This window comes from Typha angustifolia, chromosome 9 (assembly GCF_048772165.1).
Source record: "Typha angustifolia cultivar Huaian chromosome 9, ASM4877216v1, whole genome shotgun sequence".
NCBI lineage: Eukaryota > Viridiplantae > Streptophyta > Magnoliopsida > Poales > Typhaceae > Typha > Typha angustifolia.
The window spans coordinates 5,494,524-5,636,979 of NC_133247.1; the positions used below are offsets into that span (position 1 = coordinate 5,494,524).

The following is a 142,456-nucleotide window of genomic DNA, read 5'->3' on the forward strand; positions in this document are numbered from 1 at the left end:
AATTTTTTTTACTGTTTCCATGACGTCCCAAGGTGCATAAAAGAAGCATTCTACTGTCACTGAATGATTTCTCTTTCAGTTTTACTCAAATTAAAAAAAAAACCAGTAAATAGGCTAAAAGTAAATTGATAAATACCATGGACATGAGAAAGATCTGATTTCTTGAATGATTGAGGTCAATTCCCAAAGTTGAAAATATACACAGAGAGAGAGAGAGATAGATAGAGAGAGAGAGGAATCAACACAATATGCAGAGAAGGGAAGACATGGTAAGAGTAGTGGTGGTGCAAGTGTTATGCCACTCTTTACAAGAAGGAATATCTTATCTGTAGTCAAGTTTGGCTTGCATTGAATACAACCATTGCTGTCAAATCTAGATCTAATGCAGCTGCTTCACATGTCAAGCCATTTCTTTTCTTTTCTTTGTCTTTTGTATCCTTTTTGTTCTTTGTTAAACTACTTCATTCCACTGTTTCATAATGAGTTTGGGCCAGGTCTAAAAGCCTTCAGACTTAATCAACCTCATAAAAATTATACACACAAAACTGGGATTTGCCCTTCTGATTCTTTCTGAAATCTTTCTTTCCATTTCTATTCCTAATATTTTAGCATTTAGTTTTTAACTTGATGGGATCAAGCCTGTCTAAAGTGAAAAATATTAATTGGGGTCCAAAATCTAACATTAGACTAATTACTGGAATGAGTCACATTAAGATAGTATATCATATTAGCTCACCATCATCCAAGCCTTTTCTTATTAATATTAGATTAGCTGGAGTATAGCTCACATTTGAGAAACCTTGACAGAATTTTTTTTTTCTCCAAATTCATAGCTAAAGAAAATTTTAGTAACTTAATGAGTTATGAGCTATGACAGAGATCCACCAAACTCTGTAATACTAAAAAGAAAAGAGAACTTTCTTCCCTCGCTTTGTTAAAAAAAAAAAAACTATCAAGTTATTTTCTATGTTAAGTTTATTTTAATAATCGGAAACTTCAAACCAATGTAGAGAATTCATTTCGCTATTCAAATTTTGACATTTTTTTTAGTATGCTTAGTTAACTTGGATAGAAAAACTAACGGTCTCACTTTAGTCATAAGTATTACAATTGGTTTAGAACTTTTTAATATATAGAGAGGTAAAATAAATTTTTAGCATAAGTATATGAAGTAAAATGTATGTATACTTAATAATAACATAAGAATGCAATAAAAATAAAATATTTTATTGATTTCTGATAATATTTTTATATTTCTAAATAACCTTAATTTCACTCCTTCCTTGAGATTAAACAGAAATAATTTTCGATTAGTTGATCTTGTGGATTCACTGTTTGCATATGTGCTTGATTTAGTTCTATTTTGTTGCAAATCCGTGTTTGGATTAGTCTCCAAGCTAGTTTGGAGGGTAGATATGATCCTATTATTAAGTTAACTTGATAATGTGGTTAGATTATATTTATCCATCAAATGATAGGATGTGGCTCGATTATTTTTAGCAAACAGGGGGCCTTTTTTTAACAAACAATAAGAAGAGGGCTTTATTTATTCATCATGTATTCAACGTTATTTATAATTATATCAGAAGGTTAAAAAATAGGATAGAAGAGTGGTTCTAAGCAGAAGTTAGCATGCAAACCAAGAGAATAATGTATTCAACGACTAAAGGGTTTGAATAAAGATTTAAAGTCAAGTTTAAACTCAAACGTATCGTGCATCTAACAAAGAGAATATAATAATCACTTTTCTACACCATGATGGTATCTTGACTTCTCTTTGAGTATCTATATCACCAGATGAATCTAATTGACTTTTTTTTGCAAGTGGCGATATGATAATACTGGAACAAGCTGTCTAATTTGCGAGTTGCTTTTGGTGTTTTATTGTCCTAATGTTGTCCTAAATTAGTAGTAACTATTGATCGAGAGAACGATCTTCTAAACCACCTTCTCTGGGAGTAAATCTTTGCGAGGATAAATGTTTGCTAATCTTCACTTAGTACACAGAACTAAGACTAATTACTGAAACTTTTTAGTTCATTATCATCCTAGGAAATCATCTTGAAGTGGCACATTTAGTGTGATACAGAGCTTTACATGGTCAGCTCATTTACTAGTATAGAATCATTGTGATAGCTAGAGAGATTAAGATGTGCATCATGTCCAAACTATGAATCTGCAACTTATTTGCTCTGTGCCAATTGCAACTACTAGAAATCCATGACAAGCTTTTGTTTGATATATGATTTGATAATCTGTACATAAAGTAGATATAAAATAAGAGAAAAGAAGGAAGCCATGTTTGGTTTCTTTTTGTTTTTGAGAAGCTAAAAAGAGGCAAAGAAGATGAAGAAAAGATCTAACAAGGACTCTTTTTGAGAAAATGCCTTTCAGAGAACTACTTCTTCCACATACATCACAGGTGATAGAATTGAATCTTATTCTAAAATGCTATCAAATAGGTTGAGTCAATTTTGATGGCTCTGCTGCAATAATGTAGCTTATAATCTTTTGTTCCTATGTCATTTTCTCATGGATAGAAGGATCAATGCATTCAATGCTGTTTGATGTTTCTAAGTTCTAACAAATAAGGAATAAGTCTACAACATTTTGAAGCTGTAAGTTTGTTGCTCTTCATTGCATTAGATTAAGGAACAAAATCTGTATACATAACCACAAAAAAGAAAACATTATATAGGGTTGATAACTAACCAAACCCATGTTGATATATGCCGTAATTTTACATTGTATTGTGAGTAGTCCTTGGTCTTTGCTCATCGGGATGCAACCTTATGACAACTCCTCAAAAGGGCATCGACCTCATCATTGTTAAGAAATTCAGGTTTGAGAACCTGGAAACTAATTCTGTTATTCATCCATCTTCAGAGAATTGAGCCGTCTCAGTCTTTGATCGAGCTCGGCCATGACGGCTGGCTCCTGCCTTTTCCTTTCCTTTGTTATAGTGTTGGTAGTCATGGAGCCAATCTTATCAAAAGCAACCTGACAAAATATAGATGATATAACAACTATGTCCCGGTAAATAGTGAGTTAATGGAGGAAAGATCAAGAGAGCATATTTAGTAAGAAAATGGTATAAGAGGACCTATCTCAGTTCTATCAAGAGCTTAATAATGCTGCATTATATGTTTATAGTAGTCCTTCTGTAGATGGGCATCAGCTCATTTCATCAAGAAATTTATGAAGTCCATTGCCTGACAATTTAGTTTTATCTTTTAAGCATGCAAATGGATAAAGACAGCAATTAGCTGATATACCCTACATATAGTGGTTTTCCCTGAAACAAGTACAATGAGGAGTTGAGGAGCATACTGAGATAAAATAGTAGTTGAGAAAGTTTCTTGGAATTAGTTTCTGCAAGGGAGTGTTTGTTTGGAAAGTGGGACTTTGTACTACTAGTATAGAATCTACATCTAAATGAGGGAGATTGGATACAGACAATTAGACTAACCCACTTTTTGGTACTACTATATATGAGGATGATTAAAAGTCAAAAGTTGAAGTTTCAATTCATTAAGTAATATGAAAAATGAATTCAAGGAATCATAAGAAATTTTCCTTACTTTGAGCAGTTCATCAGGATCATATACATGATGAGCGGTTGTCTGCAAGATATCAATTACATCACCAATCTGATGGGCACGCAGTAACTCCTCTTCTTTCATCTGCAATCATCTCTAAAAGCTTAAAGCAAAAAAATTTGAACCCTACTAGCAAGATTACAGTTCATATTTAGTTCAACATCCATCAGATAGACTACATATAAAGTATGACAAAATGATTTTTGCAATATAGTAGATGAGCATACCTTAAAGATTGCTAGAGCTACATGAAAAAGAACTTTTGCCCCTTCATTGAACAGAACATCCCATACCCTCAGAGTTGTCTGAAGAATTTGCAGAGAGATAGGTAAGAAAAGATGATCTTATGTCTCAGAATAGAATGAAAGCGTAAGGATGATATAGATTGTAGGATGATATAAATTGTATTGCTATAAACAAAGAAAATAGGACATTAATATTCCCATTAATATGGGGAACATGCAAGAGAACATTTGAAAGATCAATCTCAATAGACAGGTTGTCCATGGGAACTTTTTCCCTCACCTCTGAAGGCAAGCTCTTCGAAAAGAGGCACAAGAACCACTCTGTGGCTACAAGAGAGACGTCAAAACCCAAAGCTTCCAAATGAGCAGCTATCCTGCATTATTTAAGCAAAAGGGAATTGATAAGCCCAAACAATTCTCATGACAATTAGGATAACATGATAAGACTAATGCAAACCTGGGGCATTTTTTAGCTAGCAGGTCTTTGAAAACCCTCTGCTCAACATGGCATCCAGAAAGGTTATCAGTGTAGCAATCATTCACCAAGACATTTTCTAAGAGGACAGCAAGCATCCAAAAGGCATCTTCCTCTGTCTTCATTACTAGCAATAACAGCGCAGCAACATAATTTAAACCCTGTGACATACAATTACAATTAACACTGCTATAGAGTGCTTGCTAGCACTAAAGCAAGGAATATGTGTTTCTTCCTTTTCTTGAGTAAAAATGAACTTCTTGATTACCTGGCAATATCCAACTTCTGAATCTCTAAAGGAATATCCAACAAGAACACGTCTAAGAGATGCTTGACCTTCTTCGCTATCCAACCAAGGATGACAAGGGAAAGTGCGTGGAAGATCCTGGATATATTTATAACGAATTGGTGGAATTTTTAGGTTAGTTCCAGTTGAGACAGAAAATGGTGTAAAATGGTACAGATGCTTTATTTTCTGTCATAAGAAAAAATGATAATTTTCTCAAGACGAAGATATTCATGCATATATCATAGCTGAAGTACAAGTAAAATGGCTAGATAATATGAAAAACTCAGAAAGTGTTAATTTCATGGTGATCATTTCATATGATTAGGAAAGTACCAATATCTCCATGCTCCAAATTTATACAAAACTTGCAATTTGGCATGGAGGAAACTAAATAGTAATATTTGTGAGTTACATAGGTATATTTCTTACTACAAACACTCTGAAGCCAAGTTTTCTTCTTTCTAAAGCGTAATAACCATGAAAATAGAAACTTCAACTTGTCAATTGGCTAAGTACATTTTATTGGAAATGCATTTCTTTTCTGATAATTCACTGAATAATGGCACCATGTCCTAAGAAGTCTGACATCTGTTTGAGAGCCCGTGGCAAGAGAATGTTGATTCTTCCAGAAATCTTCTAAAGATCAATTCTTTTTGTAACCGACAACAAATTGTTGGAAGAAGTCATAGATGTTGATGATGATGGCACCGCATAGTGAAACTATGATTACTGTCCAAAATCTAGAGATTCGTTTCAATGTCACTTAATTCTAAGATGTCTGTAGGTATTTCTTCTATAACCTGACACTATGTTCATGAGTTGAGGATTGTCGTAATCTCTAGCATCTGTATCCAGTTTCATAAGATGCTGTCAATACAAATCAAGTTAATAAAACAATGGATTGTCTTTTGTAACAAGAAAACAAATTATGTCCATCAATGGAATTTCAGTTTCATGTCAAAGAGAAAAGAAAAAGAATAGATTTGCCGGTATTCCTGCATTCAAGGGCAGAGCAGGCCTTCATAGGATCTGATTTAATATATATTCTCAGAAAAAAAAAACCATACGTAACCTATCAAATTTCTCTACATATGCATAAGAATGGATTGACAATAGGTTCACAAACTCACATGATCTATTTGCCGTGTAGCTGGTGTTTCCTTTTCTTCAGTCGCTCTGATCAATTCATCATAATAAGTCTCAGGCACTGTAGACCGCTTCTTTGCAGCACCTGAGACCGAAAGCCAAACCTTGGGACGCAGCATTGGCGGTATGCCTTTCCTTATGAGCTTCTTCAATGTGATCATTGTAATGGTGTTGGCAAACACCGAAAGCTTCAGCGAGGTGACGCTGATGCCTTCATTCGACGAGATTTGCGGCTGCAAATACCAATTTGCTCCCTTATTCGCTTCGAGAGCCCACCACACCCTTCCCTGCTCTCTCATCCTCTCCCTCACCTCATTCAGCACATTGACATCATCAAGATTGCCCTCAACGGTGAATCCATAGAGGTCCTCAAATTTGACAGATAAGGCCCTGGAATATGTCTTCTTGGAGATGGAGGAGGTTGTGGTGGTTCTACCTGTCGATGTAGTTGGGTTATTCCACAAGGTCCATCTTCTAGGTAAGACCTCATGAGAGAGTTCTCTATGCGTTTGGGTTCCAAACATCATACTTCTATTTGCCTCCGAAAAGATGATTCTGTTGTTGGTTTCAGGAAATCAATCAATTATATAACTCAATAGATGAGAGCTCATATATTTGAACAGACAAAGGATCTCTTCTTACCTAAAAAAAAATCAAAGGATCGACTTCTGATGAGGGGCTACAAAAAGGTGTAATCTTTACAAATGGGTATATGGATGAGAAATAAAATCCACAAATGGGTAATCTTCTTCAAGCACCAAAAGCTACAAAAAAAGTAACATACAATGTTTAAACAACAATGTAAGCAAACCCAGAAACAAAAAGTGCTCAAAAGCTTACCTTCCAATAATATTGGAACGACGAACAATGCAAACAAGAGAGATCCTTTCCTTCTTGCAGGCAAAGGATCACCTCATGGAAGAGGGGAGCAAATACCCACTAGAGAAAGCCATGGGGGAATGGAAAAGACCAAATTTTTTCCAATTGTGAAGAGAAAGGTGGAGCCTTTCTGATATGAATCTTCTCATGGAGGGGGAGGAGGAGAGAAATTTTGGGGGGGTCTTCTTTGGGGAAGGGTGGGGATTTGTGACTCCGCAATGCTGAGGAAGGAGTTGATGGTGATCCTGTGGGCAATGATGGTTGGGTGATGGAGATCATGAGATGTAATGATGGTTGCGGTGGTTGGATGTGAGATGGACATTGTTGATTTGTTCAGACAAACATTTTTTTGCACTGTTCTTTGAACATTAGAGTGCGAAAGGACAACAATACCCACCTTCCTTCTCTGAAACAAACTTTACTTTTTTCGCCTTGACCAAAATAAGGTGTTATCCATTTTCTATTCTTAGAGGCAACCAGTAGCTTAATTAGATCGATGTGTTTGACTTTGAGTTTGACTGTTCAAATATTATTGCACTGTAAATTACATTTCTTTTATTATACTATACTGTAAGAGAGTTTTTAATGTTTAAATTAAATTACTTGGTAAATATTCTGCATGTTTAAATTTATTTTATCTATCTATATTTTTATTTATGTCAATTTATCCTTATCTTTTTAATTAGATTTGACTAATTCATAAATAAAATTTGAAGATACTCGTTACAAAATAAAATTATATATAATTGAATTATTTTTTTAATACATCTAAAATAATAATGATAGAATTTCAGACGATAAAAAATAATAAAATTATACATATATTTATTATATCTTTGTCATTCTATTTTACATGGATTAAAAAGTTTATCTAATTATTTATAATTTTATTTTTAATAATTATTCTCAAATTTAACTTATAGATCAAATAAATATGATAAAAAAAATAACTATTTCAGTTTTAATATAATCATAAAGGGGTGGAGTGAATTTAAGCAAAATTATAGAGATAATATATAGTTTCCTTAAAAATGAGATAATTGTTCTTTTGGGTCAATTTACCTATATAGCAAGGATATAATAATAATAATAATAATAATAATAATAATAATAATAATAATAATAATAATAATAATAATGATAGTGGTTATTTAATTTAGATTATTAGTCAATTTACGAGGGTATTTTTGTCATTTCATTAATAATATCTTTTTTATTTTAGAGAAAGGGGCATGCATGAATGTGACATGGAGAGAAAAATACAAGCAGTCATGAGCACCATGAAACCCATAATAGAACATAGAAAATGTGACCTAAATGAACGAATAAAATAAAAAATATTTGACCCCTTCCCTTAATTAGAAGCCAAGCGAGAAAGGGAGCGAAGAGGGAGTCGCACGTGAGACTTCGCCGGCCTCCCACGTGCTCTCTCCTTCACCTGCCATTATGGATAACTACTGCCATTAAAAAGTTGCAGATAACACCTTATAAGACTTCTCAATCACAAATTAATCCCTAATATAGTTCTTCGATATCTCCGCCATTTTGCGTTCATATTCGCCGAGGCCAACGGTGACGGTGTGGATTATTTTCACATATAAGACCTCGTAAGACTTGCCAATCACAAATGAGTTCCTTCTTTTGTGATTGACAAGTGTTTTAATAGTGAAGCCTCATTCTAAGCCACCTAATTAACAGTGACATCTAAATTAATAGTTTTAAGCAACCAATCAAGATTAAGGAGGGCTATAACTTTTATCCTTTGGGATTTGTCTGGTTTCTGCTTTAATATTTATTGCTCATTTATTGGAGCAACTCGTGAAGATTCTTTTAATATATATACTATTTAAAATCTCTTATTTATTTATACACTCCTCTAAAATTTATATTTATATATATATACCGTTCAAAATATGCGGTGTTTACATGTTAAATTAGCCTCGGAGTTAACTAACTATTAAAATTTTAATAATTTAAATATAAAATAGTTTATAAATAACATGTGTTTTGAGAGACATACAAGTACATATCAATTTATAGAAGGGCATATAGGCAAATAAGAGTTTATTTAAGGGTATACACGCAAAAACTCCTAAAAAGAAGGATGAAATCCAGATCTGATGGGGGCCTTTCTGCAAAAACAAAGTTGAAGTAGAAGGTAATCAAAACGAGGAGGTGGCGGATTATTATAGATGAGAACTGGACGCGGTAAACGCACCAAAAAACTTGACTCGGTAAAGCCCGCCAATGGCTAGGGGCGCACCGGGCGGCACCAAAGCCCGGGCCCAGCTTCGCACGCGCGAGGCCTTCCTGTCATCCTGACCGTCCGATGGAGATTCGGATTTCCATGACCATTTTACGTGGTAGATTAGATATCCGATTATTTTGATCCGATAATTAAATTCTAATAACTTTCAAGGTTAGAAAACCCAGAGTTAATACATATAAATATCAACTTTAGAGGGGCTAAAATGAAAAAAAAAACACTATAACCATTTCTTATTCTTAACTTAGATAGCGAAGTTCTTATCCAAACATGTACTTGACCATGTCTAAAATCCATATTTTATTTAATGTTCGATAGGATTTTAGTCAAGTTGACATATGATTTAGACTCTCTGTTTGTCTGATTTGAGCAAGATTGCTAGGGATTAAATCATTGAATCCATGAGGATTTAGACGTGGGATATTTTATTTTTAACCCCCCAATCTTTATTCATATTTTACCCTAAGCTCATTGATACATTAAAACCTAGAGATGATAATTATCTTAATCAATAGTTACCATATAGTTAATTAAAATTATAAAATAAGTTTAATATCCTGAGTGAGTTTTTTTTTTAAGATCAAGGTAAAATAGAGAGGGATTTTTTTTTAATTTTTAATTTTTGAAAATTATATATATAGTTTTTTTTTTTTATGATGCCAATATAATTCAAGAGGTTTTTAAGACACTAAAAATAACAAATACTCATATAATAGATTTTTAATAATAATAATAAGATGCAGTGATTTTAATAAATATTTCTAGAACTAATATATTTTATGGAAAGTGATGCATAGATAGATTGTTAGGGATTACAATCTACATACAGATCATGATGGAGACTTCTTTGAATTTGTTTGCATCTAAGAAGAATCTTCTAATTTTCTTTTCAAAATAAGCTTTCAAAGAATTGACATGATATATATCTGCTATTATAGAACACACACAAATAAAAAAGGAAAGAAAAAAGAAAACCCTGCCACTTAATCAAACTTACAACATCATGCCCTACAAAATGGGGGAAAAAATTATTAATAAAATTTCGAGATGTGAGGGAGTATTGGGCCAAAGACGGAGGACTAGTAGGTTAGAAAATTTGCATATAACACTGTCTTTTTTTCACTATTTATAAATCGAGTCCTATAATTTAGTGAATATATACGGAAAATACTATGTCGTTAGATGAGTTAGTTAAACTTAACAAAATATATCTCAGTTAAGTTAACTATACTAGAAAATTATAAAAATATCATAAACTAAGTTATACTAAGGATATTTTAGTTATTTTAGAAATAAAATATTTCTATATAATAGAATATTCTTACGGTGTTAGTTCAAATCTAATTCGGAGTGCTTTCTACACGCTAAATCATAGATCTCGTTATAAAAATAGGGTGTTACATATAAATTTTTCTTTTAATATAATATGACATTTTTAATAAATTATACTTTTTATAACTCATTTGTGCTGGGAAGATATAGACAGTAATAAATATTTACTCTTTCTCTCACATATGTCTAAAGTAATTATAAATTAATAAAATAACTGTCAATTATATTCTGCAAATTAGTCTAACTTTCTTTAAAAACTATACTATTATGTCACTTTTGACTTGGGAAGATATATGTAATAATAAATAGTACTAGATAATATAAGTAAAACTATAAATTATGTAAATTAACTAAGACCTACATCACTATAAACTAGGAATTAAATAAACTAATATGAGATTTATAAAAGCAAGTGTTCATCAAATATTAATTACATAATAAATTTGTAAAACAAAAAAAAATACACATGTTCAATAATTATAAATTAATATAATATAATAAATTATAAAAATATAAGTGTTCAATAACAGTAAATTACATAAATAAATTATGAAATAGAAAATATAAGTGTTCAATAATTATAAATTGCGTAATAAAATTGCGAAACTCATGAAAATATGTCTTTAATAACTATGAATAAGTAACGTACATTAACTAATAATTGTTTATGTTTAATAATCTTGAACTATTAACTTAATAACTATAAAATTGTCACCTAATTGGGAACTAAAAATGTGCAAATTATGCCATCCATAAACTAATTTCCAATTAAAAATATGAAAATAAAACCCCTAAACATATTACACACTTAGAAGTACTTAGAGTAATACCTTGGAATTACAAAAGTAATTACTATGAAGAATAATAACTATGAACCATAATAATAATAACTGTAGTTACTATATTTTTACCTTTGACTGCAAAAAGGAAAGAGAACTTTTAATTATATAGAATACTTTAATATCCAATTGGTTGTTTCCTTTGGTTAAGGAATGGAAAGAAAAGAATCTTAATATAATTATAGAATACAAACATGTCTAATCAAGTGTAAGATACATTTAATACAATTAATAAATAACTTATACAATTCTCTCTTCTTTTGAGAATAAGATTAGAAGAAAATAATAACAAAAATATATCATGCAAGGAAAACATAAAATGAGTCTAACTTGTAGAAATAAAAATGCAGTGTAAATATCACCTATTATTTATTGTGATCCATTAATAATCAAAGTATCTTGTGTTTCTGAGCAATTGAGAGATATTTGCTTCTCTATTAATAAGTTAAAAGCTCCAAGTTTCTTTCACCCACTTGTAGATCTAGAATATCTATATAGAACTAGAGAGAGATCTATTTTATAAAATGGTATGTTTAATAAGATCTAATAAGAGATATATCTTATAACTACACAAAGTGATATCCTTTTGGAGAAATTGGAGGGAAGGCTACTAGGCCTAGGGTTGACCATGGACTGGGCTAGAATCGAGCTAAAACTATTGGGCCGATTTCGAGCCCAAGCACAGCTCGAAACGAACTTAATAGCCTTTTGGATCGGTTAGGTTTGAATCGGATTTAATTTTGGAAGCTCAAACTTGACTATCGGGCTAAAAGAGTGTGCAAATTGACTTTATATAAAAGGAAATAGATATAATTACTATAAGATTGATGAATGCATCGAATAGTTCTTAGTGGTAATTACATGTATTATAATAATAAAAAATGTCATCGTGGTACTTTGAGTGTAGGTTTCTGCTGCTATCATTGTGGCTTTTATGGTTAAAGATTAATGGAGGGTTGCCTTTTAGTAAAATTACGGTTTATGTACTATATTTTTACTATTTATAAATTGAGTCTTATAGTTTAACTAATATGTGCAGAAAACATTCTACTATTAGCTATGCTAACTAAACTTAACCAAATCCCTAGGTTAAGTTAACTATATTAGAATATGATGAAAATACCCTTAACTAAGTTATATTTACCCAACTTATATTCAACTTAATTAAATCCAATCTAACTTAAACTCTACCTAATGTGTGGAGAAGAAGAGAGGAGCAAGAGGAGAAGGACTTCCCACTTTTTTGATCTGATTTAATTTTCATAATGAGTAACAAGAAATCATATTACTTTCTAAAAGAGAGAAGGAATAAAGAAGAAACTAATATAATCATACGATGCAAATCTCTATTATGGAAATGCAAAACAAAAGTAGGAATGCAAAAAATAATAAAAATAAAAAATTGGCGGTTTGCATCATAAACTAATATAATTTATAATATTGTATTCTAACCCATTTTAGTTTTTTTTTTTTTTGCATGCTTAATTGCTTACTCATTTCAGTTTTTTTTTTTTAGTATTAACAAAGAATTTTTCAACAAATTAAACTCTCTCTTTATAAAGCACCATTCTAGAAAAACCCTAGCTAGAAAGCTTAATCTCGATAACACTATGTTTTAATCATCTTTAATATAGAGAGTACTATAATAGTAAAATGTCTTATGTTTCCACAGAGAAGATTTAGTGCTTCTGGCATCGTCACTATTACTATTAGAACCAATTGGTTAGTTTTTAGAAAAAAGAGTTTAACAAAAATAAATATTCTTAAAAAAAATGCAAACTGAATTTTACAAGGCAAGATCTTTTTTAAGGCTAGTTTTGTTGATCTAATAAAATTTGAAAATAAATTATAAGTGGAATTGGCTCAAAAGATATAGAGCTTTTCCTAAAGAATATATAGCAAAATGACAAGTAGTTGTATATCCAAAGCTTTTTAATTTTTTTTTAGTTTTCCAGCATTTTCTAACTCTATATTATTAGAATGTTTTAGTTATCGAGCAAAGCGAAGAAATATGTGAATCTAGTAGTGTATTGTATTGAATATTTACATTTAACATGTTATATGTAGAACTTCACTTATGTTATACATCGAAAGAAAGTTTTTTTATATTTTAGTCTATATTTTATATAAATAATTTTCTTTTTTATCCGTTAAACTATCACCTTTTTTTTTTATAATGACACATTTAAACTCTTTTTATACATAATGATCCTTGAACTATCAAAATTACCTCATTTACCTCTTCTATTAGAGGGTTACTATGTACCAAAAATAAAAATTTAATATAAAAAAGGGTTCAGAGAGTCATCGATAGAAAATAATAATTATTTAGGAGGTGAAAACCTATTTTGTATATACTTGTCTTATATTAAATAGTTACATTTAACATATTGTAAGTTAGAACTCCAACTATGTTGTACATATAGAAATTTTTTTTCTTCATATTTTAGACTAAATTGTGTACATATTTATCTTATGTTGAATAGCTCTATCTAACATATTTAAGGCAAAATTCCACTTAGAAAAGTTTTTTAATTTTAGCCCCACATTTTATGTATACTTGTTCAAAAGTTTATATTCTATTTTCTCAAGCAACTATATGTCCAATAATTTTTCTTTCTTTAGTCACTTTCTTAATATTTTCGAGAAAATAGTTCTTTGCACTATAATATTTCAAATATGATACATATATCTATTATGAAAAATTACTATTGCATAATAATGTAAGAAAATATTTTAATTCTTGGATAGCAACATCGTTATTTATGGCGTAATCTACCGTTTAACATCTAACAAAGTTTATGCAAGTTTATTTTCTACATAGTAACAAAAGTGTTAGATTATAATATGTAGTAGAATTTATAATTCTGCAAACTGAAAAGAAAATTGATTGGATGCATGAAAAAAAATCTGAATATACTATACAAGATATTTTAGAATGCTAGTAGACCAGTGAATATTAAAGGATGATCTCATCAATAGAACTTTCTATATTATTTGTAAAGTTACCTTTTGCACTATTTTATTAACTGATGTTATTGCTCGAATATCAAATGTCTCAACTCTCTATTTAGTTTGTAATTTTATATTTTTTATATTTCAAATTTACTAGGATAAAAGTTTACTCGGTGAATTATTATTACAATCAGATACAACGAAAATATGGATATCAAATGGAAGAGCTTTATTTTTTAGTATTCCTCTTCATGCAAATACTTAATTTGCATACTAACTTTTGGTTTCTACTTCCCATTTTAGTTGTGGCGAACACTAATACATAAATACAAGAAAAGAAACATACACAAATTATTCTAAGCGAGCATATATGCTTGTATAAAATTATTTTGATTCGGAAAAACAGATGAGAGTTCCATAATACTTTTCTGTGTTCTTATCTTTAGAAATTTTTTTTCATAATATAGCTTTTTCTCGTGACTAGATATTTGCTCTAACCTCCGTGAGTATATTTTATTTGTTACAATATATTGCGTAGTTAAATTATATATTTTATACTTATATTACCTAATATGTTTCAATTAGACATATGTATATTAGTTCAATTATAATATATTTTATACCTAAATTATGTATTTCGTACTTTGATTACAGATTTGATACACCAATTAGACATATGAATATCAGCAATAAAAAGGAGAACAAAGAAATTTTAGATAGTGAAGTTTAATGAAATATCTAATATAGCATACATTTTTTTTTCCTTAAATTTGAATTCTTACTTAATGTTGTCATATATACATAAATTAGAGTTTTTGACCAAACTAGATCTATTTTTTTTAACCGAAATAGATTACTCATCAAATTTATTACCAAATGTGATCCAATTCACTGTAGTTTTAGTTTAAACGCTAAACTGATTAGCGTTTTTTTCCTAAGCAAAGATTTTGATTAGTTCGGCGTTTTTAGATAAAGTTAAATTTTCTATCAATTCGTTAAAAATGCTAAATTAAATGAATATACATATATAAAATACTGATCAATTAAGCGTTTTAGGATCTAAAAAAATGGTTAACAGATCATCGTTTTTGCTTAGGGAAAAGTACCGATCAGTTTAACATTTTTGTTAGGGCTACGGTGATTTAGACCCTATTTAGTAATAAGTTAAAAAGGAGGTAATTTATTTCCGAAAAGAACTTTTAAAAATAGGGCTAATTTGGTCAAAAACTTCATAAATTATTCCCAACCAAATAAGAATGAGTATGATAATATTTCTCTTTATTTTTATAATATTCCTTACATGACTTAGATTTAGGGAACAATCAAAATGGGCATGAGTGAGAAAAATTGAAAACTAAATATATTTTTTTACGCTAATAAAATAAAATAAAATAAAATACAAAACCCTCCACAAAACCCTAAAAATAAAAGAGAAAGCTCTTAATAATAAAGTCTCAACTGCTTCACTCACCTCCCGATGGCTTCGCAATCTTCTCCTTCTTCTGCTTCTCTCCACCTCTCGAGTTCAACTCATGTTAACTCTCCTCGTCCCTCCAGAATTCTCCTTTCCACATGTCTATTCTCTCCGGAGACGGCGAGCCGTCGGGGAGCCTTCCGGCGGCGATGCGGCCACGTTTCAATCCAATGCTGCTACTCCTCATTAGCCCCGATGGATTCGGCGAAGATTAAGGTGGTGGGAGTCGGAGGTGGCGGCAACAATGCCGTCAATCGCATGATTGGGAGCGGTCTACAGGTTGGACTTTTTAAGAAAAGATCTTTTGGATTTTTCATTCTGTTTATATTTTGTGTCGTTCTGCACTCAAAATTCAATCTTTTTGGTTTTTTTCCTGCGTGTGTGTTGTTATAGTCTCCCTGATGTAATTTTACTTCAACTGTGCACTGAAGCTTTCATGAAGTAATGAAGACAAATGCTGACAGGAGAATTTATTAAAGAGTCAAGCGATTCGTCAGCAATATTTTGGGTGGTTTACTTTGTAAAATTTGTGAAGCATTGCTAAGTGAAGCAAACAGAGTGCTGCTGGGCATAAACAGGAGCTATGCAACGCTCATTACCTGTGAAATCATAACCCACCATGTTTTTCAGTTTAAGATTTGTATGTTACAGTCAAATCTAGGTAATTAAACCCAGGTCTTATGTCTTATTTCTTAAGTTGAAATTCTTTCCTGTTATTCAGAGGAGGATAGTTACATGAGTTTAACCAGGGGCTTGGTATGGCTGATCGTGGATGTTAGGTGGGTTTCTGAATTTAGCTTTGCTTAGGATTAGAATTGGCATCTAATTCTTGCTCCGTCAGACGCATATTGTAATTTCGGGTCTACTGGTCGAGAGGAAATAATAGTAGATTGAAGAGTTAGGACAATGATGGGTCATTGGAGTTAGTTAGACGGTAGACATAAATGGGCTGTAAGAGAATAAAGAAGATGAAGTCAGATTACTCTAAGATAATATGGAAAGCCAAAGGTTGTGATTAGATTCTCTGGGAAGAGAGGCTAGTTGATTAGGGAGAATTAATGCAGCTATCCCTAGTTTCTTGAAACAATGGAAGTGATGCTAGGAGATCATGGTGCAACTGTGGAGGAGGAAATACTCAGTACTTGTATTCTTCTACCTTCCCAGTAAAAGTATAAAATAGATCAGATGAACCTATTATATGACCTACAGAAAGATGTAATAGGATGGTAAGGAGGAGCTTGCTGTGCTCGTCAAGGGACAAAAGGGACAAAGTTTAGGAGGCCCAAATTTAGAATAGTTTGATTTCCTGGAGAGGGATTACAGCATATTTGATGGCTGCAAAGTGGTATAATCAATAATGAGTTCTGAAATCACAAAGGATAAGATATAAGAGAAAAAGGGAGAGCTTTGTGAATGCTACAACCATAGAGGATAGAAGTTGAAGAAAGACAAGAAGAATTAGGGATGGTATTTATTATTTAAGTTACAATTTGGTACTTCTATTTTTGTCTTGACATTCGATTTTCACCATTTGTGATGTTATCATGTAGGTATACCCAAATATGTTTGCCTTTGGAGGGAATACATGAGGCATATAAAAATCATTCAACGAATCATGTCGATGTTGTCTGATGGTAATTTGAAATTAATCTTGGATGGAATTTTGGATTCAAAATATATTATGTCAGCTTTTTCATCCTTTAATATTTATTGATAAACAACAATTTAGGGGCTTAATTAATTTGAGATATCTTGTATCTTTTTTGTTTCCACCAGCTCTTTTAACTTCTCAATTTCAGTATAAGTTTTGTGTATTATATCTACTCTTTGCTTGACTTGTTCTCAAACAATTAGTCATTTCTGGAAAGTTTAAGCTGATTAAATTTAATTGGATTTAATCAAAAGTGCATCTTTGAAAAAGTTTTGGTTTTTGATTCTTGTCGGAAAACAAAGAGTTTTGGAGTTCTGGTTGGTCACAATGCTTTTGGTTGGTTTCAATTATTTTTTTGGTTTTGATTTACATTTTACGAGGAAAAAGAATTCTAATGGTACCAAAAAAATAGAAATTAGGACTAATATGAAAAAAAAGTAAACTTACAAAACTTGATGAAATAGTTAAAATGATGTGGATCATCATATGATTGTTGTCAACATTTTGTAGGGGTTAAAAGGAGCAACGATGGTCGTGTCACAGACACGGATCGTACTGACCATTGACCGGCATGGCACGACATATGCTGCGGTACTTGTTAGCCATGTCATAAGAGGAGAGAAAAAAATAAAGGATACTTATCGTTTGCATGTCTCGTGCTAGTCGGCACGGTCATCCATGAAAATGAGAGAATTTTATAAGGGTATAAATTGAATGATTTGAGACTTTTGAGTGGATGTTGGAGATGACACTGTGGATTGTATTCTCACGTACTTAGGTTTTAGAATGGAAAGTTGCTTGTTGAAGGAATTATGCATATTGAGGAACCATGTAATTCTCTGTACTTCTTCCTTTTTATAAACTTTTACACGTTGCAAGTGGATTAGTTACTCAGAAGTAATTGGTCACTATCAGGTAAGGTATAGGTAGAACTTGGGTAAGATATGTTCCAAGTTCTAACCAGAAGTTGAGAAATGTGAGTTTTGGTGGTTTTAGGCTGTCACAGTGGGACGCTAAAACCTACTGTTCAACCTATAAATCAGCTCAATTACTAGTTTATGGTGGGTTCTGGACCACCCTCAACCAAACTTTCAACCATGAATATGAAGGAGAGAAAGGAAATAGCTTAAAGGGGAAATAGATGGAAAAGAGGAAAAAAAGATCCTAGGTTATTTTCTCTCAAACTGACTACACATCAAGCTCTCTTTTTAGATGCACCATGGGGGTTTCATATCTTACCTGACTTCCTCAAAATTTTCATTCTTGTCCCACTAACTTCACATGTAGGATTTCTACTAGTTCCATAGGAATTCCTTATTTCCACTGTCCAATATGCTTGTCTCAGTTTTTAGTACATGATCTAAGGTCCGAAACTTGAGATCTAATTGGGATTGACTATTTGAAAAAACGATACAAATCAGTTGCATCATATCGAACTATTTTTAAATTAGGTAAAAAAATCTAAATATTATTAAAGAATGCAGGATATATTTTCAAACATTTAGAAAAAGTGATAGAAAAATAAGAAAATAAAAAATACTCTCGTATGAAGCTAAAAACTAAAAAAACACATATCCAAAACTATGATGAATTTCAAGCTAGATTTGATAAATTTCTTTGCTCGTAGATTATTGCTGTAGTAGTGAGATGAAGAGTCTCTTTCTTCACTGTTATTTTGCAACAGTAAGAAAATAGGAGTTAAAGAATAGGAGAAAAAGAGAGAGAAGATAAATAGAAAAAAAAAGAAAAAATATTTACCCAAATTTACCAAAGTGCGGAATAGCCGAAGGAGGTCATCGGATGAGCTCGGTGGTGTGAGAGGTAGGAGGAGAATGTGTATAAGAGATAGATAGTAAAATTTGAAAATTTAACGGAAATGCATCGGGGGACATCAATATTGATGTCCCCTAAAACTTAAAAAGACTTCTTCGGACTGGTTTCAGTCTATATGGCTGAAATTGGTTGTGGCTATTTTGGGTCAAGATCTGGATCGGTTTGGCCAATCTATCTTGGAACTAGCTGAAATCGGAATCTATGATTAGAACTTGAAACAACTTGTAATTTCATTTGGTGATGATTTTGAGCTTTTGATTGGACAGGGTAGCTTAATAGATAATCAGAGGTGATTGTAGCATTCATTATCGTGTTATAAGTGGAGTGTTGGTGCCTTCCAATAGTGGAACTATTGTAGCTGGCATAACTACTTGTTTGCATTATGATACTGAAAACTGATACGATTTTTATTTCAAATTTCTTTTTTTCCTTTGCGCTTTTTAGCTCATTAGACTAAAAGAGACTTTTTTAGTGTCTTTCTTGATTCCATTTTGCATATTCTCTCTAGTAGTTTCTCAGTTGTTCTAGATTCTGGCTTTTCTCTATGTTCTTTTTTATAGTTTGAAATATCTTGAATTACATAGAGCCTTCAAGTTTTTTTCTACTTTGTATGTGCACATAATACAGAGAATTCTACATATATCCTGCTGAAAATGATTTTGTGTTTTTGATGATACTCATTTTTATTGACAATATATTCTGTTAGCAAACCACAGTTGTTAAATGTCTATTATCCAACAATTTGATTACCCAGAATATTTTCTGGTTCTTGTTTAAATCCCTAAGCAATTTCCATAAATTTAGTTTCTCACAAATGTTTTATTCGTATGTTTGATGTGCATTGCCAGGGAGTTGAATTTTATGCGATAAACACAGATTCCCAGGCACTACTACACTCACAAGCAAAACATCCACTTCAAATTGGAGAACTTGTAACTCGTGGACTTGGTCAGGCACTTTACTTCAATTTTCAGTAGAAGCATTTCTCTGCTAAATGTTTATTCCCAACTAGTTTTCACTCAACATGTGAAGTTATATGACCAAAATTTCTGCCGTATTTTTGTGATGACATATTGATCTATCTTTTATTTGGGATGGTTCAATCCTCATTCAAAAGACTCTTGTTAGCATCTTGTTACTTTCTTATAGTGGCCAAAATATGTTTTATTAGCTGGTCAAAAGAAACTATAATATAAGATTGCAGGAATATTTATGTCGAAAAATAATGCCACATTTTTGCCTGTAAAATTTCTACATCTTGAGTGGATTGACTGGATTCTTCGCTCAGAGATGCAGGTACTGGTGGAAATCCTCTTCTTGGTGAACAAGCAGCTGAGGAATCAAAAGAAGCTATAGAGAATGCATTAAAGGATACAGATCTTGTCTTTATAACAGCTGGAATGGGAGGTGGTACAGGTTCTGGTGCTGCTCCAGTTGTTGCACAGATATCAAAAGAAGCTGGTCATCTGACTGTTGGTGTGGTCACCTATCCCTTCAGCTTTGAAGGTCGTAAACGTTCTTTGCAGGCAGGTGCCAGGTTCCCGTCTTACTTGGTTATCCATTTGTTTACTGATAAGTTTTAATGCCATTACATACTTTGCCTTGTGAAATGCATTGGTGTTTATTGCTTTTCAGGAGTATTTAATGCATGGGATTGATTTTTATATGTATCTTCTATGTTCCTTTTGAGCAATAATTAGCATGCCTTTGTCGATTCTGTCAGTTTCGATACAATAGTGTGTCATCATTTATTGAAGTTTGATGAAACTTGTGTTAGGCCTATATATTTTTCACTTACCTGATTACTTGTGCTAGTCTTTAATCTGCCAGTATTTGTTTATAATTCATGAATATGGTTGAAGCTGGATATACTGCATAATAATAGATTTACAGGTAAAGCTAAGTCTATACTCTTACAGTTGAGTCTGAATTCTAAAACCAGGAGAATTGGCTGCCATTTACTGCCTCAAATTGCTCAGTGAAGCTCAGTTTTGCATTTTCTGATTGTAATTTCCGGATGTGAAGAATTAGATGGTACTGCATAGGACAACATTGAAGGGTTCTGGAGCTATCTTGCAAAGAACTTTTTTGTAGATTTTTGTCTTCTTTTGGTTTTATAAAATCCTGTCCTTTTTTGACTAAGAAATCCAACCTGGTTTTGGAGATCTTACAAGTCACTACGACAAATACATGCTTGCATCCATAAAATTAGTCCTTAAGATTTTGCAAAAAGCTACTTCTTCCCACCAAAATCACTTCTCTTTTCATGTTTCCTTTTTCCATGTTGAGAAATACAAGTTTATTGTGGAACTTGTTCCTTCTCTTAGGTTGAAGCAAATTATATGGTTGACAAAAATTTAGCCTGTATTTATATTACAAAAATTGTTCATCTTCAGAAAGATTTTTATTTGTATAAGAATCCTATATTTTGTATCCATATTTCCTTTTGATGCTTATCATTTGGAAAATTATTAATTCTGAAATGGCAGGTAACTAGTAAAATTGTATTCTACTATTTACTTTCTCGAAAGCTTAGTCTTCATAAAATTTGTCTACCAAAAACTATATTCCACTTGTTAGTGCTTTCAGTATAACTTTGTTCTCTCTTCTTTTTTTCATCTTTATTTCCTTGATATCTTCTTTCTTAATGATCAGGCACTAGGAGCAATTGAGAAGTTGCAAAAGAATGTTGATACTCTTATAGTGATTCCCAATGATCGGTTGTTGGATCTTGTTGCTGAACATACACCTCTCCAGGATGCATTTCTCATCGCTGATGATGTTTTACGCCAGGGAGTGCAAGGAATATCAGACATCATTATGGTGAGTGGTGTTTCATTACAATCCAATGGTTGATTCTGGGATCTGGATGTTTATGACTAGACAATATGATGAGCATAATCTAATGAAGATTTCTCATCGGGTCTTCACAGACACCTGGACTTGTAAATGTCGATTTTGCCGATGTGAAAGCTGTTATGAAGAACTCAGGAACTGCCATGCTCGGCGTCGGTGTTTCTTCTGGCAAGAACCGCGCTCAAGAAGCAGCTGAACAAGCAACTCTGGCACCTTTAATGGGATCATCAATTGAGTCAGCTACTGGAATTGTATACAATATAACTGGAGGAAAGGATATCACCTTGCAAGAAGTAAACAAAGTCTCTCAGGTGCCTATTCTTTCAATCTGCTGTTCTTTCAAACTTGATTGCGAGCCAGATCGTGGGCCACGAAGTTAGAAGCTTATAACTGTCCATTAAACTTGCAGGTTGTCACAAGCCTAGCAGATCCTTCTGCAAACATAATATTTGGAGCTGTCGTGGACGAACGCTACAATGGCGAGCTTCACGTCACAATCATCGCAACAGGGTTCTCGCAGTCATTTCAGAAGACCCTCTTGACAGATCCAAAGGCAGCCAAGATAGCAGAAGCTCAAGAAAGCAAAGGTGGGAATTTTCCCCACAAGACAGCCGCCACGCCATCGCCAGTTTCTTCTACGCCTCGAGGACTATTCTTCTGATCAGTTCATATTCGGCAATTTCTCTTTTGTTTGATGCACCTTAGATTTCTCATCCTTTTGCCTTTCTATCAATGTACAGAGATTTGACTCCCGCTACGTATCTTCTGGTTCTATAGAAATGAGACGTAAAAGAGGAAACGAACTATGTTGTTCGTACCAATTTTCTGAAATTCATAATTTCTCCTTTCTCCCAGGAAAAAGTAGAAAAAAGGAAACTAGGAAAAGAGTTTTGGTACAATAATTCTTCATTCGATGGGTCAATATTTTGGCACAAGAATTCTTCAGACGTCAAGCAAATTAAATTCACCAGCAATATTCGAATTTGAAGTCCTGGGATAGGCTCTATTACCATAATCTGGGGAAAGGATTAAAGGGTGATATATGACTGCTACATCTGCTATTGGCTTTAGCTTGATAGAAGAAATGGGTTTCATTGAGTATATGTTCATATATACCATCATTCTTATTGTCACAATATGTATTCTCTAGTTTTCTTTATGTCTTACTTAACAATGGTGAATCCTTTTTCAAACCATATGGGCTCCTTGAATTAGTACGCTTGAGGACTCAAAAAGAAACAAAATCGAGAAGATAATGTCCTGATATTTCACATCTCAAAGAAACTGTAGGCATGTAGTAACACCTAAGAATACACTTGGGAGGGTTTTTAACCCGCCAAAAAACCATAAACTAATTTCTCAAGTAATTTGAAGACACATCCAATATTCCACCGAGTTTGAGAGCAAAACTAAATTCGCGAAAAAAGTCTCTGTAGCAGCTATAATTTCAACACAAGTTTACATCCAAAAGAGAGGTAACAAGCATATGATGTAATGAGATAATAAAAGCTTACAGGGCCTTTTAGTAATAATAAATTAGCTTTTGCTATTCCTATTCCTCTCTATCCTAGATGTGAACAAAGGCTTAGACAATCTCTTGTTATACAGCAGCTGGCTGAGGGTGGCTAAAGGCAGTTCTCATTATACAACTAAGCAACAGGCTCTAATCATACAGATAAATTATTTCCTAAGAGATTACAAACTACTAAATCCCTTGCTTCTCTATAAATGTGCAATAATAGCTATTTTGTGGACTATAGAAAGAACGACATCTCCGCTGGCTGTGTGAAAGAGAATATGCCTTCACCAAATAACTCGAACAGTGATGTCAACAGATGACCTGCATCCAGATCCTCCTTCCAAGCTTGACTTAGGACTGCAGAACTTTTTTGTGGTTGGGCACCACCTTTGTCTCTTCTAATTGCTCCAGAGAGGGTATCTTTTGATATCTGCCCTGAGGAAGAGGACTGAATTATGCCAGAGTTCGAAGATTGGGAAGGAAACACATCTGTAGCTCCTTGCATATTAGCTGTTAAGGAAATCGGAGTAATTGAACCCATTGAGGCATCAGTTGCAAGCTTCTTCAGGGGTGGCTGCTGTGACAAGAGGCTGGTGCTTGACTTGCGTTTATCTGAAAAGATGAATGTTCACTTAATTATACAACAGATGGGAATGTAGTTCTAGTTCTCTACAGTTCAGGAAACTAAGTGCTTAATTTTGATATAACAACTCAAAACTGGAAGTGTAGTTTCTCTAAGGTCTACAGCCTACAGGCCAAACATAGTATACATAGACTTTTATGAATTATATGCCATGTATCTGCCAGGATTTTCGGGACAGAATTGATAACCCCAGAGACTGCAAGACTCATCATGTACTAATCACTTTATTTATTTATTTATTTACTGATCACTTTAATTTGATCAGCATGTCCTCAAGAAATCTTTGTGAATTTTAATGAAGCTCAAAAAAACGTACTGGAGAACATAAAATCAAAGAATAAGAAAGCAATTGTAATATTTGATGAGTCCTTTCTTGTAAGAGAGCATGATTAGCAACACTATAGTAGTGCACTAAAGTAATGTCAACCAAGTTATTAAAAACCTTCCATGAGGAAGTGCCGGGTAGTGACAGATTCTAGCAGTCCAGGCTCTATATTTCAACTTTAATAAATGCAAGTGCTCAAATGAACAAATTAGTATGAAGTTCATTGAATCCTTTTCTTTATCTTAGCCTCTGTACATGATTGTACTGAATAATATAGATCATAACTTCTACTTCACACCATGTGATGGGAGCCCATATAATACTGTTGTTGTTATACATCTAGAAAGAACCTAAAATGTTTTTGGCATCTTATGAAGTTCTAAATCAATCAGGTGTGCAATTCAAGGTGTTGAACTTGTGAGATGAGCGGCTGGATGCCTTCAGCACATATAAGTACCAAGTTTCTAGGAGTAGGTTAATCAGCTGCTTTCTTTATATACTATATGTATAGACTAGAATCTATTTTGGATCTTTTATCCATGTAAAATTTTCTTATAAGTTATGCCCTATTGTAGGTATATAAAGGATCGAAAAAAGCAATGGTCGAGGAAACTTTAATGTGGAGCTGTTCAAGGAAACTTTAAACTTTAAAATGGAGCTCTTAAAGCTAGTTCAGAAGAGGTAATTTCCAATTAGATTTGACGATATGTAATAGATTTAATTGGTTTCATATCTTCTCTTCTCTCATCTTTTCTTTTTTCTTCTTTTCCATTTTCCTTCTCAATTTTGTAGATTGAAAAGCATTATGCTGTTGAAAATAAAATCAGAAATTCTATTCTCTTTGATTCTCAGATCTGATCCATCTTGGTGATAATCTTTCTCCTTTATTGGAATTTCTGATCATATCCAAAATTGAAATGAGGCATATCTAAATAGGACTGTTTCAGACCACCTACTATTTGTTCAGCCTTCCAACAAGCAATTAGGTAACCAAACAATCCAAGCTTGTCTCACAGTGTTGCCCTCTAGTTTCTTTTATCATGTCTTAACCTAGCACTACTGAATTCCTGATCTCTTAAAAAGACCCACACAAAGTTATCCAATTAGAAGAATAATAGGCTAGTATGCCTTGTGGATTGAAAGATTTCATACACAAATAACTCATAATCAACTGAACCTGACATCTTCAGTCTCACCATCTTTCACCAAAGTTCATTATTCTTCATCCAAGTTGTATTAAACAATTACATGTGTGAAGTGGATAACTAGGACATCTTTTAAACGTGATTTAAGAAACAATCTACTGGATTCTTACTTGGCATGTTAGTTGCAACTCTTCCCTTAATTCTCCTAAGAGAACGTGTTGATGGAGAGAGCAAACCAGGGAACAACTTGAGTCGATCATACAGGCACTTACCTGCAGCACACTGAAATATACATCCAGCAAGAATTACTATTTCTGAGTTGATGTTATAAGCTTTGACTCTCAAATATTGTAAAAACACTAAAAATAAAAGAGTATTGAGTGACAAGACATACCAACAAGGCACCGTAGACACGCCATGCTTCTTTCCTCTTCATTTCATTCTTCTGTTTATCAAGCTGCATCTCTGGCTCCAAAAGTTGCATGTACGTTTCTAGGTTCGGCAGAATTAGAAGTCGCACCTAACAAGTAGTGATGCGTAAATCAGTCAAGATAAAAGAAGAAAGAACAAGAGGACAAGGAGAAGAGGAACTACCACACCAGGTCCTAATGCAGAAAGTCCTTGGATTGCACCATAATGTTGTGTCAATGCTTTAGATGGATCCAGAAAAGCATGGATGAGAGTTTTTGTCAGCCGGGACTGGAGGTTGTGATATACATGACCAAACCTGCAGAATTCTATTAGACTACATAAAATTGTGTGGCTACAATAAGAAAGAAAGAGAGACTAGCTACAGAATGAGCATACTTGTTATATAACTAACTATAGTTTTAATGCATTCTCTTCAGATTATAGACCAGCTATGAGGCAAAGGTTTAAGCCATATCACAAATAAAAGCCCAAATCATTCCTTCATAAACCTGGGAAATACATCAGCATCTCTATCTATTTTGAATATCAAAAATGACATTGCAGCTTTCAAATACTAGAATGTATGGATAACTACAATATGTAAGTTGTCAAGTCCAGGATTCGCATTGACTGTAAAAAAACCAACTACATCTCCACTATATCTGGCATATCCCACTGGTCATATAGCATGTGAATGAGAAGTTTCTACTTTCTAGTGCCTTGTAATTTTGGAGACAGTCTGCCACGCTTGGGAACTGCCAGTCAGTAGTCACCAAGCAGGATCACCACACAGGATCAATGCATAACAATTGAGTTGCCTGACAAAAGTCTCCTTATGTTCATGAGATATATCATTTTCTAGACTTTATTAAGGCAATATATCAACACATGTTAAAAAAAAAAGATGGAACCACCTTATCCAATTTTAGATATGCTGCCCAAGTTGCTTTAACCCAAGAATTGCTGTGCCAACATACGGTGCGGCCGGCACTGCAAAGAACTGAGAGAGAGAGAGAGAGAGAGAGAGAGAGAGAGAGAGTTGTTTTGGAATCCTTCACCACCATCCATGGCCGCCGACTTACAACTAGAGTTCAGAAAAATGGAGGTGGATCAATGAGAAAGGAGAAAGATGATGGATGGTATTGATAAGTTAGCTTATTAGTTATTAGATCCAACCTTTAGTAATTGCAGAGCCCTATATAAGCAATAAAGTATTTTGAGTCATTTCCAACTTATCATAAAGGATCCTATTTTAAGTGATGCAGATTTCTTTTAGTGATAATAGATTCTAACATATCTATCTAAAATGGAATTGACCTATGACATATTGATATCCTCAATTGTCTTTTTTAAAGTTTTTAGCCTTTACTCTCTATCTTTCACACACACCCTCCTCCCACCTCACTTCATCGAGCTCATTCGATGAGCCCATCCGCACTCTGGTGAACTTGGGTGAATGTTTTTCTCTTTTATTTGTTTTCCTCATTTATCTTTTATCTCTCTCTCTCTCTCTCTCTCTCTCTCTCTCTCTCTCTCTCTCTCTCTCTCTCTCTCTCTCTCTCTCTCTCCCACTCTTTAACCCCCATTTTCTTATTGTTGTAGAACACCAATGAAGAGAGTGATTTATCTCTTCATCTTTATTTCTACAACAATAATTTATGAATATAGAAATTTAACAATTTTAGCTCAAAATTTATTACAATTTTAAGTGAGTTTTTTTTTTAAGTTTTTAAGCTTCATATGCGAGTAATTTTTATTTTCTTATTCTTCTATTATTTCTCAACTTTTAGAATCTTTTTTGCATTTTTGAGAAATATTTAAGATTTTACGTAATTAAGCTATAGTTCGATCCGATACGGGCGATCGATATGACCGATACAACTGATACAACCGATATGTATCGTTTTTTCTAGGGACCAATTTTGATCTCAGAACCAAGTTTTGAAACCTTAATTTCTATACCATCTTTATGGATTCAATTTCCATAAAAATGTTAAAAGCTGTTAATTTGGGTATCACTCTATACTAAATGAAGAAAACATATTTGAGCCACAACTCAGAAAAAAATAGATAGTATATGCCATACAAAAGAAGCATATATGATCTTAAAATGATAGGCCATTGAACAACATAAACTAGGAAACAATGAAAAAAAAAGTCTTGGAATTATGAATTATCAATGAGTCTTTTGAAAAATTAGAAATGAGCTGGCTAATAAATTATGTTAATTTTTGGGGGAAATGATGAACGCTTTTTTAGTCATTGGATGCGCCTCAGATCCCAAAGGAAGACCTCACAGAAATGAAAAATGTAATCTTACTTTGTCTCTCCACGTAGCGTAAATTTTAGAGTTCATTACACCTAGAACACCTTGATAATTTTCACATAAACTACTTTATTTATTTTTTACAACACTTTGACCCCTTCAATTATCTAATATGTAATAAATCTCAGACTCTCATCTTCCTGACGATGTTAACAAAGAACGTCAAATGACTATCTTACTTTTTAACTTTTCTATTTTCTTTCTTCTAAATTAAAGGTACTAAATGGTTCCTAGAGGACCTAAAATTGATCATGTAACAATCATGATATCTTTTAATGACTAAAATCTAACAAATAACTAATGTAAGAGGCACTTTGGAGGTCTTACATAGTTAAGAGAGTCAATGTGCCGTAAAGAAAAAGGAAATCTATATGAAAATGGATAATAGTTCCAAGGTCTACGTGTAATTATCCTATATTTTATGATCCAATGGCAAAATCAATTGCTACAAAAGTGTTAATCTTTTCATAGAGATTTAATCTAAAGTTTATAAGTCCAATCATTAGAAATTCATTCAAATCCCTTTAGCTGAAGAATTCATTGAATCATCAATCATTTGTTCATATCACTTTAGCTGAAGGACTCAATGAGTTGGAAGGTATGGAGAATCCTCGTAGACAATCAGTAGCTTGACTCAGAAATATCATAAACCATATTTTTCAACTGCTGACAGAAAGATACAAGTTAATCGATTTAATACATAAACAAAAGTACTACATATTAGATTAGTGACCGATTTTAATATATATGCATTAACGTTTCCATTGATAATAAGAAAACTCACCTTCTACACACTGAAGAAACTAAATTTGCTGAGAAATCTCTAAGTTCCCAGTGGTTATCGGCAATCCTGTGCCCCAGCTTTTTGGCAACAAGGCATGTTATCATGGAAGGCATCAACTGATGCAACTGAAAATTGACAAAAGATAAAGATCATACAGAAATACCGACTTTGAAGTAAACAATTCATACCTAAAACTAAATTTAGTCTGACAAAAGTGTCAAAACTTTAACTTTTCCCTTAAGATAGTAATAACAACTAAGTATTTTGCATTGAGCAAGTAGAACAGTATATCTCATAATAAGAGCAAGCTTCATATAAATCCTGATCATATCTTCAGTGCCATAATCCAGAATACTAAACTACTTACATAAGGTTCTATGTGGATGTGTGGATTTCGGAGAAGGCTTCGGATGACGCGCATTAAAGCAAATAAAACAGGAAGTTCATTTAAACTTCGAGCAACCTGTAAACCAGTATAGTATATTAAGATAAATGTACATTTCAGTTATTTAATAACTTCATATTTGATTCATCAAAATAATCAGATTACAACCTCATCTGCAATGAAGTACGAAAAGTAAGGAACCAAAGGATGAAGGCCTGGATCTGTTGCCAAACTAACTAACGCTTCCTTAAAAAGAACGGATTCAGATCTACTAAGAGTGAGCTCAGTAATTTTATCAAAGTACATCTGCAGAGTCAAGTGAGAAAATGCATATAATTTTTGTCACATTCAAACTGTAAGATTAGGATAACAAACTATCAAAATACTCAACACAGTGAACCACAAGGAAAACAAAAAGAAAACTGACCTGTAGTTCTCTAGATAATACATGTTTAACAGGAAGTTTGATATCAACAGGAAGCGCATCTTCCTTTCCATGCTCGGATCTTTTGCTTTCTGATGGGGCTATAATTGCTTCAAAATGATACTAATGTACTTAGCATTTATTGAAGCACAAGAGATGGAAAATAGATAGCTTCAGAAACAATGGAAAAGAGAAGAGAAAGGATTATATATATGTGTGTCTGTGAGTGAATATATATATATATAAAAGAGAGACTTGGAGTACAAACTCTGACAGTAATCTTTGGGAAAAGTTTTAACACCTTTTGAGCCATCGGTAATACTTGTTGGGAATGTAAAAGACAGAAAAAGCTTTCAGCTTTTCCTTCAGGGAATTGAGCTTTTAAGATCCCAAAGGGCACTCAATGCAACAAACTTGCTAAATCCTTTTACAAAGATTTTAAATAAACTTTGTACTTTGGGCCATACATGTTTATATGTATGTGTGTGTGCACGCACGTAGATTCACATATGTAAAGTGGGTGAATTTGATATCATATGTCAAAATTGAGATAAATGTAATCTTTAAAGCAAGGAGAAGGATAAGACTATCATCCATTAGGTAGCTAGTAGAGTTTCAACTTTCACAATAGGACAATATAGAGTCTACCAAATGACTTCACAAGGAACTACTACCACTCAGTTTGTTCTAAGCATCTACGCCAAATTAAGAATTGCAACAAGAGCATATATTGAGCTAGTGTACCAAACAATAATTTAAGCCTGCTTGTAGTTCAGAATGGAAGATAAAAGGCAGCATATGAGCTAGGAATAATAACACTCCGGATAGCACCAAACTATAACCCTTTCTCTTAAACTAGATACTCGTCAACACCATAACTAATCAAGTCAGCCAACACTTGTCTGATATAACTAATCAGGTAAGTCAACACAATATCTTTCGAATAAATTAGATTCAAGTTCAACACATCATGGAAGAGGGAAGAAAACCTATGTATGTTGTAGGTTATGTATGAGAGCAAAGTACCCATGCAAATGCAATATCTATTCAGAATTACTTATGTAACAGTGATTTTGACCCACACAATGGTAAACTTTCATTTGTATTCCATTTTGTCTCCAGATGTACTTATATTTAAGATTCTGAACTCGGTAATAGGATCAAGATTGGCCGTCCGGGAGCCCCCCACTCAAGTGAGATTTCTAGTGCAGCAGGAAGAGAAAGAGAGAAAGAGAGATAGAGAGGGAGAAAGAGGAAAAGAAAGAGAAGAAAAAAATAACTCACCCGAGGTCGTCGGATCTTGGGTCAGAGAACATCATCGGAGGTTGAGGTCGCCGGTGGTAGAACTGTGGAAGAGGTGAGAGAGAGAGAGAGAGAGAGAGAGAGAGAGAGAGAGAGAGAGAGAGAGAGAGAGAGAGAGAGAGAGGGAGAAAAGAGAGAGTTGGGAGAGTGGGAGGGCATAGGTCGGATCCAATCAGAAAGATTGACCAAAATTGGAATCCATGCTAATATTTACCTTGATATTTTTTCAAACAAGTTGAGCAAAATGACAAGATTCCTAATCTTGGTGAGAAGTAAGAATCATTAAGGTTCTCTAAAAGCTAAAATCCTACAAGTGTATGTCTTAACAAGTGATATAGTTGAGGAATAACTGATATTTTCCTTCAGAACCACAAGGTGATGTCTTTATTCCCTAGCATTAAGACTGATTACTGATGTCAAAACTGGCAGACTGGCTAAAGCACAACAAAGATGATAACAACTAACCAAAGTGGATAAAGTATTACAAAGAATTGGAAGGGATCAATTCGACATGATGTATAGCCATAAATCTCCATATAAGATGCCTTCACCTACAATATGGGATATTGATTTGTATGCTAAAGCACAATATTGGACATTATAATATAAAACAAAGAAATTTAAGAATTCAACTAGGACAATGCAAGAGCACAATAGAATGCACAGCTGTTGCAGAACTTCTAATATTGACAATAATTGGTGAGACTATGAGACCTAACAAGAAGAATCAAACCTTCAAGAGGAGCATTTTCTGGAATTGCAGGTTGCACCCCTTCAATAGCTAGCCAGTGAGCTACAACTGCAATATCAAGAGGTGCCTTCGATAGAGGTGCTTCAATCACCTGCAGGGACACTCCATCCAACAGTTACATCACAGATAAGATAGCAATGGAACTAACTTCATAACATGAGCGATTCTCACCTCTTTGAGATCCACATCTCTGTCATCAATGTAGAAGAGATCCTTATGCCCCACAGCCCTCTTGAACCGTAATGGATCCCCAGAAGCAAATCCATATATAGGCTGGTCAAAGAAATGAAGATTACAGGCATTAGACAACAAATTGCAAAGTATATATGACACAAGCAAATTTATTAACTAAATTTTGGTCCCGTTTCCAACTAAAGATGACGAGTTATTAAGAGAAAAGAAGACAGCCAATTCCAAGTAAAAAGCACCCTGACCAATAAGTTAAGCTCTAGAGTTCTTTAATCGATTACACGTGCAAGCTGATGGACAACTCTACCACTTACAAATCAAGCACACTACACCTGGTTGGGTACGAAGTGCTTTAAATCAATCACAGAAGCAACAGAGAATCAACACTCGTATTCTTCAAGAAACAATATAACTAATACGCTAATCAAAGAATAATATTTTTCTAGTGTACAACAGAGGGTTGAAAAAAGGAAACCACAAAATAGAGAAAGCTAATTTAAACAAGTTTACTGAATAGAACTGAGCAAGATTCTAATTTTACTAACAAAACACCGAATAGTTGCACAAATCCAAAACCCCATCAGATAATAGGAACACACAACCCCCAAATAAATGCAAATTTTCATCGGGAAAACAGTTTACAAGGACCTTAATGAGAAAATTACCTCGACATTCCTGAGGCTGAGGGCGCCATCAACGTCGTCCGCCGTCAACACCGTCCGCTTCGAGTGGCGCATGCACTTGATCGCCTCCTAAATTCCCCCCGCCAAAAATCGAACTCAAGGAAACCGAAAGAGTAAACTCTAAGAGGAGCAAGTTATAAGGAGATTTTGTGGGTTATCTACCTGCATGATCTCGCGAAGGCGGTACTCGACGTCGGGGGCGAGCGCGAGGGCAACATCTGGGGAGAGGTTTGCGATTCCAATACTCTGCGCAATCACCTCGATCATCTCCTTGGGGACAGTACTCATCCCTCTCCCCTCTCCTCTCACCTCTCTCTACTGCAGGAAATATGTTTGAGGAAATGCCCAATAAAGACCGCAGCAAAACAGAGGGAAGAAATTTTTCAGTGCCATGACCGTAAATCCTTGCCTCGGCCCTTATGAGCACCAACGCGTCGGATTCGGCGGACTGGATACATAAATACCTAATTGAATCCGAAAAGATAAAAGGGATAATTACATAAAGACCCCTATCCATTGCCTATTTTCACATAGATCCCTCAGTCTTCTTTTTAATAACATAGTGACCCCCTTACCTCCAAATTACTTTTTCTCTTAGTTATATGTTAAATCTAGGGTCTATTTTACTCTTATTTTAAAGAAAAAAGAAAGAAAAAATTTGAAGGTCAAATAATTATTCCAAAATCCCTTTTGCTCCATAATATTCTTCACACAGTTCATCATCTTATTACTTTTCAGCAAAACTCCTTCCCATTTTTTCTTTTCTTTGCATAGTAATTCATTTTATGAGCACTAATCACACTATCTAAAATATATTTATGCTTGACAAAGATTGACTATGATATGCTAATCAATTTTGAAATCATCACTTAAACTAAAAAAATTTCTTCTTTTCTTTAGTAATCCTCCTCTCTAAATCTGCAATGTCTGTTTGTTCTAACCTGCCCCCAAATACTAATCTCTATCCCTATTTTTACTGCTTATAATCAAATAACCTGGAATTATAACATTTAATATGATTTATAATCTCTTCCTCATCTTCAATTATTCTGTCCCCAGTTTTGATAAAGTGGATAGTGTTTTTCTTATCTTCCATTGGCCATTTTATCAAAGAGAAAAATGAAAGAATTTCTCAAATTCAAAACAAGATCGGTTGAATCACGTAGATATAATTTTAGAGATATTAAAATAATATAAAAACTAACCTAAATCGATAGTCATCACCATTGATGCCAGAAGGAAAACGAAGGAGATAGTTGAAAATTTCTAAGGGATGAGTTTCACATCTTTCAGTTTCACACGTAATAAAAATAGTAACTGAATCGATATTTATTAAAATCACCCCCATTAATTGTGACATGGGCTTCTACATATTTAGAACCATATCAATTTAATTATATTTCTAAAACCCAAAATAAATCTAAGCTTGTAAATCATTTAAGTGGGCTTAACATAAATAGTAGGTCACTATACATTTTATTAAACATATAAGCCCACTAATCAAATTATTAACAAAAAAAAAAATCTAGTATTTAAATTCCCCTCTTTGAACCATATCATTTTGGATCATTTCCTCCACCTAATTTGTTCATCTTTACAAAGACCATAAAGATTTCTTTTTTGAACTTTTCTCTTCTCTGCTTCCTCCTAAGCCCAATAAATCTCTCTCCTCTTGAATCTTATCCCATTTGTCAATACATTCTAAGCACCATTTTCTCTTTCTTTTCTCTTCTCTCTTTCTAATTCCAGCTCCAGCCCTACATTTTATGCCATAACTTCTTCCTGTATTATATACTTTTAAAGTGTTTGTAAGCATCAATTGGAAAAATGTTTGTAAATCAAAAAAAATAATAATCTAAGTAGGTTAGGAATTATTAGCATTCTTGATTAGAAAACTAACATTCTTTTTCTTTTTCTTTTATGCTGGTGGCATTAATTACCCTATCTAAATGCCTATCGATCATTTGCACTTAAAAATTAAAATGGTTTTTGGTTCTGTAGCAGCAACCATTTTTTATTTTCCTTTGCAAAACAATCCAATCCCTACTTAACTGGATTTTGTTAGTTGTCCAAAAAAACTCAATTTAAAGAAAAGAACCTTTTTAAGAATAAGCTACTAATAAGCATTTATCGAAGCCTTTATAACTTAAGATATGATATGAAATAGAGTTCATATAGATAGTGCTGAATGTGTTAAATTTATGATATACACATTGTTGATCTATTATCTAATAACTTAAGCTTTTTGAATCAACTAGTTATCTAACCAGAGTTTGACGTGATTTTCTTAAAGTTTACGGTCTAATTCTCCTTTTATCTTATTTTGTCCCTATTTTCTATTTTTTTATCTTTGTGGGGCCGTATACGAGGAGTGTGCTAAATATATAATGTATAGTATCGGTCAATTATCTAATAACTTAAGCTTTTGAGTTAATTAATTATTCAACATGGTGAAAATTTTCTAAATTGGTCTATCTTGGTTAATTTCTTTTATCAATTCTTGAATCGTCACAATGGTATTTGAAAAATATTACTTCCTTAAAACTTTTGTATCTTTTATATTTGGAAATCAAAAGTGCAAAACGAGCTAACTAGGCGACAGCAGTGTGAATTGAGTTAGCAAAGATTTCTTCACTCCAAAATATGGGTTACTCTTTGGTGCCAAAAGACCAGGTGAACTTGATTCTTATATAGCCTTCCAACATTTTGTTGCGAACCAGATTTGGAATGATCTATTGGTAAGAAAATTATAAAAATTTAGGTGGAGGTAGCCTAATCAGTTAGGGTTCTAATGGCTTTGGTTTCACCTAAATCGGAGTTCGAGATGAAAAGTTAAAAATAAAAAAGGTGAAGATAAGTTATAGAGAGTAGAATAGACATGATCATCGAGCGGACCGAGCTTTTCGGGCCAATCGGACTTAAGTATTTATTCACGGCCCGACCCACCAATCACTCGGGCCGGGCCGGGTTCATGCCGAGCTAGAATAGTCTAGCCCGTTACCGCCCGTCGACCCATAAGAGATCAAGCTAGCCGGTCGGGCCGGCCTGGCCCAACCCACATTTTAGCTATTTTTAGAATTTTTTTTACTATTAACTTATTTTTTTAAAAAATATTTATGTTCCTCCATTTAAAAAATAATAATAAATTAAATTTTTTTAAAGGTGTGCTTAAAAAAATTATAAAACGGTACAGTACCAAAATTTTCGTTGGGTTCTACTGTAGCTGGGCAGCGCTACTGTAGCAGAACGGATGGACCTAGTTGTGGCCCCAACGGGCGGGCTTTCGGGCCGGATCAGGCGGGCAAAGGGTTGGCCCATGCCGCCCATGGGTAATTCGGGCTCGGGGTTAGCCTGATCCAAACCGGGCTGGGTCGGGCCGGGCACAAGCGGACTGGCCGTTTGATCAAGTAGTCCAGCACTAATGAAGAAAAAAAGGCTAAAGTTTAACCTACCTATCCACACAGAGAACATCTAGACTATCGAGCTACAGATATCGGCATAGTACAAGGACGTTTTGCTTAGCCTATCTAACACTGCCATCTGTTAACTTTTCCGATTATTTGCACACCCACGCGAGCACCTAACCACGGGATGTCGGAAATTCTTAAAACAGTCCAAGGCGATGGCCCATCTAACTCCGTACCGGAGCGAACGTTCCCAAGTCCAAGTGGACCCGTTCACCCCGGCCGAAGCTATAAATACCCAAACACACCCATCGTTTAACCCCAACAACATGGAATATCCCTCCTACATCTTCTTCTCCTTCCTCTTCTATCCCGCTACCTTCGGAATCGTACTTCCGGCTCGGACCGAGTTAGAGAGTAATGGCGACAGTGGAGGAGCTCAGGAAGGCGCAGAGAGCGAACGGCCCCGCCACGGTGCTCGCCATCGGCACTGCCTCGCCGGACAACGTCGTGTACCAGAGCGACTACGCCGACTACTACTTTCGTATAACCAACAGCGAACATCTCACTGACCTCAAGAATAAATTTAAGAACTTATGTAAGTTTTTGTGTTACATACCAATTTTACAGACAAGGAGGGGCCAAATAGCAAAAATGGCGCTCATTAAAATTAATGCGTACGTGCAACTACGCATGGATGCATGGGATTAATTTTTCTTTTCAGGCGAGAAGTCGATGATTAGGAAGCGTCACATGCATTTAACTGACGACATATTAAAGGCAAACCCGAACATGTGCGAGTTCAGGGGAACATCCCTCAACGCTCGGCAAGACATCGTCGTGGAAGAGGTCCCAAGGCTAGGGGCAGAGGCGGCGGTGAAGGCCATCAACGAGTGGGGGCAGCCCAAGTCCAAAATCACCCACGTCATCTTCTGCACCACCTCAGGCGTCGACATGCCCGGCGCCGACTACCAGATCACCAAGCTGCTCGGCCTGCGCTCCAACGTTAACCGCTTCATGTTGTACCAGCAGGGATGCTTCGCCGGCGGCACCGTGCTCCACCTCGCCAAGGACTTGGCCGAGAACAACCGCGGGGCGCGGATTCTTGCGGTGTGCTCCGAGTCGACCGTCATGACTTTCCGGGGGCCGTCGGAGGACCACCTTGACTCCCTCATCGGTCAGGCATTGTTTGGGGATGGCGCCAGCGCTGTCATCGTCGGATCTGACCCCGACCTAGCCGTGGAGCGCCCGATCTACGAACTCGTCTAGGCCAGCCAGACCATCGCCCCGGACTCCAAGGGCGCCATTGACGGCCACCTTCGAGAGGTCATCTAAAGAAAATTTATAAAGCATTACTTTTTTTGTTTTATTTTATTATCATTAACAATATAGTATACTACTTCCAGTTCATGTGCACACTTGAGGTTTATAATTAATTTCAAATTGCTTGTACTATAGAGGGGTCTCACCTTCCACCTCCTCAAGGACGTACCCAGCGTCATCTCGAACAACATCGAGACGAGCCTCACCGACGCCTTCGCGCAGCTTGGTATCGACGACTGGAACTCGATCTTTTGGCTGGTGCACCCGGGCGGGCCGGCGATCCTGGACCAGGTGGAAGCCAAGCTTGGGCTACACAAGGAGAAGATGGCGGCGACGAGACACGTCCTCAGCGAGTACGGCAACATGTCGAGCGCGTGCGTGATGTTCGTGATGGATGAGATGCGGCGGAGGTCGGCGAAGGAGGGGAAGTCCACCACCGGAGATGGGTTGGAGTGGGGAGTGTTGTTCGGGTTCGGACCCGGGCTCACGGTGGAGACGGTGGTCTTGCATAGCGTCCCTATTTCTGCATAAAATATATACAAATGGTTTGTCAACTTGCCAATAAGAGCACACGTACGTAAAAGTACTATGCCTTTATTTATACTATATTTGGTTTGATATTACTGATGAATAAAGCAAATGTTTTTGCGGGTGGTATATATATATATGGCATATTATGGTATCCAAAATTGCTAATTCAGACAGAAGCATATATATTATCCTATATCGATCTGCATGGGCAATTTCCCCTAAAAAGTCTCTCAGTTTTTTAATTAGTATTTTTGAACACGTTTTATTAATTTAATCTTAACAAATTTAAAAATCCTTTTCTTTAGCTTGATTTTCTAGATATCTACTTCCTTCCATCATTTTCTGCTTCCATCTTCTTTCTCTCATTCTTCTGTCTTATTTTTCTTCTCATTCTTTTTCCATTTTCTTTTATTTTCATCGATCATCTTTAGACATGATCATCGAATGGACCGGGCTTTTCGAGCCAACCGGGCTTAAGTATTTGTTCACTGTTCGACCCACCAATCACTTGGGTCGGGCCGGGCCGGGTTCGGGTTGGGCTAGAACAGTCTAGCCCGTTATCACCCGTCGGCCCGTGAGAGATCGAGCTAGCCGATCGGGCCAAGCTGGCCGGACCCAACAATCATTCAGCCCAACCCATATTTTAGCTATTTTTAGAATTTTTTTACTATTAGCTTTTTTTTAAAAAAATATTTATGTTCCTCCATTTAAAAAATAATAATAATAAATTAAAAAATTAAAAGGTGTGCTTAAAAAAATGTAAAACGATACAATACCAAAATTTTCGTTGGTTTTTATTGTAGCAGAACGGGCGGGCCGTTTGATAAGTCTAGGACAGAATGGTAAATATCCGACGTTGTGGAGGTCGTCGGAGGGTGGTGGACGGCCGTGTAGTAGGGTGGCTACTGGAGGTAGGAGGTGGCTATGGTTTGGATGCTTTAAAAGGATCTACGGTTATGATCTACTCCTATAAAGATAAAGACAATCTAATAGCTAAGGTAAAAAGATAAGGACGAAAATAATAACGGGCTAAAAACTAAAATTTCTCTCAATAATCATCATCAACACATGTCCACCCCTATTTATAGGAGTAAAATTCCAAAAAGATCGGATCCATATGCGGATTATCCGATTTATTTAAAATTCAAAACAAGACATAACTCGACTTAACCCGTATGGTCGGATTGTAACACATTTCTTAATCCCATACTAAACTCTTCTTTTATTTTTTATTACCATGATAATCATTTAAAGCTAATTTTTATTCACTTTTCTTTATATATTTAAATAAATAAATATATAATATTAAAGCATTCTTTGAGCTCTTTGTGTTTCACTATTAATTCATTATAAATAATTTGTGGATCCCAACTAATTTTGGGTTCAAAGTATGTAAAAAATTCATGTTCAAATCATGACTTTTCCCGATAGATTTAACTTGTCAATACTCCAAGTTTATTTAATTTTCATTCTTTTAATCTGCTGTGAGGAGTTTTCAAGGATTTTGAAGTCATGTAGAGCTAATTCACCTCTATATATTATGTGGCGGAAGATCTAGGAAAGGAATAAATATATCAACCAAAAGAGAAGCAGTTATTAGATTGAACATTTTCTTTCTGCAAATCATCCATGAATAACTATAATAATATAATTTGAGAAGTTAATATCCACTTTCTTATTAAAAAATATATATATTTTGTTTTTACGGAAATTTGCATATGACATCCTTCCTTTTACAGAAATTGCATATAAACCCTGCTTTTTTACAATTTACAAATTGAGTCAAATAATTTATCAATTTTGGTGTTAAATTTGTTAGCTAAACTTAACCAAACATCCACGTTAAGTTAACTATACTAAAAAGATTACCAAATTACTCACAGTCAAGTTATACTTACTGAATCTATACTAACCAAATCCAACCAAATTAAACCCAACTCAACTAAACAGTCTAAACCCAACCTAACCTAAAGCTCAACTCCTCTATTGTCTAATCTAAATATATCTCATCATCATAAAAGCACTCCTCTCTCCTCCATTGTCTGATCCAAAACTTTGGCTAGATTCGCCGATCTCCGTTGCCATCTTCGATCGGCAATGAAACCAAGTAAAAGACCTCTTCCTAGAGCGATTAGAGCGATGCCACAGGAGGGGGTTTGGATCTCAGAAGAGAAGAATCGCCATAGAAAGAGAGTGATCGATGGGCCACTAAAGATATCACAGATCCTAGTCAAGCACAGGCATGACTAGGATGAAGACGGTGTTATTGTCGCCCATGATGAACCACCGGACATTTCGGGGAGAGTAGACTTGGATGGCCAATGACGGAAGCCCCGCATGGTGCACCAAGACCTCAAACCGACGTGGAACGAGACGTTAGAGTTCAACGTCATTGGCTCGCTCAAAATGGCCATGGAGCCATTGGAGGTCATAATGTGTTCCACGACGTAAGGGTGGGTTCGAGTAGAAGGAATAAATTCCTTGGCTGTGTGAGGTTGGATTCACGATAGTTTATGAAGCAGTGGGACGAGGCTTTGAGGTACTTCTCATTGGGGAAAAAGGGGGAGGAGTCTTTGCGACCTGATGTCATCGTCACCCATGATGAACCACCAGGCATTTGGGGGGTTGAGGCGGAAGGTCTCGGAGAAACCCATGTCGGGGAGCAGTTTTCTCTAGCAGGGAAGTGAATGGCAGAGCATAGCCTCGACCGGGGGAGTATGGGGGGTGGGGGTTTGAAGTCCGGTGAAGCCCTAGCTGGCCAGCGACGTTCCGGTTATCATTCTAGTTATGCCATAAAAGGGGGAAAAAGAGAAGAAGTAAGGATATTTTAGTTATTTTAGAAATTAAATATCTATAATTAATTGAATATTCTTATTTTATGTCATATGTCCAAACGGTGATCGTTCGGATCTAATTTAGAGTATTTTCTATCTATATTCGCTAAATTATAAAGCTCAATTTATATATAGTGAAATAATAAAATGTAAATCATAATTTCGTTAAAATACAGGATATCATATATGCAAAATACTTGAACTTAGATTAGTGGAGGACATATAAATATTATATGCAAGAGAATAGTCGTACTTGAAAATGGATTGACAGCAAGAAGGATTTATATAAATTCTAGACCCTTACCTAATTACAAAATTAGGTTTAGTGTTTGAGCTGGATTCTAAGATTTGTCGTATAAAGTCCACAAAGTTATAAATACCTTTGCATGCAGAATGAGATAGGCACAATAAAGAAAAAGATAAAATGGACTCTCTTATCTTTTACTTCCTTTTCTTTACCCTCTTTAATGATGACCTTTTCTTACTATAGTTTAAAACTGTAATTGGATTCACAGTGAAGAGTGTTGTAATTGGACCATCTAAGTCATCAGCCTATAACACCAAAAGATTACAAAACCCACAATCTAAGGAAGGTGGCAGATCCCCAGTAGGTGCCATTTATGAACACCAGATGGAATCAACAATATTAATTGAGTGCAGCTACAAGTAAAAGGAAAAAATAGGGATTTTTATAAATCACACCTTACATTTTGTCTATTTTATGATTCGCACCCTGTTTTTGAGGATTTTATAACGTGACCCCTCATTTTCCCTATAATGTTCATTTAACACCCTGAATTAACTTAACTTAACCATAATCAAACTGAATGATACCAGAAAGAGAATATTCTGTAATTTATAACATTCCTAAATTATCCTTGTACTTATCTCTAATTTTATTCATAACTTTAATATCCATACTTGTTGTTTTTTTTCAAACCATAGAGAACATCATCTAAATACTAAGCCAATCTTAGAGCTTCTAAATTCTAAGCCATGGAGATCTTAGAGCTCCCCAAACGCCAAGCCAATTTTGTTGCTTGCGACCTCAAAGATGGAGAGAGAGATGAAGAAAATTTGGAGAAAGATGGAGAAAAAAATGGTTTGAGCTAGAGAGATGGAGAAAAATAAGTAAAGTTGAGGGAAGCTTCTAAGACTTATACGCGGTAGGGATTTTGAAGGATTCTTGTGGGTTATGGGTTTTGATATAATTTTGTGAGGTAGGGTTTAGTTATATATAAGATGATTTAAATTTTGTAGGGTTAGGGCTTAGTTTGGGGAAGAAAATTTTTTAGGGATTTAGGTTAGGTCATAAACCTTTAAGGGTATTTTAGTAATCTTCAAACTAGAGTCACATAAACTATATATCATGGTTACTATCAGTTAGTTAAAGTAACGTTAGAGTGCTAAATAAACATTATAGAAAAAATGAGTGGTCGCGTTATAAAATCTTCAAAAACGGAGTGCAAATCACAAAATAGGTAAAATATAAGATGTGATTTGTAAAAATCCCCCAAAAATAAAAGGTTTAGCCAAATTTTTACCCCCTAACTATGATCCAATATCACAGTATTGTATCTCTCAAGAATAAAAGCATATAATTTAACTTCTTATACTATCTAAAGTGTAACATATTGCACCTTTCTTTGAGGGTAAAGATTATAAATATTTAATTAGTTTAAAGAAAAAGCAGCAGCTGTTAGTTATGAGAAATAGGAAGAATGCTGTGCAAAGGAATATTCCTAGACCCAGTAAGAAGTAAGATCCAAAACCCTACAAGCAGGCCATGTGCAGTGATCAAAAGTGCACATCTAGAAGCCCCATTCTTTCCCTTCTTCCCTTCTTTTTCTTTAACAATGGCCAAGTCCAGCTCTAAAGCCCTGCCACAATGTAAACTAACACATGGGATTCCTTCTTACCCTCCTCAACCCTGCATGATAGCACTGGTGCATTTGTACTGACTCTGCCATCAAACGTTTGTGCCTTTATGTAAAGTGAACAGTAAATTCACTGTTCTTTGTCCACTGTTGTTGCTATTAAGAGAAAGCTTCCTGAGAGCTGAGCTCATCACTGTAGAATTGGATGGGGAGGGTTGGAGTGAGCCAATGTGAGAATTCTGGTATGAGATGGGTCTAGCTGGGGGTCTAGTTAAGAGAGTCTTGTCGAAGAGTCGGTCTTCGGTCAGTTCTCGCGCCGGCGATGTGAGTTCTCTTCATCTGATCCTGTGTCATCATGTTCATGATTCTATTTTGCTTGTATGCAAAATATTCTGACAGAATTATGTTTTGTAAGGCTACAATGGTATGATTATTAGTTGATCATGGTCTTGCATTGCAGGAAAGGAGTTGTCTTGATAAAAAGAGTAGATGGAGTTCAGTTAGACTATACCTCTGTGGAGATGAATTCAATGCAGTTGAGGGGGAGAATGATATGGTCTCAATTAAGAGCTCTGAAGCCACTACAGTGCAGCCTGTGGTGGAAACTCCATATGATGAGGAAAGTAGCTCAGTAACCAAATCAGAAGAGGTTGAACAATTAATCCTCAAGGAAGAGCAGTCATCAAAAAAGTTTCTTAGCCAAGAGGATGCTGCAATCTTCATCCAATCCGCGTTCCGAAGCTTTATGGTTTCTTCTTCAAACTTTTTGAATTTGATTTGATCTTTGATGATTCTAGTGATGATAGACTATTTAAAAGACTAGAAGCAGATTTTTCTTTTCATTAGGAGTTACTTTTGTGGTTATCTTGAGCTGAGTAGATAAAGAAATAATGCTGCAGAAGTCTGCAGTTGCTGTACAAATAATTGAGAGTCCTTTGCTAATGCTCTTGCAAATTGTTATGAACCATCTGGATTCTCCTATTCATAATTTTTGAGGTATATAGCAAATTCCATTCATTTATTTTTGGCCTACTTGTGCATCTCCATCTATTTTTCACTTAAGTATGCCTAAATCTTTAGTGTTCCTTGTCCTGATTTTACTTCTTTACCATCTACTAATAAGATTACTTTAATCTAATGATCCAGTTGTCATAATATTCTGATAGCAAAGAGCCAAATTCATATGGTGTTCCAAGTTAAGGTTGATAGCATGGCCAGAGCAAATTATAGTTATCCAGAGAAATTGTCTTCGAAACCGAAAATAATGTCATAGGCTCTCAGAGACCATATTGATATGTACAAAGCTTCTTCTTTCAAAATTTATAATGTATCACAAATTTTGATTCACAATTTCAGGCACGGCACAGATATTATAAGATCAGAAGATCAAGTGAGAGAGATCACACTGAAGGACTTGTGAGCCCTCCTGCTGCTGCAGCATCTATGGCTTCATCAACTGAAGTACAAATAGGAGAATCTTTTGATACTCTTACATTAAGCGAGGCAAGTGTTGTGATGCAGCATCAGATGCATCAGAAAGCTCGGCCACAGGTTTTCAGGGTGAAGGTAACATCTACACCTCATACTTTCCTTTGTCTGTCTGAGGGTGAATTTTTTCTGCAACAAAAGTTTGAAAGTTGGCCAAAACATTGATCAGTTGTGTCTTATTTAATGGATTATATTTTCTTGTATATAGTTCTATTTAAAAACTGAAGCAACTTGGTTATTTACCTCTTGATAATTTGAAATTGCAAATGATTGCTGTTATATATTTGCAGGAAGATTGGGATGATAGCACTTTGAGCTGCAATGTATCAAAACTACGAATCCAAAATAGACTCGAGGCGACAACGAGACGCGAAAGAGCTCTCGCCTATGCATTTTCGCAGCAGGTAGATACCAGACATAGATTGCATCCACAAGGCAAATGCAAATTCTGACTAATACTGCTTTGAATTGATGATTCTACGCAGCTGAGAACTTGCAATACAAAGAAAAGATCAACTGAGTCTAATGTTGGATGGAGCTGGCTTGAGAGATGGATGGCTACTCGCCTGCCCGAGAATTCAACGATGGATGACTGCTTGAGTAAGCACTTCGATTTGATTCCGACTGCAAGGAGGTCAATAGTTATCAAGAAGAGATCCGATGTTGCAGCTGAGGAGAAAGAAAGTTGTGGATCTAATGATGTCTCCGTGAGCTTTGATAGCTCTAAAACACCTTCTCAGACTCCTCGAAGTGGCCACAGATCAACGAGAAGCAGATTGAAGGCTACAAAAAATGTGTCGCGACAAAGAACAGTATCTGATTATCGTTCCGCAGCAAGACCAAACAAAGTAAGTAATCCATGGTTAAGTTCTTTCTAAAGTATTGAAATCTTTTTCACTGAAATTTTTATAAAATAAGATTTCTCTAGATTTATTTAAAATTTACAAAAAGTGTGTGTAGTTTTAGAGAGCAAACACAAATTTTAGCTAATTACTTGTGAACAAGAAATAGCATAGACTGAAAACTTATCCTCTTTCTTTTCTCATCAACAATGACTTGTTTTCCCAATAGAAAACATATTAAACTGATCCTACATGAAACCTTTTTCAAAAAATTTAGCTGCAAAACTTTACCTTGCATTGTCCCTATGCTTCTAGGTTCCATCTTTGAAGTCAGGTTATTTTTTCAGGTAAGCAAGAAGGAACATAAGAGAGAAGTGGAGAAAGAAAAAGAACATTACAAGCAAGAAGAACAAAAGAACCAAGTAAAGATTGAAGGCTGTGATATTGTTTGCCAACCTCCTTCAGAGTGCTGATTAAACAAATGTAAGTAGTTCAGCCTGGAGATTGAGGACAATACACTGGGGAACTAAATATTTGAGTGAGAAAAGAATTCTGTTGTTGTTAGTTGGAGAGACTGGGGAGTCCAATCCAAGTGAGAGAGGATTTAACATAAACCTTTAATCTCAACTCAACCAAAACAAACTTAAAAACTACAGAAGAAAAAGACCCCAAAAAATAGACCATTCTTGCATTTCAAATAGGATAATGCTTTGAGTCCTGTATTAGTGTCCTTGTTAATACTACCAGTGTGTTTTGAGTATATGCTATGCGATATAAGTTTGTAATGTCAACTGATGTCCATTTCCATGTAATTTTACCATTAACAATGCACCACCTTCCTATGTATTAGGTTTTTATTACTGCCATATAATTAATCCTACTCATCAAATTGCATTAATAAGGCCACTACCAAGGATTACCAGCACTATCAAAGAAGATAACACTCAAAATAACTTCAAATAACACAATAAAAATATTGAAGAAAAAAAAAACTAGAGAGTTCACTGTTTTTTGACACCATCACCAATCATAACTCCGATTTACGGTTGATAGATCATAGAGTTCAGTGTCTTATGACATAAAAATGTGGGCAGCACTAGAAAGTAGAAGCAAATGCATTTCAGTTGCGTTTGCTGAAAAACTTCAGATCTTCTTTCCTTCTATTACCAATAAGCTGATGACACAATGGGTGCTTGACCTTTGGATTCTCTCAGGAGGATGCTGGGAGAACCTTCCCGGTGCATGTCCCAAAGCCTACATTGTAGTCTTTCCCCTGCAAATATTCACACTTATCAACTTAATGATCACTGAAAGCTAAACTATAAAATAGGTAGTTTCATGCCTGCAGAGCATAGATCTGCTGCGATTGAATATAACACACGTCTTCAAAGGCTTGCGAAACAAAGTAATGCCTTTAAAATTGCAACTATACTAACATAAACCATAGCAGGATTGACTCAGGGCTCTGGTTTTTGAGTAAAGTATATGACAGGCATATGAAGACAGGACATGAATGGAAAACTATATGATAAGATGCAGGGAACAATAGCAGTGGATATTGCAACTCACGACATAAAGAAAATGACCAATATAGTACACTTTTCCTTGTAAATGTAAAATCTGATGGGAAAATAGAACAGTAAAGTGGGGGGTTATCTATCCAAAATGAAGTAAATGTTTACATGTTATGCAATGAAGCATATAACATAACAGAAAACCAAGATAGGATTATGTTCTGACATCAATATCATTCGCAAGTATAAATTGAGAAACAGACATCAACAAGGAATCAAAGAGAAGGGGAGAAAGGGGAAGGGGCCAAACTTATGTGACCTAAACATATTAAGCTACAGAGATGTTGTGAGGTCAAGTTTTTTTTGGTAGCATTAGACCACTATCTCCAAATTATAACATGAGCAAAGCATAAGCCACTTGGGTTCTGGAACAAGTTACTCACAATGTTCAAATGATTTGGAACTGTAGAAGCTGGCCTTTCTTTTTCTTTTCTTTTCTTATAGTAACAATTACTCCTTGTTAGTTCATGACTGTGCCATGTACTCTCAAGGCAGTGATATGGTAGACAAATTTTGCAAGGATGTTAAGAGTAAAAGTTAGTTTGGCTCAATATTTCTCAACCAAAGTTTTGAAACTCAGTATTAAGATTGAGATCGGCCATTAGAAAAAATAATATATGTCGGTCGTATTGGTAGTATCGATTGTACCGGCCGTACATATCAAATCAAAGTATGTTTAGTTACGTAAAATTTTAACTATTATTTAAAAATGCAGAATTTTTTTTAAAAAATTAGAAAAAAAATAACAGGGAAAAAAAAATCACGTATAAAGCCTAAAAACTAAAAAGAACTCACTCAAAAGCTATGATGAATTTTGATTTGAATTTGATAATTTTTTATATTCGTACATTACTACTGTAGAATAATAGTGAAGAGAGATCTCTCTCTTCATTATTATTTTACAGTAGTAAAAAAATAGGAGTTAAAGAGTATGTGAGAAAGAGATAAGAGAAATGAGAAAAAGAAATATTTATCCGAGTTCACAAGAGTGCAGAATAGCCAAAAGAGCTCACCAAAACGGTCACTGGATGAGCATGGTAAAGTATGAGAGGTGGGAATAAAATGTGTGAGAGATAAAGGGTATAAACTAAAAACTTGATAAAAAAAGCAGCTGAGGACATCAATTATAAGTTAGATATATTTTAGATTGACCTAACTATTAAAATAATTTAGTTTCAATTGATCTAGCCGACCCCAATTAAATTTTAGGTCCGGATCAGCCGGTCTAAGTTGTGATCGACCAAATTTGGGAACATGCTGTTAACAACAACAACAATGGAAAAATAAAATACAAAAGTTTCTTTTTCTTTTTCATTTTATGCATTCTATTTACCTCAGCGGATGATAAGGATCTAAAAATAACATAATCTCAAATGGAAGAGTTTCATGACTTTAAACCTTGCAACATGCAGTAAAGATGACTTCATCTCCATCTTCTAAATACTTCCGGGTTAAGCCACTCAAGGCTAGTGGCTTTTGTGCATTCCATGTCAGCTCTAGCAAGCAACCAAATGATTCTGGTTCCTGAAAGAATATCATGTCAGAAGGAAATCAACAAAGCCAATAAGAGAACATAAATAATAACCAATAAAAGGGGAGAGAACATCAGAATGAGGAAAATATTGAGAGCAATCAGAAAGAAAAATAGTTACATACAGGTCCACTGATGGTCCCAGTTCCAAGTAGATCACCAGATCTTAAGTTGCAACCATTAATAGTGTGATGTGCTACTTGCTGTGTCAAAGTCCAATATCTGATAGATGTTCATGGAGAAGGCGGATAAGTTATGCAATATAACACAGATAATTCCTTCATTGATCTTGTAGAAAATAAATAGTAGGATTGCATGAATCTTCTTTTTAATATAATAAGCACAATAACTAAACATAAAGAAATAAAAAAAAGTTTCACCACTTATTCAGAATTGATGCAAGTGATTCATTCTTCCAGTGGTAACAACTATGTTAAACTTAATAGGTCCTACTTTCGTCCTTGCAATACAAAAGTTGCTTATTTTCAAGTAAGACACATATACAATCTCCGAGGGGATGATGAGAGGCCGAGGATTTGGGTCAACGATCAGGCACAACGATTGTGCTTGTATGTTCCCAAAACCCTATGAATAAAAACATGATTGTTGTATTTCACTTCATTCCACAACTATCACTAAGGGTGAAAACGGGTCGTTTTAAGTCCGACCTGACCCGCTACTTGATCCGGATTAGATACAGATAGAAAAATCTTATTCGATCCGGATCCAAATACTGATACGGATAGAAGTATAGTAAAATGTCCGAATCCTAGATACGGATATAAGTATAGTAAAATGTCTGAATCCTAGATACGGATATAAGTGTAGTAAAATGTCCAGATCCGGATTCGAATATGGATAGTTTGTTAAGAAAATATCCGGATCCGGATATGGATATGGGTATAATTAATATTATCGGATACGGATTCAGATAATGGATATCGATTTACTCGCTATTTAAATACCCAACTCATCTATTTTGTAGCCCTACCCTCTCCATCTCCCCCAAATCCCAATTGAGCCCGTAGCCACCTCCACCCCCAACTCTAAAGTCTCTTCTTGGCGTCCTCGCCATCACCGATCACCAGATGCCATCACCTCCTCAGTCACGACATCACCAACCTCGCCTTTTCTGGTCCCTCCTCGAGCTCGACGACTTGCCAACTAAGCTCTCCGCCACCATCGCATCTCCGCCGTGACCAAGCTCCACTGCCATCACCATTTCGTCGCTTCACCAAGCTTATCCTCCCTCCTCTAGCTTGTCGTGATCAAGCTCCACCGCTATCACCACTCCATCGCCGTCTTCAAGCTCTGCCTCCTCCCTCTTCGAGCTCACCGTGACCAAGCTCTACCGTCGTCACCAAGCTCCACCGCCGTCACCAAGCTCTGCCTCCTCCCTCCTCGAGCTCACCGTGACCAAGCTCCACGCCATTACCACTCTGTCGCCGTCACCAAGCTCTGCATCCTCCCTCCTCGAGCTCGCCATCACCAAGCTCTACCAATACCACCATTCGGTCGCCATCACCAAGCTCCGTGGCCATCACCGCTCCATCGTTGTCACCAAGATCCATCACTTCACCAATTTATATGTAATTTGATAGGTCTCTTGAGTTAAATTATCTATTTATAGGTACTTTGATTTATAGCTTAGAGTTAAATTATCTAATTTTGCTGGTTAATTAGCAATTGGTTTATTTTAATCTTCCTTTTTACTTCCTTAATTAGCATTTGGTTTATTTCATTGTTTTGGGTTCAATGCAAATATCCGATTCTGAATTTTATTTTGAAAGTAAAATTGTAAAGTGATGTAGCTAATGCATTAGAAATTAAATCCCAGAGAACAGGATTTTAAGTTTTGGTTCGAGGACCAATAGACATACAATGCCACCAATTTTAATCACTGAATCACTAGACTAGCAAGAAATGACCAGGACACAGCATCCAAACTCAAACTTGTACTACATTTCATCCAATTCCAATATGAACTGCCAACTGAATAAACAAAACCTGAAAGTGGTAATCTGAAATTTTATTGAGATCTTGAGAAGATTCATAATGAAGTGCATGAGCATGATCAGTAAGGATGAAGAGATCTTAACTCATCAGATGAAACCTATGGTGCCGGATGCACTCCAGTATATACTTAAAAGCCTGAGGAACCAGTAAAGTTGTTGTCTGGTATAATGTTATTTGAGACATTTCCAGTACTTGTAATATACGAGAGGTATCTAAGGGTCAAGAGGTTCTAGCAACCTAAAATTCAAGGAATTCTAACAACATATAGAGTGAAGATAGAGGGTATATATAAATATCACATATAGAATGGAGGTGCTTATCAATAGTCTTTTCCCACCGAAAAGGATTACTAATGCTTGGTATGTTGTAATCAAAGTTTCTGTATAAAAACTTAAACAGAATGGTCATATTCTAACCAAATATAGGGTAAGCAAAGATTCCTATAGGGTGTAAAAATTGGCAAATGATACTGCATCTCACGTAACGTATATGTTTCATTTGACTTGCTTAGCATTACATGAAGAAAGCTACATATCAATAGAAACAAACGTTTGGATATATCTTATATCTGAGATTCTTTCATGAGATGGTCAGAGTTAGTATCCTCAACAAATTAATCAATCAACAGTTCAGAGTTCATACATTATTAAAAATACTTCTCGACAATACTCTATACACTCAGAACCTCAGCTTAATGTAATTCAATAAGGATTAACCATTCTAGTGAACCAATTAATATGTTTGTCTGCAAAAATTGCAAAACCCATTGTTATGCCTTGATTATCTTCATCTAGAAGAGGAAACGCAAAAATAAAGAAAGCATCAATTGTTTCACTCAACAATGCAGACCACTAGATAAAGTAGGAAAAGAGGCATCATCTAAGATTTGTTGAACAGAAGCTTCTAAAAATGGAATATAGTGTTAAAAGGTAGTTTAAACAATAAAACCTAGGATGGAAACACTTACAGATGACTAAAGTTACTCCTTGTGACTATTGATGGAAGGTCATGACCTTTGGGTTTGATCCAAACCTTGCAGCAAAGAACATAGACTTATCAATACCTGGATGTCATGGAGAAGTTCTACACTTCTACTACATCACCTTGTTATCAATTTCTGTTCTAAGAATGAACATCCTAGCAAACTAACAAAATGATGGTTACAAAGTACATACTTCCAGAGGTATGTCGTAGTTTATATGCTTCTTTTCTGTTAAGTATGGCAAAGGCTCAGGTTCCTGCAAATAAAAGCATATTAGTTATAACTAGAATTTAACTTCTGTTAATGAAAACTACTACAATAACAGCTTCCAATTCATGAAACTATGTATAATCAAATTCGAGTAGCTGAACTCGTCTTCGTAAGCTATCAAATAATGGTGTAGTTATGTACCAAGACTGAAAAGATCTAACCACCTGTTTTGGAGCAGCACAAGCAAAAGGTTCTAGAGCATCTAAAGTCACAATCCATGGTGATATTGTTGTACCTACAACAAATCGAAGTACAAAAGGATGATAAAATTCAACAAACTATGGAAAGTGTCAGATGACGTGTTATAAACATTTACTGTGAATAGATATCAATTTTCCTACCAAAGCTTTTTCCAAGGAAAGGCCCAAGAGGTACATATTCCCATGCTTGCATATCCCTGGCTGGAAAAACACATCAATAATAATTAATAAGTATAAAGTAGTTGAAATTTTGACTAGTCTAAAGCTGACATAAGGAAAAGAAAACTACCACTCCAGTCATTCATTAGTACTAGTCCGAATATATGGTCTGCTGCCTCATTAATATCTATTGGTTTGCCCAACTCATTTCCTGGCCCTACTATAGCTGCCTGGAAGCAATAATATTAAATAACTTTCATGAAGATGATGTACCACGAAAAGTAACCACAATAAAGCTAAAGATTTATGCAGAACCTAGTAACATGCTATTTGATATGTAAACAATTCCATGGCAATCCAGTGACATAGATGAATGTCTTTTTGTCCCAAAAAAAAGAAAGGATATAAGTGGTTATGGTAGAAACTTTTCAGTGACAACAATAAATGGAAGTAGAAATTTAAAGGATATTCATCAAAGCATGGAAAATACATATAAAGGAGAAAATAATATAGAAAAATTGTGATTAGGAACTCAAATAAGGCTAACCATTTCAAGCTCAAAATCCAGCTTTTGGGAGGGCCCAAAATATGGTGGAGAATTTCCCGTTGGATGACCCTGGCCTCTGAAAAGAAAGGGAAAGAAAGAATCTTAGCCAGTTATTGGTCGGTCCATGAACACCTCTATCTCACCAAATCTTCATTTAATAAACACCACATATATGTACACTATATATCATTAAAAGGTCGAAACAAACAGACCAGTTATTTGAAAGTCAACTCCAGGACATTTTGTTTTACTGTGTATATCAAAATGTCAATAAACTGGTCTATACATTAGATCATAGGCTTCATGAGAATTGAGAAAAAAAACTAGAAGAGTTCCTTGTTAGCTTCCATGATTTCAAGAAAGAAACAATCAATTTCCATCTTGAATCTCTTAAAGGTCATATCAACCAGAAAACTTAGGCATACATAAATATTCAAATTTCCACTTGGATTGGTGCTATATAGATGAACTGCAGCATAACTCTACTATATTCAAAATTTCAAATATTAACAATGGAAAACCACATATAGAAGAATGATCTTTACTCTGATCAGGTAAACGCAATTAACTTCTCATTATGGCATCCAAGAAATGAAGAAACACTCGAACAATGACCAGAATATTTTGGTTTCTAATAAGCACACCTCGGGCGGATAATGTCTGTTCCAGAGATCACTACAGACGAAGAACGTCCATGATAAGCTATTGGAAGGTGAAACCTGAAAGTTCAAACAAATGTTGGTAAAGGATATGCTGCAAATATAACAGCAGTCCTTGCTCTATATGTTGAACACCTGACAAGTGCAGTAAAGAGAGATACTAAAACGATTTGAAGGCATGAACAAAGTTTACAGATCAGATGAGAAATTGCAGCAGGACCAATAATGGTCAATGGAAACGAAAGGCAAATGAGATACCAAAAGGAAGGTACACGATAATGTGACATAAAATGTACGTGTCCAAATGCATGTCCTAGTATATATGTATGTATATGTATTGCAAATGTATATGCATCACCTAATGGAGCGAGTTTGTCGGGCAGGTATCACATTATAATAATAGCTACCCAGCATTTTAATGTATGCATCATATGAAAAGATTGTCAATGATGCCTAAATGCTTAAAAAGAAAGATTATGGTAGCTATTTAGTAAACCTAGTCTCCACTCTTAGATGAAGCATTTCTCAAGCCATTTATCTTTTCTATTTCTTTTTTCCTGGTAAAAGTTCTTATTCATATGAGATATATCTTTGTCTCTTTTCCAGCAATAAACTATTATCTACTAAATCCACCTAGTAAATATGTCATCCTGTAATGCTCGAAGTCTGAAACACTACATGAGTTAAAAAGTAATTCTATTAACCAAATATGAAATTAACTCCATCTTTACTCTTAAAGGATAACATTAATCATACCAATGTTTTCTGCATTCATTTCATCAAATAATGAAGATCAGAACAATCTTGATTAACAATAAAGGGCTAGATTTGAATGCAATATGAATTATTCAGATATCCAAAGAAAGCTACCAGTTTTGTGGGATGGCATTCTCTGGTCCTCGAAAAATGGTTCCGCAGTTCTTTGCATGATGCATAGAAGAAAAGAAATCTGTGTAATCACCTATAACAATAGGCAGAAGCATCTCTACCTCAATCTGCTTGTTCAAAAGATAACATCAGCATTTCATTTGGTAATGAGGAGCAAAAAAATGTCATAGAGAATCACCTACCATTGGCAAAAGAGACTTTTCCCTCAAATTTGCATTGTCACGTAAAATCGGCTCATCAGCTGCAAAGGAGAAAAAGATAATATTGCACATACTTAAAATCACCAAAAATCTACAAGGCTTTTGAGCATTTTTTTCAGAAAGAAAAGGTTTCCTGTATAAAGATTGCGCCAAAAGAATATTAAGACCCATATCTTCAAGAACATAAGGGAATCATCCCACTGTTTAGGAAAGAGAGATTTGTGTGTATTTCCTATGTGTTAGGTGAAAGAACCTCATGTATACAAATTAGGACTTTTTCTTCTCATTAGTCACTGAGTCACTGGCTTGGAGGCGTAGAAAAACCATTTGTTGTTGTCACCACAAGCAGTGCCAAAGGAAGCCATTTATACCTTCTAACAATTGAACTTGGCAAAAAACCACGAAATATATATAGTTGAAACTTTTAGGGAACTTTCAGCAAGTCTACGTGTCTAACAAAGGAAAAGGCACCACAACTAAAAAGTGCAATTTTTTTCTTAAGCAAGGAATTTGATATTAATTGTAGAGGGTTGATGTTAGGTTGATAGCCTCTTATAAAATTTGTCAATTTATTTAACGCCTTCTTATCATTGAATTGTATTCTTGCCGACCCAAGGCACAGATGATGAACGATGACAAAGAACTATTATTACTCTAGTAAGCTTATTTCCATTGCTATCAATGAAGAAGATGCGCTTATAGAACTATATTGTACAGTAGGATCCTAGATTTACAAGCATAGTTCCATAGATTTAGGATAGTCTGTAACCACTCCTTCACCCAATTGTCATTCCTCCAATAAATTAGTAAATGAATACAGATGACATGAACCAGGGGACCACTTAGTACAACAGCAATACCTGACAGAATTTTTTGGAGAGTCAATCGTGCCTCCTTCCAAGCTGGCCGTCCCATTTCAAGAAATATGTTAAGAGATGTCTGGAATTAGAACAAGCAAAAGATATACCAGTTACCAAAACAACGCTAACAAATCAACATTAAACATGAAGTTCAAGACATTTCTAACTTTCACAATAACCAACAATTAAGCCAATCAGAACAACTATTATGACGTGAGCATCAACTTAACATATTTCTTGAAATGGGACATCTCAAAATCAAATCCTTTTATAATTCTTACATGATCAAATAATAATATTGAAAAAAAGGACTAAATAGTATAATAAATAGTGGCCTTTTTTTAAATTTAAAATATAATAAACTTGAGACAGATCTTCTAACGGCACGGTTAATCAGATAAAGAGTTATACATCCTAATACTGCTCAAAATCAAATCTTTAATATTGAAAAAAAGGAGGACTTAATAGTATAATAAAATAGTGGCAATTTTTGAAATTTAAAGTATAATAAACTTATGTTCTTCTTTCCTCTTTTTTTCCTTCCGTTTCTCTCCACTTTTGGAAAGAAAAAAGTAACGTTTTATTTTTTTATCTCCTCCCCTCTTCCCTTCTCACCCTTTTTACTCCTAAAAAGTCAATCTAAACAAGAGAAAATTATTTTCTTTCGTTGCTTTCTCTTCTCTTCTCTCATATTCTCTCCATCCAAACAGGGAGTTACCTCTTATAGTTAAACGACAATTACACCGTCACTTTGTGATTCAGATCTCATTCTAACATAATCTTTCTATTCAGATCTCATTCAAAATGTATTTTTTAAGGAAAACATGAAAAAAAAATCTTTCTATCTGCTCGGTGGAATTTATGTCACCGTTTAGAAAATCATGTCCGCTAATAGCATGACACGGTGGCCCAAATCCTCCTCTCCAGGACAAGGAAAAAAGTCAAATCTTTTTTTCACAATAAACGCCAAATCTCACGAAAAGGACCGTCTTTTGCTCCCACAGTTCAATCAGACCCTAGAAATGTCAAAAGTAGCATCAAACAAGAGCGAGATAGGGACCTGGAAGAAGCACTCGGAGCCCCTGAGGACGGGGCCATCGAAGAGTCCCGCGGCGGCGACGGCGGAGAGGTCGACGACGAAATCCCCGATCGCCACCCCCGGCCGCGCCGCCTCCGCCGCCGCACCAGGTGAGGGTTTGGGGCGGAAGATGCCGAAGGGGAGGTTCTCCAAGGGGAAGTGGGACTCCCGAGGCACCTCCACGAAGGATTTGAGACCCATCCCCTTGCGCTACCAACGAAGGAGGACGAGACAAAGATGGAGTCACAGTAGTCTCTCCATCTCGCTGTAATCTGATACTTATACTCCTCCCTTCATCGTTCCGGAAACGGAAGTAGGTAGCGTGATGGTAAGGGAATCGTACTCCTACCGGATAAATCGGAGGCTGGGATTGCTTCTGATCATCTGGACCTTCCGTTGAGAAGCGTGCGTGAGGTTGATACCTACTTCATGGAATTAGATAAAAAGGATTTTATTTATATATAGAGAGAGAGAATAACTAAATAAAATTACATTATTATCCTTGATAATAAAAAATTAATAATGTCAATTATTATTTTAAACTAATATTGGTTATCTCAAACTTAAATAATATCATTAAATATCATTTATTTATGTTACGTTAATTATCAAAATTAATCACGTTCGGTTCAAAAAAAAATCGTGGTGTAACAGAAATAAATAAAAAATGTAATATAGTAATACTTTAAATAAATATAAAATATTAATATGAAATATATAAAATAAAAATAAATTTAAGTTATGAAGATGGTCAGCTTGCTATTTATATATTAAATATTTAAATTTATTATTCATCCACCTATTTGGGTGTTACGTTGTATCTACTCTTTTAGAATATAGTTAAGACTCTGAATCTAATCATATATAAGATTATACGAGGGTTTAAAAATTAACGATTGTTAGAATTAGAATATAAAAGTATTGTTACAATCATCATTGTTATATGTGTTACAATTTTTTGTTAAAACGGGAAAAGATATTATAGATCAACTTCCACGGTTACAAATGGCTTCATTAGAATCGGTGACCAAAAACCGAAAAAGATTAAGAAAAAAACCATATCCAAATACAACCATAACCTATGTTCTACCATAATTAGTAAGCCAATCAGTAGCCCGATTAGCCTCTCTAAAAGTATGAACAATTTTATAATTTTAATAATTGTAAGTGAGTAATTTAATATCAGCCACTAACCAAGTTCACTACCGAGAATATCTACCCAAAACTTGGAATCAGACTCAGATGATGGGATATCCTTAAAAAACGGTAGTCCCTCCCTGACTAGTGCTATCTTTGTTATTAGCACTAATTTACATCTTCCACACCGTCTTACACTTTTATCTATACTAGTATTCACCGACTTCTCATATATTATATTTTTATTCCTATACTACAAAGGAATAGAGCACTACCTTTTATAAAACTGAAGTTTCAAATACAAAGTGAATAGAGTTTATTTTTTAAGAAAATTAAATATATTTTAGGCTCTGCACTTATGCCCAAAGTTAGACTTGTACTTACAAACTAAAATAATACCATTAGATTTTCTATCTAAATTAAGGTGACACACCCTAATAATTTTAAAAACTAAATAACAGGCTCACTTCCTTACTTTTCTAAACAAAAATGCTCTTCCGCTCTTCTCAATCTCAAACCCTGGTTACGGAAGAAGATAAAGTTGCCTAAATTAAAAAAAAAAAAAAAAGCTAGATCAAAACATCGTCGATTTTACCTAACAAACTAACGGGGGTATTTTAGTCATTTAATTATGCGTCGTTAATTTAGACAGAAAATCTAAAGGTATGACTTTTGTCGGACTTTTTAAAGTATCTAACTCTTTTCAAAGAAAGTGTTAATTTTCTTTCATAAAGATGTTACATTTAATAAAATATTAAATGTAAGTCAGAGTGTTTTTATTGATATTATATCAAAAGTAGAGAAATGGGAATCTAGCTACACAGGGGTGCCCATAATAATAAGACAAGTAATGCAAGTTGTTAGGTACAATGGTCCCCAATAAACATAGTCTTTCTTACCACACTAAGTCTCTTCAATATTTATTTTACATGTCTAATATGTTTTAAAATTTAAATACAAAACTAAGTATGTTTGAAAACCTCTAACCTAGTGGAATGACTTAATGGAAATTTTAACTTGGCGAATTCCTTAATGGATTCAAATTTTTATATAAATCATAGAACTAGTAAACTGATTTATATTTTCAAACCTTAAGTTTTAAATAAGCGTTTAATATCTCTATAAACTATTTAAAATTTTATTTTGTTTTAAAAGCTAAAGATATATTTGTCTTAAAAGTTCCATGTTGTTTTAAGCTGTGTGAGAGAGAGAGAGAGAGAGAGGGGGGGGGGATTCAAAAGTGCTAACATGAGATCCACGTGGGATTAATTAATTAATTAATTAATAGATAATTTGCACAGGACACTGTCTTATAGTGAAATTATGATTTACGTCCTATATTTTTATTATTTATAAATTGAGGTCTATGATTTAGTGAATATGTGAAAAAAAAATACTATAATATTAGATTAGTTAGTTAAACTTAATTAAACATCTGTGTTAAGTATAAAAATATATCAACTAAGTTAAATTAAAGACGTTTTAGTTATTTTAGAAGTAAAATATATATACTTAACGGAATATTTTTACGGTGTTAGATCAAATTTAAATTAGGGTATTTTTTGTAAATATTCATTAAATTATAGAGCTCGATTTGGAAATAGTAAAAATGTACGGTGTAAATTATAATTACTTTAAAAAGCAGGTTGTTATATGTAATTTTCTATTGATAATTAAGGCAGGATGGCAGTTGAAGTGTCTATAATATAATAATTAGATTAGTTAAGGGTGGTAGTTAAGGCGTAATTTGATGTGCTTGTGTGTGAGATGGTGCAGGTGAGACGATGGTTTGGGATTTTTACATAATTATCCCCAAATTTTCTCAAAATATCATAATTGCCACCAAGAGCATTATCATCTTTTAATTTTAAAAACAGCATCAGTCTGTTAATTAAATCGACGATTAAAACACCAACGTAGACCCAAAAGACATCTTTGCCCTCATATAAATTATTAAAAGTAGTTTATAAAACCTATCCAATATTAAAACACAGTGATCAGTATTCTTTAAGTAAAACGTTAATCTTATATGAGGGCATTATCTAAAATGCTACATAAGAAAAACGCTTAATAATTAAGGGTTTTAGTTTAGATGTTGCTTATTTTGATAAATAAATTTTAAAATAGAGCAATTTTGGTAAAAGGCTCTAAAAGATTTTAGCGGCAATTATAATATTTTAAAAAAAATGCAGTGGCAACTACGTAATTTTGAGTGTTCTCAGAGGCAATTATGTAAAAATCCTATGGTTAATGGTTTTAATGATTAAAAGTAGGGCAATTTTATCATTTTATGGCTTTTAGTTTATGTCTTAATTTAAGGCCAAGCTAGAGTTTTTAATCAATTAGGCCTTCTTATAAACTCATTTACTCAAAATGGTCCACTCTCCGGAACTTATTATCCTAGTTAAATTACCAACTTAATTGTTGGCATTTCAACTCTTAATTTATGCTAACAGTATAGTTAAAGTGAACTTGATAAGTGTTCATATAGAATTTCGATATGTTCAATGACTTAGCTTAAAATAAAACCGCTAATCCTATTAGTGCTTTCAGGTTCTAGATAAAATGCTAAACAGTTCATCATTTTTCTACGGCGCCTAACCTAACGTGTGCAAAATAGACTCGGTTAGATATTAAGTTTGGGGATTAAATATTCTAAAAAAGTTTCTATGGAGGCTTATTTTGGTCAAACATTTGCCAAGCTAAGGCATGTTATTGTCACTAAAATTTGATGCCCCTTACCTACGAGTCTCCTGAGGGAAGCATTCCATGACAAAAATAGATTTCTAACCACCGGTGGTCGGTGGAGAATTTTAGGTGAACGCATTTTGTAAGCTTGACAGGCAAAATTAAAACTTCTATTGAAAAAATAAAAACAAAATAAAATGACACCTCTGAGAATTCTCAAAACTGACAGAAAATTAGCAATCTGAAGACATAATTTCGGAACTTCGGCGAACTTGTCATACAGTAATAGTACATTTCTCTGATTGGCAAAAAGAAATTTCTGCGAGAGAGGAGAAAATAATGCAAAATGGCAAGTGGTTCATCTGAACAATAACTTTATCAGACGAAATAATAATCCTATCATCTTGATGCCTGGATCTTGTTCTCCGCCATCTCCCTATTTAGGGTCGCAGGACGGTACAAAGACAGGAGTTTCCTGACTTTTGCAACATTTTCCATAAGGTGACAAGATTTTGAAGTGTCCCGATCGCTAGTTGTGCTACGGCGGACAGGAGAACAGCAAGGATGCATTGGTTCCACCAAAGCCGAAAGAATTTGAGAGCGCAGCTCTTATTTGCATCTTCTTCGGGGCATCTAGCGGTGTGTATGCACCTTCAAAAACTGGGTCAGGTCTATTGAGATTAATTGTCGGAGGAGCAATCCCCTGGAACCAGCAGTTGTGATCAACATAAACTATTCCAAACACAGCTCACACATAATATATTCCCCCCCACAGGCAAAGCAGTACATAAATGTTAGAACACTCAATATGATTTGTCATAGTTGAAAGAAAAAGAACAGTAGTAATTGGCAGTGATTAGTTGTTATATTACAAACTTTACAATCACATGATTCATAGCATGTGAAACAACTTGATCACGGAAAGAAAGAGAAAAAAAAAAAATCAGAACTTAGGAGCAAATATAAACGAAGGTTGATTCATAAACAGCAGGATCCAGCTGACATCAAAATTGATATTTTATCTGTGAAAAATGAGGTTCTCCAAACAAACACTGATCAACGTTTACTTTTTTATGGTTGAGAGCTTACCTAATATAAATTTCTAGGCGTGCTACATGAATAAAACAGAAAGAGATGAAACATTCTTAGATCTATTTCCAGTGAATACAAAAAAAGGGAGGGTGGTAGAAAACATCCAGCATCACATGAAGAAAGTGAACTTAACAGAACATTAATATTTTGAAAAAGAATTTAGTACTTCACTATGCTCGTGTCCTGAGATTGTAGGACACTCATCTCAACATGAACTTCACAGAAAGATGCCCTGAAATTTCTTCACCTCTGTGTGAGGTTTTTACAATCCCAAGATGCAAATTATGGCAACATATGTGCCATAATTTTCAAAGTTTCAACATCAAGATTTTAGTCCAGCCATATATACATATATAGTTGGAATACAAACTTCATGTTAAAATTTAGAAGAAAGTTTGTTCTTAACAGTCTTCTATCCATTAAGTGTGCCTCAGCTTTGATAAAAACCATTCCGAGGTGAGAAAAGGTGACAATACACTACTCTCTCCATCTTGGAATAAGCTTTTGTGAATCCCAAGGCATACTATTTGGCAATAAAGTTTACAGTCTAACACATGTGTGTGCATGTGTGTAGAGAGAGAGTATATAATTGTCAAGTAAACATACATGGTGGATAGCTAGAACAGTGAATATTGCTTCCACAGACCCAGCTGCTCCAAGTAGATGACCAGTAGCGCCCTAAAGATAACAGGTGTTAGCAATGATAAAGACCAGAAGAACCAAAAGTATATAACAGCATCATGATGAAAGGCATCCATGTGCACAAGCATCCCACAGATGTGGGGTTATGGGAGACCAAAATATTCACAGCCTACGCCTTTCTTTGAGAGCTCACTTCCATGACTGGAACCCATGGCTTTGGGGTCTGGGTGCATGGTTACAAGCCTTTGCCATTACACCAACTCTAAAGGGGTACAACAGCATGAAACAATACAAGTTGAACATTACCTTTGTGGAGGAGAATGCCAAAGCACCAGATGTTGCATGATCTAAGAAGACAGATTTAATAGCATTGGCCTCTATCGCATCACCTGGTTAACAGCAGCACCCAAACATAATTAGCATTTCGTAGTAACTAGCTTTAGGGAATCAGCAAAATGGACAAAAATTAATATTCTGTAAAGCATTATATTGTAAAATGTGAAGCTATAGTTATGTTACCTAGAGGAGTCGATGTTGCATGTGCATTCACATAATCTACTTGACTTGGATGAACCCCTGACTACATATGGAGGAAAAAGAAGAACCAAAAAATTTGGATATGTGACTTCGTGATATACTGCTAATGCAGACTTTATACATGCTATTATTGAAATTTAAACAAAAATGAACTATAGGGTCATCTTATATAAGGCACCTACAGATGAATAACTGATTTAACAAAAGAAATTGAAAAGAAATCCACAAGAAAATCATTTGATGCATGATACATCTGAAAGATGAAGTTTTACAATACGGAAAGTAATATCTAAGTCTGAAAATCTCTAGATAAAGCCAACATATTTGCCCAACTGTAGAGACAGAGATAAAGTAGCAGAAAGTAATACCTGATCTAATGCACGCTGCATAGCTAAAATAGCACCCTTTCCATCATATTGTGGCTTCGTTATGTGGTAAGCATCACCTAACAGAATTAGCATCATCATACATTCGATACCTAGGAGCTATTTGACTATTGAGCAATCAGCAATCTAAACTTGAAACATAAGATACCTGACATTCCATACCCTCGAACTTCTGCATAAATTTTCGCTCCACGTTCCTTTGCATGGTCAAATGCCTTCCGAAAGATAGAAAGTGGGAAAGGTCATCCAACAAGAATATACAACACATCATTAGAAGAAAATTGTTATACTTAAAATATCACAGTACAACAGCGTATTTAGCAATAGCGGGAACAAACTCGGAAAACCTGAAGAGGAAACACCAGTCATAAAACAAGCCGTAGTCTGAAAGATTATTAATGATTGGCTTCCTTGGGCTAATTTTCTTATGAATGACTATTCCTATATTCAGTTATTCAAGCCTTGCAAATTATTTATCACAGTTTTTATCTGTCACTTGAAATTATAGATGCCTCCTCTAATGTTAATTGCAAAAGTCTAAACCATCTCAATTAATCAACTAATTCATACTATTGCAACCTATGTGATTAATTACGAAAGCCTAAACTCCCTCCATTGCCCTTGATTTTCAAACAGTCTATGTGATTATTAGAACAAGATTGTTTTAACATTCGGGTAAATGCAAGCTCATCTAATGCCCAGGGTCTCACAGTTAAATTTATAAAATTTGAAGCATCATTCTCTCATACATGAGAATCATTGTTAAATTATGTCACCTATCAAGTAATAAAAATAAGAAAATACACTCTTCTCCATTATATTTGACCACTAGGTTTTTATCTAGTATGTTCTTCAAACATACATAGTCTTTAAGAACATATTCTTACATAGTTATATCAAAACTTCATGTCCTCATCATACCCTCCAATAGTTGCTTAACAGTTACCAAGTATGAAAGTGGTGTTGAGTGAGTGATACATACATAAGAGTATATCAAGTGAACTATTTGAGCAACTCTACTCTCATACACATTCTACAATCATCATAATTCATATGTATAAGTTATCGGCCAATTCACAATTCATATGTTACTAAAATGGTTGAATTATACATCTCAGTGATACATTTTATAAATAAATAAAGAAGAAATAATATGATGGGAGAACGAGTTCAGAAGAAAAACTGAAAATTCTTACTCACCTCCAACACCATGACACCAGAGCCTTCACCAATCCTGGATAATTAATATTGCATATGAGCCATAAGATACAAGAAAAATAAAGAAGAAATAGAAAATCAACATAAGGTTATGGGAGCATGGCCTACACGAATCCATCTCTATTGCAATCAAATGGTCGAGAAGATACATCAGGGAGAGAGTTATACTTTGTAGTCAACGCCCGTAACCTGTGAAATGACAGATAGCAAGTAGAATAATTGAGAAGAACTCCTGATAATCCTTTTCTTATGCTATTTTAAAAAATAAGAGGATAGAGTAATCAATGCAAAGGGAAGAAATCATTGATGTACATCAAATGAGAATAATCATTCTTCATTACTAGAATTGAACATGTTTATGGAGCTTAGCCTCATAACGGCATATATGTATATAAATGAGAGTTCATTAAGAAAAAAAAATTTTCAGGTGCTTCCTACAGTTTAGCGGAGGACAACCCAGCAGCATCGGAAAAAAGAAAAAGAGGGAAGGAGGAAGGGGCGAAGCTCAAATAAAGATCCAAAATGAGGACCTATAGTAAACATACAAGGTGTCAAGAATGCCTATAATAATTGTGACAAAGATACACAAAGTGAACCTTTAACACTTGCCTACAAAATCCAGCTATTGATAGTGCATCAATACTGGACTCTGTTCCTCCAGCTACCATAACATCTGCATCTCCAAATTGAATCATTCTTGCAGCATCACCAATGGAGTGAGCCCCTGTGGCACAGGCTGTCACAGCAGCATGGTTTGGACCCTTGAAAAGAAAAAAAAAAACTTTTAATTCATCTTTGCTAACAAAAACCTATCAAATTATAAAGACTGAATTAACAAATAAGTTCAATGATAGCACTTATAAACTCACCTGGAATCCATATTTTATGCTGACATGACCTGATGCCATGTTGATTAAAATCCTAGGTACGAAGAATGGACTAAGGCGACGTAGACGCTGTATTGATGAAGTAAAAGAACACAATATTAGTATATTATCTTAATATGCGATGACTGGGGTGAACTATTATGCATTATCCATAACATGAATTACCAGGAAGTAAGTATATATCATGCAGACGAAGCAAAACAGTGATGCTAATAAGCAAAAAACCAACCTTTTCACAAATCATTTTTGATGCATCTAAAATATCTGATATGCTTCCAATGCCCCCACCAATCGAAACACCCTGGTCATCCTCAAATTAGATACAGAAAAGGATACTTTCTTGCAGGCAAGTTTAAGGGCAGATGAAAGGTAGATGTGTACAGTTCTTTCTTTCTTTTCATCTTCAGTAGGTAGCCAGTTTGCATCTCTAAGAGCTTCATCAGTAGCACATAGTGCATATGCTATAAATCTTGCTATAGATTTATGATCCTGAAAAGAAATTTTCAATCAACTCGTGCAAGAAAGTGTATAATAATAATAATTCTAGTTCTGTGACTATTGAAGGAATATGGTATCTTATCTAGGAAGGGATTTAACTTCTTTAAGGATTCCATAACGAAGTGCACAGTGATAGAAATGGAATGTCAAGTCAATCATATACAAGTTATAAAATGTGCTAAAAGTGAGCTATTAACACGTGATAGATGGTTTTACTAGAGAACTGAAGCAGTCCTCAAACACGGACCAATTATGCAACCAGGATACACCATTCAATAATATAGAAAAGAGATTTCAAAATCCTATCATTATCTTGTTAAGAGCTCATATAAAATGAAGAAAACAGGACTCAGGTTTCAAAGTCCAAATTTCTCCTAAACCTTTGAAAGCAGGAAAGCATCATAAAAAACACAATCCAAGTCCCACTTCCATTTTTCCACCTTAAAGAGAAAAAAATGACGAACCATGGCTGAAACTGATGCAAGAAACAATACTCAGTTCTTAGAATCCAATATTTCAGAAGGAAAGAAGATAAAACCCAAGTCTCGAAATCCAAACATTTGCTCAAACTTTGACGAATCCAATTCTCCTTGTAAGAAATAAAATTGAAGTGCAAGAAGCAATATCCAAGTCTCAAATTCCTATCTTACACCATGTACCGATCCCAGAGGCAGGACAAACAATACACCAGTCTCAAGATCCTTTCTCTCACCAAGCATGGAGCCTTCAACTTAATCCGAACCAACTTATAAAATTTCCCTTTTCCAGCAGGAAACGATAGCAGCAACCTTGTGAAAAAATAAAGGGTCTTACGTGTGCATTAACGGCTTCATCGACTACCAATTAATTCTTTATGTCAGGTGATTAGATTTTAGCTCGTAGGCGACGACCGCATATTGCAACATTGATGATATTCCTCAAAATTCAACTATAATAAACAGGAAACTGACGCAAGAAAAGTCCCAAAATCCCATCTTTCACTAATGAACTGAGCGGCAAGAAATAAGCAAGATCCAAGTAACAAAAAAAAAAAAAAAAAAATCAAACTTCCAACTAACCTTGGACTGAACCCAAACCTCCTCATCGAACTCCCCTTCCTCCTTCCCACATGGCACGACGGCGGCGACCTTTGAAGCCAACTGCTCGTACGTGTGCATCACCACAGCCTCATCGAACCCCTCCATCCGGAGATCCCCAGGGGCGAGCGCGCGCACCCCGCAACGCCCCTCCACGAGATGGAGCCATGTGGACTCCACGCCGCAGCCGAGAGGAGTCACCATGCCCAGCCCTGACCAGAAGAGGAGGTCAGAGAGATCTCATCATCGCCATCGGATCGAAACCGAACGGTAGAGTCCGCAAGGGCGGGGTCAGAACGGGAACTTTACCTGTGACTACGACTCGGCGGGAGGGGGAGGTGGGCGGCGGAGGGAAAGGCCTCGTTGAGAAGAAGCGACGGCGGAGGAGATGACGGCGGAAGGCTTCCATGGCGGCAGTTTCTCTTTCCAATTTTTGTGCTTCGATTTTACTTTTATATATTTTCCAGATCAGGGAGATCCAAACCCGGATCCGACAGTTAACGGATTTGGGTATTGAAGGAATCGGTTTGCATCCTAAATTAACTTTAGGTTAATTTACATTTGCAACCCTGCAATATGACCTAATCTCACATGACACCCAGATGAATAAAAGATTTAATTCCTTGTTTAAACTAAACTGCAACACTCTTCACCCTTTGTAGAGTATTTTACTATTTCAAATAATCTACCCCTAATTTTTTTGTATATTTTTTAATTCACTTTAAAATTAATAAACGAAACTATGTATATTTTGAAATTACTATCTAAATTCTAATAAGAAAAAAAAAAAATATATATATATATATATTATATACACATTATTTGTTTTCTTACCTAATTTATATGGCCAATGGTTAAATTATTTGCATATCTTTGCAACTAATAATTTATAAGATACATCAAGATAGAATAGAGACAGACCTTAGAATGCAAGAGTGATTTTTAAATAAAGTAATTTTAAAATTACTTGAGAAAATAGAGATTTTTTTATATAAATTATTTTTTGGTTCAGCGAGTGAGCGACTTATATTTAAAAATTATTAATTGAGACAGCGATTTTAAAACACACTTAATCTTGTGTATAAGTTTTAAAATGTACTGGACCCATTGAAAAAATAGGTGAAGTTTGGTCAAAAAATAAAAAATTGTACACTTTTTTTGAGAATGTAATGTTTGGATTGAGTCATACTATAGGCCTATATGGTGGAATAAGTAATCAAATGTGAGGCATCACCGGAAGCAAGAAAGGATTGGTGCACAGTTAAAAAATAGATTGAATGAGAAGTAGAAGCTTGTATTCATATGTAACATTCATCTACAACATAAAAATTACAAAATCTAAAGATGAAAAAGTAATATAAAACCCCTGCATATGTTTCTAGTAGCTTGAAAGAACATAAGCTAAGCCTCTTCTAGGATTAATCATACAGTTGCTTTAACAAAAAGAAATCATTACCAACCTAATTCAGCTACGAGAATGTACATATCTCAACCTAGCCCAGAAGCTGGAACTGTCAGCTCACTGGCATAGAAGATGCATCTTCTTTAGAGATGGCAACATAATTCATTGGAGCTGAAGGATGATTTGTGTCTCTTCCCGTCCCTGCTTACAGTTGTGAAGCCAATGGCTCTCGATCATATTCGAACATGATTGAAGCCATGCACATCCAATTGATGCATTATCACTGTCTTTCTTTGTTTTTGAAAGAAATCTCTTTCCATCAATTTCTTGTTATGGAGTTCTCTTTGCTTTTCTTCTTTTCTTCTTCTTCTTCTTCTTCTTCTTCTTCTTCTTCTTCTTCTTCCACAGATGTCATTGTGTTTCCAGAAGTTGAAACAATTTACTTCTTTTCTTTCTTTACTAAGGACAATCTGATCCTGAGATACCGAAAACAAGAACAGAATGCAGACATAGGAAGAGGAGGCAGCCAACAGAGATTGGTGCCATAAAATTGTGTATTCATCTAGCATCACTAGAAGAGGAGCACTATCGTAAGTAAATGACATTCCACAATCCTCTTCCTACACACGGACTTGGACACCAGCATACGAACAAGAGCTATAGCAAGCATTCAATGAAGTTAATTAAGTGAATAACGGGAATGTTATCAAGGTTAGCATCAAGTAGATTATAAGTGGTGGATCTTCCATTTATACAAGAAAGCTTTTATTATGCCTAAGTGTTCTAACAAGAGTTGAGTAAAAGCACAAACAGATTCTACTGATTATTCTAAATTAGTAGATATACATAAAAGAGTTTTCATATCGATCGCTTAAACTTAGAATTTCTATATATCTCGTAAAATAATGACAGCACGGTACACAGTATACTGCACATGGAGGTATCATAGTCATATTGTTTGATCCAAAAACGATCTGCACCAATATGCATATAAGCATGACAGGGCAGCTAACAAGGCGATTCAGCAATGTGATATTTTATCTTCTAACAAAGAAATGGATCCTTCAATTAGAAAAAAGAAAATTTCTCAGGTGGAAAGACATATTTTACTTGGCACTGCACTATATCTCGATCTAGCCATGTACTTCTCACTTTCTCAGGGAATAAAAGAAGGTTTAACAGGTTAGCCTGGGAATAATCCTAACAAAGCTGATCTTTGTTTTCGTAAAAAGAAATAAGGAATGTCAAGCCTTCAACAAAGAAATTTATAGTACCTGGAATTTTATTTACCAATATACGAGCTTTTTTTGCACGTTTGAGGTTCAGATGTCCACCTCTGCTTGAGCTATATACCTGCTATCGTCCTGAAAAATAATAGCTTACGTTTTAAGAGAATCTAGCACAAGCATTTGCTCCATATGTGACTATTTTCTCTCTGTATGATTTCCTGGGAATTAGGCAAAAGATAAAGCTAGTAGTATCCATGAGACTGCAACTGGTTCCAGGTCATATACAAAAGGATGCACTAATGATGTTACCAAATGCTGATTCAGTATAAAACATACAGACAAACTTATTGCGAGTTAGACTAAACTGTACTCTAGCATAACATTACAGATAGGCAATGCTAGTGATGAAGGAATAGTTGACTGGGGGATATCCTTGGCAGAAAAGAATGGACAAATAATAGGACCAAAATAAAAAGGATAAAGTTTCCAGTAATCAATATCACAAAGCCATATTGAGACTGCCAAGTTCAATTCCCAGCAAAATAGACAGTTATTAATGACAGTACAATAGGATTGATATTCAGAAGTGGTATCATTACCCGATTATACTCTTCAAGCCAGCTCTCTTGGTCACATGTGGACATCCAATTTTCAACCTTTTCCAGTATCTCTTTTCTGCTTAGTGCCTCTTCGTTGGCATTAAGAATCTGCTTATCCATGTCTGTTCGTAACATTGTAATTAGGAATTATCTGGGAGGTTGGGTATGTGAAACAGTGAAAAAACAACTTTCAAGAGAAGTAACCGGCCAGAACTTTTGTTACTGTGCTGTTACCCTGTAAATTATTGAATAACTGAGTCCGGTGTCCAAATTAAACTGATTATGTCTATACAACGATGCGAGAATCTATTCGATGCAATTTTGCAATCCAATTATGGACATTGCTAGCAGCCAACTGAGCTCCCAATTCCCCATCTCCTCCATAAGCTCCTTAAAAATGTAACAATGACAAGGATGCTTTAAACTGAGAAACGAAAAAAAAGAAGAAAAACTAGAAGAAGGTATATTGATGATATTGTCTGCAGTTGACAATAGTGTATTATACTATTATGTTATGGATTATAATTAACTTTCTTGCTAGAGACTTTAAGAAGGCTAACTTTTCCTATACCACAGTTGGATTGTGGTCACAAAATAAAAAATTGGGAAAATTATATTTTATCCATGTGGTTAGACCTGAATTTATTTTATCCCCATATGATTTTATTTGTGTCACTTTACTCCCTTATAATTATATCCAAACTGAAATTGTTATTTTCTCTATCATATTTGATCATACTACAAGTCGAATTTAAAGATATTTATCAGAGACAAAACCATATTAATAAACTTTCTAATACATCTAAAATAATATCAATCAGATTTTAGATAATAAAGATATATACATATATTTATATTCAATGTATAAAATGAAGATTGAATAAGCTTTCTATTCAATGTATGCCATATTTTTGTTATCTGAAATGGAAAAATTATTTCTCTATAACTTTATTTCTAATCAGGATCTTCAAATTCGACATATAGTTTAGCTAAATATATTGAAAAATATGTTAGTCTAATTATAAGGGGGTAAATTAACACAAATAAAATTATAGAGGGGTCAAGTGAATTTAGGCATAATTACATGGGGAATAAAATATAATTTTCCCTAAAGAATTTTATCATACCAGAATTACAAATGAGATTATTTCTGAAAATTAATCTGCTAAGTAAAAGTCAAGAGAATCTCATTGAATGATATTAGAAAAAAGGGCACATTTGGGCCCAGATTAGTGAAACAGAAAAGCAATTAACATTCTGCATAAATCTCATAACTTGGGTGTACTTACTTTGATGGTATTGTAGAAAAACCATTGCATAGTTACAAGTTGCAACAGGTCAAACAAGTGTAATACTAATCGGAAGGCTTGCTGTGAACAAACTAGGAATTCCAATGCTCTTAAGTCTTAACAGCCTGAAAATGTACAAAGTAATTATATTAGATAAACAATCATATAGTAGGATGAGTATTTGCATACCAAAGAGAACTTCGAAATTTTAAAACCAAGAAGAACTTCAAAGATCTTACCTTCATTATACTTTTAGCCTTTCTGTTGTAAAGAGAAGCAACAATGCTGTCTGCAGGATTTGAGACAATAGTACCAATAGGACCAGATGCATAACCAGCCAAGCAAGTCACTCCAAGTTGTTGAGTGCTCGAGCAGTCCTTTCTCTTTTGGAGAACCGAGAAACACTATGATAGAAATCACACGAGCAGTCAGCTTATGATTCAGATTTAGCAGATAATGATATAACTGATTAAAAGTGAAAACACAACGAATAACAACATTCACTTTCCCTTAAGACAGTCTTCAATGACAAAAACTTAGTATGTCAAAGTAATTGAGCACCACTTCCTTTGAAGTGCATGGGCATATGAAACACTATCTACTTTTTTTTTTTATAACCATCCATTGCAGCTACAAACACCATGCATTTCTCCTTAAAAGAATGTGAGGCTACTTCAGAACAAAATTAAGGTACTTACTAGAAGCAAATATTATGATAAATGCCAATCTCCAGAGTATATCCTTTATTTGAGCAATATGAACCTAAGAATTTGCAGGAAATATTTCAACATAAGAGTGAAGTTGCACAGTGACTACTGCCATAACAGCAGTAAGTTGGTAACACTTCTACATGATCCATGCTAAATTATATTCCTTTTTGTTTAACCGAAAATTTCAACTCAACATCTGATGCGGAGAACTGCACTGAGATGTTAATTAGAGATCCATGGTATTTAAGCCTCCATTAATTTCAAAAAGTGAAGCACAAGAATGAAAAACACTGAACTACAGGAATTGTGAGTTTGTGACATTACATGGAAGATTCCAACATCAAAGTGGCAAAAGCCACCTTTAGAAGCTGCAATACAAAATCAAATTGAAATCACTTATAAAAGAAGCATGTTAAATTTTACATGGCACCTTACGATCAAACCAGATAGAAGAGATAAGAAACTTTCATAGGCATATTACTTTGGGAAGCCATCAATCAAGCCATTTGCAAATATTGGTTGTGTTAGGACACAAACTTTGAGATCTTCAAAAGGAGAAAGGGCTATATCTGCTATTACTTGAGCAGATAAACTGCTAAAGAAGATTGCAATTCTGTTTTGCCCTACCAAAAGAGCAGATACATCCTTTTGAAATACTCACAAAGCCAAAACTTGCAGCCACCTTGAACACCATCATTTCCAACAAACTTTCCAGCCCAGCCTCTCCAAAAGGATGAAGATCATTGTTCCTTTACATCATTCAAACCAGAGAAAATGCTATTTTATGTCAAAAGGGTTCACCTGGAATAATAAGCTGAATCACCTTTTTTCAGCTAGCAATCTATGAAAAAGTTCATTGCAACAGAAAATCAAAATTAAACAGGACAAATATCCACTACAACAGGGTTATAATACACAAGAAAGAATTGATTCTAGTCCTTGCAAGAATCCCAGGGGAGCTCTGAAGTTGGTGAACTTCTTCTTCAACTAGAATTGCAGAGCCTCGATGCAGTTCTGAAACTGGAGCTCGTGCAGGCAAGGAGGCTTGTAGCCAGACACTAGCGCCACAATCGTCGCCATCACTGGCATGTTGTGCTTGTCAGGGCCTTCTTGCCCTTCCAATTGGACCTCCCCGGCTTGCCGCTCTGACTCCAGCTGAGAAGACCAGCCTAGAGTTCTTGAAGCCCATTGGATCATTGGCAGCAAGCAACTGCTGCAGGGGCAGTGGCTACCACATCCCAAAGCTTAGATTCATCATTTGTGACAGATCGTGCATGGATTCCTCCACCCACAAGCCCTAAGATTTCCTTGCTGCAAGGAGAGAGTTTAGATGAAGGCGAAGAATAGAAACAGAAATTCTAACCCTGAATTGTGATCTAGGGCAATCCTTACCCCAAGAATAAACTGAGCGCTAATCCTATGCTTAGAGCAAGGTTCAAAATATCAGGATCAAAATCAAGTGCTCGAAAAAAATGATATGGATTGGTTGTTTCATCTGTTAGTATCGGATTTCATAATAATATCATTTTTTTCATTACATAACTATTCTAAAAAATTATTTAAAATCTCGATATATATTAAAAGCTTAAAAAAGTAATAGAAAATTTTAAAAACATAAATCACTTAAATGTTAAGTCTCTCTCTCTCTCTCCCCACCCCTCCCTCCCTCCCTTTCTCTTGCTTCCCCTATGTCATTATCAGTCATAGAGTAAAAAAAATTTCTATGTCACTCCCTCTCTCTCTTCCTCTTTCTCCCACTCTCTACTTCACTCTTCCTCTCAGTCTCCCTCTTTCTCTTGCTCTCTTCAATTGATCTCTGCATCCACCACTTTGATGCAAACACTATCGCCACCCTTGTCGTCCGTTGCACCATCCTCTGCATTCTCTGCGGCTTCGCCCAGGTGTCAGAGGGCTTTGTCGGCAGTTTCGACTGAAACAGCCAGAACCCACCCAAAACAAATCGGGTATCGATGGATCCAGCCAATACCTAACTGAAAGCAATCAATTGACTGATTTCGGTTTGATATCACTGAACCTGATCCATTTTAGCTGATTCAGATCGCAACCAGCCGATATTAGAATCCTTGATTATAGAAGAAAAGAAGGGAGTGGGCAGTTTGATTTTGTAGCAAATGGACGGAGATGATTCAAGTCCTAGAGTTTGGTAGCAGATTGCACGTACCTCAGGCTGCAGGAATTTCTTGCAGTCCAACATAGCTCTTGACTCATATGCCAACATTAGGTTGACAAGTACCCTACTGTAGCCAAAACTCTTGCAGGCGAAGCTGCAGAAGATCCATTAATTTCAGTTTTGAAGCTTCCATGAAAAGAAAGGTTTCTACTAGGAAAGAAAGAAAAAGAAAAGACATTGCCACATATAATAGAGCTAAATATGTAAAAATAAAAACAATCCTCCTCATATAGTGATTGACTGCCAAAATCAGTTCAAATCTTTTTCTTGAAACACTTGATAGTAGATCATCTACAGTAATCTGAAGAAAGGTGCTTTCAGGTCATGCAATCTAATTGAGGACAAGACCAAATTTGATGCGGTAATTTACACCTAATTTTAAGTATCTTTATGAGTATATGATTTGCTTAGCATGAAGTGAAAAGTATACCACTAAAGAAGCAAAAGGTCACAAAAGTAAGATGCAGCAAAGCTTCTTATATACATCAGCATCATCAAATAGTATTTTCAATCAGAAGCCATGTTTCCTGAATAAAAGGATGAAATGAGACATCTAGAGGAATATTATACTTCAGTTTCAGCAGGATAAGAAAATCCTTTATTGCTTTGAGGAGATGCAATGCAAATTGTCATCCTTACCTTTGCAATATCTATGCCACAGTTGAAAAAAGCTCTTCCACAGAAGGCCATCAACTAACCACATCAACGATTACCTTTATTGGTGCATCTGCCTAGCCCACACGATCCCTTGATCCAAAATTGAGAAAGTATATCAGGTGCTAATCCTTTATCTAGCATTTCTTGTAGCAGAGTTTCAGCCTTTGCTATTTCCCCCGGCTACAGTAACCACTTATAAAGTTATAGAGATGTATATACATAGCATCAGGTATCAGCCCCTTTTCTAGCATCTCGTCAAAGAGTTTGTGAGCATCCTGAAGATACTCCATCTTACACTGACAATTAATCAGTACAGTATAGCAAACTACATCAGGCTCGATTTCCATATCTTTCATGCAGTTCAACAATTTTGAATGCTTTGCTCTAATTTCAAACTTTCTCTTGTCCTTCCAACTGCCCAACCAGCCTCACCATAGTGCTTCTTTCAAATGACCATCCAACATTACGGTGTAGGCAACTACATAAAATGATCAGCAATGAATTTATGTAGCACCATTTAATGTTACTCAACTGGGAGCTTGTTAAATCAAAGGTGATAAACAATGTTGCTGGACCTACGAGAAGTGTAGATATATGTCATTCATTCATTTGGCATGGAATGAAGATTTCTGGAGAAAAGCAGACATAGAAATTTATAGCATGGACTTACACTGCTGTAATTTATTACATATACTTCTCCTGTTTCTATCTTTGTCACAGACATAATATAATCAATGATAATCTTCGCTCATATTTCGTATATAGTGTACGCTATATTAAATTTAAGAAACATTTATAAACAGTTTCAACAGGATAAGAAAATCCTTTCTTGCTTTAAGGAGATACGATGCAAGTTGTCGTACTTACCTTTGCAATATCTATGCCACAGTTGAAAAAAGCTCTTCCACAGAAGGCCATCAGCATAATCACATCAACGATTACCATTATTGGTGCATCTGTCTAGCCCACAAGATCCCTTGATCCAAGACTGAGAAAGTAAGAGTATCAGGTGCTAATCCTTTATCTAGCATTTCTTGTAGCAGAGTTTCAGCCTTTGCTATTTCCCCCTGGCTACAGTAACCACTTATAAGAGATGTATATACATAGGCGTCAGGTATCAGTCCCTTTTCTAGCATCTCATCAAAGAGTTTGTGAGCATCCTGAAGATACTCCATCTTGCACCGACAATTAATCAGTACTGTATAGCAAACTACATCAGGCTCGATTTCCATATCTTTCATGCAGTTCAACAATTTAGAATGCTTTGCTCTAATTTCAAACTTTCTCTTTTCCTTTCCAATGCCCAGCCAGCCTTGCCGTAGGGTTTCTTTCAAATGACCATCCAACATTACGGTGTAGGCGACCACATCAGGCATAATTCCTACTTTTCTCATATCATCAAACAATCCACAAGCTTCTTCCAAACGGTTGGCCTTGCAGTACCCATTCATCAATATGGTGTACAAAATAACATCAGCAGAAAGCCCTCGTTCAATCAAATCCTCAAACCAGAATCGAGCATTTTGCATATCTCCCATCTGACAGTAAGCTGCAATAAGTTTGCTATAGGAAATTGTGTCAAGGATAACGTGTTTCTGTAACAATATGTTAAATACAGTGGAAGCTTCTTCAACATTTCCCTCTTTACAAAGGTTGCTTATTAGTTTTGATCGAGCAATCTCATCCACAAAATTCCCTTGCTCAGAAAACCTGAGAAAAAGCATGTACGCATGTCCTGTGCACCCCAAATGTAAGTAGCCAGATACCATTGCACTGAAAAGAACTTCTATTTGATCAATTCCCCTGTCTTCTAGTACTCTGAACAGTATTTCTGCCTCACTAAGCTTGCCTCCTTTACAGAAGCCCTCAATTGCCAAAGCATAGGTGTGAGCATTGGGCTCCAATCCTTGATCCATCATATAATTTAGAAGGTCAAATACCTCCGCAACAAACCCATTCTTACAAAATCCGCTAGCTAATATGTTATATGTGACAAGATCAGGCTCTACGTTGCTCTTCAGCATATCGTCAAACACCTTCTGAGCTTTAGAAATTTCTCCCTTGAGACAATACCCATTAATCAAGCATGTGTAATGGATTTTGTCAGGTACCAACCCATTCCTCTTCATTTCTTGAAGCAGCTCCACTGCCTCTCTCATGTTACCAAGCTTGCAATAAGCATCAATCGCAATGTTATAGAGGACCTTGTCAAGGTCAAGCCCTGAGTCCTTAAATTTCCGAAAATACACCAATGCTTCAGAAACCATGCCTAACTTCCTGAAGCATTGAAGGAGAAAGCTCACAATGAGAGGATTTGTTTGGATGCCCTTTGAGACCATCTCCTCGTAAAGATCTAAAGCTTTTACTAGGTTTCCTACTTTACAGTAACTTCGAATAAGATAACCATAACCATAAGAATCAGAGAGCACATCTTGCTTCACCATAGCCTCCAAAAGCTTTTCAGCCTCCTGTAGTTTGTGCTCCTTGCATAACCCATAAATTAACTTATTATAAGTAAGAATGCCTACAGGAACACCCTCTCGATTGATTTGTTCAAGAAATGCATAACCGAGACTAGATTTCCCACACGTGCACATACCGGCAATGAACGTCAAATACGTCATTTGGTCTGGTTTTACTCCCATTTCCTTCATCTCGCTCAAAATTTCAAGTGCTTCATCTGATTTCCCTGCTTGGCAGAAAGCTTTGATCAGTATGGTAAATGTATAAGCATCCGGACTTATTCCGAATCCCTTCATCTGATCATAAACTTCCATCACCATCTCCAAATCACTGTTTTCAGCCACATAATTTATAAGGAAATTGGAAGACCTCATCGAAGGTAAAAATCCAAGCTTTCCCAACTGGAAGAAGATATCTGTAGTCTCTTTCGGATTCCGGCAAGTGGCGTAGGCCTTAATAAGAGCATCAAACACGAAGACGAGCGCATCCGAACCATCTGAAGCTTGCTCAAGGAAATGGAAAAGGGCCGAGACCTCGAAACCCAGTCCACCATTCGACAAGATAAGATCAGAAAACAACGAAATTAACTTCTTCTTCTGACCCGAACCGGCCAATACGCGGATGATCTCCAAGTAAGTGGAGAGGTCGTGGCAGAATCCAACGTTCTCGTTGTCCTTGAAGTAGGCGAGAGCGACGTTAGGTTTCCTCCAGAGACTGCGCAAAGTCCTCACAACCTGAGCTGAACTGGGTTTCTCGTCACCGCTCGAGTAGTCTACCGCATGAAACTGAGCAGCAATTGCTGAGAAAACCCGAGAAGAATTCCGAGTGTTCGACTGATTCCTATCTATGAAAGAAGCAATCTTTGGAAGCCCAAACGACCATTTGGTGATTGATTTGGATTCCCGGTAGAGGAGCATTCGGCGAAAGAGAGATTGGGATGGATTCATCCAAAAAGGAGCAGACTTTTCTCTTCCTCGCTCAAACTAATCCACCACCTGAAAACGCAATCGACTTCTCGTCCGTCGAAGCCCGCCGAGAGAGGAGGAAGGCAGCTAGGGTACGCGCGGGAAGAAAGAGGAAATGGGTCGATCTTAACCAGCTTAACGGGTTAAAACGTTAAGCTTACCGGATTTAAACCTTTAACGTTGGAAACGTATCCCCGCCCGTATCTCAGCCGTATTCATGGATTAAAATAATTTAATATAAAATTAGAATACTCTGAAAAATATTTTTGGCACATATCGGATGCATATTCAAAATGTATTCGTATTCGATCCGTATAGAATATGCTTACGGCTCTCAGAAAGGTTCAAAGGTAAGCTTTGGTTTCTTAGTCTAACCATCTAAGAAAAGATCATCTTATCGGGCCAGGTTAGATTTTTCTTTTTTACTGTTTTAGTATCAAAGAAAGTATGTTTTAGTAAGCTCAGTTATTGTATCATAAGTTAGTAATTAAATAGCTAAATTATTTAGTTTTTACTATTCACAAAATGTGAGTCATAATATATAATTAGTTTTTTTTTAGTGAGAGAGTAAAAGGAGAAAGTATTATAAGTCTGGATTCTCTAGAAAAGGTTGAAATAAGTTTGATATAGAAAGTGAAAAAGAAGAAATATTGTCATGTTTGATGAAATAGCTGCATACCAGGAAAATGGTCTAAGCTACAATACTTGTAACAAGGATAACAATCAACTTTAAAGGCAAAATGCAGGTGAACTCCACTGCTAGCCACAAAATAAGCTTTCTTCTCGATCATATACAGTAAGGATGAATGCATGGATGGTCGTGCCGGTAGTGTATCGACACATAACACGAGGGGTGCTGCACGGCACCCTTCCTAATAGTTTCGCCCTTGCTGTCGAGCTACCCGTCGCCGATCGCCGTCGCTGTTGCCATCGCCATCGCCATCAGGTGCCCTAGCCCGAGGGAGAAGGAGAGACCGAGAAAGAGAGAGAGAAATTAAGAGAGAGAGAGAGAGAGATCAGTTAAAACTTAAGTTGTGGATCTAGTGACGACGATCAGCAAGCAGCGATGGCGAAAGCGAAGGTAAGTATCTTTTTTCTCTCTCTCCTCTTATGGCACGTGCCGTGTTGTGTCATGTCGTGCTGGCCGGTGGTTGGCACAGCCATCGTTGGCTGAATGAACATCAGATAAACTGCCAAACAAATGAACAACCCTTGAGCAAGTTAAAAATCAAATGCAAATTTAAACATTGAAGGAATTAAAGAGAAAAAGAGATGAAAGTATTTGAAAATCTATCGACAGGAGGTCTGAGAAACTATAACTGATTACTTATAAGGTTTCCTCAATACGATAAGGAACTAATCTATTAATGGACAAAAGGTAACACATTCTACGCATGCATGTTGGTGATACTCTTTTGCGTAGTTTTCAAAATCCTACTAATCTGGTTAATTGTTACTGCTTCAGATCTAAATATGAAAGAAAATAAAAGATTTGTTTAACAACACATATTTTTATGGAAGAACAACTTATCTAAGTAGTCTCCAAAATCTGGACCGAGCCTTCTCATTGTCGCTAGAGAAAATATTCCCCTTGCCGAAAAGCTTTTACCTAGATAGAAATACATGCATATATGTTGCTCCATAGACTGGCTATATATATATGGGATATTTAGATGTGATTATATATTAAATTTTTAGGATAATTTCCTTTTAACTACTAAACTAGCATTATTTTTCACAATGACTATTGAATTTTATTTTATTTTTGGTACATAATGATTCTCCAAACTATCACAAATATCTCACTTTATAATTTAATTATATCTAAGTATTCAGGTAAGTTTTAGTTTTTTTCACTATGTGATAGTCACATGACAATTATATGACAAAAATACTCTCTTTCTCTCTCTTATGTAACTAAATCCTCCTCTTACCCTTTGGAATCCTCTCTCTTGTTCCTTATCTTTCTCTACTCACATGGTGGCAGATAGGTTACTAGTCTCCAGCCGACGAGCTTGCGCCGGCTACGACATTGTGTCTTTGAAATCGAAGAAATTGACAAGGCGAGCAAGAAATGAGGCAAAGATTCCTTAGAGGCAAAGAATTCCCCAAAGTAATCTAGCAAGTCGAGACTAAATCTAATGGAATCCATAAGAAAATGACAATAGTTAGAGGGAGAAGGGAGATATGATGGAGCTGAGATCAAAGTCAGAGATGAGGAAGTGGAAGAAGACGTGAATCCCTAGACAGCCAGAGCATCGAGAAGAGTTCCCATCTCTCCGATTATCGCCACTCTCGACCGGCAAAGTAATCCCTAAGGTGGGTGGTTGGAGGGGTGCTTAATTGGAGGAAGAGGAGGAGGAGGAGGTAGAGGAGCGGGAGGGCTGAAGGTTAAAAAATATTTTTTTATTAATTAGATCACTTAACTATCCTATTATTATAAGCAGAAATGGCAAATTGGTCAATATTCTAATTTCATCTACGGTATGGATAGGTATTTCTGAAAATCACTATTTAATTCATACAAAAACACTATTAAATCTACAAAAAAGTTATGTTGTCTAATCTCAAAAAGAAATGTAGAAAAATATTTGTAAATCTATAGAAAACTACTGTAAATCCACATAAACTTATCATAAATCCATAAAAATACAAGCTCATATATCTATTTCTTTTTTCTTCTTTTTTTGTTTTGGCTTTCATGATGGTTGATATATCTATATATATATATATATATGAATTAAGTATATATTATGGGGGTTAGTTTTTCATGTAAATTATTTTCCAAATTTAAGTTTGGGTTTGTTAGACTTAATCCTTGAATTCTTGTCCATTCTTATACAGACCATCTTGTTTACTTTATTGTGACACTTAATCTTTTTTGAGTATATTAAAAATTAACCTCTTGTGGTTATACCTAAAATTAACTAGTTATGAAAATATTATTAAAGTATCACCTATTCTAAATAAAAGATGTTTCTCCCTAAAATAGAGCTTAAATTCATTTTAAATATGAATTTTAGCACTCCCCCCTTCATATATTTGGATAAGTGAATCACGGAAAGCCCTTTCCCAAGTACACTCATAGCTCATATTTCTACCAGCATTAGCAAGGCAATCGGCCGGACGATTGATGAGCTTCTTAATAAATATGGTAGAAAATAATGAAATAGAAAGAATCTTCAATGAGTGAAGTAATCGACTAGGGTGCCTTCAACATGTTAATGATGAGCATAAAATCAACTTCATTGGTCAAATTAATGATGCAATAGTTTTTTATTCAAGGCAACGCTTCATGAAGGGTGAAGGATTCAACAACTAGCATAATAGAGAAAAAAAAAATAACTAAAGCTACTAACGGCTATGATCCAGAGCCAGATGAGGCGCACAAGCTGAAGCTTGCCATACCTAGCTTATTAGGGCCTAAAAATGAACTGTCAATGTTGAGCTTTAAGAAACCCTACAGAGGGAGTGTAATTGTGCATTCCTAAGTAGAGGAAACAAAATCTCGAGTGTTGTGTGAATGCCACCTTATTGTAGTTTAGTCAATTATGGCATAAGTAGACCATAGCTTGATTAGAGGATAAGGAGGTGATGGTAGTGGGGATGATGACTTGCCGAAAGAGGACAAGGTCACCAAAAGAGGCTGGAGGAGATAATCGATAGAGGAGGAAGATAAGGAGGCCAATGCCGACGCCGACGCCAATGCTGATGGAGGAGATCGTTGAAAGAGGCCGAATGAAATATTTCAATTGATGGAGGAGGAGGAGGATGCCAACAAAGAGGATGAGGTGGCAGTGGCTAGCCGATGGAAGCCGACGGAGAGGAGGCAGGGGTTATGGGTGATGATGACGGGTAAGGGCAAGGGTGGGGTGAGGGTGACGAGGGAGGGCAAGAGTGGGGTGATGGGATGACTAGGTGGGTAAATTGTGATGGGTCAGGGTGGACTACTTGAATTACTTAAGATTGGTTTGGGTGGGGGTGAGGTAAAGGGAGTAAACGGGCCTGTCGAGTTGAGCCTAAGCGAGTTGGCGTTGGTTCAAGCTCGGCTCAAAATTTAAATCGAGGCTCAATTTGGAGCTTATGCTTGGCTCAACTTGTGCTGAGCCGAGTCGAGGTTGAGTTTTAGTCAAGTTAAGCCCGAGCTACTCATTTATTTTAACACCCCTAGTTTCAATACGATTTTCAAAGGAAGATTTTGATTTTGGTCGAACAAGGATGCCTTAGATTTTCTTCCAGCTTTTCCAACTCGATGGTTTCAAGTGGTTCAACTTCCTCAAAAAAATATATACTTTTGGCTAAACTACATAGAGAACAGATAGATTTAGTGTTTCTAAAATCGGATTCCATGGGTAGAAATATATTAGGATAATAGATAGATAAAATAATTTAAAACGAGGACTCTTCCTTTCCTTTAGCAATGCTACAACAATTCTATAATAGAATGTCCATCAAACAACTGAAGAAGGGATAAGATCTGACTTAATAGAGTCCTACATCATGAGATTAGCAATGTACTTTTGGGTGGAGATATCACACTCTTCTTGACGATCTAATTGGGATCTGAGAGACTCCTTAGGGATGACCACCACCTCCTTAAAGGCACAAACTCAAGCAGGCTCAACGGCCTTAGGGGTCTTCATGACAAGCCCAAGGTTGTCCGCAAGGGTTGAGAGGAGCCAAGACCAACTAAGAGGGAAGCAAAAGATAGCAAGAGAGGCCACAAGGGAGATGGTAAAACTTAAGTCTATTGTCTTGAGAGTTGTGATCAGGTTTGTTAAAGGAGTTGCTAGTTGAGGGGAAGGAGGCAATACAATCAAGTCACATATTATCCATTGGATATGAGAATATTCGAGATCTTAGTAGAAGTTATAGGATTTGATATTTAGTCATCTGATCAAATGAAAGGCTTGTAAGAGAAAATTTGTCAGTTTTAGCATGCGTAATCTGAACCTGAGAATGAGCAGCACCCCTAATACTTGCTTAGCCTATTATGGATCATCCAACAATAAGAGGATTCACTTGTGGTCTTTCTGGTAAAAGCAATATACTAGTTTCGGGGCTAGATGAAAACTCCTAGCAGGAGTATTGAAAACAACATTGCCAGGGAAAGAAGAGTCCATAGGAATGATGATAACAAGGATACCGTTAGAGGCATTCAAGATGTCAGTGCCTTTAGAGGTTTATCTTTGCTAGCTAACAAATTCTGATTTGATTATTGGCTGATCAACATCCTCGAAGACGTTGCTTTTCTGACTTCGATCACCCTCTTAAAGTTTATTTATAGGCTCAAGCGAGGGTTAAATGGAGGTTTGCACGTGTTTGCATTGAGATTGATTTATCTTTTCTTTAAACAATTTATAAATCTTGGGCTTAGTCATAAGTGCTTTCAATTTGTTACTTATGAGAATGTTTCAACAGTTTATTTTAGATATGATTGCATTAGGCATCACATTGCTCTATGCCCTTTAACTATCACTATGAATGCTTCTGAACTGCCTGTGCAAGACCCTATGTAAGCTTCCTTGACTTTGAGACTTAAGTTCCAACAATCACAACCGCTCTCATTATAGCTAGGGAAGCTTTCGAGATCTTGGCTAGATGTGGAGGAGGAAGATGAGTCATTTGGACCCTTGATCATGATGCAACCCCGTAGTGTCAAGAGGCAAAAGCCTGCTACTTCGAGTTCTTGAGGTCGATAAACTAAATCCACACTATCACTATTTTTTTGTTTCCTTAGATAGTGGCTGAAAACTCGAGTGACAAAGCATCATGGTTATGACCAGACTTTAGAAGATCTATGGTCCCTTTTGTAAGCTTTTTGAGCATGTCTTCCTCGTCAAAAAACTTGAAGGTGAAAAACCTTATTGCCATATAAATTACTTGGAACTCATATGTTATAGCCCATCTCAGTTTAGCCTCTTTTGAAAAGTATTGAAGGGATGAGTGTTTGCCTAAGAATTTTCTAATAAGGTTGTGCCGCTATTCTGCTTGACTGGCTTGACGACGCTCAGGGGAAATAATGACCGATCTCGAGGAAGCACTCTTCACACAAGATAGGAGGGATCTGGTAGATGGAGAAACAACCTTTATGGAGGGGGATCCCAATCACTTTGGAAATGCTGCGACTAAGAACTGACTTTTTTTTTTATTCAAAAGAGTTCAAAATTTAACTGAAGATTACACTACAAGCATTAATTGTCTGTCTATCACTTACAAGAAGATATGTCATTTATTTTTTTTTGACAAAGTCTAGACAGTGTTTCTTCTTAATAGTTTTATTACAGTCTTAACTAGTAATACGAAAAAGAAAATGTAGGCTTCTCGATAAGAGAGCTAAGCTGCTTTACCCCTTTTTATGGATGGGGACTCAATAATCAAAGTATCGTCCACCTCTATCCCATCTATCTCCTGGTGCTTGTAAAGAACTATAGTATGATTACATATGGGTTCTTACTACTCTTGTTTCCTAACAATGACCCTTTTGAGCTGGTGTACTGCCTGTCGATGAGTCTTTAGACAAAACTATTATTGTCAATTAATTAGTCCTTTGCTTATAGAAGCTATCCCATTATGGAGGACATTTTTTAAGTAAACTTCTGCTAAGAAGAAAGGTTTTACCCTAGCCATTTTCACTGTTTTTATAAATGCTATCCGGGCTTATTAGGACATCCATCACCTAGGTGAATGATAACACCTACCATTGACATTGATTGTGTAACAACCCAATCCCAAAAAAAAAAAAAAAAAAAAAAAAAAAATTCATGGGCACGACGCGACCGGCCACACTGTGGCCGGCCTCGTGCCCATGCCAGCTGCTCATGCAGCTTGGTGGGGCGCCACGCGCCTGCGGCCGCTGCCGCAGCCAACTGGCTGCGGCCAGCTGGCCGCGGTGGGCCCCTGCGGGCCCCGGCGCCGCCACTACTCCTCCTCCACCGCCTTCCCTCTCTCTCTCTTTAAATCTCTCTATCTCTCTCTCTCTCTCTCTCGAGGCTCTCTCTCTATATATCTCTCTCTCTCTCTCTCGCCGAGGCCGGTCGTCGCCGTCGCCACCTCCACGAGCGCCGGTGAGCTCTTTCTCCTCCTCTCTCTTCTTCTCTCTTCTTCTCTCTCTCTCTCTCTCTCTCTATCTCTCTCTCTCTTTCTCTTTTTCTTACCTTGGGCTCGGGCCCGTCGCAGCCGAGCCGCCGGCGAGAGGCCGGCAGCTGGCTGGCCACCAGCTGCCGGTGCCCTCCCCGCCGGCCCGGGTCCGCAACCGCCTCCCTCACCTCCCCTCTTTCTTCTCTTTCTCTTCTGTTCTCCTTCTTCTTCTTCTTCTTCCTCTTCTTCTTCTTCTTCTTTCTTTCCTTCTTTCTTTCTTTCTTTCTTTTTCTCCTTCTTCCTCAGCTCCTTCTCTTTCTTTCTGCACAGTGTTGGGCTCGGCCCAACACTGTAGCAGATAGTGCTGGGCCGAGCCCAGCACTGATGGCAGATGTGTTTAATTTATTAATTAATTAGTTTATTTAGGTTATTTATTTAGGTATTTTTCTTCTTAATTAATGTAAATAGATTATTTAGACATGAACTATGTTAATAATATTATATATCCTTCAATATAATTTTATTAATGATAATTTTTATCATTAATGATTAATTAGGTATAAATATATGTAATACTTATATTTATTTATTTATTTACATATCTATTAGATTAATAGATAGATTTGTAAATTATAATTATTAGATTTATATTCTAATATTCTTATGATCTACATTTTTAGTAATTCTATTAATTTGTTATACATTATTAGTTTGTAACAAATAAGATAATGACTACATAATCCCCAATTAATCAAGATATAATTTAATTATAATTAGGCTTTTATCTATATTTATATTTTATTTATAATAAAAATCTAGCCAATTATAAAATTAAGTAGAAATTCTAAAATCTAATAAATCATCATATTTTACTCGAACGGATTATAATGGGATAAACAACTAACTTTATGTTACTTAAATATTTTCAGATTCCGAACCCCTTATTTAAGACCCCGTTGTCATTGCTAGCGAGAAGTGTCACACGGTTGATGGGCGGATGTAAGGGATACGTGGTTTGTATCTTCTTATCAGTGTGAGTAGTCTTATCCCCTAGATCCCTTTCTCAAATTAGGTTATATTATATATTATGTACATGCATGTTTTGACCTCCAGCATGATTATATGACTTTATCTAGAGATGATTACCGTCGAGCATATTTTTATCATGTATGTAATTAGGCTGATCTTTGATATAAGTATGATAATGATAAATAAGGATGGTTGGAGATGATTATACTGTTATGATTTTATGTCGAGATGATTTCTAGTATGAGTGTGCATGTGATAGACTAGCGAGAGTATGCATGTGTTAGATACATGGTTGGAGACTACATTGCAGCATTTTTCTCTTGATTCCTGTTCCACCTAAATTCCTATTATGCATTGACTCGTTATTGTACTGGATATATGCATATGATCTGTCATTTAAAAAGAAAGCATGAAATATGATTGATAGAATAGTTGATAGAAAGCGTAGGGATACCCGAGTAGGCGCCAGGGTTAGGGGTGCCTGGATTGATGATTATGGTCACTGATATGCGATATCTCGTGGCCCATGTCCGAGGTCAGTTGAGTCTGTGCGCACAGACAATCGGACACATGCCGTTCGCCAGGGCATATGTGGCGAGTTATCCTCACGAGGTTTCTATCAACTATGTGGGGTGCCCGGTCTGGATGGATGTTGATACCCTTAGCGGATGGCAGGGTACGGTTATATTTGAGATACTCCTTGCGGATGGCAGAGTATGCTCGGAGCCTTCGGGCATGATGTTAAGACCGGGTACCGGGTGTTGACTGTGCACAGTGGTCTAGTATGATGATATTATACCGAGATGTCGGAGATGATCGTGATATTGAGAAATGCATATAATTTCATTATCATTTGATTACCTGATTATCGAGTGGTCAATATTCATCACATATGATTGCATTTGATATCATAACATGGTCATGGTCGGCATGCATCATGTGTCATATTTGAGAGAGAGTTATGATGATAGATGACATGGAGATTTGTTTACTCATGGTCGAGGATTATATACTTTTATCAGTTATGACGTGTTATCTACTTTTCATTTATATATTATTGAGGACACATTCATTTACTCATTCATGACATGATACTCTTTCTGATTCATATTATCCAGTACATGATTTACTCTCTGTTTGGCATCACTGATTCGGGGTAAGGTCTATTCACTGAGCCTTTTGCTCATGACTCTCTTTATTTCTTTTCTAACCCCTCAGATATGTGGTACGTGATAGCGACTTGAGAAGATATTTTAGAGTGATGATGAGGTGAGCTATAGATGCGAGATGGCATAGATGATAGTTTATATAGAAATTGAGTTGTACCAGTATTTGATATTTGTACTCTTTTGTATTAGACGATGATTTGTATAATACAGGTCGAATCATAGTGTACTCTTGTATCAGTTGTTTAGTTGTATCTTGATGGTTTGTTGTGGCCTGTGTGGGTCCTGCCAGATTATGTAGCGGTCTAGTGTATATTATTGTGTATTTTGATATTCATATGTTAACAGGTTTATTTGGTTAAGAGTATGATTTATTTGGTGATGGATTATGTGATCATGGATATGTTAGCAGGTGTTATTTGATGATGTCATGATTGTATGTGCACAGGAGTGTATCTGTGCGTGACGGGCCCCGTCCGACCTGTCGCGTGCGCCGCGCGTGCCGTGTGGGCGCGTGGGCGTGCACGTGCCCGTGCCGGGCGGGGGCGTTACAGATTGATTGTCTTCCCCAATAGTTTCCTCATTGCTATAGTCTTTTCTACATTGCCATCCAAACTATCCTTGATAGTGACAAATCTCTCTTTTCGTCTTTAACTAGCAAGCCCACTAATATGTTTATTTATGGCTACATCCATACAACCGCTTTGTATGCCTACATCCTCTTTCATCATGTGGTGCAGTGACCCACCGACGGAGGAAGGATGCTCACGAGGCACTTCCTCTATATTTCTAGCACCCCTTTGTCACATCACCATGCTCTCCCTTTTTATCAACGGAGATCCTGGACGACTCTTCTTTCACTTTCTAAGTAATCGATATGTTTCGTTATGGTAAAGCTCCTTATATTTTTCAGCTCTAGTCTAGTTACTTTTTGCAGCAAGAGCCTCGTTTCTTTGACGATCCTCTCCTTTTCGACTCCTAGTGCCTAGCCTATCATCCACATCAGGATGAGCCTTTCCATTCCATAACATCCACCCCTTCTAAGACGACACCTCTAAATACTTGATTTGACTTCCGTACTAAACTGTTGACCAAAGTTATATTGTACCTTCATCTAAGGGCCAAAGGTGTGGCCCTCTTCCTTCCCTATCTCATTCATCTCTGGTTACTATTCTCAACGAACCTTCACCAGTCCTAAGCTCTTTCATCTTCATGTCTTCATGCATATGACCCTTTGCATCCACCTTTTTGGATGCGCAACGGCTAGCAATATGGCTAACTCTCCCACACTAGAAGAAGAAGGAAGGAACGCCCTCATAAACCACCCTATGTTCCAAATTAGCAGATTTTGGCCCGAGCCAAACTACTCATTTGAGTGGCTTGCTAAGGTTGATCTCAATACAAACTTTAGCGAATCTGCTTTGCGTATGGTTCGGTGTAGTCTCATCCACCCTAAGAGGTTTGCTAAAAAAAAAAAAATCACCATTGATATCCATGCTTCTAGCTCCTAGTATTATTTAGAGATATATGGTAGTTAGAGTCAAATCAGAGTTATAATAAAATCTTTCAGCATTGGTCTAAAATCGTCCCTCTATTTTACAAGGTTCAGAGCCCTCTCCTCCAATGTCAATGGACCGTTGGTAAGAACACAAAGCATATCTTCATCCTTTTTCGAATCTGACTACATAGAAACCATCTGCCATAACGGGCACCGACAAATCCTTCTATTGCATTCCATAACTTAGCCAGCATCATCTTCAACCTAAGTGATAGAATAGCTCTACCTAAGAACCTCCCAAACAACGAAAGTCACCACTTCACTCTACAGTGTGCTAGAATCGCAGGATCCACTATCGCACAATCCTCAAGCAGCTTCTTGATCTCGCCTAAGATTTCCTCCAATGTCCTCCCAATCACTGAACTGAATTAGGTAGGAGCTTTGAACTACTTAGAAGAATCAGGAGGCACCTATGCTGCTTTTGAGCTGGCTCCATTAACTATGGAGTCAAGCAGAGCCTGAGATGAGCTTGGCCGGTCTCTCAGCATTTTTAAAATTTTTACATAGTTGACGAATTCAACCTGCCACCAAAAATAAACGCGGGAGTTGACGTGCAAATATCTAGAACGTCAGGGGTGTAAATGTAATATATATTTATTTTCTGATCTGCAGAGAAAGAAATAAAGTGTCAACTTTTTAGGGGCCAAACAGCATAATAAAAATTTAAAAAAAAAAAAACACTCGTCTCTCCGCTCTCCCCTCCACTTCTCTCGTGTCACCGGTTCCATGGAGGGCGTCGGAGCGCGTCTTGGCCGGTCATCAACTCGGTTCTGCCCAACCGCCGTCTTCACCGGACCGGTGAGAAAGTGGAAGAAGAGGTGGGTCCCGTTCTCTAACCCGAACCCTAATTCCACCACCACCAACAACGCCAAGACTAACAATAACAGCAACAACCGCTCCAATCTCCTTATCTACAAGTGGACCCCGACCAACGGCAGCGCCTCCGAAGGACTCAACTCCGAGGAGTTGCATGTGAGAACGTGCCGCTACGTTCCGGTGAGTAATCTAACTTTAAAATAAAAAATCCTTTTCTTTGTCCTTTTTCTTGGTCCGTTTGATCAATTTGAGGGGCTTTGAATTGTAAGTTTAGGGGCAAGTGGATCTGTTTTAGTTTATTGATTTGGGTTCTGTTTGGTGGCTAATTTTGTGGTCACGATGATAGGGTTTTGAGGGTTCTCTTTTTCCCCTCTCAGAAGTGTAGCAACGGAGTTATATCTTATTGTAAGTAGAATAATGGTGTTGGTTATGCTGGTGTTTTGTTATAAAGTTTTGATGTTTACTTGTTTTAGCTGGATTGGGATTTGGGTTCGCTTAGTTGTTCGTTAGTTGTTACTTGGTTATCTTGATATTTGGATAACTTCCATCAGTTTTGACAGAGACAATGAGACAAGTCACCTTTTTAATCCAAAAAGAATGAGAAGATGTATTCATTTTTATTGCTTTCTGTGAATTCTAAGCTGCAGTGGTGAAGATGGTAGAAGAATAAAAAGACAAACGATTACCTGTAGATAATGGAACTCTCATTTGTTTAATTAAGTCTGTTAAACTTTAGAGTTGTGCTACATTGAGGAAAAGACTCGTGATTTTAGAAAACAGAAGTTAATCATTTGGCTTGATTTCTTCTTAGCCTGCCATGCATAACTGATTTAGGAGGTATGGGATGTAGAGGTAGGAAGGCCATACTTTGAGCTAAAAGCCTGTATCTTTTGTTTGTCTTCTAATCAGTCAACCAACGGGTTATTCTTTGACATGCCATTTATGTGTAAAAGGTGCATGCTAGTGCAAGAAACTCTTGCTATCCCAGGGATTGGGTCAGTAAAACGTTTAGGCATTCTTACTACTTAGCAGAGGTTGTTTAAATGCTGGTTCTGTGCCAATAAGAGTGGCAATTCTTAACTGTCGCAATTAGTTATGCCCTCTGAATGGTACGCCAAGTGAAATTTCTTCAAGTACTATTTTGAGTTGAATTAAACTTACGTTGGCAGAAAGTGTAATATTCTGCATCTTATTGTTGCGTCAGGCCCATCAGTTTATTCTTACAACCTCTTATATGTACTACAGGTTTCTGTAATTGAAGATCAAAAACAAGTGGCTACTGCCAAGTCTGGAGACGATAATAAACCTGGTGATGCTAAGCCATCCCTTCCCAAAACTGAGCCTTTTAATCAGAAAATTGATATGAATGATGTCCCGATGCAAGAATCTCAGGTATTTAGATCGTTATTTCAACAAAACTATTATGCATCTACATATAAACTTTGCCATAGTTGAACATTTTAAACTAAAGTGCTATCTTTTTTTTTTTTCCTTTTCATCAATGGGAGCATCTATTTCCAGATTTAAACTTTCAATTAATTTATGACTTTCATTAAACCATATTATTCTTTACACATATTAGACCATATATCTTCTGTTCTGCCTGTCATTTCTAACAACAAATACTGGGAAACTATGTGAGAGCAACAGTAGGAGAACAAATTGAGTTATGGATACTACTTTTGGTTGCTCAATACTTGCATGGCATATGAACAAAAATTTCGTCTTCAAGAGAACTTATGAGTTTACACTTTACCATATATGTCATGGTAAATTGAGCCCTGTTGCCTGAACATGTCAAGTTTGATTCCTAAAACCTACCCTAGTGCCTTTGGATTCTTTTTAGTAGCTCAAAATGTATGGAGGATGGTTTTTGGGGTCATCTGTTCAACAATGCCATAAACTTAGCAGTGTCTTTAGAAGCACTTTATGAACTTTCAGACAATTGCTGCTATGTTTCAGCATTTTCTTTCCTCCTTGCGAAGCTAGTGACTAAGTGTTGTTTACCCAGAAATTTCAGAAATGCAATGTGAGTTTTATTATGATCTTGCTTATTTTGGCATGACAGTGTTGATTTTTAAGTTTCAAGCTCTTCTTTTTCGATGTGAGCATTTAATAAAGCATATGTAATGATTTGATATCATTTTTCTGAAATGTTTTCCTTTTGGAACGTGTATATGGCAAGGATCTTGAGGTCTCCACATTTCCTGAGATCAGAGTGAACTTCTAAGATTGGTCTCCTATTCCAGGCTTCAGAAATGATTCAAGTTCTTGACAAAGATGGCAATGGAACTGATCTAAATTTGAACTTGGATTTAGAAGACGCAGACAATGACAATGAAAGTGTTGCAAACATGGGCTAGCAGGATCAAGCAAATGGTCAGTTCGACAAAGTAAGCTCAGGTGACAGCGCAGAAATGAAGGCTGATCTAAATTCTGGAACTACTGATAAATTCAAGTTTGCTGTCGCTCCTGATCCAGAAATGAGAATATATAATATCTTCTGTTATAATTTTCCAACTTGACACCAGTGCTGGCCGAATATTTTATTAGCTACTTATCCTCAACAATGAACTCTTCTTTTTGTGTTTTATAATACCTTTTCTTAGTGTACCCATAGTTTGTTATTTTGTGAGTTTTCTGATTTCATCTTATGTATCAGGAAGTAGTACATTCCAGCGTCACAAGCTATTTTTCTTCAGCACTAAAAGACAGTCACTTTCGGATATTTAAGTTATGAAAGAAAGAGTACAGAAATGAAAGAAAAATTGCATGTTGACTCGAAGGCAGCATTAAACATTTTACTTAGTGATTTATTATTTTGGTTGGTGCTGAATTATTTGATGTAATATTTTATAAGACGGTTGGGGTTTGAGGGTCGTCACTTTTATTATATAGCGCTAAGGCCAAAAGTGAGGATTGTCACTCTTATTATATACCGCTGAGGCTAAAAGTAAGGACTGTCTAATCCTCCTTAAATAAAGAGATACTTAGGTCTCACCAAGTTTTTTAGCCTGTTTAATTTATGCTTCAAATCATATATGTTATTGAATAATTGTTCCGAATCAAATGTCGTTAAAATCTGTTCTTAGTCGTTGTGCTGTTGAGCTGTACCTCCAAATCAATTATACCGTCGATGTAACTTATAATTAAAAGAAAACCTGTTATATAGTGTGGCTGTCCTTGTGCCTATGCAAATGGGTGCAACATGGGGGTGCCACGCACCCCCCAGCGCCACCGCAGTTGGGGTTGCAGTTAGCTGGCCGTGGCAGGCCCTAGCACCACCAACCCCCACCGCCTCTCTCTCTTTCACTCTCCTTTCTCTCTCTCAAACTTTTTTTCTCTCTCACTCTCTCTCTCTCACTGTTACTACCGCTGCTGCCGTCGTCGCCACGGTGGCTAAGATGAGCTTCTTTTCCTCTCTCTTGTCATCATTTCTCTTCTCTCTCTCTCTCTCTCTCTCTCTCTCTCTCTCTCTCTCTCTCTCTCTCACACACACTCTTAGGTTCACCGGAACAGAGTCGTCGGCGAGAGGTCAGCTGCTGGCTGGCTAGCAGCAGCCGAGCCCCCCCCCATCGGCTTTGTCCCCTCCTCTCTTTCTCCTCTTCTCCTCTTCTTCTTTCTTCTTCTTCCTCAGCTTCTTCTCCTTCTCATTCTGCATAGCACTGGTGGCAATGTTTTATTTATTATGTTTTATTTTATTTATGTTATTTATTTAGGTATTTCCTTTTTAATTAATGCAAATAGATATCTAGACATTAATTATTTTAATAATAATATATATTCTTCAATATGATTATTATTATTAATTATAATTTGTATAATTAATGATTAATTTGGTACAAATATAGGTCATACTTATATTTATTTTTATTTATTTATTCATATCTCTATTAGATTAATAGATAGATTTGTAAATTATAATTATCATATTTATATACCAATATTCTTATGAGATACATTTTAAGTAATTTTAATAATTTATCATATAATATTATTTTGTAACAAATAAATTACTAGGCTTATTTATTTATTTATTATTTTATGTTCAGTTGATCTGTAGTATGAGTATGCATGTGATAGATTAGTATAGGTGTGCATGTGTTGGCTACATGATTGGAGACTATATTGCATTATTTTTCTCTTGATTCATGTTTTACCTAAATTTCTGTTATATATTAATTTATTATAGTACTAGATATATGCATATGATTTGTCATTTAGAAGGAAAGCATGAAATATCATTGATAGGATAATTGATAGAAAGCGTGAGGTACCCAAGTGGGCGCGAGGGTTAGGACGTACTTGGTGGATGATTGATCACTCAACATAACATGATCCTATGGCCTTATATCAGAGGTCGTTAGTCTGTGTGCGCAGCAAACATTCGAACACATGCCATTCACCAGGGCATATGTGGCGAATTGACCTCATGAGGTTTCTATCAGCTAGAAGGGTGCTCGGTTTGAATGGATGGTGATACCCTTAGTGGATGGCAGTGTATGGTTATATTTGAGATACTCTTTGCTGATGACAGAGTATGCTTTGAGCCTTCGGGCATTATGTTGAAATCGGGTACTAAATGTTGACTATGCATAATGGTCTAGTGTTATGATGACATTGATGAGTGAGATGTTGAGAAATACATATGATTTCATTATCATCTGATTACCTGATTATCAAGTGGTCAATACGTCATATATGGTTGCATTTGATACCATTGTATGGCTATGGTCGGCATGCATCATGTGTCATATTTGAGAGATAGTTATGATGATAGTATGACATGGAGATGTATTTATTGTTGAGGATTATATACTTTTATCAGTTATGACATGTTATCTATCTTTCATTTATATATTATTATTGAGGACATATTTATAAACTCATTCATGACATGATGTTCTTTCTGATTCATATTATCTAGTACATGATTTACTCTCTGTTTGGTATCATTGCTTCGAGATAAAGTCTATTTACTGAGCCTTTTGCTCATGACTCTCTTTATTTCTTTTCTAACTCCTTAGATATTATAATACATAATAGCGACTTGAGATATCATAATGAGATATTTTAGAGCAAAGATGAAGTGAGCTATAAACGTGAAATGGTATAGAAGATAATTTATCCATATATTGAGTTGTACCATTATTTGATATTTGTATTTCATTATATAGACGATAATTTGTATAATACAGGTCAGATTATAGTGTACACATGTATTAGTGATTTTAGTTATATTTTGATAGTTTGTCATAGTCTGTGTGGGCTCTACTAGATTATGTAGCTGTCTAGTATAGTTATTGTGAACCTGGATATTCATATGTTAATATATTTATTTAGTTGATAGTATGATTGATCTCTAAGATAAATTATGTTGAGTATATGCGTATCTGTGCGTGACAGGTCTCGCCCGTCCTGTCGCGTGCACCGCTTGTGCCGTGTGGGCGTGCATGTGCTCGTGCCGAGCGAGGACGTTACAGTCAAGTCGTTAAGCTAAGCCACCAAACCACCAAATAATTTTTTTCTACAATATTATTTAAGATTGGAGTTGAATCCAAGTCCTCCTTGGTCATGAGGTGGTTGTCACTCTTGTTATATAACGCAATGCAAAAAGCTAACGGTAAGATGATTTAATATTAAAATAAATAAAATAATTATATATATATATAGCGCCTTGTCCGTCTAATTGCTAAACTATGTCACCTGCTTCTTTTGCAAGGGCAGATGCTCCGCCTTAGCCGTATTTTAAAACACCGACATGAATATATAATACATAATTAGTAACAATATTAATATTTACTATTTAAATAAGCAAACTAAAACTATAAATCATTCAAAAAACTATGTAGGATAAATGGATATCCGAATCCGAAAATTATATCGGACATGTATCTGAATCCGTATTCAATTTCTTTTCAAAAATGCTATTCATATTCTAATCCGTATCCAAATGAATGGAAATTTTTTATTCGAATCAGGTCAGATAGCAAGTTGAGTTGGAGTTAGTCCAACCCATTTTCACCCGTACCTACATGTATATTCCTATAATTTTTTTAGCCATGAATTAGATATTTAGTAAACTATATATCAATATATAAGTATGTTTCTATGAAAAATAATTAAAATGTCTTCATATAAGCCCATTAAACTCGGCCTAATAAAATATAATATTTTTACATTTATCCCATTATGTTAGACCTATTATTAGTGGGTCGGGCCATAAACAAATATTTTAACCCGGTTGGCTCGAAAAGCTTAGCCCTAATTTGGTTCGGCATGCTTGATGATTACCTCTAGGCATCCAATTATAAATTTAAAGTGAAGAATTTATAAAGATACAAAATTAAAGATTATAGAGGGATGAGGAGGAAAAAGAAACATAACGGAGAATAGGACTTTATTTTCAAGAGAGACTGGCAAGTTATAGGTGAAAGCTAACTAGGATGAGAGCTTTGAAGTTGAAAATTATTTTGTTGCGCTCTCGCCAAATTTTTCACCGAATAATAAAGATGAGGAATCTCAAGGCTTAAGGAGGGATGGAGAGGACGAGGGACCCTCCGATCAGTTTAGAATCGTGACTTGAATTGACTATTGATGAGAATCTAATCTTCAAATTGATGATGTTAACTATTGTCAGAGTAAAATAGCGATGAAAAAGATATATTCCACCAAATCAATCTCCTCGTCACTGAGGGCACAAGAAAGGGGTCATGAGAAGACTTTTTTTTTTTTTTTGGCAAGATTAGATCTAGTATAAAGTTTATCAAGCCTGACTAAAAAAGAAGATATTTAGCTTCAAAGGAAGATGGTATTACCAAATCTAAGAGAAGTTAGCAAATTTTATATTTGAGAAGTTAAGCAGATGATAGTGAGATTTAATCAAGTAAGTGCCCAGTAAACCTCTACTAGATTTCATCATACGAAACATCCATAGTGGCATCCTGAGTTAAGTTTCTGATATTGAGCAGCACCCAAGCAGCAATCGGATTAGATCCTCTAGTCTCAAAAAATAAAGATGACTTGGGTGCTATATATATATATATATATATATATATGGCAATAATCGGATTAGATCCTCTAGCAGTAAACATCTGGCAATAAATTGTTAAATCAGGTAGTGGATTGGAAGCATTGGCCGAAAGTTAGAGACTAGCTTCTAAAGGATTCTTAGTCGGTTGAACTCAGTGAGTCCAAAATTGTCAAGGATATCAAATGCATATTTTGTTTAGAAAAGAATTAAGAAAAATTTGTATCCAGATAACTTGTATTACCAAAGAATAATGTAACTTGTGAAGATCCTTCACAGCAAAAATGCTCAGAAAAGTGTTTGATAAGGCCAAAAATCATAGAAGAAATGTTATCGGTGATAATAAGATCATCCACATAAATATGTAGGCCCTTTTGCCAAATAAATAAGGAGACATCATGTTCACAACACCAAAAACCAATATAAAGGAGATGTGAATTTTGTGTACCGAAGGATGACACCAAAAGCTTTGCCTCACGAAGAGGAACATTTCCAACCAATCGGGGAAAGGCGACCTTGGTGGGGTTGGTCGGCAACCAACTCTAAAACTAATGAGGGGAGGCTACCATGTGTAGCCTCCACCGAGGCATGGGATGGTCCACAAAGGGCACCATTAGCATGAGGACAACGAGGGAAAGCTAATGGGGCCAGCGAGGCATGAGGTCGTTGGTTGGTTGATTTTCCTATGGAATTAAAAAGGGAAAGAAATGGAAAAAAAAGACTAACAAGGTAATTACACTTAAATTAAATTAACAAGAGGGTAGAAGACTCACTGACGATTCGACCCATGAGGTCGACGAGCTCCGATGCGATAAGATCTAAAAGGGGGAATAAGGGAGAAGAAAAAGAAATATTGGAGAGAGGGAGGGAATAAGAGAGGAAAAAAGTGCAACGCACTTGTTGGTTAGATGCGTACCATAGGTTTTTACACTTGCGCTACCTCTCGGGTTCTTTTCTCTCCCTCTACTGCTTATCTTTGAGATTTTTTGCATTTTTTTTTCTTTTGACTATGGTAGTCTTTCTTAAATGCTCTTAACTATACTAAGATAACAAGTTCTATAGGTATATATGCAAAAAAAGATGGGCATTTGTATCTTTTTAATATTAAATAGTTCTTGATTTAGTAGCTGGTTAGTTGAGTAGTGCATATGTGCAAATAACCCTTTCTGTTTTGAGGGGTATAACTGTACTTTAGAGGGTATATAAATAAATAAGAGATTTGTCAGGGATATACATGCAAAAAACCCTTTCTGTTTATCAATTTTATTATGTCATTTACAGTTGTTGAGCACTTATATTTTTGCTAATTTTATATTTAGTTTATTTACTTCCTAGTTTATAATGATATAGGGTGTATTTAATTTACATAATTCATAGTTTTATCTATATTAGTTAATAAACATTTATTACTGTTTGCATCCTTTGGAGACAAAAGTGATATAATATTATATTTAAAGAAAGTTAGACTAATTCACAAAACATAATTTACAGTTATCTTATATAATTCATAATTATTTTACAAATTATATGGGAGAGGATAAATATTTAACAAATCATACCATAAATATTACCTATTTTGTAATTCACACTCGTCTTTTATAATCTGACCCTTTATTTTTTTTTAAATACTATCATCATTATTTTTTCTTCTCTTTGCCCCTAATCTAAAAAAGACATGTGTAATTAAGGTATTTATATATTATAATAAAATATCTTTTTGCTGCTACTGTTTAAATTAACAAAGAGTGTTATATGAGAATTATAAGAAAAAAAAATGTCAGATTATAAAAATATCAAAAATAACGTGTGAATCATAAAATAGATAAAATATAGGGTATGATTTATAAAAAAAATTTATTCCTATTGGTATGTATTCGATACAAAAGGTGATAGAATAGTATAATTTACTTAAAAAAGTTAGAATATATTAATGCATAGCATGCTTATTTTTCATCAATCATTTTCGAAGAATAAAGTCGACAGAAAAAGAAAGAAAATCTCACATGCAATGGAAATTTATTTTATTTTCTTCAATGTATTGAAATACTTATAGTGAAGTGAGCCCAGTCCTACAGACTAATTAAATTTATGAGCTGGGCACATGACCGTGGGATTCTTCCACTCGGCCGCCTCCACCCCACCCCACTCCTCTCTCCCGTTTTCTCCCATCTTTTACGAACATGTTCGGGTCGGATCAAATTCGGGTTGGTTGGATCAATTTCACCCAAGCACGAATAGGACCCACCCAATTAATAAACAAATTACGTTTGATAAACACAAACACATAACAAATCAAGATCAGTCGTCTCATTTAACGAAGGTTGTTAACACGACAGAGATTGGTGTCAGATCGTACGTCTTCCTCCGCTCTCAGAGAGAGACAGAGAGAGAGAGAGAGAGAGAGAGAGAGAGAGAGAGAGAGAGAGAGAGAGAGAGGGGTGTAACCGTACGATGTCTTCTCCCACTGTGCAAGCAAGAGCAAAGAAGTAAGTACCCACTTAGCCTCTGCTCTCCATCTCCCCTTTATTCCCTCCACCCAGTGACCCCGTGGTTCCTTCCTTCTCCGGAGAGACATCCATTTCCTTCCCTTCGTTTATTCGGTCGAGCACAGTCATAAACCATGATAAATCCAACTGCTTCTCTGAAGAAGCGAGAGGAAAAGAAATGGCTTCCGAAGGTTCTTCGTCCACTCTGGAGTACACGCCCACTTGGGTCGTCGCCGGTGTCTGCTCCGTCATCGTTATCATCTCTCTCGTTGTCGAGCGAGGCCTGCATTACCTCGGAAAGGCACGTCTTTAACGAAACCTTTCTTCTCATCTCCTCATTTGATCATTTAGCAACTACCCAATTGCGCAAATCTCAATAAAATCGAGTTGGATGCTTCAAAATTTTGTAAATTTTGCTCTTTTTTGAACTTTCCTGATGCTTTGCCTGTTAGTATTAATTTCTGGATTTGAAATCTTTGTGTTTGTACGTTTCACGACAGGTTACTGCTCCTGGTTCTATTCACGTTTGCAGTTCTGTTTTAAAGAACGTGAATCGTAGTAGAAAACGTCGAGTGGTCTCACCCTACTCTATCAGGAAAGGGTAAGATGCGCTAGTGTAGGAATCTCTTTTAAGTCTAAATGCCGGGTAAGGTAGGAAAGAGCGTAAGAAAGTCTGAAGACTAGAGAAGAGAAATAATAAGGTTTCCTGTCTTTGTCTCGTACTATTTTCTTTTGGTGGGCATTCACCTTACATGCCTTCGAGTCTACCGCATTTGATGAGCTCATTAACCTTTCTTTAGTTACTTAGAATCCATGACCTTTCTTAATAGCTTCTTTTCCAAGTTTTTGTTGGAAATCTAATACATTCTGATTGATAGGTACCTTCTTTGGAACTCTTTATCTATCTTCTTGGAATTATGACATTTGTAGTGGAATCCTTGTTCTATTTTCTATAAATGCAACTAATAATCTCACTTGGCTCCTAACATGTTGCACCTGCTTAGGGAGGCCATAAATTGAAAATCACAAGGAATTGTCCCTGAAATTTGAAGGTCTACACCAGTTAATACTTAATAGAGAACTAGCTATCTTATACCCAACTAGTAAAGTTATAAAGTATATAGGATAACTGTCACCAGTCATAAGAGACAAGTTTCTATACTTCTTACTCATATCTAGTAACCAAAGATATCTTCTTGATTCCAAGCCTTCAAATCTATCACATTTGACAAATTCATTAACTTTTCTTGAGTTACTTAGAATCCATGACCTTTCTTATAGCTTGTTTCCCAAGTTTTTATTGGAAATCTAATACATTCTGATTGATAGGTGCCTTTGAAAATTTTATCTATCTTCTTGGAATTATGATATCTGTACTGCAATCTTTGTTATATTCTATAAATGCAACTAATAATCTCACTTGGCTCCTAGCATGTTGCACCCGCTTAGGAAGGTCATCAATTGTGAATCACAAGGAACTGTCCCTGAAATTTGAAGGTCTACACCAGTTAGTAGAGAACTAGCTATCTTATACCCAACTAGTAAAGTTATAAATTATATAGGATAACCCACCAATGCATCCCACCCTCAGCTCACTCCATTCCCTAGTCTCCCTCACCCATCTCTCAATTCCTTCCTCACCCCCACCGATCTCTCTCCCCTCCTTGTCACGCACCCCTTTCCTCCACCCACCAAAACTCATTGTTGTTGGAAAATCCTAGCGACATCGATAACTTTGCCAACATGGAGAGAAGGCAAAACCACAAAAGAAGCATGATTACTTGATTACACAGTGTGTGTAGTGATGGCTGATGGGAAAGGCATAGAGGAAAGATTTAATAGAATGGTGGAAATTGACAAAGTGGAGGTGGACGAATAACAAAGAGAATGGATGAGGTGGAGGAAGAGTGGCTATCGTGGAGGGGAGAGATATGGGTGTATTTTTGTGGGTTGGGGGTGGAGTAGAAAAGGAGGGGTCAGAGAGATGGGAGAGTTGAGGAAGAAGATGATAATATGGATAATGATAATGAGTTGGCATGTGAGGTGGAGGGAACAAACCTATGCAAGTAGATAGTTTGTAAATACTATTATTTTTGTAATTTTTCAAAGATAATATTAAATTAAAAAAAGTCACTTAGCTTGGAAATGTCCGTAAGCAAGAATTCATTGTATCTTTTATTGATATGATTATTGTCTGTCATGCTGCCTACATTTTTAAGGTGTTTATTTAGTGGTACTTGATTTCTTTAGAGAATTCCTTGATTTTATTTCTCTTCTTAATGTTGCAGTTTTTGAAACATAAAGGGCAAAAGGCACTTTTTGGGGCCTTAGAGAAATTAAAAGAAGGTTAGCATGGTGCAAGAATGTTAATTTTCTTTTACTTTATATTTACAAATCCTGCCTTGTGTCTTTGCCATCCTATTGCCGTTTGTGATGTTTTAAGGATAAATACAATCAGACATTGGTATGGTGTTATGAAGATGGATATTAAATTGATTCGGAATTGTGGATCTATATTCTATAATTGTTTATGCAGAAACATCTAAGAAATATGTAATCATAATTTTAGTATTGGTTTTTTGGTCACTGAATTGCTGCTGCAATGGGTTGATTATGTGAATATGGTTCTTCTTAGAGACTGTCCACCACATATTACAGGAGAATATACAAGAATCTAAATATCAAGTAGTGTAAAACATGGATCCACAAGCAAGCTCACCAAGTTATTGAATATCAGATTGACCTTATATGACTGATTTAAGGCACCATCCTTGCAATATGATAACAGGTAAATGTCAGAATTCTGACATGTTTCATGCTATTTTGAACTTCTAGAAGATCCAAAAGCATCCAAGAGCAGAGTCTATATTTACAGACTTTGCCAATACAGTGTAAGGAACTCAATGAACTAGAGTACACAAAAAGTATATCTTCTAGGCAACTTTACTTGTTAACTGCCCTTATAAGTCAAAGAACATTTCTCATTTGTTTCATCATTTTCCAAAAACTTGGCATGAAATTTTATAGCATAGATGCCTGTCTAACAGTGGGTCATCATATGTGGCAAGTCATCCATCGAGCCTTCTTTGATGTTGAGTTATGGTTTAGCCAACTCCATATTGTTGGAAAAGGGCTGAAATCATAATGATGAAAGTTTTCCATCAAATAAATTTCAATTACATTGCAAGTAATCTTGTATCCACTATCCAAATTCGGATTTAAATATCAATCTAGACTTAGAGATCTGAGATCATGTCATCTGCATTTCATATTAAAACTGATTCATCCTGGGTTCTTGAAGTTCAGCTAAAAGTTTATACCATATCTTGTCTTGAATTCAGACCAAGTTTTAAATATTTGTCTGAATTTATTTATATTAAGGAAAAATCATCAGATATTTTTCAATTCTTTTTAAGCTCCATTAATCTTGATCAGTTTAGCCTTTACATTTATCTAGTAAACATCCACTAGGGTGCCATATATTGCTTCTTTAGTATTTCAATTTGTTACTTTTCTTATCACCGATTATCTTTTCATTTAACTGTAACTTGATATTTCTGATTATGCTTTGTTGGAAAGACTAATTTAAGTTATATTGTTTTCCCAGTATAAAATTGTTGAGGAACTGATCTGACGAAATGACTGACCATGTTTGCATGCAGAGTTAATGCTTCTCGGCTTTATCTCCCTTCTCTTAACTGTCTTCCAAAGTGTTATTACCCACATTTGCATCCCAGAAAGTCTCTCATTGCACATGCTTCCATGCAAGAAGGAAGCCACTATTTCACAAGAAAATCATCTTGGATTAGGTTTTTCTGTTGTACATAACTGGAGCAAGAGGAAGCTCTTATCTGCGGATTCAGATTCTAACTTTTGCAATACCAAGGTATAATTCGTCATTTGTATAATTCTTTAGAAATTCTTGGAGAAAGGATAAGAAGTGATTGTAGGCATTTATTTTACTCAACGCAAGACTTTCTTTGTAGTTGAATACTTGCAAATAAATGATTGTAGCACTTCATACAAATGTTTGCCTCCCTCTCGCCAAATTGTGGGGAGGCCGATAGGCAACTTGTGACCATTACCTAGTGTGCAATTTTCATGACTAGAACTTGTGGCACTGCACCAAGATGATGGACATGCCTTAGCAATCCTTTTGAAGCAAACCATGATTGTCACATGATCGATATGGGTGAGCATGGCCTGATTCAAGATTCTCCTCTCCTTCCCACATATTAGTGCCAGTAATTTACTGCCACCTTATTTGTTGCCTCGTGCCTCTTGCCACACCCAACTTAGCAATTTCTGAGTGAGATAGAAGACATAGGAGCAATCTGGTTTTAGCATTATCCCAATTACCCAATCTGGTTTTAGCATTATTCCAATTACCTCCGCTAATGGATGTATCGTACCCATGGTTTGAAATATCCTCCGATACTTTGAACCCTGCTTAGAACCTTGATTGTACCATGTAAGATCAGTATATGAACCCACAAAGTAGAAGACCGATATGGCTATAGTGACTTGAGCTTTACCAAGGAATTGCAATTGCCATTTTGATTGTTAATGTGTTTTGAAATTTTCCTGCATCAACAGAAGTAAAAGAACTCTATAACTCTATAATCTTCATGAGTTTTCTTGTTATGTGATACTGACATAGATAGTATGGTTGCTAGTAAGCATGAAAGTAAGAAACCTAAGGCCCCATTTGGTTTGCGATTAAGGGGAAATCTAGAGTAACTATTCTAATTTCTTACCTTAAAATTATACCTCTAAACTAGAGAAAGATATTCTAATATTTGGTTATAATCTAAAATAATGGTGTAATAATTATCTTTGAAGTGAAAAGTTAAGGTAAAATTATAAACAAGAAGTGGAAATTGACTAAAAAACTCTTGTTTTGATTAGAGCTGTCAGAAAAGCTCGTGCGACTTGGGAGCTCGGCTCGAGCTCTAAATGTGCTGAGCCGAGCTGAATTTTTGAGCTCAAAAGGTTAATCAACCCGAGCTCGAGCTAGAGAGCTCGGCACGAATAGACTCGATATATAATATGTGAGATGATATTATATATATATATGTACCAAAATAAATATATAAATATATAAATGTCATATAGCATAGTTGGCTAAAACAATTTCTAGTAACTCAGTCAACTTGGGTTCAAATCCTATCATATACCATTTATTCTTTATTTTTTTTCATAGAGACTCTTAGATGTTTAGACCCATACCGGAAATTGGGTAATGTAAATATGCCTTTATAACTCTCATCTCCTCTAAATGTAATGAAATTGGTTATTGGATTAGCTTATTATAACACAGATTTTGGATTGAGCCACCAGCCCATGTATGCTCATGAGCTGTCAAGCCGAGCTCAAGTGAGCTTTTCCAGCTCGAATCGAGATCGAGCTTGAGCCAAGCCGTGTTTTTCCACCTCTCGAACCAAGTTGACTTGGGCCTAGTTCGCTCAAGCTCGGCTCATTTACACTCCTAGTTTTGATATATATATATATATATATTTAAATTAAAGTGTTGCCAATGATTGTAGGTATGCATTGCATAAATATGCAATGCATACTTGAATGAAAAATGAGATAGGTGGACAGTAGGAGAGAGAAGATAGGTAAAAAAATTGAGTATGAATTTTTAGTTTGTAGAATAAGATAGGTGGGTGGTATGAATGTGGACAGAGGATTTTTGAAATAATTTAGTCAAATCAAAAATAAAATTGTAATAAGGTGTACGTGTGGAATAATTTGAATCTTGTTTTTAATTTAGAGTAAGGATAATTTGATGTTTGGTTTCTAACATGGAGTAATGTTTCTTAATCTAGATTAGGAAAAAAGATAATTCTGAACCAAATGGGGGCTAAAAATCTGCATAGCTAAATGTGCTTTTGTGCAATTATAAGTGAAATAGTCTATCACAATCAAGGCCTTCATGAAAGTTTTGTTGCCAGCAGCAAGTCCCATGGACTTTTTTTGTTGTTGTTCTTTTCAGATGACGTCTTGACTTTTGATGACTATATTTCTGGATCTGAATTAGTCAAATTGCAACTTACACCTCTCTAGTGTGTCTTAATGTTGTAGTTAGTTCATTGTGATAGGTCAAAGCAACCAAGTAGTTCCCCTGAATGGAGTGGTATGTCAATAGAGCAAGTCAAAAAGAATTATATTACTGCATAATGAAGTTTGTTGAATCTAAGAACAGAACAGTTCTCTTGATAAAGATTTCCTTATGAAAAGAATTAGGTTGTAAAGTATAGACAAAGTAGTTTATAATTCTTGTTACTGTTAACATGTATCGTCAAAAGGACCTAAAAGTTAATCATTGAGGCCTTTCCCCTAGAACATGAGGTCAACTATAGAAGAATGCTAGGTTCAGATGTTCCAGTGGAAGGGTTACACAAGTTTCAAAATTGATTGTGAACGGGACCTTGATGACACTGAGTGATTATAGTTGAATTGCTTGAGGCAATTAGGTAAGGTAAGGCTTTGCATAGAAACAAGGAAGGCCAGTAGGCCTATTCTGTTGCATATTGTTTGAGCTCAGTCTGACTTGAAGGAACCTCCCAAAATTCCTTGGGGAAAAGAATCTGGAAAAAGGAGGGAAAAGACAAGATTTTGTACAAGGAACTGCATTGATACTTGGGCATATAAAATCCAAATTCAAACTAAAAATCTTTGACAGCAATAAGCACGTAGATGATGAGAGAGAATTTAAATTTCTCTTGCTGCTGCATTATTTAGAAAGTTTGCTCTAATAAAGAAACAAGGAAAGCAGCTTAATTGAGTTAATGATAAAAATGTGCCTTAAGATGTCTAGTCATTCCTAGTGCACTAAAGGAATCTGTTCCTTCTTTCAATACTTTTTAACAAAGGGAAATAAGGTCAATATTCATATAAGTACGCTGCTGTATGATCTACTGGAGATAGCTCTAATTGGGGTTGTTGGTTTGTTAAATAATAGGTTGATTTTCAGGGTCGAGGAACAACCTTGTAACGAAGCAGTAGAATAGTACTTTTACATGGTAGTACTACACTAATTAGGATAGCAGCTTATATAGTAGGATCAATTTCACAATTTTCAGTATTTTTTTGTTTGGTTGTTCTGGAATTGACATTTATGCAGAATGACTAAGATATAAAGCAGGTTGAGTTTCTCAATAATGATAAAAGGTGATGGAAGACCAGTCAAGAATTCACATGTTCAGTAAAGATGCAACTGAATGAGCAAGGCAGGTGCTTGGATTTGTACAGAAAGGCAGCCAGAAGCTAAGATTATAGAAATACTATTGTAAATTTATGAGATAAATCTGAAATGTTCAAAATGACCTGGGTCCCTATTTTTCTTGGTATAATCATGTGGTCCCTCAGGTTTTATAGGCTACACATCAGTTCCAAGTAAATCAGTCCTTTTCAGGCTTTCTAGAGTATATTACATTTTGAAATTGGCACATCTACACATGATTTATGTGATGGAAATTCTGCCATTTACATCTGTCTCTTTCTCTCTCTTTCTCTGTACTATGTTTGGAGTACTGTTCTTCTTGGAACAAAATTGATGCTGATTCAGTAAACCTTTAGGCTGTTTTGGAAGAGGGATAAAGTAGCTTTATCCCCTTTATTTTTAAATGTTCCAAACAATTTTCCTTTTGGGAGAATAAGCTATGGGCAAACGTGGTAGTCTAGAAAAGTGAAAATGGTAAAAAATTATTATCTTTATCCTCCAAAAATGTTGAACTACTTTTATCCCCTAATTTATCCCCATTTATCCTTGATAATTGACCAATCAAAGGAATTGACCCAGCTATTCCACTTCCAAACACTGCCTTATTGTCTACTTTCTTAGGAAATAGAAGTTACCCAGATATCATTCTTTCTTCATGGAAAGGAATCCAGTCTGTCATAGAATGAAATTTAGATGCTTTATATGGGATTTGTATTTGTCTTGATAATTTTTTTACCCGAACGACTATCTTTGAAGACTATGTTGAGCTAATTCCTCTTAAATTTAGAAAGATAAAAGAAAGAAAAGGAAAATAAGGAGATGTGCTGCAAGAATATACAGCTCATATTACACAAGTGATGATAAGTGATTGTTTGTGCAGTTTTGTAGCATTTTTCTAGTGAAGGTTTACTATTTTTTTCACTCTTAATTTCCACCTTACAGCAATGCAAAAGTTTTCTATGTGATGAAGTTCTGTGCTGTCACTAAATTTTAGCAAGTACTGAACTTGTGATGTACACAATGTGCCACATGTTTTTGCAATTGTAGGGGGAGGTTCCATTGTTATCACTCGAGGCATTACATCAGCTACACATCTTTATCTTTGTACTTGCAGTAGTCCATGTTGCCTTCTCTGCCACCACGGTGATTCTAGGAGGAGCTAAGGTGTATTTTCATATGTGAGCATCTGCACTGGAAATAATATCGCTACTGAGAGGAACTAAACAACTTTGTTCAATTTCTTGCAGATCAGACAGTGGAGGAATTGGGAGTTAGAAATTCATAAGGAGATTCCAAAACAGGAGGAAGGTAATATCTTTATATTCTTAGATTCATAGATTTAGTTCTACACATTCTTGATGATTCTATGTATTTCTTTTGGCATGAAATGAAAACCATACTAATAGGGACAATTGAACACCACCACCACCACCACCATCACCTCCACCACCTTGAGTTTGTTACGGAGCATGTTCATGGATATTGGAGACAATCAGCTGTTATAAGCTGGATGGTACATGTTCTTGCTCATGTTGTATGCTTGTTACGTTGAGAAAAAGCTTTTTCTCCCCCTTAAAGTAATTTCATTGTATTATGTCATGGGTAAAACCATTGTTATACTATATCAGGGGAAGCCTACATATATACTAGCTACTTTTTTCCTTAAGTATCTGATTCTTAACTACTGAACTTATAAATTTCTGATCATGCTTCATTTGTAGATGGCTTTCTTCAAACAATTTCATGCTTCGGTGAGTAAATCAGATTACAGAGCACTAAGAGAAGGATTTATCATGGTAAGATTGACAGTATAAAAATTTTGGTTTGTCTATCTTACGTTTCCGCATTTGATTTTTTGTGCAGAGGGAATTCATGAATTGCTGGTTTTTGATAATTTTAGAAACATTGCCAGTCAAATCCAAAGTTTGATTTCTACAAGTACATGATGCGTGCTCTTGAGGATGATTTTAAACGGGTTGTTGGAATAAGGTATGTCTCTAACTTTTTTTGGCTTCTAATTTTACTTTTGGACTAGCTGGTATCTGCAAGCACTGATGAACTGCATATACAGCTGGTATCTCTGGCTCTTCGTCGTCATCTTCCTGTTGCTGAATCTGAATGGTAAGTTTAAGGCAATGGTAAATATTTCTACAAATTTGTCAGTAGTGCACTAGTAAAAATTCTTTCTGAAAGTTCTTCAGAAATGTGGGTTATGGTAAATGAAGGCCACTTCTATAGTTCTATCTGAGTTTAGTTCTCATTTTTTATGTAGTGCATGCACTGATGCACATACAAGCCTACATACATATTTTATGTATCAGTAAAGTGGAGAACATTAGCATATTGTATTATGCTAGTATGTCATTTATTGCCTGAAAATTTCACTCTCCAGATTTGTGTATAATGTATAACACATGTAATTATTGACAAGGTTCCCAATTTCCGTTAATCCTGATCCGGATCAGCCGAAATGGATCCTGTCCCCATCCAATCCTGTATCAAGGCCGTTTAGGTTTTTTTCGGCCGAGGCGGTTGCAAAGGCCAGCAATTTAGAGGTTGTTTTGATGTGGAAGAGAGGTAGAGGAAGTTATTGTGGGGGCTGAAGGGCAAAAGAGGTAGATCTCTAAGTGTGGAGGAGATAGGTTATCGTGGTGGTGGCTTGAGGAGCTCGATCGTCCGAGGAAGAAGACGATCCACTCTAGTGGATCTTCTATTGAACTTCAACCTATTTATAACTTATTAAATAGACCCGAACCATTTAATAAGTTGGATCGAATAAGAAGATCCAACTTAAATCCCCAATTCTTCTTCTCCCCATCACCTAGGGTACGCCAACAGCATATGCACATAGGGTGGCAATCGGGTCAGGTTACACAGGTTCGGGTCGGGTCAACTTTGCCTTAATATGAACACGACTTGATTATTAAATGAGTTGCATTTGATAGACATGAGCACGATCCGTTTATTAAACGGGCGATACAACACGACCTGTTTAACCCGTTTTAATAAATGGGTCATGTCAAGTTAATACGTCAATCCGACATAATTAACCCGATTAACAATTTATACAACACAAAAATATCATTTCTATTTCAAAATACAAAATAACAAAAGATGAACTCATAACAAAATAATTCTTATACAAAATAACAAAAAAAATTTTAAAATGATATCGTCGTTGTTCACCACTACCAAATCTGTCACCAATATGACAACATTCACCACCAACACCATCATAAACCGTAAGGCCTCGGAGTTTCAATTATCTCCCTCATTCACCACTCACCACCAGCACCGAATTTAGCGGTAAATCCATCACCAGTGCCTTGGTGGTGACTACGTCATTGTAAGCGAGGGGAGTGAGCCCTACCATTGCGCGAGATCAAGGAGTGGACCCCATGTGTACGGCGATCGAGGAAGATACTATTGCCGTCGGCATTGTTGGCGTTTTGGATTGGCTCCTTGAGGACGGTGGTGCCCTTCGAGTGGTTTACCAAGACCTCGTGAGTCACGGCTTTGCCTCGGTTGACCCTCTTCCTGAAATCCTCCAACAGGGGGATGTCTGGAGGACTAGAGGGATCCATGTCTCCGACTCGAAGAGGGGAAGATGGATAGAGTTTGACGATGAGGGGAGCTCTTGAAACCTTAGGAGTGGGTCAGTGGAGACGGCGATGCGAGAAACTAAGGGAGGGAGTGGGAGATTAGAGGAGTTAGGCCGATATCGATTGTTCGAGGTCGATGTCGCAGGCAATAGCTACGAGGAGAGCCGGAGATAGAAGACAAAATTTGAGGTGGGAGGTTAGGAGCGGCGACGTTTGGAGAGAGTGAGGTGTGAGTGAGTTAGTCTTAGGCTTAGGTATATATATATATATATATATATATATATATATATATATATATATATATATATATATACCGGGTTGGCGGGTTGACCCGACTCGACTCGACTTGTATACTTAAAGGGTCAAATAGGTCAACACGGGTCAAGGGTACAAATTCGGACACGATCGGATTATTAATCAAGTTAGGCATGCTGACCCGTTTATGACTCGAACCTAATTAGACTAAAATCCGATTATGAGCTGGGTTATTATGTGGAGTTATCGGGTTGGTCAATTTTTTGCCACCCTTATATATATGATGGCTAGGAGAGAGAGGGATCAGTCGAGGCTCGTCGGTGATGGCTTGAAACCTAGTTTCTCTCTCTCTCTCCCTTTCTATTTGCTTTCCCTTCTGTGAGGAGTTGTTCATGATGGTGATGGAGATCTAAGATTATGGTTTTGAAGGTGGGAGGAGAATGAAGAGTTATGCTTAGATATTTGAGAAATTAGGAAATTGATGATAGGGCAATGAACTGTTGAGATGAGGGATGTGGTCGGATTTTTTGATTGGATGTGGAGAGAATCTCCAATGCAAATAGATGGGAACTCCCAAAGGTAATTAGTAAAGAATAATACTTGGCAAGGATGGCCGTGCCGACCCCCCGTGCCGAGTGGCACACCCCCATGCCGAGCCGTGCCGACCGGCACAAGGAGGTGCTGTGTCGATCCGTGCCGGTCTGGCACGGCCACGTGCCGTCCGGCACAGCCTCGTGTCGGTCATGTGCCAATGTAGAGACTTTTTTTTAAAAATTTTCTATTTCCATCGATCTTTATCAAATCAACTTTACTTATTTTCTTAACAAACATGATATGACATGTAGAACCCATTTTTTTTAACTTTTTCTTATTTCCATCAATTAACTTTTATTATTTGTCATTTTTTAAATGACAACTTATTTGTCATTTTTTAAAATTGGAATGATAATTCATTTGCTAAACTTAGACAACCACAAAGTTAAATTTATCAGAGACAAGAAAGGAAAGGGACCATCTCAGGTTCAATATGATTATAGTCAAATGAGGGAAGGACTTGAGTCTATAGGTAATTGGACATCAGGAGATGTGCGCCCACAGGATGATATGAGTTCATCATTATTACCATCATATCAATCACACCCACCAGAGTCACAACACCCTTATTATACTCTATATCCACAATCTGCATATGCTTATGGTGTGCATGTGTCTGTGCCGGTCGTTCTCGTGTATATTCAATATCCATATCATATTATCGAAGAATTATAAAATTCTTATTTCTATGAAGACTATATGAGACAGTTATAACGAGCAATATTATCAGTGGATAAGTTTTGAAGAATATCGACAGTATTTAACGCAACATTCCCATGTTATTCTTGTGCTAGCAAATGAAGTCTTTGATCCTCCTCGTCATTTCACGTTCAACTAGATGTTAGTTTTAATTATTGAACTATTATCAATTATGTATTGAATGTTATTATGTGTTCAATTATATTATGGAGTATTCAATCATATTATGGAGTGTTTAATCACTAATATTAATTTTAATGAATGTATTCAATCATATTATGTGTTGAATAATATTTATATTCAACTGTTGTTTTATCTTTAATAAAATAGGTTATTTACAAAAATAATCTAAAGATAAAACATTATAATGTAGATTTTATATTTTAATACATATATTTGGACAAAAAATTTTGATTGATATATACCAAAGACCCAAAAACATCTCTAAATATCTTAAAAAATTTATTAAAAATATTATATGGGGCGTGCCACTGGCACGGGGGCGGGGGGGGGGGGGGGGGGGGCGGGCGTGCCGTGCCGATGGTGGCACGGCACGGCCATCACTGATACTCGGGATATCCTATAAAAATTCTAACATATATAATTTTCAAAATTAAAAATAATGAATATTTCTTTTTTAGTTTCATACGTGAATAATCTTTATTTGTTATTTTTCTATCATTTAAAATTTTAGAGAAATTTGCACCAAAAGTACACTTTGTTTTTATTTTGTCACGTGAGACCTTTTTGATTTTTCCTTGCAAGTTAGGTTTTTTCTTCTTTTTTTTTCTTCCAAATATGCCTTTCTACTACTTGATGCCTCATTAAATGCTAAGAATAGAAAAAAGTGTTATTAGTTATTACACTCTTCTTCTTCTTCTTTCATCTCTCACATATTCTTTCCTTTTTTTTTCTATACAAGTTTCTCTCTATTTTGAGTTTAGGGTGGAGGGTATTTGAACTTAGTTAGAGACCCTTTAACCAAGTTCAGTAATCAAACACCTTTTTAACCTTTTTTTCCTAATCCAATAAATAAAATAAGAAATAAAATAAGTTTCTAATATAAATTCAAATTGATATCAATCTTACTGTTAACATAATTTAAATCTATCACTTTCATGTCCTATCAATATTCTCTCCTCTCTCTCCTTTCTTGCTCCTCTCTCTTCCAAAATATGTATAATTTTTTATTATCAAAGAGGTTCTCTTTTACCATGGTTCACAAAAAATAACCCTAGAAAAAAAATATTCATAAGAAGAGGTGAAAAAAATAAAAAAATTATTGTTTAGTATAATTTAGCGATAGGTTTAATATGGGTCTAAAATGACTTACTTGCCTTCATATTTTATAAATTTAATAACAATATTTTATTACTAGTAGTATGACAGATACTCAATTTCTGTAAGCCCTCGTTCAATTCAGGAATAACTTTTTCTTATTCCAGAATAACAACTAAACATCATAACCCTATTCTAGAATAGAAATATTATTCATCAAATTTACATTTTATACCACACATCAACCTAATTAAATTTACTCTTGAAATCTACCCTATCAATTTATTTTATATTTAATTAAAGGGCATTCATGGTAATTTTATAAAAAACAAAACACATTTTTTCAATCTTTTCTTTAACTTTATATCACATCAAAAGTAATTATTATACCCTTATTCTAAAATACATGTGAATATACAAATAACTACATTCCTAGAATAAAAACCTCATTTTGAGAATAATAAAGAGGAATACATATTTCAAAATTGGCCTTATTCCTAAAGTAAACGAGCCTAAAACAAATAAATATTTCACTTTTTTATGTTACATTAATGTAATAATTATACCTTATTTTAAATCTTCTCTCATCAATCTATAATTTCCCTAAAAAATAGATATATTTTCCCTCCAATTTGTTTTTTAAAATTTACTAAGTCGACAATAAATTATAAAGTGGTTGTGCGCTCGTGAACTTTTAAACCCGCAGTAACTCTTTTTTTTTAATAGAATTTTGCAGTATGAACAGTTTCTTAAAAAATAATATTAAAAAATATTTACAAAATTTATAAAATAATAATATAGTCTATTGATTACAAAATTTATTGCAAAAGATTTGTTTATGAATCGGGCTAAACTCTATTGATTACATTTCTAACTCCAATAAGATTTCACTATCATTATTGAGATTTGTAGAAAATTGAAATCTTGGATTAAGAAAATAGCCTATAAAAATTTAAAATTTGTAAGCATTTAAATTTTTAAATATTCATAAATAAAAATAAATTAGTAAATTAAAACTTAAAAACATGCCTACCAGCAGCATGTATATTTTTATTTAGTTGTCTATTCTATCTGGGATCAATCATCTAATTAATTGTTATGTCTATTGCCTTATATAAGAAACCTATCTCAGACTTGTCGTCATTGTTTACAAGTCGTAATATTTTGATAAGAGGCTTAAATACTACGGTGACAATTATAATATCATCATAAAATATATTTCTAAGAGATATGTTATTTAAAGTCTTATCTAAAGTTTTATTTTTAGATTTCATAGTCTTTATTTTTATAGACTAATCCTATGATGTAAACATCCACATAATATTATTCTTGTAGCGCATGATGCTCTCCAAAGCTGAAAAATGTGTAGCAAATCTAGTGACGCCGAGTTTAATGATCTCCTAGGACCAATCATCTAACTAAATAATTAAGAACCCAACTATTATATATAAAATTTGGCAACCTCTGATTTTCATGTATGATCATGTCAATTTCAAGCTTTTTTGTAATATCCTCTAATATTGGATTAATACTATGTGTAGCGCATGTTGTTCAATATAAATGAGGTCCTTTTATTATAAGTAAATTTTTAACAGCTTTATAATTGGCCTCATTATCAGTAACCACTTAGATTACCTTTTTTTCACCTATTTTTTGTACCACCTCATCTATTAATTGACAAATATATCTACATTTTTTAAGTGAGTAGTAGCATCTACAGACTTCAGAAATATTATTCTCATGCTCAAGTATATCAAAAAATTAGTTATATTTCTATTTTGTTTATTCTACTCATCACACATCAGTGTATAACTAAATTCATTCCAATACTATTTAAGTGTCTCAATAGAATTATAAAACTCATCTATTTCTAAGTTAAGATGTTTAGTAGCAATATTATTTGAATTAGGAGGCAAAACATCAGACCCTACAGATTGTATAATATATTCTATAGTGTGATAATAAGGATTATCAATTACATTGAAAGAAATATGGTTGTAGAAGAAAAATTTAGAGATAGCCCTACTAATGTGTTTCTTTGCATTTTTAATTCTTTTGGGAGCTGTCTTGATACAAGTCTGTATATGACATTTTTTTTTAAGATATATATCCATTAGTCCAATATTTTTAGACTCCATTGTAACCCCAGGAGTCCTAGGGGTAAAACTACTGTTTCATTGCCCTCCTCATCATTCTCTCACTCTGATCACTATTATCATCATCAATGTATACAGAATTAGGCATTAATTCTTCACAAACCATTGACTCAATTTGTTGTGTAAATTATTTATCCTTCTTTTTGCCAATTAGATGAGCCAACATATATTTTCTAACTTCTATAGATACCTGAATGTAAGCCGCTACATTTTCTTGTCTTCTAGTTAAATGTTCTTTCAAACGGCTGAAACTACTATTGATTTTTTTCCTACACCAGTTGTATTTAATACGTTTTTTATCTTGCCTAATAGAGTTGCAATATTGCCATCCAATGTCGATATCATATTACTTCTTTTTTACCGCCATTGATATTTTATATTTTTCACTGTAACTCTGCAACAAAAAACATAAACAAAATTCAAAATAAAACCCTCATAATTTGTTTTATAATTTTTTTTCTTTACTTCTTTCCCTACCTCTCAAGTTTTCAGCCGCCGATGCTGTTGTAGGTGTGCCGCAGCACATGCTGTTGCTTCACCGCAGAATGAGAAAGAGAGAGAGAAGAAGAGAGGAATTAAAAACTAAAAAAAACTCACCCAAGGTCGCCAGAGGTTGAGGTCGTTGGATCTTCGTCGGAGAATGTCACTGGAGGTCGAGGTCGTCGGTGGAAGAGGTGAGAAAGAGAGAAAGAGAGAAAGAGAGAAAGAAAGGAAAGAGAGATAGAGAGAAAGGTAGGGTACCCGGGTTGGATCTGACCTGTTCCCACCCGTTTTGGGCGGGACCATCCGAAATGGCCGATCTCGTCTGAAAGGAATCGGGTATTGGCCGGTATGTTAGCCAAAACCAACCGGTTGTTAGGGCCAATCTCGATCCATTTCATCCGATTTAACTCGGGATTGACCGAAACTGGGAACCTTGGTTGAACCTATTAGCTAGGTTAGATGAGAATGTTAAAATTCATTAAGCTAGGTTAGAACCCATTAATTGGGTTAGATGAGAAGGTTTGAACCAATTAGCAGGGTTAGATGAGAATCTTAGAATCCATTAGCTGGGTTAGGATGTTATTTGGCTTTCAACAATACCTAAATATTTGCTAAAAAACATTGTTTTGAAAAGCGGTTGTGGTGGTCGCCCCGCCAATAGGGAAGGGGGCTTGGCCACTAGGGCGCACTTGGTGGGCCGCCAAGTCGCTTAGCGGACCGCCAAGTTGTGTGGCATGCCGAGCAGCCCGTTAAATGAGATTGTGGGTAAGCCTGCAGTAGAGGTAAGTTTCGGTTTTTCGGATCGGATCTTCACTATTCGCTAATCGCCTGACCTATTAATCATTATTTAAAAAATTCCCAATTGTTCTCTCCCTCACTCTCTTGATCTGAGCCCTAAAAATTCTTCCTCTCGGTCGTCTCCGCCAAGTTGTGTGTCAGGCTGAGCGGTCGCTAAATGAGATTGCGGGCAAGCCCGCAGTAGAGATAAGTTGCGGTTTTTCAAATCGGATCTTCACTATTCGCTAACCGCCTAACCTATAAATCATTTTTTAAAAAAATCCCAAATCGTTCTCTCCCTCACTCTCTCGATCTGAGCCCTAAAAATTCTTCCTCTCGGTCGTCTCCCTCTCTCGATCTTCTTTGAGCGACATTGAGAAATCGACGGCGGCTAGAAGTCGACGGTGGCGAGAAGTCGATGGCGGCGAGCGAGGTACCCCTCAAACCCTTCTCTTCTTCACTTTCTTTTTTCTTTTCTTGATTTCTTCCCTTTTCACTCTCGGTGGCCACCTCCCGGTTTGGTCGCCGATGTGAAAGGTTGCCGTTGTAACAGTAAGTTCCTCCCGGTTTTCTCCTTCTCTTTCTCCCTTTCACTATTGGCTTTCTTCACTGCTACATCAACAGTAGGTTTCTGCTCTAATTATTAATTAGTAATTAACAGTGTTAAGTGTTAATTACTAATAGCAATAGGTAAATCACTGGTAAATTTTCTGTTTTAGTTTGTGAATCACTGCAAACATGCTTTGATCTGTAAATTACTGATTTATATTAGTATTAAAAATTATAAATATACCATATATAATTTTTTTTTAAATTTTTTATATAAAAAATGATAGACCGGCTATCCGCGGCCGCCTTTCAAAACATTAGCTAAAAATAATAGGGATGAAATTAGAACGACGAATACCCTTAATGTAGAGACTAGTAAATGATTTTAGAAACTTGACAACTAATCCATATTTTCTTAGATCCGATGATCTAGAGATGATTCATAATTATATTTACATAGTTTTATCATGTAATTCACAGTTATTAAAAATTTCATTTTTGCAAATTTCATAATTTTCTTACATAATTCTAATTATTGAACACTTGTATTTTTATGAATTTAGTAGTTAGTTTACCTAGTTGGGGCTTTTGCAATATAATTGCATTTGATTTTTTTTTTGCAATAATAGACTCTAATATGCATTGTAAATGTAAATTGTGTGCATTTTAATATATGCACTCAGTTTTATATGTTAAATATATGCACTCAATTTTATCGACTATAGAAAATATATGCACTCAGTTTTATATGTTAAATAAAAAACTAAATGCAATTAAATTGCAAAAGCCCCACCTAGTTTCTAGTTTGTACTGGGGTCTAGATCCGTAAATATAACTACGAATCATCTTTAGATCATCGGACATGAGAAGATATAGATCAATTATCAAGTTTCTAGCATCTTTCTAATTTCATCCCTTCTGTTTTTGACAAACATTTAAGCATTGTTGGAAGTAAATTCACATTAGATATTAGTGATTATAAAATACGTCTTCATATTTTTGAATAGGGTAGTATCTCTTTCACTCCTCCTTATCCTCCTTTTTCGAATTGTAATTCAGAGTTATATTACATTATTCACAATTAATTTGACATAATTCGCAGTTATTAGATTGTGTTAAATGCATAACATGATTCCCTCTCTTCACTACTTAATGAGGGCAAAATTGAAAGAGAAAATAGAAAAAAATTTCACATGCAACAGAAACATAAGTATTAGGCCTAGGTGACAAATTCGAAAACCAAGTCTTTAAAAAATAGTCCAATATTATGTTTATCGATATGGCCGATGTATATTTTCAAATGCATAATTCAGACCCTTATCTTGAGTTTTGCCTTAAACATACCTATGGGAATGATGGCTCCATGATAAATTTGTTTTTTCCCATGAATTGTTAAGTAATATTGCACTTCTAATTCTGAAATTTCTTTCTTATATGAAAGTGTGGCAGTTGCAGAGTTTATTTGTAGATTACATAACTAGAGAAATAGTTAAAATAGGCATTGGTTTATGTAGCGAGGACAATATGCTCAGTATCTCTAATTAGCTGAACATGGTTCTAATGTTACTTTCACTGTCTGTTTTTGGTGGAAAACTATATTTTCTATTTTATGATCTTTCTTTTTGGTAGATAACCAATTGATGTAAAATCTTAAACTGTTAGAGAATGATGGTTTTTTATCTTTTGACATTTTCATTTTTAATCAAGTGCATTTATGGTTTTATGGTTACATCTGCCATGTTTTGTTCTGAGAGAAATTGTAGATTAGGCATCAATTTATATAAGCAAGGCAGCATGCTCAATATCATGATCTTTCTTTCATTCATAATCAAGTGCATGTTATGGTTTTATGGTCATGTATGCTATTTTATGTTCTGAATTACTTTGCCATGCAGGATGGCACACATACTTCTGGTTATCTTTCTTGCCTCTTCTCGTAAGTATATGGAACTATGGTACAAAAGTACCACTTTGTTCATAATTACCAAATTTCTAAATCTGTACTAGCTTTATATGTTCATCTAGCTTGATTTGGTACCTGAAGATCAATAGGTCATGCCTGACCTGAAAAGGTCTATTTTGCAAAGCTGTTAAGCTTTGGATGTAAGTTGTGCTACAGTTTTAAGTCTTGTAATCATAGACAAAATGCTTAAGGCTTACTCGAATAATTGCAGCTTCTTCTTATTGTTGGGGCAAAGCTAGAGCACATAATAACCCGGTTAGCTCAAGACTTAGCAAAGCATCATCTTAATCAAGTGGAAGGAGCACCAAATTTGAGGCCATCTGATGAGCATTTCTGGTTCCATTGGCCTGGTCTTGTCCTCTACCTACTCCATTTCATCTTATTTCAGAACTCCTTCGAGATTGCGTTCTTCTTCTGGATTTGGGTAACTAAGTTGTGGTCTAATAACTTCACCGTCTAAGTTCTTGGTCACTAATCAATCCTAAATTTTTGCAGAGTACCTATGGTTTTAACTCCTGCATCATGGGTAAAACTGCTTATCTCATTCCCAGGCTTGTTATCGGGTTCGTAACTTCTATAAGGAACTTTGTTTACTTGTCTATGTATCCTTGAAAAGTACAAAGCACTATATTGTACTAACATTTCATGAATAATATTATTACTAACAGTGTGATCATACAAGGGCTCTGCAGCTATAGCACTCTTCCTTTGTATGCCATCGTCACCCAGGTACTATCTCATCTCTTCTCCTTCAGTATATACTTCAAGATCTCTCTTTTAGTGTGAAGTGGGCTGGCTCTTACTTCTTACTGATTTTGTTCATGATTTTCAGATGGGCGACATGTTCAAAAGAGCGGTATTCAAAGAGCATTTGCAAACAACACTGCATGGCTGGGCTTTAGGGGCGCGAAAGAAGAACCCCGCCTCCAGTTTATTTCCATCCCTGCCGTCATTAGATCGGAGAAAACAGAAGCCTGACCTTTCTGGTGAAGAGCCTGAGGTGCAGATGCAGAGAATGGAATTTGAATACTCTGAAACTTCTCACAATATCCAGCAACCAGCTGAGCTAGAAGGCATTATGTCAGTAATTGGAAACTCACCAACACACTCAGTCTAGAAGAATGGAAACCAGCAGAGCCTAGGCAAGAGATCTGCAGTAAATAAGTTACAAATGTAACAACTTCTTCAGTCTTCCCATACTATGCAAATGACTCCTCCTTCTTAGAGTCAAGTTATCATTGAATCTTTCAGAGAAGTATGTTGTGAAACTAAAATTCTCATCGCGGTTCGACAGTTCGAGACAAGTAAGATTCAAGACCATTTTTAACTGCCTGTAGGTTTGTAGCAAGGTCTCTGTGTGTGTGTGTGTATTGGTTGTAAGCAAAGTAACTCAAGAGAACTTGTATTCAAATGGAAACAATCTAAATGATAAGCAAATTGTGTGTTTTTCCAAAGTGTATTTGGCTCTGTGGAGTGTGGGCGTGGGGTAGTTGTAAAACTCTTTCGTCGTTCTCTGCTTAAAAGCTCTGCAAATCTCTCTCCCTCTCTCTAATCCTTGCACACGATCTCTTTTCTTTTGCACACCTTCTATTTCTCATGCATATTTTCTTGTTCTTTTTTTTTATCATTCTGAGTGGAGATAGATTTCCCATTCATATTTTATTTCACAAGTAGAGCACTAAACAAGAGTTTCTTATTTCTCCTTTTTCTATTCTTTTCCAATATTAAAGCTGGACAATGGAGTGATTAGGGTGGGTATACTTGAGAATGCACTAGACAATATTACTGTATATGCAAGATTTTCCATAAGGGTTAAAATAGTAAGAAAAACACATAAAAATAAGGAAAAAATACTATATTTTTTATAGTTTGGTTAAATTTTAAAGTGTATCGCTGAACTTTTATTTACATTATTACTCGGCTCCAAGACTCTTATGCCTTGTTTAGTTTGAAACTAAGTCCCGAACTCGATTAGTTAGTTTTATTTCTTAGTTTTAACAAAACAACTTTTATTTACATTACTCAGCTCCAAGACTCTTACGTCTTGTTTAGTTTGAAACTAAGTTCCAAACTCGATTAGTTAATCTTATTTCTTAGTCTTAATTTATTTAATAATAAATTTAATTAGATATGAACGATAAAAAAATATTTAACTATCGAACCAGTTTAGGAGAGATTTCTAAACATAAAGCAAACATGGCCTTAAAAATTGAGATATTACTCTAATCCTAATATAACTGAAAGATTTGAATATAAAATTCTCAATATAAAATAAAATAATATATATCTAATTATTGTTCTCTGAGTACAATTTCGAATCGGATCAAGTCGGTTCATAACATAAAAATAAAAAAATATATATATATTTTATAGTTTGGTCAAATTTTAAAGTGTATCTGTGAACTTTTATTTACATCACTTAGTTCCAAAACTATTAGGCTTTCTTCGGTCAAACCAAAGCCCGAACTCGACTAGTTAGTCTTAATTTATTAAAAAATAAATTTAATTAGATATAAAAAATAAAAAAAATTAATTACTCAATCAGGGATTTCTAAACCGAAAGCAAAGACTTATTAAGGATTGAGATATTAACCCTAATCCTAATATAACCGAATGATTTGAATATAAAATTCTCAATATAAAAAATAAAGTAATATATATATCTAATTATCGTACTTAATAATCATCATCATCATGATGAATCTCCAATTTTTTTTTCTCAAAATAAAAAAATAAAAAAATAAAAATAAAAATAAAAGTTTGTATTTTTTTCTGAAAGAAGAAAAGAAAAGGAATTAAGTTTTGCATAAAAAGATGATGTATTTTTGTCTACATACGAAGCATATACTCCGTGCGTATACTCGACCGTATGCGTTTCCGAGCCATCGAGCGAAGAAGACTCCTTCGACACCCCCCCACCTCTCTCTCCTTCGTTCCACTTCCCTCCTTTTTTTTTCCTCCCTTTCAAACCCTAGAAAGAGCTCCACCCCTCCGAACCCTAACCAATTCCAGCTATTCCTCACTTCTTTCCTCGCGATATCTCTAATTCTCTTCCTTCTTCGTTCTCCCTTCTCGGTTCCCCCAACGCAACGCCCTTTTCTGCCCGTTCGATCCCGTGCCCTAAATCCGCCTGACTTGGCTGCGACTGCAGTCGACTGCAGTGCCACAACCGACCTCGAATTGCCCCCGGAGGTCCCTTTTCCTACCTTAACGATCATTACCTGGCCTGAGGAGTGGGGATTTGTCGGAAAGGTGGCAACTTGGTGGCTCCTTTCTTCGCTCGCTTGGAACTAGGGCATCCCCTGGGCAAGAGAGGAGTCGCGTTCTTACGTTTTCTAGGGCAGCTTCGGCAAGTGGTTTGGTGTTTTGGGTCTCGAGCTTCTAGGGTTTTCCTTTTCTTAGACCTGGTTTTTGAATTGGGTGGTATTCCATTTTGAGTTGGTTCGTACAGTTGCTCTATTGGAACATGAGGTGAATTGTGAGCCCTAGTGCTCGCGAAGTGATTTGGAGCTTCTGAGTGATCGAAAGTGCGATTATTAGTTGGTTTTGAGTGCAATGGTGGTGGTATGAGCGGGGGAGTGAAGTTGGTGTTTGTAAGGGAGATGAAGTGGATATGAGTAGGTTGTCATTTAGGCCTCGTCCCCTTGACATCCACAAGAAGCTACCAATCGTCAAATCCATCAAAGAGTTTGAGGATGATGAGGCACCGAGCACTGGAGCTTCCACCCGCAACTCCCAGCTGCAGCGCCTCGCTGTGGAAGCTGACATTGAGGTGATACACGTACCAACTTCAGCATTTCAGTGTAATTTGGCTAGCTGTAGTAGTGTAGTTGACTAACATCATTGTTGAATCATGTGCTCTGCCACTGCCTCTTGCTGAATTTTATTTCTTCATGAAGGTCGTTGGGAAGCTATACTCGTGCTATACGAATCATTTGCAGAAATAAATTTACTTAAGTGGGATTTCTGGACAGGTCGGCAATTTGGCATTGGCTTTTGCCACATGTTTGCCTAACTGTTCATGTGCTTCTGCTAGTTTATGGTTTGCTCTCTAGGAATCAGGTTTAAAGAACCATTATTCATGAATGCAAGAGCAGTTTGTTATGGTGCTTGGCCCTTTTATCATCTTCTATAGGCTCTTCATAGTGCTGAGAGGATTGAGTATATTTTTTCTTTTATTCATGAATGCAGAAGTAGTTTTCCTCTTCTATCATTTTTAATCAGTCTTTCATAGTGCTGATAAGAAAGGAATAAGTAATCAAGATGTGCATAGAAATTTAAGATATGAGCTTACCTTTTCATTTGCAACTCATCCTGCTTTGTTTGTTAACAATTTTAGTATTACTTTTTCCATCCACTCAATGGCTAATTAGTGCAAAGAGCTAGTTCACATGTCCACTTAATTGAAGCATACGAGCCATAAGAAGTTGCTTTGTCTAGTTGTTTCCGCTGTGTAGCTTTTATGCTATTTTTGAAATTTGTATAACATTCTTTGGGCAGTTTGATAGTAAGAATTTGGAATCGTGCAGAATATCTTAAATTTGGGATGCTTATTGCTTGCCTTGTTCTCATGAATGGTGAATTCTTTTGTTGGATTATGAAATTTGATTTATACCTTTATCTCAAACAAATGCTCTTTGAAGTCATTGCCATGTTACTTTTGCAATCTTACAGGTGCATCCAGCTCCTCCAAAGAAAAATTCTCAAGAGATACCTACTCCTCAGTTCAGTGTTGTGGATACTTATGAAAGAGATTATTCTCGCACCTTTGCACAACCTACATCATATTTACGAGGAAGAGGAGGTTTGTCGCAACTGTCTCTGGGAGATTAGTTATCTTTAATAATACAAATCTAATGATACTTTGTCTAACTATTGATTACCTTTTGCAGCCAGGGCTGAGATTGGTGAATTTGTTGAGTATGATGTGGACAATGAGGACGAGGATTGGCTTGAAGAGTTCAACCATGAGAGAAAGATTCTTCCAACTGAAAAGTAACCTGATTTCTGAATGTATATTTGTAAAAATGTGTTTCAGCATAAGCCGCATGTTTTGCTTTCTATATGTACTTCTAGTTGCCAAGTTGGAAACTTTATTTTTATACTAAAAAAAAAATCCTATTTGCTTCTACACTCCTCAAGTTCTGGTATTTTGTGTACTGTATACCCCTCAGAACCTTTCATATTTGCATAGATACTTCTCAAAACTCTTTTTGAACAGATGCCCCTCAAAACTAATTGTTAGTTAAACTATGAGCCTTTTGGAAATAAAAACACAAAATACCCATTTTCCATATATGTATACATCTCTGTTAAAGGCATTTATGTCTTCTGTAATTAAATATTATGTATTTTAACTTTTAGTTGTCAACAAAATTAACATGAAGGGCATTTATGCTAAAAGAAAGGTTATGAAGTGTATACATGACAAATTAGGGAATTCTTTGGGTATACATTGCAAAACCCATTATTTTCAATGCAGTGGAAGCTATTCATTGTAAGAAGTACAAGTTCTGGTAGGTTCCATCGTCATGATGAAGACTTGAAGTCTGAAGTAAAATCAATATGGTTTATGGGCTTGCTGCTTTTCCTTTTTTCTAATTTTACTATAGATTGTACTTTACACTGTTGACGATAGTTATTTTTCATGCTAGCCTTGACATATGATTTTTTGTTCTTCTTGGGGCTTTTAGAAGGGTAGTTTATATTGGCTTTATCTCTTTCTTAAACAGTCCATTTAATAATCAGGTTAGTCATATTGTATGATGAAGTCTTTAGTAATGGTCTTTAGTAGGCAAATAATAAGGATGTGTCAATAGATTATGGATTGAAAAGAGGTTTTATAAACAATATAAACTAGATTCGAGCGCTTTTATTCTTACTCATCTCTATTTTCTATTTTCTGTTTTCTTCTTTCCTCTTTCTAATCTCGCTTTATCTCATTATTCTTAGTAACTACTGCTTACTTCACAAACTGAAGTCCTCCATACCTTTTGCATATTTGTACCTTTCCCTTTTGTCATTAAGTATTATAGAAATTTTCATTTCTTCAATTCAGATTTGAGATCCTTCTGTTCAAGTTGGAAGTTTTGGATCATAAAACTCGAGAAAGAGCTGGAGTCATAACACCCACTTTCGGATCACCTGTTCCTGTCCTTTTGCAGATTGATGCTGCTATGGAGGTGAATAGTTACCTCTTTGATAATTTATTATTGTTATGTAGCACACAATTTATTCTGGCAATGGCTGGATTTTATTTTATATTATGTATAGCACTAAATAAGTCTCCTAATTCTTGATGTTAGTTTCAATGGAAATAAAACAACACAGGGGTGCAGATCCTATTTATTTAGGTTTGTTGATGATGTCAAAATATGTTTGTACTTCTAAGTAAGGACATCTTGTTTCAAACATTACAATCATCTTTCTAAATATTACTTCAAGAGCTCTTTTTCATCCTTCATTTTATTCACAATAATGATTGATGCACAAATTATCGCACTAAATGGATATTGAAAATTTGAAATCATTACAAAGACTTTACAAGTAGGCATAGTTTTTCTAAGATTGCTATGATGATACATTTGATTTGACTTTTGCATGATTTGCAAATCATTTGATAAAATCTGACTGTCTATTCTAATGTTGCTAAAACTCTAGAGTAAGACAAATTAGCATGTTAATGCAGAAACAGGCCTTTGCAATTTTAATGCATTTTGTTTTTCGATTGACAATAATGGGATCTAGTATTCACTGCATATATAAAATTGTGTGCATAGCAAAATGTGCATTGGTTATAGAAAATATATGCACTTAGTTTTCAAAAGTCCAATCTTGTCAATTACAAAATATCTGCAATTAAATTGTAAAAGACCCACACAGAAACACATTTGGTAGTGAATCTTAAACTGTAAGGCTTGATTTACTGTATAAATTGATCACATTGGAAAATATGCTTAATTTTGTTTAATCATTTTGTTGAATCTTACAGTTATTATATTTGCAGGCTTTACAATCCTTGTCTGTACGGTTTGCAGTTTTTCAGTCTGTATATAATTATTGGAAAGCAAAGGTACACTTTATATTACTATTATTGTAGGCTAACTTGTATCTCTTCATTTTGAATATCATGCAAACCTTGTTCAAAACTTATACCTTTGGTTTGTTTGGTTTTGTTATGCAACAAAATTTACTTTCATTTGTTGTGAATTTGTGGTAATCCTGCTTTTAGTTTTGGTACTGGATATATGTGATGCTTTATTTATCTTTTTATATTTTTCTATCTTATCAGCGAGAGCGATGGCAGAAGCCTATTCTACGGCGGTTGCAGGTTTGGTTCTTCACCTTGATTGTAGAATAATATTTATAGTTTGTCTTTTCTCCTTAGATAGATTGTATATTGGTTGGTTTGGCGTTGTTTGAGTATGTTGATTATGTATTATGTGAAATTCAGTTTTTTTGTCTTTCCTATTAGTACACTATTTACAATTGCTCTATAGAATCAACTCTTGGTAAGGACCAATGCTCTTCAAGGTTCAAAGTTTCGATTTCGTTTACAGGGAAACGAAATGTTTCATAGCTTCTGTTGGTTATGAAGTTTCAGATTTTTTTTTTTTAGTTTTGTTTCTTTTAAACAATAAAAGATAAAAATGTTGAAAATTCTTGTGGAGTTAAGGTTTTGAAAACCGGAACGGTTGTGCAGAAAAACGATACATATCGGTCATACTCGTATCAGTCGTTCGTATCGAATCAAACTATTTACTAAGTATGTAAACTTTTAAATATTATCTAAAAATATAGTTTTTTTTTTTAATTTTAGAAAAAATAAAGACAAAATAAGAAAATTATAATTATTTCATATATGAAGCTGAAAACCAAAAAAAGTATTCGTCCAAAGATTATCTTTTTGTGCCATTTTAATTTTCAACAGAAAGCTGTAAACCAAACCTAAACAGAGATCAGATTCAAAATATAATTCATAATGAAGGGCAATGTAATCCTAAATTTTTAATCTCCCCCTCTAATTACTCTCTAACTCTATACTTATCTCTATAGTCTCTAATCTACTGCTGCAGAACTGAGATGACACTTTATCATCATAGAGAAAAAGAGGGGTTGTTGAAACTTAGAGAGTGGGTGAGAGAGAAAGAGAAAAGAACTTAAAAAAGAAGACAAAAAAAAGGAAGAAAATCAGCTGCTGCTGCAAAGAGTAAGTTAGAGTGGGAAAGAGAGATAAAGAGAAGAATTAAAAAAAACTTCTATGGCGCAAGCTGAGAAAGGCTTTGGTGTTAGAGAGTGGGGGAGAGAAGGAGAGAGAGAGAGAGAGAGAAAGAGAGAAGACACATAAAAAAAACTAGATGTTGCAGAGAGACTAAGTTGGAGAGTGGGAGAGGGAGAAAATGAAAAAAAAACTAGATGTTGCAGAGAGACTAAGTTGGAGAGTGGGAGAGGGAGAAAATGAAAAAAAACTAGATGTTGCAGAGAGACTAAGTTAGAAAGAGCGGAGAAAAAATTGCGGTAGGCACAAGTTGAGAAAGACGATTCAGTTCGAGAAAGGGAGAATAAAAGCAAGAATTCTTTTATGCTTCTACAGTGAAGAAGAGAAGAGAGAGAGAGAGAGAGAGAGAAACAAAGGAAATAAAATAAAATAAACTATACCCAAGGTTGCCAGAGTTTTTGTTGGATTTGTGTCGACGGAGTTTGAAGGATGTTGACCGGAGTCGGATCTACATCTGAGAAGCACTGGTGCTTTGGTTGAGAGAGAAAAAATTGGAAATCGGAGGAAGAAGACAATGGGGACATCAAAAAATTGATGTCTATGGGTCGTATCACAGCGGATTCGACTGTTTGGGCCCAAATCGGTCAATCCTAATCAGGTATCGTCCAATACCCACCTGAAACTAGTCAATTGACTAGTTGTAGGCCCAAATTGGGATCTGCCGGTCCGATTTAGGATCGACCAATTTTGGGGACCTTGTTAAGAGCCATTCTTAAATCTTAATCTGTTGGAAAAGTTAGTAAATTACATGAAAATTTTTAACAAGAATGGAGACAGACCATTGCATGACGTATAACAGGTAATAACATTTTAATATTATACTACGAAGTCAATATCAACTGTCAAGTGCAATAAGTCCATGTCAAGACATAATTTGTATTTGCATTATGCAAGTAGGCAACTGTGGCAGTAATAAAGCAAAAAAGAAAAAGAAAAAGAAAGGATTGTTGTTGAGGAATAGGGGGTGCTCCCAAATTTCCCACTTCCTCGCTTCTCTACACCTTGCTCGAGGGAGAAAAAACCCAAAAGGAGGAGCTGAGTGCATGGATCATGGAGATTGCCAGAGAAGAAAATAGAGAGAGAAAGAGAGCTTGCCACCACCGGAGATGAATATTGGAGAGAAGAAAATAGAAAGAGAGAGGACCACTGGTGGGCTTTAATGTGTCGGCTAGGTCACAGGACAGAAAAAAAAGTGAAGGGTCACGAGCTTACTCTGTCTTTACCAGAAATTTTAACTTAGGTAATTGGGTCAGATCTGGGTTAAAGGGTTCACAGCAAACAAGATCCATTTCAGATGAAACTAGCACGTTTTGGCCGATAGTTACGCCCAATTTTGTTATTTCTTCCCATTTCGGTTGGCTTTTTGGATCACTTCCAGCCAATCCTCGATCTATTTTGGCCAAGAGTTTAAACCGTGGTGCTTTTGACTAAAGGTTCGTTCAAGACTTCCAAGTAAACTATCAGCACATGCTCTACCACGTTTCATCAAGCAAATACATACTGTACAATCTAAAGCTGTTACTGTTTTTACCTGCTTCGGTATTGTAGGAAGAACTTTCCTTTACATGACTTTGGACAGATTCACCTGTACTTCTGAAACCTTCCAGCTAATTATCTGATTTTCCTTTTGCTGGCTCACCTGAAATTCTTTTGCAATATATATGGTTTTCCTGTCCTGTCAGAGTCTATTCCTAGAAAAGCTCTTTCTAGATGGCTTACTCTGCATTAAAAGCTTATCCTACTATTAGGGCCTCTCAGGATGCTAGAACAGACTGTTCCATTGATAATTCTCGAAATAATTTTCTGAGGCCTTTTTGAGAGGGGAACATAAGAAGGAACGTGGAAGTTCACACTCAGTAGATTTTAATCTTGATTACTGGTTTTAGGGCTAGGACAATTCAAGCAAGTCCTTCAGTGCTTAAAGTTTTGTTAAGTTTTGTAAAGGTTTGCTCATTGGATAAGAGGTACAAACATATAAAAATTCTTTCCCCCAAAATTTCATATTCATTCAGATGAATAAGGTGTAATGACACTTGGCACTCAGCAGAGTGTATGTTGGACAACACATGCTATGCTAAATCAAGGCATGTCAGTTGACCTATGTATCATGCGTCAGCTTGTTTTCTATTGTACCTTGCCAGCCCAATATGGAAGTCACCATAGGCTTGTTGTGAGCCAATGCAGTACATTCCGGTTGGCTTGCCCTGTGCTACTTAACATAGAAACCCTTATAGTTAATTGGATTCCTTCTCATTCTATCTATTTACTAGTTACTACTCAATGTTCAGCTTGTTATCAATTTCATAGTTCCTTTTGGTTTCATGCTATTCAAAATACTTACTGTTAATTTGATGTTTCTGTAGCCTCCACCACCAGTCAATGATACAAATCCGTACAATGTGTTTAGACCGAGGGAAAAGGCTCCCCGTCTGCACACAAGAAGGGTAAGGGTTATAGCTAATTGCAAATGGTTATCTAGGAAGTATTTGAAGATAATGGACAATCATTTCTTTACAGTCTACACAATATTGTGTGCAACACAGTATTGTTTGTTTTAATTCTAACTCGTTTTGTCTTTTCAGATGCAAAGGAGAGAAAATAATGTCCATTCGTTTGAAAAACTTCGCCTGGTAAAGTCATTGGTCCCTATAGCACTATCCTTACTACTTTAGCTGCTTATGTTAGTGCATAAATGGAGTAGAGTTTGCTTCTCATGTCAATGCGGTTGCTTGCTTCTCTTCTGAATGAAGTGAATATATTTTTTAAGAGAACTATTTGTTATAGTATTTACCTTTTTCTGCCATTATCATGTGCCCCAGATCTAAGAAACCAAGACATCACATGCATTTAATGATTACTGCTCATCTAGAAATTTTACTGGCTGTGTAACTTTTTTGACAATATATTGGGTTTCCCAATTTCTAAAGTTAATGTGTTTGTTTTTTATCCTACTTACGTTTGATGTACATCATACATTTATAGGGTAGCCAGCATTGTAATCTGTAAAATTCTTTCTATTTGGTATAGGACTCCATTTAAGATGGAATTTTTATGTAGTTGTCAGTAGCAACCCTTCAAGTTAGTATGTTAAAAGCAAACCTGTTCAAAATACAGAGTTGATGAGAAATTTTTAAAGTAACTGTCAAGATACCAATTTTCCTGAAGCATATTCCTTATTATGAAGTTAGATGCTGATTCAGATGCTTTTCTATAAGAAGGCAAGAAATTAGGTGAAATAAGGGAAATACATTTTATTGAATCAGTTCTATTTGAACTTGAAAAGAGGTTTTTATTTTTTAATCATTACTAGTTAATTCTCACACGTTAAATATCACAACGGCACATAAAAGAAATGGACCACTTTTCCTTTCATATATTATGCGATTGTTATTTATTTTATGTGTACATTGGAAGTGTAATCATAGTCAAATCCTCTTATGACCTGAATTTAATCAGAGTCTGATAAATAGTATTTGAAGAACGATGAAAGGAGAATTAGCATTGCTGGGAAATGGGAATATTTATGCCATCTCATAAAATCTTTGGACAAGTGAAAAGGATTATGAGTGATGCCTTTTGCAATTAATAATACCATATAATTTTTATAATGTCATGGAATGATCTCTATAATTCCAAAATTCTTCCTCAATCAATCTCCAAAATTTCAATGTCTAGTTAATATCACCTCATGAGATCTTTGGATTAACTATAGTTTGCTATGTCTATAGGTAGGATTCTTAAGGTAGATCAAAATAGAAAATGGAAGAAAAGTTTAGAGGGTCTAGATTGTTCTTCAAGCTATTTTCTTCCCTTAATCTTAAGCTGATTTAATGATTTAATCCCATAGAGTTGAGTTAGAGAGCTCGTTATAGAATGTTTGGTTGACTGTAATAAGTAGTGGTTTGTGTCATTGTGCAGGTCAGCACCAGATTGTGCCTCAAACTGCATCATAGGATGGATTGTAATATTGTATCACAGATCGTTATATTCCTTTTGGTTTCTTTTCATGTGAATATCCTTAGAGTCTATGATAGTACAGGAATTCTTTATAACCTGAATGATATATGACTTGGAAACCATTATTTGTTAACACCATATACAGGCTTCTTTTTGATGCCTTGATTACTAACAAAACCCGCCTACAATTGTGTAGATGCTGCATAGGGATCTGTATTACATTTATTACAATGTTTTGCTTCGGGCAATTCCATCATTGCCTTGCACAGTCTAAAGAAATAGAAAATCATTAGGATACACTGATACACCCATGAGTGGGAGGATGATCCAGCTACCACATCAAAATAGACAAGGAAGATGATTAAGCTACCATATATTCTTAGGGTTCATTATGCTCTTTCTTGATCATGAACTAGCAATGCACGGTTGGTTAGGACATTTTGATCTAACTTAGATCTGAATGAATTATCAGAATTTGAGAGTAAATTGTGCCTTGGGTTGCAAAACTATCCGCTTGAAGATGAATTAGTGTTCTTACAAATTGGTCAATTCTCCACTCAAGTGAACTAATTGACCTTGATAATCTAGTGGCTTTCTCTGTTTACGTGGATGAAGTACTTTGCCATAGCTAACTGTGAGGACTGAGAACCTAGAATATTTTTGTTCCCCTGAAAATATCTAAGTGTCATACTGCAAAATCTTACTTGCTTTTGTCAACATTAAGGGTGGATTGGACCCTTATTTAACTAGGTGAGTTACACTTACAGTCTAGGAATTAGGACCAGCTAAGCCAGCCCAACCCTCAAACTAAAGAACTAGGAAGACCCAGGCCTATCTAAGTTACTCCATTCTGCTATAGCAAAGTTTTTGAATATATAATCTCAGTAAAAAAACAGTAGAAAATATTCTGACAAATTTGTATAAAACACAGTGAGAGTAGGCACGACTGGCATATATAGTGTATAAGTACTTACCCAGATATAGTTTCTTAGCCCTGTGTAGCTACTAGCAACTCTGCCTCTTCTTCTATACTAGCTGAAAATTAAAAAAGTCCTGTATAGACCAGGTCTGTCGTGTGTTCGTCAAGGTCAGTAATTGTCACCTGTAGTCGACATGGCTGCTCTAGGGTAAACTGGGAACACCGCAAGAGTGATCATAAATGATCAGCAGCTGCAGCTGGTGTCTGATCTTGGTAATTTGATACTATCTGGTGCATGACATGCCAAGCATACTTAGTTAAACTGCAAATCTTGTTTATTGTCTTTTAAGATTAGAGCTGCAAGAAGGTTGGATCAGGTTTCTTTAACTAGACATTGGTCTAACCTGAACTGTCTTCAAGTACGCGATTAGATCCATGCCGAGAACTTACCAGTTAACGATAGTGCAATATGGACTAAGTAAAACAAAATCTTGAAGGTATTCAGTGGAGGAAATGAAAAAAAAAATTTGAGGAAGTGTGAGTTTGATAGCTTGAAGCATTTTCAGTCTTTCAGTGGATAAGATGGCTGGCTCTAGCTTATTAATCATTCCTTCAATAAAAGTTTTGGCTCTTGGGAGTCTCTTTGTAGGATACTTGGCTGCATCTCCTTTTTCTTTGTTCTAATGAAGGCAAGTGGGTTCAGCAATTGACCACTGACTGAGGGTAAATGGCAGTGATCCGCTGGCAAGCTTGTTCTGATCTTGGATGCAGTATATTGGAATCTTGAAGCACCACCGGTAGCGCTACCACGTGTGCACCTGTGGTGCGGTAAGGCACCACCCTGGAGACCAGCAGCTAACTCCGGCATTTCAGCTTAGTTATCGTCATCAAGCCACAATTTGATGTCTAGTTTCCCGAGTGATAGACGGTTCCCATCCCCCAGATCAATGAAGAACAGAGAAGCCAGTTTCTTCTTCCAAAGAACTGGAAGCGAAACGCTATTAGCTGTGTTTGTTTGTAAATGAGGCAAAATATTAAGTGAGAGCCTATTTGATTCTTGTTTTTGTGCATTATGGGACCTTGTTCTTAATATACGTGAAAGATTAAAACTCTCCATAGGAATATTCGCAAGCACTGGTTTATGGCTTTATTTGTGATCAGCATGAACTTCTGGTTCTTGGTCATAAACATCAATATGTAATTTTGTGCTGGTCGTCAGGGTTGTCAAGTGATGTATTATTTACTTGGCTTATTGGATCTGTTGAGACAAAATAACAGGAACTATGCCAAGGAGCCGCTGATTATAATTTTACTACCTACTAGTAGATGCATAGAGGTCAAAATTGAAGATTGTTTTTCAATCCACGATACAAATAATTCCATCTAAATGCATTATATCAACAAAAGCCATAAATTCTTTACATCTGTGTACAGTAATAATAGATCAATAATTCAATATTGATCTCTATGCTATGATGCAAAAGTTAAGGTATCACATCCTAGGTTGTCACACCTCTGGGAGGCCAGTCTTTCATTTCTTTCCTTATCATCTTTTGGTAGAAATTTTATGATTAGAGAAAAGAAATATGCAATGTTTGATGTTTCTCACTGTCATGAGTGAACTTCTGCAGTGTGAAATGGAGCACTTATTTTCTTATCTAGTTTTTAAATATGATCTTGATCTTGAGACATTCATGAGAAGTACATCTCAGTAGTATTCTGATATTCTGTTTCTGGTTAAAAGATAATGAATTCTACTTTATGATGAGTTGCTTATTGTCTGTCAAATTCTTCATCAGGTAAGGCGCAACTTTGACCAGGCAAAGATACTACTGGAGGCTTTGATTAAGGTTTTCTTTTGAACAAAGACTAGTTAATCCTCACAAGTTAGTTTACTTTGGAATGATTATTCAGAAGTGAAAATAATTGTACTCTTGCAGAGAGAAGAGAAGAAGCGAGAGGTAATGGAGTGCGAGGTCAACCTTCAACGAATTCAGATAAAATATACTGTAAGCTCCACAACTGCACTCTTTTTTGTTCTAAAACTAGTAAACTTTAACCTACAGTGAAATTCAATTAATTGTTAAATGCTATTTGTTATGGTGTCTCTATTTTCTGTCTATCCTGCAGGACCTGCACTGTTCCCATATAAAGATGTAGACTTCATCAAATACTAAAAACTGTTAGCTTCGAGATAGCTTTGCATCTTATATGTTAACTTAGTTTGACGAATACACTTACTGTGTTATGGTACAGTAAGAAGGTAGTTAAGGAGATTCTGATATTTTTCACTCGATCCTCCAGCCCTTGTTCCTTGTGGTCTGTCTAATGGCTAGATCAAATAATGGAGCTTTTGGGGTGTTTGAATTCACTTTACCAGATTTAAAGGGATATTAGCTTACTTTGTCATGCTGTCATGAAAAAGGACTCAGTACATTAAATTCAAGAACAACTGATAACATTTAAATATATCCAGACTTGACTCACAAAAGACCTGCTGCTAATTAGGTCTGCAGCCCTAAAATGTGTTGGATTTGACTCTCTGAGTAATCTGAGAAAAAAAAGGTACTTGATTTTGGTTCATAAAGGACTTGACATTGCAGCATGTTGGATGTCGTTGCAGGTCATTAGAAACATATGGGCAAATTTCGAACTAGATTTCAATCTTTTGTCATCTTCATGATACCTTTTCTTAATCCACTTTGGGAATAGGTAGTGTCAAAGGACACAGATAACCAGATTGAGACTATTATTGATTGACAAGATGGGTTGTAGTTTCTACTTTCCAAGAGACCCTTCAGTCAAGATTATCACTTCAACTGTATTTTCATGCCTCCGTGCTGCAATTTAGGTAGAATTATTGCGGCAAGAGTTGTTTGCATTATGTTATGCCTATAGATGTCCATAAACATTCATAACAGAACAAGGCTGAGCCCAAGTTTCTAGAAAGAAAACAGACAATTATGTAAGGCTATGGTAGGATAATCATCTTCAATTATCACTACTTTCTGATTGTGTTTAATGTTCTCAGAAGTGTAGTTTGTCCTTACATGCACAGATGATTGTCTTCACAAGCTTTTCTATTAGTCAATTTGCTAATTACATGCTGAGCACTGGAGTTTCCATCGATAGTGATTTAAACTTTATAGTTATTTTAACTTTCCTTTAAGTGTTCTATTTTTGGTGAGGAAACTTCTGTTGGTATATAAGGCCAACAGTCTTAACTGCTAATCATATATACCTAATGGTATATCTCCTCTATGAGAAAAGTAATTTTGAAAATATCATTAACAATGATATTTCTTAATAAGTTGGCTATTTTTTTGAAGCTAGTTAGTCACAAACTTGCAACATATTCTCCTTTTCATGAGGGTCTAATTCAAAGTTGGGACTCCGTCAATGGATGTGACAGATAGGTAGGTTTTAAGCAAAAGAGATCCTTATATTGTGACTGAAGAATACTAGGTCTATGACTAATTACTGTGGTTTTCTTATTTTGAAACATTACATTGTAAAGGAGCTGGTTGTCAAATTCTTTGCTAGTATACTTGCTACCTTTACATTGTTTTCATTTGTGTGATACTAACTATAAAGTATTTACAGCATGAGGCGCAGCTTGTTGAAGATGGCATCACATTTTCAGGCTTCCAACCAGCTTCCAAGTTTGGGTCAAGTGAAGATGATTACATGGACTCAGATGATGCAACAAATGATCGGACGTACGCTCGTCCTGCTACCATCCATCCACGATTCTCAGATAGCAAGCTTACAGTCGTTCCTACTGTATGCATAAAGCGAGAGTTGAAAAGAAGACCTCCTCCAAATGGATGGCTGCACCAGAAGGTAAGCTTCCTTCATCCTTAACTTTCCATTTCTTCTATTTCTGGAACTCAAGGAGAAACTTTGATTCTTAGAAGTTGTCTGTCATATTGTTGACATGATGTCATACTATGGGAGCAAGTGGATTATATTTTTAGTGTATTGTTCCACTTATTGTATTACTCTGTAATGTTGATAACAAGTGTAGGACCCAGGAGAGCCAGTCTTGTTATTCACAAGACCACTGGATCAAGGGAGGTTGGCTGCTGCTGGCATCAAACAGCCGCCAGATCCACCTGTTGAAGATGGTTCAGTTACACCACCATATCACTTTCATGGAAGGATTGGGCGAGGAGGGCGCATCATCTTTGATCGTTATAACCCACTTCTCCAAGCTCCCATCACCCATAGGAGCTCCCCATATATCTCGCATAATCTCAGACCGCCCCCACCAAATGGTTAAACCAGTGCCTCATGCTGTATTTTGATGAATCAGTTTCAGAGATCGATCCTCTGAGGAGAATATTTGGCTGAAGAACTGATCAACTCTTCGACAGCTCAATTTGCCAGAAAGAAGTCTCAGCATCATGATGTTGCGAAGCTTTGATTGAGGCATCTGGGGGAGGCTGCTTTACAAATTAAGCAAGTGGAACGGGAATGATCTTTGTTGGGCATTTCCTTCGCATTTCATTGTCTCATCATATTGCTTTCCCCATCATTGTACAATTATTTACATTGCAGGTGAAAAGCCAGAGCATTATTTTCCCCAATTTTGTCCTGCTTTTGGCTATGTAAGGTTTAATGTCATGCTCTTATTCTTGATTCATCTTTGAGAGAAAAAGAAAAAAAACTCACTTTATCATTGTTTGTACGGTTTTAGACCGTATCACCGAAGTTGCCTGAATGCTGGATATCCCACCAAACAAGGGCAAAGTTGCATCTGTACTTAGAGATTTCATGGTAAGTGAGATTGACCTGTTGTAAATTAGTGATGAGATATTTGGAGTTGTTGGCCGACCATATTGCAAAGCATATAGAAGGAACAAAGATGAAGTTAAGTGCTCAATTTGGAAATCAGCATTGGAGGTAAGATTGAAATGCCAATTGGCTTCCTTACAAGTAGATGCTATGTCTTGTCTTTTTCTTTTACTTTTTCTTTTCCTTTTGATAAAAATGTGAATCCCTATTAGAAATTTATAGATTTATAGTGATGTTACAAGTTACAAAGTGCACTGTTATGTAATGTGTTGATTTAATTATCTCCCCGTTCTACCAGACGGTTGTATCTAATTGTTTATAGGATTTTGGCGAGTTAATTCTAAATAGATGTCTCGGTGGAGTTTTCAGCATTGCCTTCTGTAGTGCTTGCATGAGCCAAGAGATTGTGATACTCGGGACATGATATAGAGTTTGATTTCTTGGACTACTTGGTTACTAATAAGTAAATTGGGATGCTAAACAATGACTTAGATGGATCGATCCGGATTCCAAAGTCGAAATGGGTGTAAAGTTTTAGGATAATTTTGTTAAAATTATCCTTGAGTTAACTTTTAACTTAACAACACCCCATAAAATAGAGAATATTATTACTTAAATACAGTACAATGCGATTTATAGAAACTTATTAAGTCTGCAGTATAATAAAATAGTGTTTAGTAGTACTGTTTTAATATATATTTAAGGGTATTTTTATCATTTGATTTAAAACATCACCAACTTTCAGTATAATTTTATTATTTTTTAAATATTTAATATTAATTTATATCACATTAAATATAATTATTACTTATTATACTAATATAAAATTAAATATTAAAATAGCTTATACTAGTATTAGTTCTCTTTTTTGAGTATTAAAAATTAGGATAGTTATGTTTATTTTACCGAGAAAATATAAAATAAAATATCTAAGATATCTCTTATTTGATTTTTTAGACTTCATTTCTCTTGTATTTTATCTAAATATTAAGAAGCTTACTCAATGGTATTAGATGATCTTATACGGTGTTTCAAGGTATTAAAGTAAATTACAGGAGCTAATTGAAAACGAACAAAAGTGTGAATAACTATAACCAACAAAACGTGGGGTTTGAAGGAAAACGGGTCGGATTAACTATCTTTTTAACCGCAAAAGGAAATAACTAACTCTACAACCCAACTATCTAACCGGACCCGACCCGACCCGCTAACAGTGTAGCCCTAACAGCTTACCATTAGCCGCCTCCATTTCGGTCCCTCTTCAACCGTTACTCCGTTTCCTCCCCCTCGCTGCCGCCCCTGCCACCACCTATTCGCCGGCTTCTCTGGCCTCGTCGCCAACTTTCTCCAGTGCCGCAGCCGCGGGGTCGTCGGTGTTGGGGAGGAGTGTGAAACCATCGATAGGGGAGAGGAACGCGAGCCTGTGCCCCTTTAGGGATTTCGAGGTCCCCTTCTTGCTCCGACGCCGTCAAAGACGCCTTGTGTTTTGGAAGGAGATTCTTCAATCATTCAGCAGGTATGTGGGGATTCATCTGTTTCATGAAATGCCTTAGTTAGCATGATTACATTTTGTTTTATTTGATCGTATCTTTGTTTTCCTTCAAAGCCTATGCTGCCGCATTGCTTTTGAGAATTCATTTCCAATTTGATCCGAGATGTCAGCGCTTTGAATTGGGCAAATGTTCTGGATTGAGATGATTTTAGCTTAATTCTTTCTTTATGTTGTTTGCAATAGGCAGAAATTTAGGTGGTTGTATGCAGACAAAACAATTTTTTGTTCATATCTCCTTTCTCTCCTAGGATTAAGGGTTTAGATGCTAGCTTTGATGACTAATTTTGAGAAAATCTGCAGTTAAATGTTCTTTATATACCCAAAAGATCCTATTTTCTTGACCTCTGGCTTTACTCCAATAATCCAATTTTGAGAAAATTTCTCAGCTTCATGGTTTGTTGCTGTAAATTAGTGTCGAGTACATGTTTTTGACTTAAATGATGCTAATTTTCTTCCTTCAAGAGGAACATCTCTTGTTGTTTTGTTAGGAGGGTTTTCATTCATCTCAGCTTTTTAATTTGCAGCCCTTTATGGATGTCTTTTGGTAACCACTATGAAGGATTTAATAGACATATATTCAACATTGTGTATAACCGGAGAGCACAATCTGTTCTTTTGATATTTCAATTTCTGCTGGTTAAGATGAAAAGCAGATTCCAAATTCTTGTGAATCTGGATACCATCTTTTATAGGTAATCGTTTATCCACTTCCAATATTGAAAATTGCAATTTGTTCCCGTCATTTTTATACATAAAGTGCACACATACTCTTGTAAATTCCATTCTTTTAAAAAACTTCCACCTTAACGGACAGGCTCCCGCTTAGATAGAATATAACTAGGCTCCGCTTAAATCCCACTTTGGTGACCGGTCGCCTTAGCATTTTGTATCATAGTTTAGTACGTAGATTGACTCAGAAATTCAATATTATTGTGCATGTTGATGAATTGGTGGATTCTAGTAGCTTACGGTAGTTCTTAACAAGAATGCATTAGTATATTGTTTAGATTGTATGTATTAGTTTTAACTTCTTCTCTATCTATTATTTATTTTAATTTTAGCTTCTAATTATCTTGAATTTTGGGCTCCCGCCTAGCATCTAGGCGCTACATGATCCCTTGTTTGCCTATCCATTGCCTATAATCTCTTAAAATCTTAGTAAATACTAAGGATGTCTAGTTTACATAGAATGAAGTCTGAAATGTGAAAGGAAGAGGGAAGATATGTCCTGTAAACTCATGATTTGATTTGTTCTCACCTTTTGCATGTTGTTACTATAGAATATGAGATGATTTGAACTTGGATTAGTTCTAGTCTTGCTAATTGTAGGCGATGTAAGAGAATATTATGACTCTTTTGTTCTGGTCATTATCTAGTTTAGTCTAAATATGGTTTAAGATATGTTTTGGCATTCATATATGTTTTGGCATTCATATCCATTTAAGGTCTGCATTCGTATTTGTTTAATATCCAATCCGTATTTGATATGTGTTTGTATTCGTTTAAAATTTGATTCATATCTGATTTATATTTATATCCATTTAGTTAGGAGATGTTTTTAAATTTTGTTATTTGTCTAATATCCATATCTGAATCAGTTTCTTGAAGCAAATGTATGAATTCAAATATGGGTTTAGCACTATACGATTCGTACCCTATTTGTTTTTCACCCCTAGCCATTGTCCATCAAACCTAGTTTACTTGGTGTAGCAAAAAGATGTAAATAACCACATTTATAAAAAAAATATTTTAAAGAGGAGTTCGGATATAGTAAGCTCTGATTTGTGCCTGATCAAATGTACCTTAAAAATAGAGAAAGCGTGGAGAGAAATAGTATTTGTTTTCTTAGTATATATATATTTGAGTAAACAATAAAATTGTTGTAAATGTTTTAGCATTTTTTTTTATCATTGACTGCATCTAGTTGGGATTATCTTTATTTTTTTGTTTAAGTTTGAAAGGAAAATATATATGGGGTATTTGTATGTCACATCTAATTGGGATGCCTTTTTTATTTGAAAATTTAGGGTGTAAAATGCAGTAAACATATATTGCAAGGGATGAAATTAAAAAAGTTGAAATAACTATGCTTAGACCTCTTAAAATATCATTCGTTTTCACAGATAAATTATTATTCATTTTCACATATATCTCCTTAATCCTTATTTATTTTTCGTGGCACATTAATCTTTTTAACTATGTAAAACCTTCGACATGTTATCCGTTTATTTTTTTTAGTTAAAAGTAAAATCACATCACTATCATAAGGTCAATTATAGAGTAAGATAGATGGTTGAGAAATTCAAAATGTTACAACTCACAACAAAATAAAATAGGAGGATCTACGTGAAAATGAGCAATAATTTTAGGGCATTTTGGCGGAATTATCACCCCTCCCCCCCTGGTATTGTTTAAAGCCTTTTCTCTCCTACGATCCCACAAGAACTCCAACTCTAGTGATTTGGCAGCGGTGGCTACTCTCGCCCATTCTCAATTACAGTGTTGGTTTCCATAAATTTATCTATCATTGCGGGCACTTCTCTTTCTTTTTGGTGCTACTGTTGATTAAACTAAAGATTTGATTTCCTCATTCTTTAATTCCTTTTTTATGATTTTTTCGAATACCAAATTGGAATTTTGATTGAAAATCAATTCCTTTCCTCTGATGATATGGGTTCTTTCTGTCTTGTAAAAAAGTTTGGACTTTTCTTTCTTTCCTCCCTTTTACAATATATTTTAAGGTTTATATCTGGCTAGTTTGTTAAACAAGGTTGGTCGTTTGGTTCATTGTTGTTCTGTTGGGTTTGTTTGACCTTGATATAGTTGTTTGGTTCATAGTTCGGCATTTTGATTAGAAATTTGTACTAGTGTTGTTCTTCACTCATGAATTTCTACAGGTAAAGAGTACCAAATAGGGATTTTAGTCGACATTCGACAATTGATATTGGGTGTTCTTGTGGATCTTGATTTGTGTGCAGCAAGCAATATCGATTTGTAGTCTGCAATGATGGGAAGAGGTGTTGTTGGGGATAAGTGGTCGCAGAGGATTCTCTGGATGTGTGCAATTGGGACTGCTATAAGTATGTACTTTGTTGTGGATGTCCATATTTTCCAGTCTTAAGAAGAAGACATCTTTCATCCATTTCATCTTTCTTTAATTGTAATCCTGAATTTTGATTTGAAAGGCTTATACTTCGTGGCTGTCGAGAGGCATGCACAGAATAGGCACCGGATGATGGCTGAAGGTTTGAAGAGTATGGATGGGGTGTCGAGTCAAACCGACGGCCAGGATGTTTGATGTAGATAGGAGGCTTCTGGAACTTTACTTTAGAGGTTGTAAGCTAAAAGAAAGAGTTTGAATTTCTTCCTTATCAATCCTAATTGTTAAATTAAATTATTACATGCATTTGTTACGTTTAATATGTAACAGATATTCTTATTGAATGGGAGAAAGATGAACAGGAAACTCAATCACTGCACATTCTGATTGTTATATGTAGAAGAATATTTAGATGAAGACAAGCAACTAGCTTGAGGATTCTTGTAGAAATATACTTGATTTAGGGAAGAGTGCTTACTATATTGATTTTGAAGGAACCATGTTACATATGTGTTAGCAACTTAGAATCTTGGGACCTTAGGATACTTATATGTCAAAAACTAACCTTTTGGGGAAGTGGAGTGTGTTTATTCGAAGGATTTCATGGAGTATGTTTCCCATGTCGGTGACCGTTGGGATCGAGAGGAAAAGAAAAGAAATAAAAAAAAGGGGAAATAAGATGAATTGACCTGAAGCTTGGAACGGTGGAGAATGTTTTTGAAGAATCTGTTTGTGTTAACATATGAATTAAATTTTTTTTCAGGTAGTGTAGGTTTTTGGCCTGATTTATAAGTTGCTTTTGTAATTAAGACTTATACACCCATTTTTATCATCCCCTTCAGACGAACAAATGTTTTCAGGATAGTGTAGATTTTTAGCCAGATTTAGTGGTTGTTTTCTATTTATTGCAAGATGTTTTTGACCATTTTCATCATCCTTCTGACCTCCTCTTTTGCAATAACCGCAGAATTTTTTTTGACCATTTTTGTCCTGAATCCTTCTGATCCATTTTAGAAGTTCTCTTTAAAGAGCTTCTGATTAACTTGAGCCAAATCGTTGTTGTTGTTGTTGTTGTTGTTGTTGTTTTGTGATGTATCAACCTCCTGTTCCATTTTCCTTCTTTTTTATAGGATAGAATCAGTGGCTTCTTTTCCTTGCTTTCAATTTCAAAGCAATTGCGGAGATTATGCCATTATAGTTTCATACGAAATTCCTCTTTGGTGTATCAGTTTCAACCACATTCCTTGAAACTAGAAATTCAATTGGTTTTGGGGGTAAATAGTGTTGCTTCTGTAGAGTTTTGGCTGGTTCAGAGTGAGACATGACAGGCTCTACGGGATAGGAGTGTACGCTCGGGCTCGGCAAGAAATTAATTTTGAGCCCCATTCAAGCTGATCTCAAACTTGAATTAAGCCTATTATTCTAGTCTAGTCGGATTGAGCCCGAATC

At 35.5% G+C, this 142,456-nt stretch overlaps 11 protein-coding genes and 1 pseudogene across 25 annotated transcripts; 7 read left to right on the forward strand and 5 right to left on the reverse strand.

Moving 5' to 3' along the window:
* Positions 1-2,598: 2,598 nt before the first annotated feature.
* Positions 2,599-6,909, reverse strand: LOC140767841 (uncharacterized). The gene is made up of 9 exons (XM_073107912.1): positions 6,595-6,909; positions 6,397-6,518; positions 5,739-6,309; positions 4,588-4,704; positions 4,302-4,480; positions 4,125-4,218; positions 3,827-3,904; positions 3,582-3,683; positions 2,599-3,000 (listed from the first exon to the last, which is right to left on the reverse strand). Exons 3-9 carry the CDS (start codon positions 6,279-6,281, stop codon positions 2,869-2,871), a joined length of 1,245 nt encoding a protein of 414 aa, XP_072964013.1. The 5' UTR covers positions 6,282-6,309; positions 6,397-6,518; positions 6,595-6,909; the 3' UTR covers positions 2,599-2,868.
* An 8,561-nt stretch (positions 6,910-15,470) lies between these two features.
* On the forward strand, positions 15,471-22,638 carry LOC140767829 (cell division protein FtsZ homolog 1, chloroplastic-like). Its single transcript, XM_073107899.1, has 6 exons — positions 15,471-15,778; positions 19,832-19,931; positions 20,280-20,509; positions 21,639-21,806; positions 21,917-22,150; positions 22,249-22,638. The coding sequence occupies exons 1-6, from the start codon at positions 15,503-15,505 to the stop codon at positions 22,498-22,500; spliced, it is 1,260 nt and encodes a 419-aa protein (XP_072964000.1). The 5' UTR covers positions 15,471-15,502; the 3' UTR covers positions 22,501-22,638.
* A 611-nt stretch (positions 22,639-23,249) lies between these two features.
* Positions 23,250-33,157, reverse strand: LOC140766982 (transcription initiation factor TFIID subunit 6). Of its 2 annotated transcripts, none has more exons than XM_073106713.1 (12): positions 32,889-33,157; positions 32,709-32,795; positions 32,026-32,127; positions 31,837-31,945; positions 29,805-29,902; positions 29,546-29,683; positions 29,360-29,455; positions 28,993-29,117; positions 26,066-26,198; positions 25,866-25,991; positions 25,642-25,753; positions 23,250-23,970 (listed from the first exon to the last, which is right to left on the reverse strand). In XM_073106713.1, the coding sequence occupies exons 1-12, from the start codon at positions 33,012-33,014 to the stop codon at positions 23,594-23,596; spliced, it is 1,629 nt and encodes a 542-aa protein (XP_072962814.1). In that variant the 5' UTR covers positions 33,015-33,157; the 3' UTR covers positions 23,250-23,593. The 2 variants fall into 2 exon arrangements, with proteins under 2 accessions (XP_072962814.1, XP_072962813.1); XM_073106712.1 differs by having other exon boundaries at positions 29,805-29,911.
* A 3,322-nt stretch (positions 33,158-36,479) lies between these two features.
* LOC140767470 (chalcone synthase 1-like) lies at positions 36,480-38,095 on the forward strand (annotated as a pseudogene).
* A 4,617-nt stretch (positions 38,096-42,712) lies between these two features.
* LOC140767174 (protein IQ-DOMAIN 33) lies at positions 42,713-45,851 on the forward strand. The gene is made up of 6 exons (XM_073106993.1): positions 42,713-43,019; positions 43,156-43,443; positions 44,052-44,261; positions 44,474-44,587; positions 44,669-45,031; positions 45,373-45,851. Exons 1-6 carry the CDS (start codon positions 42,945-42,947, stop codon positions 45,496-45,498), a joined length of 1,176 nt encoding a protein of 391 aa, XP_072963094.1. The 5' UTR covers positions 42,713-42,944; the 3' UTR covers positions 45,499-45,851.
* A 100-nt stretch (positions 45,852-45,951) lies between these two features.
* On the reverse strand, positions 45,952-56,400 carry LOC140767173 (fumarylacetoacetase). The gene is made up of 14 exons (XM_073106992.1): positions 55,972-56,400; positions 54,912-54,990; positions 54,034-54,092; positions 53,834-53,958; positions 52,949-53,023; positions 52,305-52,380; positions 51,888-51,987; positions 51,740-51,799; positions 51,563-51,633; positions 51,322-51,384; positions 51,114-51,178; positions 48,256-48,352; positions 47,998-48,123; positions 45,952-46,298 (listed from the first exon to the last, which is right to left on the reverse strand). Exons 1-14 carry the CDS (start codon positions 56,188-56,190, stop codon positions 46,236-46,238), a joined length of 1,278 nt encoding a protein of 425 aa, XP_072963093.1. The 5' UTR covers positions 56,191-56,400; the 3' UTR covers positions 45,952-46,235.
* A 3,569-nt stretch (positions 56,401-59,969) lies between these two features.
* Positions 59,970-66,567, reverse strand: LOC140767731 (3-oxoacyl-[acyl-carrier-protein] synthase, mitochondrial). The gene is made up of 14 exons (XM_073107744.1): positions 66,460-66,567; positions 66,133-66,362; positions 64,958-65,065; positions 64,806-64,877; positions 64,559-64,645; positions 64,299-64,450; positions 63,798-63,878; positions 63,672-63,705; positions 62,620-62,686; positions 62,454-62,530; positions 62,068-62,128; positions 61,855-61,937; positions 61,513-61,584; positions 59,970-60,517 (listed from the first exon to the last, which is right to left on the reverse strand). Exons 1-14 carry the CDS (start codon positions 66,557-66,559, stop codon positions 60,353-60,355), a joined length of 1,389 nt encoding a protein of 462 aa, XP_072963845.1. The 5' UTR covers positions 66,560-66,567; the 3' UTR covers positions 59,970-60,352.
* Positions 66,568-67,447: 880 nt separating this feature from the next.
* Positions 67,448-77,775, reverse strand: LOC140766571 (uncharacterized). 11 transcript variants are annotated; one of them, XM_073105984.1, is made up of 7 exons: positions 75,095-77,775; positions 74,210-74,802; positions 73,562-73,664; positions 70,909-72,690; positions 69,381-70,794; positions 68,827-68,916; positions 67,450-68,028 (listed from the first exon to the last, which is right to left on the reverse strand). In XM_073105984.1, the coding sequence occupies exon 1, from the start codon at positions 77,635-77,637 to the stop codon at positions 75,172-75,174; it is 2,466 nt and encodes an 821-aa protein (XP_072962085.1). In that variant the 5' UTR covers positions 77,638-77,775; the 3' UTR covers positions 67,450-68,028; positions 68,827-68,916; positions 69,381-70,794; positions 70,909-72,690; positions 73,562-73,664; positions 74,210-74,802; positions 75,095-75,171. The 11 variants fall into 11 exon arrangements, with proteins under 11 accessions (XP_072962090.1, XP_072962083.1, XP_072962087.1 ...); XM_073105982.1 differs by having other exon boundaries at positions 67,449-70,794; positions 70,909-71,073; positions 71,368-72,690; XM_073105986.1 differs by having other exon boundaries at positions 67,449-69,502; positions 69,615-70,794.
* Positions 77,776-89,127: 11,352 nt separating this feature from the next.
* On the forward strand, positions 89,128-91,919 carry LOC140767133 (uncharacterized). 2 transcript variants are annotated; one of them, XM_073106938.1, is made up of 3 exons: positions 89,128-89,484; positions 90,550-90,696; positions 91,490-91,919. In XM_073106938.1, the coding sequence occupies exons 1-3, from the start codon at positions 89,215-89,217 to the stop codon at positions 91,532-91,534; spliced, it is 462 nt and encodes a 153-aa protein (XP_072963039.1). In that variant the 5' UTR covers positions 89,128-89,214; the 3' UTR covers positions 91,535-91,919. The 2 variants fall into 2 exon arrangements, with proteins under 2 accessions (XP_072963039.1, XP_072963038.1); XM_073106937.1 differs by having other exon boundaries at positions 91,554-91,919.
* Positions 91,920-98,667: 6,748 nt separating this feature from the next.
* Positions 98,668-119,858, forward strand: LOC140766452 (MLO-like protein 13). Of its 2 annotated transcripts, XM_073105798.1 has the most exons (15): positions 98,668-98,820; positions 98,904-99,121; positions 101,109-101,166; positions 102,483-102,706; positions 107,096-107,212; positions 107,296-107,356; positions 107,455-107,561; positions 107,770-107,844; positions 107,949-108,037; positions 108,120-108,169; positions 118,337-118,377; positions 118,616-118,828; positions 118,900-118,967; positions 119,073-119,133; positions 119,237-119,858. In XM_073105798.1, the coding sequence occupies exons 2-15, from the start codon at positions 98,999-99,001 to the stop codon at positions 119,519-119,521; spliced, it is 1,572 nt and encodes a 523-aa protein (XP_072961899.1). In that variant the 5' UTR covers positions 98,668-98,820; positions 98,904-98,998; the 3' UTR covers positions 119,522-119,858. The 2 variants fall into 2 exon arrangements, with proteins under 2 accessions (XP_072961899.1, XP_072961900.1); XM_073105799.1 differs by lacking the exons at positions 98,668-98,820; positions 98,904-99,121; positions 101,109-101,166 and adding an exon at positions 101,533-101,608.
* Positions 119,859-121,299: 1,441 nt separating this feature from the next.
* Positions 121,300-136,147, forward strand: LOC140767049 (uncharacterized). Its single transcript, XM_073106802.1, has 12 exons — positions 121,300-122,176; positions 123,079-123,208; positions 123,297-123,399; positions 124,463-124,586; positions 125,411-125,476; positions 125,696-125,734; positions 129,046-129,126; positions 129,265-129,312; positions 133,358-133,408; positions 133,499-133,567; positions 135,162-135,401; positions 135,586-136,147. Exons 1-12 carry the CDS (start codon positions 122,018-122,020, stop codon positions 135,838-135,840), a joined length of 1,365 nt encoding a protein of 454 aa, XP_072962903.1. The 5' UTR covers positions 121,300-122,017; the 3' UTR covers positions 135,841-136,147.
* A 1,183-nt stretch (positions 136,148-137,330) lies between these two features.
* Positions 137,331-141,427, forward strand: LOC140767207 (uncharacterized). 2 transcript variants are annotated; one of them, XM_073107042.1, is made up of 3 exons: positions 137,331-137,871; positions 140,805-140,987; positions 141,093-141,427. In XM_073107042.1, the coding sequence occupies exons 2-3, from the start codon at positions 140,912-140,914 to the stop codon at positions 141,203-141,205; spliced, it is 189 nt and encodes a 62-aa protein (XP_072963143.1). In that variant the 5' UTR covers positions 137,331-137,871; positions 140,805-140,911; the 3' UTR covers positions 141,206-141,427. The 2 variants fall into 2 exon arrangements, with proteins under 2 accessions (XP_072963143.1, XP_072963142.1); XM_073107041.1 differs by having other exon boundaries at positions 137,575-137,871; positions 140,886-140,987; positions 141,093-141,405.
* The last annotated feature ends 1,029 nt before the right edge of the window (positions 141,428-142,456 follow it).

Excerpts from the sequence above, each read along its gene's own strand:
- LOC140767174 (XM_073106993.1), top strand. The coding sequence starts at position 42,945 with ATGGGTCTAGCTGGGGGTCTAGTTAAGAGAGTCTTGTCGAAGAGTCGG. Across the intron at positions 44,588-44,668 it reads CCTATGCATTTTCGCAGCAG|CTGAGAACTTGCAATACAAA; the intron begins GTAGATACCAGA and ends GATTCTACGCAG. Across the intron at positions 45,032-45,372 it reads CCGCAGCAAGACCAAACAAA|GTAAGCAAGAAGGAACATAA; the intron begins GTAAGTAATCCA and ends TTATTTTTTCAG.
- LOC140767829 (XM_073107899.1), top strand. The coding sequence starts at position 15,503 with ATGGCTTCGCAATCTTCTCCTTCTTCTGCTTCTCTCCACCTCTCGAGT. Across the intron at positions 15,779-19,831 it reads TGATTGGGAGCGGTCTACAG|GGAGTTGAATTTTATGCGAT; the intron begins GTTGGACTTTTT and ends GTGCATTGCCAG. Across the intron at positions 22,151-22,248 it reads AAGTAAACAAAGTCTCTCAG|GTTGTCACAAGCCTAGCAGA; the intron begins GTGCCTATTCTT and ends TTAAACTTGCAG.
- LOC140767207 (XM_073107042.1), top strand. The coding sequence starts at position 140,912 with ATGATGGGAAGAGGTGTTGTTGGGGATAAGTGGTCGCAGAGGATTCTC. Across the intron at positions 140,988-141,092 it reads TGCAATTGGGACTGCTATAA|GCTTATACTTCGTGGCTGTC; the intron begins GTATGTACTTTG and ends TTGATTTGAAAG.
- LOC140767173 (XM_073106992.1), bottom strand. The coding sequence starts at position 56,190 with ATGGGTCTCAAATCCTTCGTGGAGGTGCCTCGGGAGTCCCACTTCCCC. Across the intron at positions 54,093-54,911 it reads TCTCCAAAAAATTCTGTCAG|CTGATGAGCCGATTTTACGT; the intron begins GTATTGCTGTTG and ends TCTCCTTTGCAG. Across the intron at positions 53,024-53,833 it reads AATGCCATCCCACAAAACTG|GTTTCACCTTCCAATAGCTT; the intron begins GTAGCTTTCTTT and ends TTGAACTTTCAG.
- LOC140767841 (XM_073107912.1), bottom strand. The coding sequence starts at position 6,281 with ATGATGTTTGGAACCCAAACGCATAGAGAACTCTCTCATGAGGTCTTA. Across the intron at positions 4,705-5,738 it reads CTACACGGCAAATAGATCAT|GATCTTCCACGCACTTTCCC; the intron begins GTGAGTTTGTGA and ends AAATATATCCAG. Across the intron at positions 4,481-4,587 it reads CAGAAGTTGGATATTGCCAG|GGTTTAAATTATGTTGCTGC; the intron begins GTAATCAAGAAG and ends TGTATGTCACAG.
- LOC140767731 (XM_073107744.1), bottom strand. The coding sequence starts at position 66,559 with ATGGAAGCCTTCCGCCGTCATCTCCTCCGCCGTCGCTTCTTCTCAACG. Across the intron at positions 64,646-64,805 it reads CAAAAATGATTTGTGAAAAG|CGTCTACGTCGCCTTAGTCC; the intron begins GTTGGTTTTTTG and ends TCATCAATACAG. Across the intron at positions 61,938-62,067 it reads TGCAACATCGACTCCTCTAG|GTGATGCGATAGAGGCCAAT; the intron begins GTAACATAACTA and ends GCTGTTAACCAG.
- LOC140766571 (XM_073105989.1), bottom strand. The coding sequence starts at position 77,637 with ATGAATCCATCCCAATCTCTCTTTCGCCGAATGCTCCTCTACCGGGAA.
- LOC140766452 (XM_073105798.1), top strand. The coding sequence starts at position 98,999 with ATGGCTTCCGAAGGTTCTTCGTCCACTCTGGAGTACACGCCCACTTGG. Across the intron at positions 107,213-107,295 it reads TGATTCTAGGAGGAGCTAAG|ATCAGACAGTGGAGGAATTG; the intron begins GTGTATTTTCAT and ends AATTTCTTGCAG. Across the intron at positions 108,170-118,336 it reads CCTGTTGCTGAATCTGAATG|GATGGCACACATACTTCTGG; the intron begins GTAAGTTTAAGG and ends TTTGCCATGCAG.
- LOC140767133 (XM_073106937.1), top strand. The coding sequence starts at position 89,215 with ATGGAGGGCGTCGGAGCGCGTCTTGGCCGGTCATCAACTCGGTTCTGC. Across the intron at positions 89,485-90,549 it reads GAACGTGCCGCTACGTTCCG|GTTTCTGTAATTGAAGATCA; the intron begins GTGAGTAATCTA and ends TATGTACTACAG. Across the intron at positions 90,697-91,553 it reads TCCCGATGCAAGAATCTCAG|GCTTCAGAAATGATTCAAGT; the intron begins GTATTTAGATCG and ends CTCCTATTCCAG.
- LOC140767049 (XM_073106802.1), top strand. The coding sequence starts at position 122,018 with ATGAGTAGGTTGTCATTTAGGCCTCGTCCCCTTGACATCCACAAGAAG. Across the intron at positions 122,177-123,078 it reads CTGTGGAAGCTGACATTGAG|GTGCATCCAGCTCCTCCAAA; the intron begins GTGATACACGTA and ends GCAATCTTACAG. Across the intron at positions 124,587-125,410 it reads AGATTGATGCTGCTATGGAG|GCTTTACAATCCTTGTCTGT; the intron begins GTGAATAGTTAC and ends TTATATTTGCAG.
- LOC140766982 (XM_073106712.1), bottom strand. The coding sequence starts at position 33,014 with ATGAGTACTGTCCCCAAGGAGATGATCGAGGTGATTGCGCAGAGTATT. Across the intron at positions 32,796-32,888 it reads GCCTTCGCGAGATCATGCAG|GAGGCGATCAAGTGCATGCG; the intron begins GTAGATAACCCA and ends GGGGGAATTTAG. Across the intron at positions 29,456-29,545 it reads CGTACTTCATTGCAGATGAG|GTTGCTCGAAGTTTAAATGA; the intron begins GTTGTAATCTGA and ends ACTGGTTTACAG.